This window comes from Podarcis pityusensis, assembly GCF_964106645.2.
Source record: "Podarcis pityusensis genome assembly, chromosome: 17".
Classification (NCBI taxonomy): Eukaryota; Metazoa; Chordata; class Lepidosauria; order Squamata; family Lacertidae; genus Podarcis; species Podarcis pityusensis.
In genome coordinates this window covers 1,988,488-2,111,741 of record NC_138042.1, presented here as the reverse complement: position 1 = coordinate 2,111,741, position 123,254 = coordinate 1,988,488, and the positions used below count along the sequence as shown (strand labels likewise).

Below are 123,254 nucleotides of genomic sequence, written 5' to 3'. Positions count from 1 at the left end.
CCTCTTCCTCACTGCCAGCTATTAGCTGCTTTCCCCCTGGTGGCAAGAGAGACAGAGAGACGCAGCAAGGGGGATGGGGAACCTGTGTCTCTCCAGATGCTGCAAGGACTACAACTCCCATTAGCCCTGACCCTCGGCCATGCTGGATGGGGCTGAAGGGAACTGGAGTCCAGCAACACCTGGAGAAACACTATGATTAAGATTTTGCTGGTGTTTGTGTAATTGATCAATATGGTAAACCGGCTCAAATATATTTAATCAGTTAACACATGCAGACTATAAAGTAAAGTACAATGGATAATTTATTAGTGCATCAGATTCTATGTACTTTGTATTATATCAAGGCAGTCCCAGGCTTGGCTGCTTCTCAGCACCCAAGATTTATCAATGTCCAGTAGTATGTCCAGAACACAAAGCAACATCTTGTCTCTAAGGATGGCATGTTCAGCGCCTCCTCTGACATCAGTAGCCCATGGGCAAGTCCAGAGTCCAGCCAAGACTATGGGGAAGCTTCCTGTTGCAACCATCTGTAAAGCCACAGGAGGCCCTAACAGGTCCATAGTTTCCACCACCAAGCAGAGATGCTTCAGGAAGGAGCTGACGGACACACGCAAAATCCAGGCTTCATCTGCTCTCCATCGACTGCAAAAAAATAAAATATATATATTTTGTATAGAATGAAACATAAAACGTCAACACTACACTTAACAGTCCAATGAACATGCCACTCCTTCTGCCAATACAGTGGTACCTTGGGTTACATACGCTTCAGGTTACATACGCTTCAGGTTACAGACTCCGCTAACCCAGAAATAGTGCTTCAGGTTAAGAACTTTGTTTCAGGATGAGAAAAGAAATCGGGCTCCGGCGGCGCAGCAGCAGCAGCAGCAGGAGGCCCCATTAGCTAAAGTGGTGCTTCAGGTTAAGAACAGTTTCAGGTTAAGAACAAACCTCCGGAACAATTTAAGTACTTAACCTGAGGTACCACTGTATCCTCATTCTATTCCAGTCCTTGAGCTTCCCTTTTACTCTTGGCAGACACTGGGTACCTGGTCCAATACATTTTGAGACCAGAAAATATACTGTCTCAATTAATTTATTCTTATCAAAGCACCAACTGAATGCAAAGGACTCAACAGAGAGGAAGGGAGGAATTATTCTTATTATCTATAAAATAATATTTATTAATAGTTTCAGAATTACAGAAAAAAAACAAAAAACAAAAAACAACACTACAATACATAGAAAAGAAGAAAAAAAGCAAAACATAAAAACCAATACAACAATACAGCAAAAAGATAAAAAAAGAAGAAAGACACAAATCCCATATTACATATCTCTAACTTCCATTTGCTTGTTTCATTGACCTCCTCACACCTCCCTTTTTGTATTCTAGTTTAATTAGTTATTTCAGCAAATTCTTTCCATCTTTCTCAATTTTTATTAAATGATTTATCTTAACAATTCGCTGATGGCGCTAACCCGGAAGTCCGAATTATTCTTATTATCCTCCTCCTCCTCCTCTATATAGTATCATCAGCATGTGTAGCACTTTGCAGAAAATACGAGGGGAGAGATCTCTGCCCTGACGGGCTTACAGTGCTCAGGTTTAGTTAGAGGCCTGGCTGCTGCAGTGTCCCTGCTCCAAGGGCTTCATGGGAAAGGTGATGGGAGGGAGGGCTTGAAGGAAATGAGGAGGATGCACAGGGGTTCTGAGAAGTACCAGGCATATGGGGCCCCAGGGAGGAAAAGGCAGAGTTGTTTCGGGGAACAGGAGACGTCTAGAGGTTGAAGAGCGAAGATCACAGGCAGAGATGTCTCGGGATACAAGAATGCTGTCCTAAGGATGGGAGAGCATGGCCACAGAGGGCTCTGAAGGAAAGAGCAAGGAGTTTGTGATGCATCCGGGAGCAGGCAGGGAGGAGCATCATGTTATGAGAGTGCTGTGAGAGATGAAGGATTTTGGCAGCTAAGTCAGCAAGGGGAGACAACAGAAGGTCAGGGTGCAGAAGGGGCCCAGCTCAGTGGGAGAGCAGCCACTTTTTATGCAGATGGTCAATCCCTGGTATGTCTGGGAGCTACGCCTGTCTGGCCACCTGAAAAACTGCAGATGGTGCTAAATGGATGGTAGGCAGATTCCTACGTCGCCAGGAAGTTGTCCTGTGCGCAGAAGCACAAGGATCCAAACGCAGGTCCTGCTCAGCACACCTCTTTATTTTACTTGCACCCCACTCTTCCTCCAGGTAAAGGTAAAGGTACCCCTGCCGGTACGGGCCAGCCTTGACAGACTCTAGGGTTGTGCGCTCATCTCACTCTAGAGGCCGGGAGCCAGCGCTGTCCGAAGACACTTCTGGGTCACGTGGCCAGCGTGACAAGCTGCATCTGGCGAGCCAGCGCAGCACACGGAAACGCCGTTTACCTTCCCGCTGGTAAGCGGTCCCTATTTATCTACTTGCACCCGGGGGTGCTTTCGAACTGCTAGGTGGGCAGGAGCTGGGACCGAACGACGAGAGCGCACCCCGCCACGGGGATTCGAACCGCCGACCATGCGATCGGCAAGTCCTAGTCGCTGAGGTTTTACCCACAGCGCCACCCGCGTCCCACTCTTCCTCCAAGTTATGCGCAAAACAACCCTGCACGAATAAGGTCACACCAAAATAGAAAAAATAGGCTATTACATATAGTTGAAATACACACAAATTCAAATGTTCATCTAATTAAATGAAAAAATTGTTTTCTGTAATTCACATTTCAGAACTGCCAGTGGTAAATGACACAATGTCCAGTAATGTAACTGGATCAAAAAAATCATGATTCATTACTTACACTGGCAATATCACAGCTTGACTTTTTATTTTTTAGATTTTTTAAAATGGGGGTTGTAAAACTGGTTCTTACAAAGGAATTTACAGTTTGTGGAGAATATTCTCCGGAGAATTTTCTAGCAGAGAATATTCTCGAGAATATTTTCATTCTCGAGAATATTCTCCGGAGAATAGTCTCACCTCACATCACTAGACTCAAGGCGGCTTACACATTCCTTTCAGGAGTTTAGTTGTCAGATTTCCGCAAGAGTCTAGCCACTGGGGAGCAGAAGGCTAAGCCCCCATTTCCCAGCCTTCTTATTGATTTGCTGCCAAAACATAGTCCCATACTAGTGTTCCATGCCAGCCCAAGCTCCACAAGTGGTGCAAGATTCCAGGGGTTGCAGGTGTGCTTCCCAGGGTCTGCGTTCCCTTTTGGGACAGTGAGGCACAGCAGAGACTGTAGTGCCTTTGTGATACATGGCTTTACAGTGGTACCCTGGTTCCCAAACACCAAAAACCCAGAAGTAAGTTGTTCCAGTTTTCCAACATTTTTTGGAAGCTGAATATCCAATGTGACTGTCAGCTATTGTTTCTGGGGCGCCTGCACCAGTCAGAAGCTGGGCCTTGGTTTTCGAACATTTCAGAAGTCAAATGGACTTCCAGAACAGATTGAGTTTGGCACTTTTGTTTTTGCTATTTATTTTGCATTTTTGTTTCTGAGGCTTTTTCCGTTAATTTGTTTTTGTGATTGTGTGGAACCCAGTTCAGCTACTGATTGATTGATTGATTGTGTGACTGCGGAAATGGATAAAAGCCCCCCATGCAAACAATGACTATCATCAGTGCAGGTAAGGAAAAATAATAATTTTAATCTCTATCATCTATAATACTGTCTTATTTGTTTTATAGTACAGTACATTCATTGATTATTGCTTTCATTTTATGGATCAATGGCCTTGTTAGATAGTAAAATTCATGTTTAATTGCTGTTTTAGGGGTTGTTTTTAAAAGCCTGGAACTGATTAATCCATTTTGCATTACTTTCTGTGGGAAAGGGCACCCTGGTTTTGGAACATTTTGGTTTTGGAAGGGACTTCCGGAATGGGTTAAGTTTGAGAACCAAGGTACCACTGTATTTACACATAAATACAACCTGCACCGAGATGGAGGGATTGCAGAACATTAATAATAATAATTTATTATTTATACCCCGCCCATCTGGCTGGGCTTCCCCACCTATGAGGGTCTGGGTTCCCCCTTAAGGGGGGGATGCAAAGGACAGCAAAAAGCCATCATCTGTGTCTCTTAGTTCCAGCCTGCCATTCCCAGCTCACCTGGAGTTCCGCCCCTCCTTCTCCTTGCTGCTGACTCCAAGGACATCCCTCCAGCCTATGTCATTCAAAGTTGAAACCTGAAACCTGGCCTTTCCTCTGCCCACTAGCACCCCATCAAAGCAGGGGTCCCAGTACCCCATGCCTGGCAGTCTTGCCCTCTGATGGTTTCCTTAAAGGTTCCTGCCTTAAATCCATACTTAATCTACAATTGGCCAGGTTTATTGACTTCTTATCAGCCATTGTTGTTAGGAGGATCAGTTCTCAAATCCAGCCTTCTTCTCTCCTACTTCCCCAGCAAAAAAACAGCAATGAACAAATCTCTTAAACTTTTATCTTTTGTTTAATCAATGAAAGGAACGATTCTAAAAACAAAAACAAAACAGATTTGAAGCACATTCCTCTCCTTAAAGAATTCTGGGCACTCTAGTTGTAATTCTCAGCAACCATTAATAAACTACAGTGCACATTATTCTCGGGGGAAATAATGTGCTTCGAATGTGCTTTGAAAGTATAGTGGGTGCACAGACACCCCAGCCCAGAAAAGAGAGAGGACATAGGAGGACGAGAGCTGCTTATGAAGAGGTTCCTTCCTGGCACCGAAGGTATTTTGCCTTGTAGTTAGTAAGAGGTCAGTGCACACAGTACATCCTTTACATCAAGGATGGGCAACTTGTATCTGTTAAGGACTGTATATGGCTGAAACCTATCTATTTGTTCTCCAGCAGCTGGATTGAGGATCTCTGACCATGGTTGGATCCAGGGGTTTTTTCCAGCTGGAACTTGAAGGAACTCAATTCTGGCATCTCTCAGGTGGGCACCATTGCCATTCTAAGTGAATGAAGGATGTGTTCATGGTGAGTTCTGGCACCTCTTTTTCTTGGAAAATAGCACTGGTTGTCTCTGCCTTGCAGTCACCAAAGTAGGCTATCCTCTTTGTCCAATCCAGGATCTTTATTTACACTACAGATTATAATCAGAATCAATATCAACTCAACTCTACAAAGGAACCCAAGCAGTTGCGATCGGTAGCGATCATTCCGGAACGCCAGTGAAAGCAGCTGGGAGCAAGGTGGGTTGCTGGCAACATCCCAGAGAAGAAAGGGCTGTTGCAGCCCTCTGCTTCCCGCAGCGCAGGAGCCAGCTCCTAGGGCCGAAGGGGCTTCATTCCCCCGCAACAAAATATTGGAGGGGGCTGTCCCCCCCAAAGTTGATGGGCATTGCCATTCAAATGGTGTGTGTGCACCATGTCATGTAGTTGGTTATGCAGGACGGGGCATACCTTGCCCACCCCCCATATTTTATTCAAGTTGGCACCCCTGTCCCGCAGTGATTGCCAACATCCTCAGGCCGGTTTGCAACCTCGGCCTCAACCAAGGAAGCCCTTCAGGCCAGGGACCAACTCCCTGCACCGCCTGAGAAGGAAACTGGAGGAAGTTCAAGCTGAGATGCAAAGATCCTCGGCAGACAGCCAAGTGGCTGCCCTGCCTGCCGTCCAGGGCAAGGTCTGCTGCCCGCCCGCCCTTCGTGGGGGCCCTGGCCCATGAAGCCGGGATGCCGGGGAAGTGCTCTCTGCCCTCCCGTGGAAAGCAGTGGCTTCACCTCCGGCCAGGCGGGCTTACTTGGGGCGGCTCCTCTCGAAGAGGGCACCAGCGAGTAATGGTGCTGGTGAGGGAAGAACCAGCCACGACCCCCGGGGCCCTCTTGCCTTGTTGGGGGCCCCGCGGAGAGACTGTGCCCTCTTTTGGCTCGCCTCGGGTCTGCGCGGCGCCTCGGGCTTCCCAGGCGGAGGCTGGGCGGGCTCCCGGGCTCCCCCGCCCCGGGGCGGCGCCCTGGCCGGCCCGCGACAGGTAAAGGCCCTGGCCGGGCGGGCGGCGCCAGAGGAGGGCGAGCGGAGCGCGCCATGCGGGAGACTTTCCTGCGCTGCCCTCTGCGCACGGCGGGCGGGCGGGTGCTGGTGTCTCTGCCGCCGGGCGGGGAGTTCCTGCTGGGCACGCCGGAGCTGGTGGGCCGGACGAGCGGTGAGTGTCCTGGGCCCGGGATCCCGGGGGTCATCTAGCGCAACCCCCGGCGGGGGGGCTTCGGGGCGGGCGCCTTTCTCGAAGACGGGGCCGCTTGTCGGGGGTCTTGATTCTTCAGGTTTCCATCAGGGTTTGAGAGGCGCCCGGTCTCTCTTCCTTAACACCATATATCTGAAGCAGAACACACACATTCACCCCCAAATTCTGACGCTGGTTTTCTCCCCACAAAGCTACAGGTCCCAGAATTCGGGGGCGCGGGGGGTGTATGTGCTTTAAGGAGATGCTGTGGATGCAGCCTAAGGCTGCGATCTCGTACAGTATACACTCTGGAGGGAGTAATCTTCACTTCATTTATGGGATTTACTTCTGAGTAGATTTACACAGGCTTGCTCTATCCAGTGTACTTGCCACTTTGTAAAGGTGAACGTTGGTAGTATTCCATAATTATGGCCTTTCCGGGGACTCTTGTTTGCTTTAAAATCACTTTCAATGCTGAAAACAACCGGTAGGAACTCCACTGTGTGACAGTTGCCTGGGGGGAGGAGCAGTGTCGGATTTACTATGAGCTATACAAGCTATAGCTTGGGGCCCCCAAAAAATGTAGAGGGAAAAACAACTGGATGTACATTTCCAAAATATAATGGCTTTAGATACCTATTAGGTATCCATAAATTACCATATAGCATATATTCAACACAAAAAACAGTGACAATTGTTGTTGACAAAGGACAGCTGGACACATAAAGGGCCCCATTACCTTCAGGAGCTCCTTAGGGCCACATCAAACCTAAATCCAGTCTTGGGGTGGGGGTGGGGGGTGGTTCTGTAGCCAAAGTCTGGCAGGAACATTTCCCACTCCTGCCTAGGTTTTGCAGAGAAATGATGTGACATTGTTGACAAGGCTGCCCCATTTTAGGAACAGAGGAGCCTGCCTTGTATCATGTCAGACTCTTTGTCCATCCAGCCCAGTTGTGCCTCCTCTGACTGGCAGTGGCTCTCTGGGGTCTCAGACAGAAAGGTATTTCCCATCATTTACTACCTAATCCTGCTTCAACTGCAGGGAAGGAAACCTGGGACCTTCTGCTTGTACTCTGCCCCTGGGCTGCACTCTCTTCCACCAGCAGACTTTGCTTCTCCCTCTTCCCCCAGTTGCATGGCAATAACTTCAGGGTTTGCCACATGCATATCCCGAAGGATAAGTAACCAGAGATGCTCGTAAGTAGAGGTCCCGCTGTATTCATGTTAATGCAGTACTAATTATTTTAATGTTTTATTAAGGGTAATGCTGTTCCATCCTCTGAATGCAGTTAGTCTTGGTTAATATTTGCCCTACCTTTCCGGGTAAACAAGACAAATTATCTCTCCACTCTTAGGACCAGAATAGTTTCCTCACTGAGGTTAATCATTTAACACAGGTGGATGTGGAAAGAATGCATGCAGACTTAGAGAATCACTAAAGGAACACAGGGCCAGAGGTGTGTGAGAGTAACTCCTATTTCCAGGGTTCATGTTGAGAGTGCTGTTTTGTTTTACAGCCAAAACAGCACGAACCATGCATGAGACAGGTGTCAGTAGACATGGGGAGGATGGGACAATGTGAAGTTTATAGAAGTACGAAAACAATAAGAAACAAATAGAAAAAAGCAGTAAGGACCCCCAACAGCCCAGTGAGAACTGAGCTCCTTAGTGGCCATGGATTGCAGTCCAACTCGCAAGTGTATATGCGCAAATGTGTGGGAAATCAAGAGGACATTGAATGGAAGAGGTGGAATCCTGAACAGGGAGCACTCCACACAGACCAACATTTTGTTTTAGGTCTCACTCATACTTCCCTTTTTGAAAAGTCTTGTATATGTGTGTTTGCAATGTGAGAGTGAAAACCCCTTTTATACTGAGGAGTGAAAATTCATTTCAGTGGGGCTTGAGTAGGAGTAGATCCTGGTGGTTTTGTTTTATAAAGGAGTAAATCTAGTTGTCACCTGCATGCATATTATATTGTATTTCATTGCTTATTATGTTTGTCAATAGATCCCTTTGTGTGGGATCCCTTTGTGTGGGATCCCTTTGTGTGCATGCTCTCTGGCGTGACTCTCATGCTCTCTCACAACTATCCTCTAGGGCAGGATAGAAGTAATAATACTGAGAATTTTATAGAGAACATTTTAAGATTTCAAAGTGTGTTTGTTTTATCTGTAATCCTTTCACCAGCCCTGTAAGGCAGGTCAATATTATTCCCACCTTGCAGATATAGAGGTGGCTGAGGCTGTGAAAAGAATGGATTGTCTAAGATCACCCAATACATTTATTGAAAAGGGTGATAGCTGAATTGGGGAAGCTTTCTAGCTCACATCCTTATCCATTATATCAGTTAATTTTACTCATTTCACAGATTGGGAAAAGAAACTGAGAAAAATTCGGTTTACTTAGTACTATCTAGAGAGTTTGTGTAGCAGATCTTGGTCTATATAAAAAAGTATATACTATAGCTTATGAACTTTCTCTGCAGATGTAAAGATTAAAGGTAAAGGTAAAGGGACCCCTGGCCATTAGGTCCAGTCGTAGCCAACTCTGGGGTTGCGGCGCTCATCTCGCTTTATTGGCCGAGGGAGCCAGTGTACAGCTTCTGGGTCATGTGGCCAGCATGACTAAGCCGCTTCTGGCAAACCTGAGCAGCGCACGGAAACGCCGTTTACCTTCCCGCTGGAGCGGTACCTGTTGATCTACTTGCACTTTGAGGTGCTTTTCAACTGCTAGGTTGGCAGGAACAGGGACCGAGGAACGGGAACTCACCCCGTTTCGGGGATTCAAACCGCCAACCTTCTGATCGGCAAGCCCTAGGCTTAGTGGTTTAACCCACAGCGCCACCCGCGTCCCTATGTAAAGATTATTTAGCTTTAAATTTTTTTATGGAGGATAGGGTTATAGAGAGCTGTCATGACAGCTGAATACAGTCCCCATGTACAGAGTGTAGCAGGCGGGTAGGCAGCCTTCCCTGTCCTGATGCCCTCTAGTCATTGTTGGACTACAACTCCCATCATCCTTGACCCTTGGTCAGGCAGAATGGGGCCAACATCTGGAGGATGCCAGGTTGGAGGAGAAGGCCACAGTCAAGGGTAAGTTGTTTCTTTCTTGCTCTGCAGTCTGCTTGTGAACTTCCAAGGCTGGGCACTGTTAGAGTGCTGGAATAGATCAACCCTTTAGTTTGATCTGTATTATATAGTTGTTATATATTTGGATGGGGAAGATGGATAGAAGGCTTCCAAAAGGTGAAACATCTATCTAAGCCATGTATAAACTGCCTGTTCCTCCTTAGTGGCATTTTGCTTTCAGTCTATGATTCTAAACTAGTTTCAGAATCAGAACAATGCATGCAATTGGAAGCTCTTGCAGAATAAGAAAACATTTTCTATCCTGTGTTGCAATTTTGTTTGTCCTCCGCTTCCCACCTTTGTGGAAGCTTTGCTCTAGGATGGCTGAAGAACAAGCTGCGGGGTTCACTGCAGGAATTGCAGGGTCGGATTACTGCAGCATGGCTTTCACTAAAGGTCACACTAGCCTCCTGGCAGGAATTTTTATTCACATCTGAGTGAAACAGGTCAGTTTACTAACATACAAAGGTCATTCAACTCACCTAACAAGGCTTGGAAGTTGGAATAGCTAGTTCCTCTCACTGTTGCTGGTATTCTTGCTATCCAGCAAGAAATCAGGACTGTTGGTATCCTTTGATCTTAACATTTCCCCTGTCCCTCCATTCTTAAGCAAGTGGCATCTGATTAGAAGATTGAACTGAAGAGGAACATTGTTTGTGAAAGAGCCAAGTGAGGTGGAATTGGGGTCAGCTCAGTGCTGCAAGTGATGGGGCCAGGGCTGGTGGCTTCCTGAAGGACCCCTAGATGTTCCCATTGACTCCTATGGGGAAATGAAATGCTGCATATGTCAGCTGTTGCATTGAAGGGACCAGGTCTTCACAGACAGACCTCTTGGAAGTTCTCAGTGACACTGTGTGGTTCCTATGGGCCCCCTCATTCTCTCAACCTGTCCCTGATATTTTGTTAGTCTTGAATCAGTAATAAAGTGCTCCCAGATTTATGTGGGTACTGAATCTCATAAACTTGTATACTGCATTATGACATTTATGATAATCTCACAGTATTTTGGGAGTTACACGTACTTACAGTTCAAAAACACATAATTATGAACAGTGCTTTTTTTCTTAAAAAAATGTTTAGGAGTACTCTCATTTTCCTACTCATATTGAAATACTGCCCCTCAATGAGGCCAAACTTAGATTCACAAAATGTTTAGGAGTATGCGTACCCCCGCACCCCCCCCGAAAAAAGCACTGATTATGAAAGTGAAGTATGAAACATGCATTTCATCTTGTTGGAAAATGGCGTGTGACTAGGCCAAGCTTGGAAATCTGGACAGTTGAGGTCATTAGTGCTTCTTTGTGAGAAGATCATATTATATCTGCGTTAAAGGAGGAGAATACCTGTCTTTTGAGTAATTACCTGCCTAGAGTCTAATGAATAAATATTGGTCCTCTTTTTGGTGCCCTCAGTGAAGCTGAGTGCAAGTCAGCTTACACAACCATTTGGGTGTGTAGCAGCCATGGGAGTGGGGCTTTGTCTTTCAGCTGCCTCAGTCTGGAGCGAGCTAATCATGCACCACAAGGCAGTCATGCAAGGATCTCACTCTCAAGAAGGGCATGGTGGAGGTAACTCATCTTTTGTCTCTGACATACAGACACATGCCAGTAAAATGAAAGATCAATTTTTATTCATCAAGAATAACAGCCCTCAGTAAGCCAAACCTCCATGAACCTGTAAAATCCTCTTAAAAAGTTACCCGTGCTCGTAGTCACTACTATCATGACTATCTGAGGGAGTGCTTGCCACAAGTCCTGCCGAGCCAAGCAGGATGGGGCAAGGGTAGAGGAATGGGAGGAGGAGGATTCAGAGCCGGGGGTGTGGCTGTAGACAGCTTGGGCAGGGATCAGAATGAGGGCCCTATCCCGGAGTTGCCAGATGTCCCAGAAGAGGAGGGAAGTCCACTGGGCCCATCTCTCCTTCGCCTCCAGAGACCCAGCCAGCTAATCAGTAGAGCCATCTGGGTCTGGGGTGGAGGAGGAGTCAGGGGGATGGACGTGAGTCCTATAGCCAGCTTCCCTCCCCCCAGCCCCTTAGAAGTGTTAAGTTGCAGAGTCAATCTTCTTTTCATTTGGCACAAGAACCATGTGAGTGACAGGCTCTGCCTTGCTCCTTTAAAAGTTGAGCAGACAAGGCGGTCAGGTGTTGGGTCAACTGTATTCTCGTGTCTGCTAATGTACCCCTGGCCTCAGGGGTGTTCCTAAGAGGTGGCCCACTCTTTGCCCATCTATGCCCTTGCTTTAGCTGCAGGGCTTCTGCCTGCCAGCTGTTTTGGCTGTCTGGGCCTCTTCTTAGCATTCAGCTCTCTGCTGTTCCTTTTATCAGAAGAAGGAGTGCACTAAGCTGATGCTAGGAAGAGGCAGGCCTTCTTTCTACCACTATGGGGAAAGTGCTGCCGTGGGCACTTAAGTCTGGACCTGGGTTGACCTGAAAGCATGTTGTTTGTGCATGCGCTTCCCTTCCCTTGAGGCTGGTGCAGATGCCCTGGTGCAGAAGTGTAGGAAACTGAGGGGGTGGGTTTGGATGCTTGCCATTATGGGTGAGAGCTGGTGCTCAGAGGATGTGTCCCCTGACCATTCATATATATGTGGCTTTCTCGGTCACATCAGCTTCCTCTGCAGCAAAGACGTCATCGGTGCCACAACTGGTTATTCTAGTTGACCCCCTAGGGACTGTATAGGGTCTGAAAAGGTCCAGTTTGTTCAGTGCTTCATGGGTCTTTGACCAGAATTTTACTGGCCTGACCAGAGTTTTAAATTTCCTGGCCAGCTGAACTGGGAGCTATTAAAAGCCGGAAAAAAACAAGTGTCTGTGGCCCAATGGCTTGGCAGCTCTCCCTCCTGCTGTTGCTGATTTTTTACCTGCCTTCAAGTGTCAAGGCTGGCCTGAGGTGAAGGACAGGATGGTCTCTGCTATTCCAAGTACAGAAGCAGATTGGATTGAGGGTTCAAGGTTATTTCAAAACTTGTGATCAGGGGTGTCAACTTGAATACAATATTGGGGAGGCCAGGTAAGCCATGTCCCGCATAATAAATCACAAGACGCAGCACACATGCACCATTTGAATGACAATGCCCATCAACTGGGGGGCTTCAGATATTTTATTGGGGGGGGGAGGGACCTCACCTTGGCCCCTAGCAGTTGGCTCCTATGCTTGTGATGGGACAGCATCCTCTTTAGGGCAACAGACTGGCATTACTACTACTACTGTTTTATTTTATGTTCAGTTTCATATATAGAAGGGGGAAAAGGGGGGAGAATACAAAATAGATAAAGCTGCAAATTTTTTTTAAAAATATCCAGGCCTAAAAACAAGAACATATTTCAAACAGAACAAATTGAAGTCATAAAGTTTCAAGTAACACAACTGGGTTTACATTATCTAGAACGTTTTTGCTCCAATAAATTATAAACACACGCCATTTTTTACACACAAAATGTTACCTGGCCAACTGCTTTCTCACCATACACACAATATCCCAGATGTTAATTATCCATTCTCAGTCATTTTCTTCCAATTAGAACAGGCTTCCTCAACCTTGGCCCTCCAGATATTTTGAGACTACAATTCCCATCAACCCTGACCACTAATCCTGCTAGCTAGGGATCATGGGAGTTGTAGGCCAAAAACATCTGGAGGGTCAGGGTTGAGGAAGCCTGAATTAGAGAACATAGTATATTTCTGTCAGCCATCAATAAATGCTGAGCTAATTCCCCACTGTGTGCCAGTACTGTACCTTTAATATAGCTGAGTAACACCCACCTAGTGGATGCAGGGCAGCCTGTATGGCCCACACATCTGTCCTGCAGCTCCTTCTGCCTGAAGGAGCATCCTCCTCCTCTCCCTCCGCATGGTTTGTGGATTGGACTCTCAGAGGGAAAGGGCAAATAAATGAGCAGAGATGGTGAGCAGGGGGCCCCAGCATCCAGGAGCCAGTATACAGTCCTGGCATTCCTCCTGACAAGGGTGTTCTAACCTCCTCTCCCCCAGTGTGAAGAAGGACAACAAGGACAACTGTGAAGTGCTTTGCAATGGCCAGCCAAGACCCAGGAGAGTAAGTGGGCAGTTGAGTCATACAGCACAGGAATTTTGCATATCTGCAATCAAGAGCCCTTTGCTTGCAGTCTGGTTCTGAAAGAGAGTGAGAGAAGGTGGAGTCAAGGGTTTCTAACCCATCAGCACTTGCTCAGCACCTGCGCCCTCTGAATAATGGATCTCCCCTCTCCCCAGGTCAGGGATTCTGCATTCCAGTCCAGGAGATGGTTGCTGTAAGGCTTGGGGCTACCAGGGATGGAGAGGAGGATCCTCCAGAGGCTGAAAGCTGTTTCACAGGTGAGCAGGATAGAGCAAAGCAGGAAGCTTCATAGGAATCTGTATGGGCAGTTTTATGCTACAGAACATGGCATGCAGCCTCAAATGTCAAATATGAAAGTTACTGTAAATCTTGGGTGGAAGGTTCAAACAGTAGCGCTCACTTCTGGGGGTACAATACCTTTGGTGGCGTTCGGAATAAGGTTGGATGGACATCAGTCAGGGATTCTTTATGTGGGACATGCTATTTCTGGTGAAGAGCTATTGGACTAAGATGGGCCTTTTGCCACCTTTCCTCCCCTGTGTGCTCCCCAAATTGGCTGGCTGGGTTTTAGCACTGTGCTTACTTCCTCCCCAGATGTCCCATTGCTCTCTTCCTAGTTCCATGGTACAGTGAATTTTATAACTGCTATGAACTCCTGACCACCTGATCATTGATTTAAATTTAAGTTTCTAGTCTTTACGGCAGTAAAGGGGGGGGGGAGAAAAAGTTATATTTCTGCCACATAGAAGAGGGTGGAGCCTTGATTAACCATAGAAATAGAACTTCTTTACTCTAGGCATCTTCCTGGTTCTACTGTTTCCAGTCCTTGACTCTCAGTCCTGTCAGGGAGGAGGATTGAGAGGTAATCTCAATAGCCACCCTCTTTCTTCAGACTGTGAGCAGGAGTTATACAACTATGTATACATATGGAAGTAAATGTATATACTATTTCCAATGAAAAATGTGTAATTAATGCCCCAGGCCATCTCCTGTATGCTCCACAGCTTTTAAGGGTTGGGCCACAGGAGGCCTCTCCCTCTTGGCTTCTCAAGATCCCACACCAGCCCTCTTGTCCATCAGTCTTTCTCACTTCCTCTTTCCCCTTCTTCCAGTTTTCTTTGTGCAGCGGGAGAAGCAAGAGTGTTGGCGCCTGGGGATGCTGGAGTTCACTGCTCCTCCCAAGTCTCAGCTGGCAGTACGCTGGGTCAATGCCCTACAGAGCTGGATCCATCACCACGGTCAGTTCTCAGGTGGCAGTGGAAAGGGCTGGTAAAGATGGTGCTTTCCTTTTGGATGGAAGCCTTCAGAGACAGGCCATGGTTGCCATGACAGAGGAAGGTTGCTCCTGAGAGCAGGGCTTAGTTTTCAAGAGGAGAGAGACAGCAAGGCCCGCCCAGTGTGTGTGTTTGGTGGGGACTGTGGTAAGTAAGTAGTAAGGGAAGGTGGGCTTTCTTCATGAGCTTGAAGGCACTCATGATGGCTATTTCAGCTAGTTCAAGGCTGGACTCTGGTTTGGATTATTAAGTTTTGGAGTTTTGACAGTGACTTTAAATCAAGTCTCCACCCCTCTCATGTATGGACACTGAGCAAAATGATAGCTAAACGGGACCCCGTGCTCAGAAGCGATGTACCTCTGAATACTACTTTTTGGGGGGTGGGAGGCAACATTGGGGAGGACAGTTTTTTCATGACTTGAATGTGTGCTTCACAGAGGAAGCTGATTGATGCTTGGCTAGATGGGCCTTTGGTCTCATCCAAGAAAGTTCTGATGTTTTTTGTCCCTCTGCTTCAGGAGTTACACGGCCCAAGAGCCTCCTTGTCTTCATTAACCCGGTTGGGGGACGCGGGCGAGCAGTGGAAATCTACCAGGGTCAGGTGGCCCCACTCTTCACCCTTGCCGGGATCCATGTTCAAGTTCTGGGTAAGTCCCATTTCTCTTGACCATCACTCTCCTGCTTTCTCTGTGACACGGGCCTCTTCCCCATTCCCAGTGACATGACCTCTGACCTTCTCTGCACCTTCCCAGAGACCTGCCATGCCAACGAGGCTCGTGACTACATCCTGCAGCAAGACCTCAGTGACTTTGATGGGTAAGGACTAGCCAGCATCTAGAATGGCCACTTTTGCATCACCAAAAAAGAGGACAAAGGAGAACATATATGTTAATTTATACGTATTGATTTAGAAATACTTACAGCTTAAATAGAAATATCAAGGGAAGACTGTGACCTGGTGATCTGTTTGCCTGTTCAATCTGCTATTTAGCTACTAAATGCCCTCCTCATTAGCATTCTTTATATTGCCAGACTTGGAATGGAGAGCTCTTCAAATTAAGGACTTTCCTCTGTAAAAAAGGACATATTGTCACCTTACCTGCATCTATGTTCCCTGCTGTCTTGATGACCCTCAGCATCCTGCTTTGAGACCCCACTAGAAGTCCACCGACATTGTGTGCTCAGATCAATCTAGGGCATAAATTCTATGGAATCCAGAGCAATCTGCTACAAGTGGACACCAGGAGTCCTGCAGAAAAGTGCTTGCAGGCCTTGTGATGGGTCAGACTGGGCCGTGGCTGTGCTTCTGGGGTGTGTCTGTAGCTGTGGTGGGTCCCAACAGAGGCCCCACAGCAGAGGGGGAGGTCCTGGCCCAGTCGCTGCTGCGGTGCTGAAGAGTGGAGGCCAAACAGCACACACAACATGACACAACCATGATATTTTTTCAAATATTCTACAAAATATTTCCATTCTTCAAGTTTTTTTCCTATTCTGTTCTTTAATTCTCACAGTCTAGCCCTCTCAGCACATTCCATTATTTTCATAAGCCATTCTTTCCAGTTTTGTTCATAGACTAATCTTGCTGCCATCGTAACATACATAAACAAATTAAACAATTCCTTCAGAAGCTCTGATCCAATTAAACCTAACAGAAAGGCCTCAGGTTTATTGGAAATCATCACTTTAAACATTTTAAAAAACTCATTATACTTCATTTCCCAATAACCTTTCGCCTTTCTGCAGGTCCACCACATATGAAAAAAGTTCCACCCAACATTTTACACTTCCAAAAGGTACTTGATTTACTCTTATACATTTTTGCAATCTTATACGGTGTTAAGTACCATCTATACATCATCTTCATATCATTCTTTTTTAATGTATAATATTATTTTTTTAGAGATATTTATTAAAGTTTTTAAGGTATAACAAAGAAATGAAAAATAAAAAGAAACATACAAAATAAAAACAGTTAAAAACACATTAATTTTCCATAGCATATCTTCCTTACACTTATTTCCCCGGACCTCCTCGTACCTCCCTTTTTTGTATTCCAGTTCAGTTTGTTAGTTCAGCAAATCCTTACCATTAAGCTTTTACCCATTTGTGAACCTTTTTTCGTATCTCTTAAAGCACTACAGCTGGAAACCACTTAGTTTCTATCCAACATCCTTCTATGATTCATTAATTTTACAATATTTCTGTAAATAGTCTTTAAATTTCTTCCAGTCTTCTTTCACCGACTCTTCTCCCTGGTCTCGGATTCTGCCAGTCATTTCTGCCAATTCCATGTAGTCAATCACCTTCATCTGCCATTCTTCCAGAGTGGGTAGATCTTGTGTCTTCCAATACTTTGCGATGAGTATTCTTGCCGCTGTTGTAGCATACATAAAAAAAGTTCTGTCCTCCTTTGGCACCAATTGGCCGACAATGCCTAGAAGAAAGGCCTCTGGTTTCTTCAGGAAGGTATATTTAAATACCTTTTTCAATTCATTATATATCATTTCCCAGAAAGCCTTAATCTTTGGGCACGTCCACCAAAGGTGAAAGAATGTACCTTCAGTTTCTTTACATTTCCAGCATTTATTATCGGGCAAATGATAGATTTTTGCAAGCTTGACTGGGGTCATGTACCACCTGTATATCATTTTCATAATATTCTCTCTTAAGGCATTACATGCCGTAAACTTCATACCTGTGGTCCATAACTGCTCCCAGTCAGCAAACATAATATTATGTCCAACATCTTGTGCCCATTTAATCATAGCAGATTTCACCGTTTCATCCTGAGTATTCCATTTCAACAGCAAGTTATACATTCTTGACAGATTCTTAGTTTTGGGTTCTAGCAGTTCTGTTTCTAATTTTGACTTTTCCACCTGGAAGCCAATTTTCTTATCCAAATTATATGCCTCCATTATCTGATAGTAATGAAGCCAATCTCTCACTTTGTTTTTTAGTTTTTGAAACTCTGCAATCTCAATTTATCTCCTTCTTGTTTCAAAATTTCCCAATATGTCGGCCATTTGGCCTCCATATTGAGCCTTTTCAGAGCTTTTGCTTCCATTGGTGACAGCCACCTTGGGGTTTTACTTTCCAATAAATCTTTATATCTTATCCAGACATTAAACAATGCTTTCCTGACAATATGATTTTTGAATGCTTTGTGTGCTTTGACCTTATCATACCATAAATATGCATGCCATCCAAATACATTGTTAAAACCTTCTAAATCCAAAATGTCTGTGTTTTCAAGAAGTAGCCATTCTTTCAACCAGCAAAAAGCTGCTGATTCACAGTAAAGTTTAAGGTCTGGCAGGGCAAATCCACCCCTTTCCTTTGCATCTGTTAGTATCTTAAATTTTATTCTGGGCTTCTTGCCCTGCCAGACAAATCTAGAAATATCTCTCTGCCACTTCTTAAAACAGTCCATCTTGTCCACAATTTGCAATGTCTGAAATAAAAACAACATTCTCGGCAATACATTCGTTTTTATCACAGCAATGTAGCCCAACAATGAAAGTTTCAAATTTGACCAAATTTCTAAGTCTTTTTTCACTTCCGTCCAACATTTTTCATAATTATCTTTAAATAAGTTCCCATTTTTGGCTGTCATATTAATCCCCAAGTATTTCACTTTCTTTACCACAGTCAATCCTGTCTCATTCTGAAACCTATCTCTTTCAATCGGTGTTAAATTTTTCTCTAAAACCTTAGTTTTTAACTTGTTCAATTTAAAACCTGCCACTTGACCAAATTCTTGAATTAATTCTAAAACCCTTTTAGTACTAGATTCTGGCTCCTGTAACGTCAATGCTAAGTCATCTGCAAATGCTCTCAGTTTGTACTGTTTGGCTCCGACCTGTATACCTTTAACCAGCCGGTCCCTTCTAATCATGTTTAGCAAGACCTCCAGGACCGATATAAAAAGCAGTGGGGAGATTGGGCACCCCTGTCGTGTCCCTTTTTCTATCTTAAATTCTTCCGTGACCACATTATTTACAATTAATTTGGCCTTTTGTTCAAAATATATTGCACCTATACCATTTTCAAAACCTTGGCCTACCCCCATCCCATGTAGGTTCTTCTTCATAAAACTCCAAGAGATATTGTCAAAAGCTTTCTCCGCGTCCACAAATATCAAAACTGCTTTAGTGTTTATATTCACTTCTAATTTTTCCAAAATATCAATTATATTCCTCAGGTTATCAGACAAGTGTCTTCCCGGGAGAAAGCCCGCTTGGTCTTTATGGATCTCTTCCAAGAATACTTTTTTCAATCTCTTGGCCAAAATATCTGCAAAAATTTTGTAATCCACATTAAGTAACGATATAGGGCGGTAGTTCTTAAGCTGGGTCTTTTCAGTCTCTGTTTTCGGTATAAGTGTAATATACGCCTCTTTCCACGACTCTGGCGCCCTTTTCCCTTCCAATATTTCATTGCAGACTTCCTTCAAAGGTTGCAATAACCACTCTTTCAAAGATCTGTAGTATCTAGAAGTCAGCCCATCCGGTCCTGGAGATTTGCCCAGTTGCATATTTTGTATGGCACCTTCTACTTCCTGTTCAGATATTTTATAGTTCAACATTAATTTACTTTCTTGAGAGATTTTTTGTAATCCATTTGTCTTCAAAATTTGGTCTATGTCCATTTCTTTCTGGGGCCCTTGTGTGTATAATTGTTTAAAGTACCTCTGGAAACAATTTCTAATCTCAATTGGGTTATGTATACTCTTTCCTTCCACTTCTAAGTTTGTAATGGTATTTCATTTTTGTCTTTTTTTCATTTGCCAGACCAACAATTTCCCACATTTGTTAGCTGATTCAAATGTTTTTTGTCTCATTTGTTTGATTTTCCATTCTATTTCCTGATTCATCATTTCCATATATTGTACTTGATACAATTTTATTTCTCTCAAAATCTCCTGGGACTTTGGTTTTGCTCTCAATTTCTTCTCACCTTCTTTTATTTTCTCCAAAATTTTATCTTTCTTCTCATTTTGACTTCTCCTCTTTATTGCATTCTGTTGTATCAGAAACCCTCTCATAACAGCTTTGCTTGCGTCCCAGATTACTCTTTTTTCTACGCTGGTATTCATATTTATTTCAAAGTAGTCTCTCAAAGTTTTTTGGGCTTTTTAATACACTTCTTCATCTCTAAATAAGGTGTCATTCATCCTCCATCTGAAGGATCCGGTTGTTATTTGTTTCATCTCCATCCTTACAGCGTTATGGTCAGAGCAGGTTTTTGGGCAGATTTCTACTTTCTTTATCTTTGGTGCCATTCCTCTAGTTATCCATATTTGGTCAATTCTAGTCCATGTCATCTTGGCTTCAGAAAAGAAAGTTCCCTCTCTTCCCAGGGGGTTCTTTACTCTCCAGATGTCCACTAAGTCGATGTTGTCTGTCATCTCAAAGAATGTTTTCGGTAATCTACCATCCTTGGTATCTACCTGTCTTTGTGCCTTGTCCATATTTGTAGATACTACTCCATTCATGTCCCCCATCAAGATCAAATTGTAATCCAAATAATCCAGTAAATTCTCATGCAACTTTTTATAGAATTCAGATTTCCCCTCATTCGGTACATAAATTCCTACATAAAGGAAGAGAGATGGAGAGCTCACATTTGTCCTAGGCAAAGCAGCCAACTCGTATGGGCCTAGGTGCCTTCACCCCCCATTAAATATTTGAGGGAGTCATCCCCCACCCCCCATTGTGGTATGTGAGGTGGGGCTTACCTGGCCGCCTCCCAATATTTTTTGAAGTTAGAAGAGGGAGGGAGGGAGGGAGGGAGGGAGGGAGGGAGGGAGGGAGGGAGGGAAGGAAGGAAGAGAGAGGGGGAGCTCACATTTGTACAGCTGCCTTGCCTCGCTGGAACCGGAGCAAAAAAGAGGAGGAGACGCCGGGGCAGGAGCCTTGTAAGCCGCTTTGCTTGAATTTACCAGTGAGGTGCTGGGGGAGGGACCGAAGGGGATGCCCTCTTTGTCCCTCCTTCCGGCTTATTGTAAAGAAAGCAGAGTAAGCGGCTCTCCCTTTCCTTAAATTACAGTCAGCCCATCAGACTATAAAGTCACCTCGCCAAAAAGCCATAGAGCAGGCAGACACGCTGCGTGCACCTCTTGTTTGAAAGACTGCTGAGCAGAGTGTCAGCAGCTCTTGCCGGCTTCCCAGCGAGCCGGAGGAAGGGAGGTTGCTTTCCTTCTCCCGCCTCGCCGAAAAGCCAGCAAGAGCAGCTCCTCCCGCCTGCATTTGCTCCATAACGCGCACACACATTTCCCTTTACCTTTGGGGGGGGGGGAGTGCGTGTTATGGAGCGAAAAATACGGTACTTTAACCATTTTGTCCATTTTGTCCTTTCCATTCCAGAAGTATTCTATACATTTTCAAAATTAACTTCTCATATTTGTCTAACAAATTCATATCAAACTCTGTTCTACAGTAAGAAAACCCATTCACCAAGTCCTTTACAAGTACTTCATTCACTTGGTAATATTTAAAACAGTCAGATACCCATTCCCGAATACAATCTATTTTTTTTGTAACTTGATACATTTCCCCCCATATTTAATCCCATCATGGACCTTTCCACTTGGGAACCACAAGGGAGGTTCTCTCAGTGCCTAATGTAATCTACCTCATTTCTCCACAGACTGGTGAGTGTGGGGGGCGATGGCACCTTTAATGAGCTAATGCACGCCTTGATTAACCGGACACAGCAAAAAGCCGGGGGATCAGAGAATGACATTGATGCAGAACTCTTGTCCCCAAGGCTTCGTATTGGCATCATACCCGCAGGTGAGTATATGGGCCCTGGGTGCTTGAGAGAAAGAGTGTTTGGGATTGAGGACCTGCAAGATAGCAAGCACCTGTGGGCACCCAGTGCTTTCAGATGGTCCTCTTAGTGCCTGCCAGGCCACTGTGAGAACAGGATACTTCAATACGACAGGCCTTGGGTCTGATCCAGCAGGCCTCTTATGTTCTTGAGATTTGGCTCTGCTCATCTGAAGATGCAGGAAAAAGTAAGGTGCATTTCCAGGGGTTTTTTTTTGCAGCCAGGTAATGTCATAATAACTATTTAAATAATAATAATTTATTATTTGTACCCCGCCCATCTGACTGGGTTGCCCCAGCCAGTCTGGGTAGTAATCTGTTGCTCTCCATTTCTACCTCAGGTTCTACAGACTGCATCTGTTTTGCAACTGTGGGAACAAACGACCCCATCACCTCTGCTCTGCACATTGTTATAGGTACTGATTTCCCCTTTCCTACCCATTTATTCCATGGCTCATGGCTTTCAACTCTTGAGAGATGGAGTATTGACATATCTCAGCTGGGAACTTTGCAAGGCTGGGTTGGGGAAGCAAATCCTCCCGGGTTTGAGGAACCCCCCACCCCCACTAAAGTAAAAAAGTTGGGAGGCCAACTGATAGATGAGCAGGGTTAGCACAGAAGATAAGGACATCCTTTTGGAGGCCCTTAGCCTTTGCAAATGATACTGTAGATCTCGGCTACTGTGTTCCAGTAATTGCTGAGGAATGCAAACAGAGATCTGTACCTTGGTAAATATAGATGCTACTTCTTTTTCTGATGGAAAATGTGTAGCAGAACACAATACTGGGTAGTGGAACTTATATATAATTTGGAACCTTAGTGGCCTTTTTCTGTTTTCTAGGGGACAGCCAACCTATGGATGTCTGCAGCATTTGGCACAATGGAAAGCTTCTACGTTATTCAGTCTCACTGGTTGGCTATGGCTTCTATGGTGATGTAGTGAGCACCAGTGAGAAGTACCGTTGGATGGGCCCGATGCGCTACACCTATGCCGGTATGCAGGGGAAGGAATCCACTGTGATAAGCTGAACAATGATGCCCAACTGACAGAGGGAGCATGTACACTGAATATCTGGACCAGCCCACTAAAATCCTCTTTCCTAGGCTTGACAGGGCTCTCTGGCTTGGGGCAGGGGACAAGGATAGGCCTGGCCAGCAGTAAGATGAACCTTATTGCCTTATAACCAGGGAATGTGGTACCTTTGAATTACGAGTGAGTGTCTCCGTTTATGAAATAGTGTTAACTGTAAACTTGATGGATAATTTGCATGATGTAAATTTGGCCCCTTTTTTGAGGTACATTTTCTCTTTATAGTTGTACTCATTGATTTTCCCATAGTAGTTTGCACAGCCTCCCGTTGGCATGAAGAGTGGCAGGAGAACCATTGCCGAGACAAGGAAGCTACCCAGAAGCGACAGCCTCATAATTTACAGTGAAGAATTGGCCTAGCCAGAGGAGCAGCATGGGAAGGAGGAAGGCAGCCGGAAGTGGCAGCCAGCTAACCTGGTAATCTGCCCCTGGTCCAGATAAGGCAGTGGTGGCAGCGCCAGAAGATTTCAGGCTGGCCAGCCAGCACTTCCAGCCTCCTTCCTTTGCTCCTCCTCTTGCCAGACCAACTCTTCCTCCCACTCGGCTGTGGTGGCAGCATGAGGTGGGAAGGTAAGGGGTTCATTTGGGGAGGAGGATGTGGGGTTTGGCAAGGTCTAGGGGGAGTGAGGGTGGGAGGATTGGTGACAACCAAGGAGCTGGGGGAAGGCAGGGTTGGCAAGCAAAGCAAGCCAGAGCACAGTCCTTGGTATTTAAAGAAAAGCTGAGATTGTTAGGATTATGTATCAGTTATTAGAATCTGCTCTGAAGTGCTGCAGGCTGCCAGTCAATTGAAAGCAACTCTCTCCCTGTTCTCTCCAGGAGCCAAGGCACTGCTGAGGAACTGCAGCTATGAAGGCACCGTGGAATTCCAAGTGGCCAGAACGGAGGAGGCAAACCCAAGGGACCAAACACGCTGCCGCTCTGGGTAGGTGGAAGTTTGACAGTTGGCTTTACAATAAAGACAGAGGCTGGGATCAGAAGTGACACCACCCCTCTCTTTCAGGTGTGTGGTCTGTTCAGAGTCTAGCAAACAGTTACCGGCTGGAACAGAGGAAGAAAACCTTTCAGAACCGGAGCAGCACATAGGTGAGAGAACTAGACATTGAGACTGATACTCAGCCAACTGGCTGGGGCTAGATCTGGCTCAGTTCCTTCATATGCTTTCCTGTAAGCTGAAGCTGCTCTAGGGTCTGGGCATAGAAGCCACGTGCCCTGGATCCTACTTTATTTTTAAAATTCAGCTGCACCCTCTTGTACCAGAACCATATATGGGTGTGACATGCAAATGTGAGACAATGATCTGATTATATGCATGAATTCCATAGGACTGAACAGATTAGAAATTCTAACTTTACTGTCACATGTTTTTAAGCAGAATTCAGTACTTCTTTGTCCCCGTCCCCCCATTTTAAATGTATGAACAGCATCTACAGAGGCCTCAGAAACAAGAGAGACATTTGCCCTGATCCAGCACACTTCCATGAGTGGGCACGTATCATGTGTGAATGTGTATGTTGCCTCTGTGCATCTCGCGACACATCCATGGCTGCCGCTAGTTGTATGCAACTAGAGCTGGCTTTGGAATTTTCCTGAGAATATCCACTTACCTTTTAAAAATATTTTTAAAAAACAGGTTTCTTCTCCTTATAACTGCAAAGTATATAAAATAATTTACATAGTGCTTTTAAATATTCAAGGCACTTCACTTACTCAGGTGTTGCCAGCCTTTTTGGGCTTGTGGGCACATTTGCAAAATAGAGAAACCCCACACATACCACTAATAAGCACACACTGCAAACTATTCTATGGGATACCTAATTTTTTTGAAGATGGGGGGGGGGGGGGAGAGACCCTGCAGGTGCCAGGGATGGCCTATGAACGGTGTATTCAGGGGCTGCCAGTATATCAGCTGCAGGTGTACATATGCAAAATATTTATACCCACTTTTTATCCAGAAAGGTTCCTAGAACAGCATCCAGATAAATAAAAAACAGTATACAGTGGTACCTCGGGTTACATACGCTTCAGGTTACATACACTTCAGGTTACAGACTCTGCTAACCCAGAAATTGTACCTCGGGTTAAGAACTTTGCTTCAGGTTGAGAAAAGAAATCGTGCTCCGGCAGCAGCGGGAGGCCCCATTAGCTAAAGTGGTGCTTCAGGTTAACAGTTTCAGGTTAAGAACGGACCTCCGGAATGAATTAAGTACTTAACCTGAGGTACCACTGTACTAAGCTATGCCAGCTCTTTGCATTTTCAAAGTGCACAAGCAGTGACTGCTCAAGAATTACAAGCTAGAAAGGTGACTGAATATGAAAAATGCAGCACTAGAAAATGTGCACATAAGCATAACTACAACAGTGAGGCTTTCAAGGTAAAAAAAAAGTTGGCTTTGCTGAGTATAGAGTTTTGCATTTTCCCCCTGTTTTGGAATATGCAGACACCAGGTGATGCCCCAAGCCCCATGTCTCACTGCAGTGGCCAGATCTGATTCAAGAAAGTGTTCTTTTTCATCTTGCATCTGAGCAGAAAGCTTTATCATAGCTACATTTCCCACTTCTTAAGCCAAAAGCTGCGCATGCCCAGGAACTGTCTGCCATGCCAATGTTAAAAACCCAAAGCCTTTTTCTCATAAAAGGAATGTCATGGCAAAATGCATATGGCATTCTATCCCTGATTCATATCTCATCTCAACCACAAATTTGTCGGGTGGCCTTAAGCAAGCTGCCACCTCCTGCATTCATGCGTCCTACTTACAGCAGGGAAGACTAGTTCTGGCCTACTTTACAAAATTGTAAAAATTACTAAGCTAATGAATGTTTAAAGCACTGTGGATCCTAAAGTACTATAGAGGTGCTATTATTACACACAGAATAGTCTTCTAGGGCTGTGTAGCCACCCTGTTAATTTCCAGGCGCAGGTGTCACAGCACTGTGAGGCAAGGAATGGCAGAGTGAGGAATCAACTCTTTATTGTCAAAAGTACACTTACAATTTAGGGAAAGGCAGGTCTATCAGTCCTACATCTCTCAGCTATTCCTAGGTGTGCACCCAATGAGGCAGTTGGCACAACAGAGAAGCTCCACCCCCAGCCTCAGTTTATGGATCTTCCCCACCTGAGCTGCACATAGGCAGGTGAAGACTCCACCTGCAGGCAACCTGTTTCTGCTTCTCCCTCTTCAATCCTCTCCTGGTGCTGGGAGCCAGTGGAGCAGGAGGAGGAGGTGTGGAAGCCCTGGACTCTACACTAGCCTAACCTCCCTCTCCTCTTGCAACTGTTCTACGTTCTCCGTTCCTGCAGCTCCTGCTGCCTCTGCCTCTCTGCCTCCCTCAGATCCCTTCTTCCCAGTCAGTCTCCAACACCCCTTCCTCTGGTGTGTATTCATCAGAATCCAGCCAGTCCCTCACATCAGGATAGACTATACTGTATAGACCCTGCACTGGCCACCTCACTTGCAACAACCACTTAGAGGTTTTCTCTACAATCAAGCAGTGTATAAATTTTATGAAACCAAAAACATGTCTTCTATTTCATTGGGAGACCTCAAAAGCAAACCCAGATTGTCATCTCCCTGTTCCTGTAAATGCAGTGACACTGAATTAAACTGGTTTGAGATGCTTGCCTTTGTTTGGGGCAGAATGTGGTAGAGAAACACAGAAGGGAATCCCTAGGTCTGAGCAAAGTTTGCAACCTCAAATAGGAATTAATTGCCTGCTCTAGGCTAATGGGCATTGTTGCTGTCTTTAATCTCCCACCATCAGGATTTACTGAGCCAGGGCTTAGCCCTGGAAATAGCTTTTAAATGCCAGTGCTTGGCTGCAGCACATGGGAAGTTGTACTGAAGGAGGGAGTTCCTCACCTTCACTTCCACGTAACAAACTGCTGCTGCCACAGGGCTGTCAGGAGTCTTGCACCCTAGAAAAAACATTTTTCAAACAGGCTGTCCAAGCAGCTGCTTTGTCCCAGCTAAAGCTGCCCAGGATAACCTCTCTCCTCTTCCACCTCCCCCCCCCCCAGATGGCGAATGGCAGCAGGTTCAGGGTCGTTTCCTGGCTGTCAACTTGACCTCCATGAGCAGTGCCTGCCCCAAGAGCCCGGAGGGACTCTCCCCCTGTGCTCATCTGGCTGACGGTACAGCAGACCTCATCCTGGTGCATGAATGCTCAGCACTCTCCTTCTTGCGACACTTGACTCGGCACACCAATGGCTCAGACCAGGTATGGAGAAAGCCTCTGCCTCCCCTGCCCTTGTCTCCCCACAGAGCTGGGGGCAGAACCTAAAAGGCCACGCCTCTTTCTGACAACCGCAATTCTGCCCATGTAGATGCAGTTACAACTATGAAAACTCAAATATGCGTGAAACTCAGCACCCTGTACAACAGGCATATATTTATTCCTGCTCCAGAACTGAAGCCCCCTATTTGACACTGGAGATCAACTCTTTATTTTAGAATTTGAACATCTTTGAGGCAAAGTCTGAAGCCCCTGGTGGAGGGTTGAAGTGGTAGGGGGTTACAGAAAGGGGCTTGAACACATTAAACTGGCAGTTGGAAATCCTGTCGGAATATAACCTGAACACAGGAGACTTTTCTAGGCAGCTACATTGTCCTGTCTTAAGCAAAATGAGGAGAACTGTGCCGTCAGATGCAGGGGACACCTTTCCTTAACAGCCCCTCCGACGATTTCTTTCATCTTGGGCCCCCGGGCCCTCCTCTCTTTAGTTAACAAAGAGCATCCTCCATGCATTTAAATGGTGAGGCCCGGAGGCTTAGAGTGGGGCTCTGCTCTCGTGGCACCACTGCCCAACTTAGGTTGGTAAACACGCAGGATTGGGCCTTTTCCATAGTGGCACAAAGGCTTTGGATCATCTTCATCCGAAAGGTATGCTTGGTCCCTTTCCATCTATTGCTAGGGGATGGTGAAAGCTAGTTTTCTTCTGGGCTTCTAAAAGTGGCTGAATTGTTCCAGTCATGATACTCCTCCTTCTGGTATTTTATTCCACTGCAGTGCCTTGAATTGACACGATTGTGTTTTCTTACATATTCTGCATGTAACTTTGGGGGCTCCCAGGTCAAAAGGCAGTATTTTAAATAAGGGGAGGAGCCACAGTTCTCCTTCAGTGCATGCGCTTTTGCACGAAGAGCAGCCGAGGAAATGCAAAAGGCACATTGGGTATTAAGAGTTGCAAAATGCCACCTGCCTAAGTTCTTGGACAGGCTACTACTGCTAGTCTGCCTTGGGCTGAAAGGACCACTGCTCTGACAGTAGAAGGCAGCTTCATACAGAGCTCTGCTTAAAGCCGCAAACGCTTGAGTCAGAGCTGGAGAGGTTAAGACTCCTTCTGGTAATGCCATGAGCTTCGGAGATCAGAGGGTTTAAAAAAACCCCTTAAATGTGCTTTTCAGTTTGACCTGCCTTTTGTGAGTGTGTACCGGGTCCGGGCTATTCGTTTCACCTCAAAAGTGGAAGACCATAAGGATGGAGAACCGGTTGTACGACGACGCAAGGGGCTGTGTGGGGGGCAGTGTCAGGAAGAACCACCCACCAGCTGCTGGACCTGCGACGGTGAGACCCTGCAACATACCGACATCAGCGTCAGGTAGGTTGTCTGGATACTTGTGGCAAATATTCTTCTGCTGTACTTCAGGGGCACAGGTGTTAGTAGAGCAATCTACAGACAGCACTTAGAAGCTTGTGAAAGAGACTTCAGTGCCACACAGACATAGACAGAAGTATCAGAGCAACAGCATGTGATCAGAACTGGGACTGGCAGGTTAAGAACCAGTAAAAAGCTTACTGTGGCCCTTCCACAAAGTGTAGCCTAGTCAAGCACAGGCATGGAAGTTGCCAAAGATGCTTAGGGAACTGGACAGCTGTTATACAGCAGTCTTCCTTCTATCCGGTAGTGCCGCTAATGACTCTCTCTGCCTTTCTCTCCACAGAGTCCATGGGAGGCTCATCCATCTCTTTGCCCGTGGCATCGAACAGGCACCCTGTAGGCTTCCTGCTGATCCAAGAGAGGGTCAAAGCTAAATGACAGCGCAGCCTGTGACTGCTGCTAAGAATCTACAAGGCCATGAACACTGAGGAGCCACTGCCTAAGCATTGTTGGGGAATAAATTCCAGACTGGTATCTCAGGACCTGTGAGTAACAGTGCAGCTCCAGAGAAACTGTAACCAGACACTGCCGCTCCACGTTCAGGTTTGCAGAAGTGCCACCTCACACCTGCCATTTTAGGGTGCTGACCCTGGAGAGGAACAGCCCATGGTGCTCTGCCTGCTGTGCAGATACCAAACCCCAGTGTCCTCTGGTCCTCATCACACTGGAAATCAGTTGGCAGAATAAATGAATATCTAGCTCAGCAGTGCAGAACCTCTGACCTGTGGGCCAAATTTAGTCTGCCAGGCTACTTCCCCCAAACCACCCCTCCCTGCCCATTTGTTCATAGACAGAAGTGGTTTTTGAGTCCCCCCTCAAGCCACTTGAAATAAATGCAAGGACCACGGTCTCCTTTTAACAACTTCCATTTACATACCAGCATCATATATAAAACTGAGAAGCAGTTTGAACAGGAATGTAACAAGTAATGCAGCAAAAGCAGAGCTAGTGCAATTGAAAGAGCAGCTTGTGTAGCTGAACAGAGGGCAAGGGTGCTGCCTCCTGCGCCACCACAGACTTCCCCCATAGAAAGGAGCAGAAGTTGAAATGGGACATCTGGCCCAGCTGCAGCCAGCAGTCTAAGAAGGAGCGAAACTAAAGAGGCAGAGCCCACAGTAGAGAAGATGACAAGGCCCACACCTAAGCGCAGTGGATGCTGGAGGAGTGCACTGGTGTCCAGGGCCAGCAGGTGGTCCTAGGACAAAAACCACCGTTTTTCAGGTGTAGGCAGCAGGAGTTGGGGCAGAGATCCCTTTGCCCAGCCTGGTCAGCTTGGCTTCTGCAGCGAAGAGCAGCTGTCACCCCTTCATACAAGCTACCCAGTTGGAGGTCACAGCTTGTGAGGATTGACCCAGCGGTAGGTGCCTTCATACTGGAACCCCACCTTCTTCATCAGCTCATCTGCCTCTGCAGGGCCACGGCTAGAAAGGAAAAAGGCTCCCCGTTAGTAATTCTGGTTGCAGCCAATAGCGAAACCATCTGAATGCTTTAGAGTGAAGTATACTCTGTGGATATGAGCTGAATTTGTAATGTAAAAGTTTTTCTAAGTTGGTTTTGATGCTGTATGGATGAATGCACACAAGACTTAACATATACAGTGGTACCTCCGGTTGCGGACGGGATCCATTCCAGAGGTCTGGCCGGATCCCGAGTTTTTCGCAACTGGAGAGACTGCTTCTGCGCAAGCATGTGGGGGAAAAACCCAGAAATATACTTCTGGGTTTGCCACTTACGTATCCCGAAGTTTACGTAACCAGAGGGATACATAAGCAGAGGTACGACTGTATACATGTATTTGTCTTGGAAGACACTTTGTGTTTGGTAGTTGTTTTTACAATTTTCAATGAAGTTGGTTTAAAAAAAAGTAATGCTGGATGCAGTTGTTTCCTACTCAAGGCTTTTTACATCTATAGGCCAAATGCAATTGTCTCCATCCCTGAAACAGCATAGCAGCAGCATTGATTATGATCAAAAGTTGACCAGAATCCTTTTTTTTCCATTTTCAGACATAAGTACATAAGTATATAAGTACTAAATACTACCCCCCTTTGCTGATTTCTGGGTATCATACTCACTTAGATTAGCACCCCACATCAACTATAAACATGCACTCAAAACACAGGTAAGTGTAGAAGTGCAGATGGCAGCTCCCTTTCCCAATGTACTAATTAACTGAGCCAGGATGCCTGGAATTCTGCCATTGTCTCTACCATTGGACCAGCTCTCCTCCCAAGCCACTGTGCAGTTCCCACCATCTGGGTATCACTTAGACTGGGGATCCAAGAAAGTTCACCATGCATTACAATAATCACATTGGAGAATATATTTTCCGCTCAGTTCTGCTCAATTTGGACAGAACCACAAGGCCACTCCCAGAGCCCCCACCACACCCCACTACCCAAAGCCCAGTAAGCAAGGAAAGCCTGCTGGGGGTGCAAAAGCGAGGGGAGAAGAAATAAATGGACAGGAGGGAATGGTGGGGGTTCCCCACTCTTTATTTATTTATTCCTCCTCCCGTGTAAAGTTGTGGTAGTGTAAGTAAAGTGAATGTAAGTCGCAGTCCCACTGTTTCTATTAACCAAATAAAATTAATTTGGTCAAATCTTAACACAAACTGGATTAATTTTAATCAAGTTCATATATAATAAAAGAGCATATAAAAACACAAGCTCTGAGACCCTTAACACAATTTGAAAAATTTATTCCGCATAATGGGTAGAGGGGAGAAAGGATTAGTTTCTAAATAGTACCTTATATTGCTTAATGTAACTTAAAGACCTACGGAACCCCTTAAAAAGATAGGGGAACTATATATTGGCACACAAATTCTTTCCAAGGATTGGAATAAAATATGGGTGTTGTGACCCATATTGTGAGGGATATCACACTCCTTGCAAATGTCAAAAATGTTTTGTTTTGTGTTACCTGATGGTTGGAGGGGTTGCAATAAGCTTGGTACATTTATGTTGGAAATGTAAATTGATGCAAGGTTTTTGGAATTTAATTTTGACAGAAATGATTAATATTACTAACAAAACTATTGTTGTCCAAAAGTAACATTACTGAATATTTTTTATGATACTGATGTAGATATATTGTCAAAAGAATTGGTCTTATATGTTGTTGGCAGCTCGAATAATAATTGCAACTCAACGGAAAACAGTCCCAAACCTTACACTGGATTCTGTTATCACTCATTCTGGAATGTGGCCATAATGGAGGAAATTATCCATCACTTCAGATTTCAGCAGGGAATAGAACCTCCAGACACTTTTAATATGATTTTGCCTTCTATACAGTAAAAACATGGTTTTCAAGATGACCCTCGTCACAAACCCGGCAAATCTGGAACTAGATTGATAACACTAATAGTTTTCACTTAGACTCTGTTATCTTAACCCAGAATGTGCAACTGTCCTCATTCTACATATCTATTATATAGTTTTGTTCTCCATGTGTTAATTTTCACATGTTGTTACAATTGCTCTGTCTGTTTTATATACATGTAAGACAAAGTTTTTTTTAATTTTTTTTCCCCCAAAAAGAGAGAAAGCCTGAGGGCCATGGCCAAGCCCATTAAGGAGGGGGGGGCAGGAAAGGGGTTTAGGGGGCCCATATGCAGTGTTCAAAACACCCACTGTTCTAGGCACATTTTGCAACAGGGAATTTCGTTAGCAGTTTCTGAGCTCTGGGCGCAGTACTGTGCCTAAGATTTCAGATTAAAACTGCAGAGTGGAAGGAAAGGAGGACATTTTTCTGGCTCCCCACTTCCAGCTACTCTCTTAAGGACTGGAGAGGACACCCTGTGAGGGGGGTGGGCAGGGGAAGGACTAGACCATGTAAAACATGAACACAATATTTTAGCTGCAGTTCATTCATTTTCAGCTTTGAATTCTTGTTATAAAGAAAAAAATGTGCCTAGGCATTCCGTTGTTGCGCCTATAACCGAGGTTTAAGGTGCCATTTCACTCCTAGCCTTCATGTCTGAGTTTCTAACACTGCCCTTATGCACATGTTGACAGCCATCACCAAGATCTCCCCTTGAAACCTCAGAGTGATGGGCCAACCATAGAGCCTGTTTTAAAAGAAACGACTGCCATACGTATTTAAGCTCACCACACTCTCTCTTCCAAACTCACCTGCCGTAGCAATAGGGAATTGGTTTGGTTTTCTCTGCCTCAGTCTTATGGAGCAGTGGAGTGAAAATTCGCCAGGCCTCACGCAGCTCATCACTGTGGGGAGGAGGAAAGTGCTGGGTTGGGTTACTGAACTCTGAAGAAGTTATCTACCTTAAACTGCAGTAGTAGTTCAAATATTTTTCAGTCATCGTGTCTTGTGCCAGAGGTGGGAAACCCGGTCCAGGGGCCTCATTAGATCTGGCAGGGGTCCTCATTTGGCACATGAGGTCCTCTTACTCAAACCATTCTCACTTGTCCCACATATGTAATGTCAGCTGTGAGGCAGATAAAGGCGCAACTGCAAACAGAGCTCAAAGTGGACTCCTGCTGATTCCTTAGCAAGTCGTGCCTGCAGACAGCAAGTTCCACTTTGCCTGCTTGCAAATGGACAACACAGGGGAAATGCCCATTTGCACCTGTGGATCAAATGCAAACCGTGCCTGCCAGCAGACAAAGCAGGGCTCCCCTGGATCCCCCCAATATTTTATTCAAGTTGGTACCCCTGGGTGCCAGCATGTACCTGCGCACAAAATGCATCTGACTCCCACAGAAAACATCCAAGATGAGGCGCTCATAAGCATCTGGGAGCTTCACATCCTGTAGAAAGGAGACAGGAGCAAGAGGTTGAATGTGCTGTGTACCACGATGTACCTCCATTTTTTGAGAGGGTGCCTTCTATTCCTTGTAACTGTCACTGGAAGGAAAGAATTTGAGAAGCAGGCAGGACACCTCCTGAGCAGAACACTGCAATGCTAAGAAGCCTGGGAATCTAAAGCGCTGATCCCATATGTCTGTCTTCAGCATAGTGGCTGCCACACAAAGCAATACACTTGCATGTCTGGAAATGTGCCAGCAACAGTCTCACTTTCCAGAAGGCGGAGATGGTGGGTGACAACCTCACCCCTCAAGCCTCCTGACCCTTGTGGTCCCTGACACTTCTACCCCTCCACCGGCACTACTGCTCATCTCCTCCTGCTACCAATCCACACACTGTCATGCTTCTGCTCAAAATAAAGAAACAAAAATTCCACAAGGTCTCCAATAGGTCTGCCATGCACCTTTTTAACAACTGTGGAAAGGAAGCCTCTTTTACAAAATTGTTATTACTCAAGCACAGAATTTGGGAGTTTCCTTAGCCTATAAAGAGAGAAACTCTTGGTAATGGTACCTTGTAGCGGTTGCCATAGGTGAGGTCCAGCTCAGATTCTTCTGGGTTGAAGAACATGCCCGGCTTCTTGGTCATCATCTTGGTATAGACGGCCTCATTGGGCTGAACACGAATCACCAGTTCATTGCGCTTGCACTGGCGCTGGAAGATGTCGCCCGGCACCTCCCGGAATTGCAGTCGCACCTCAGCCTTGCGCTCATTCAGTGCCTTGCCACAGCGCAAGACAAATGGTACTCCTGGGAGAAACAGGTTCAAGAGGGAAAGAGACAGAGACAAGTTGGGACTCTGATCCCTGTTATCTCCCCCACCAGTAGGCCTGGCACCCCAAATCAAGGATGTCCAGGCGTTGGTCTTTTACCCCTCCCTCTTTCCCTCCCTCCTACTGTACCTACCATCCCACCGTTCGTTGTCCACGTAGAGCACAGCGGCAGCAAAGGTAGGGGTGGTGGAGCCAGCTGGGACTGTGGGGTCATCCAGGTAGCCCTTCTGAGCCTCCCCTTTGCCAGAGGGATCTCCCACATACTGACCAAGCACCACATTCTCAGGCTTCACCTCTGAGATACACTTTAAAACCTTCACCTGGCAGAAAGACATGAACACCGTCTGAGATCCTCACGAACTACCAAAAGTGATCTGAAAAGGGTGCGGGGTGTGTGTGTGACTGTGGGGACTCAAAGCTAAGAACTCAGTATTAACATAAACCACTTGTTTCTTGGCAATTTCAAGATTACAAGTTTCAGAATTAATCTCCTACGTGGAAATGGCAGCTGTTAATGTGCCACAGACATTTCTTCGGTGGGCACTGGGTTCCTGTGGCATGTACACATGGAAAGACATACGTGCACCAACCATTCATGACTGAGTCCCCTGCGTGAGCACCATTTCCCACCTAGAAGTGACAACCACACAGAAAATTAATCTTGGCTGAAAATGCTCTTATGAGTACTAGGAAAGGATAGAAATCCTGTGCCCCAAAATAACTAGCCTAGTTCTGACAGCCAAGGGTGCTCAGCCACTATGGGGCACCAGTGTCTCCACTCAGGGCTTGTGAGCAACACCTTTTCTATTTTTATTTTCTTCTTGTGATCTAAGAGGATTTATATACCACTTCATCCTCATCATCAATGACCCAAAGCAGCGATAAACAGTTTAAAAATCAATACAGTATATGTGTCTGAGTAGGCTTGCCTAAGCAGAGAAGTTTATAGTAGGTGTCAAAAACAGCACAACCAAAAGGCCTGCCTAATGTTAATTCTGAAGAGAGTGGACCTTCCCAAGGCAAGCAGGCAATTCATTTCCAGTTGGAAGCGAAGGAAGACAGACACAGAAATAGTAACTTGCTCAAGGACATTCAGATCAGAAGTGCTGGGTCCAAATTCTAGTTCCCATCCGATACTCAGTCCTAGAAATGCTCCTACCTTCTCATCACGCACATCATTGGAGTTGGTAGAGGTTGGTTTCTCCATGGCAACCAGGCAAAGCATCTGGAGCAAATGATTCTGCATTACATCCCTGCAGAGGTGGCAGAAGGAATCAGTATTAGCTACAGGAACAGTACTGAAATCACCAGTCATGCCCCTCTCTCAATCATCACCATCCCTATGCGCTTCCTGCTTCTGTTTCTGGTGGCCTGATGCAGCCTAACTGCGAGGTTTCCTTGTATATCTTGAAAGCAAATGGGGTGACTGGAACTGGGGCCCAGACAAGCATGAGGATCAGCAGAAAAACCCATGTGGCTGTCCCCTGCAGCAAGGCAGTCTGTGCACAATAAATTTGACAGGAGCACAAAAATCATAGAAAGCTGGGTTAGGTGGAGAATTTCAAAGCCAAACTATGTTTTATCTGGGCAGATATGGGGTTTCTGCTTCATCTGTCATCTGAGTGAATTACAACTCTGTGGAATTTTAATGCCACATCTGCTGATCACACCTCAAACACACCAAGTAAATGATTCCCTCGCCCTGTCCCCCCACTCTCTCACCGGATAATACCAAACTCATCAAAGTAGCCACCCCGTCCCTCAGTTCCAAATGGCTCTTTGAAGGTCAGAATGACACAGGCAATGTTGTCACGGTTCCAGATGGGGCTGAAGATCCGGTTTCCAAATCTGCAAATGAAGGGGGAAATGACCTGAGACTCAGGCTGAGGCTGCAGGGCAGAGATGCCCCAGCTGAGCAGCAGAACAGAAGGGTTCCACCAAACACTACTCCAATGGAGACCACCCTGCCCCTAATCCACTTGAGAAGGTGCTTTATTGGCACAAATTTGAAGAGACTTTTGAAGCACATGAAGGCATGTGCCTGAAGGCAAGCCTGAAGGCATTTGTCAGAGGACTGAACAAAAAGTGCTTGCTTGAGCCCAGGTAGTTGCTGCCGAGGTCCCATGTATACCCACTACCACAGCCTTTGAATGCTGTCCCCCAAACTCCTTGTTTTACCTGAGCACCATCAGGTTTTGCACCATCTCCTTGCCCAGGTAGTGGTCAATGCGGTAGATCTGGTCTTCACTGAAAAGTGCGGAGATGTGATTCGACAACTTGTCAGAGCTTTCCAAGTCCTTGCCAAAAGGCTTCTCCACAATGACACGGTTCCAGCCCCTGGAGAATTGGGAAGCAGAAGATGGCAAAGGCCAGTTTTAAATGTGGGGTGTTACAAGCTGGTGTGTGGGGGGTGAATCTAAGTGAGCCCTAGAGCCCTCTCCTCATACTGCACACGCACATACACCCCCTCCTGAAAAGATACGTGAATCAAGCAGATTTTCATAGGTGTGAATTATGTTTCTTTGCAATATTTATTCCATTTTTACCGGCCTTCATGAGGTTCAAGGTGTTTTGCAGAGCTCTGAAATCCTACACCAGGATAACCGCAAGTCTTGCTCAGCTCTTCTCCAGTTTCCAAGGTCACCAGTCACAGCTGATGCATTTTCAGCCATACATTTTCAATCCATTTCCCCCCACCAGATTATTTCCTCCTGCCAAATGTTTTCATTAGTTTTCAATATAGCAAAATACAGATTCAACCAACATAACCTGTATAACCAATGGGTAAGGAATGTATGCACATTTTACAGTACTCCTCCAGTTTATTTAAAAATAAACATTAAAAGCACAGAATCTCCAGATATCACAGCCCATGTCAGTGATGTGTTCAACAGTCCTGCCTTTAGCAGTTCTCCACAGCAGGCCTTCCACCACCAATTCTCAAACTGCCACTTTGAGATGTTTTACAAATTGGTTTTGAGGCACATGAATATCAGCTCCCAGGAGTGGCTTCCTTGTGTGAGCAGAAGAGCACAGAAGCCTGCTTCTGGGAAGTATACTGGCCAGTACTGTAAGCTGGGATTTCTGCAGCTCCAAGACATGCCCTCTGTTTCTTTCCAGAGTGCACTTCTTCCATGTTACACAAGCTGCTCAACGCATGTGAGGGATCTGCATTCACACAGATCAGGTATAAATCAGTTCTGAGCTGCCCTCCATAAGAGAGTGAGCCACCTGCTCAAGAATGAACTGGTTTGGGGGTTCCAGCTTCAGCTCCAGGGAAGATGACAAATTAACCTGATTGCTCTGACCTCCTTCCTCCCCATTTTAGCAACTTGAAGCCATCCATGAGTAATTAATTACTCCAATAATTAAAAGCATAAGAGCAAAAGAAAACTGCTGATAAGCTACTACTTTGAAGTGAAAGACAGAGCTGTAAATCTACCTACAGAGGAAGAGAAACAAGCTTCTAGAATGGCTTCAAAGTCATCTTACTCCTCAAAAGAAGACTGTGAATCTCAATAGGGGATTTTAAAGCAATTAATTATATTTAGAACTCTTGTTATAGATACAGTGTAGAAGGCAGTGAGAATGGATATAGGGCTAATCTTCTAATTAGCTATAAGTCAAGTTTTATGATTGATTATTGCTGTATTAAAAAACTTAACAAAGATTTTACATGCATGGAATAATAAAGAAATGAGATTAGATGTTTTGTTGAAATATGACATCCTTTTATAAAATACTTTACTGATAACCCTGAAGCATGGCAACTACTGAAATCACAGACTGGACTTTGACAAACTGATCCATCCTGGAGGGGAGAGGAGTGAGTTGGGATTTTGCTTTGTAGCCATTTCTCTTCTCCTGTAATTGTTATATAATGGAAATAAATAAAACTATTTTTATTTGTTTTTTTAAAAAAGAAGAAGAATGACCTGGTTCAAAACAAAGGACAGCCTGGAAGTTCTGGCTCTTGCTCAAGAGAGTAAGCGAAGCACCTCAAAAGAAGAAAGAGTCATAGAAGCCAATGGCATCCTTTGGGCAGCGATGCCAATGAATCAGAGGCCGGAGACCAGCACGCTCTACACTACACTGAATGAAGGGCTGGGGATGGCAGGCTTGCATGTTATCTCCTGCCCTGGATGTACATACTGAGGCCAGGAACGGCTCACACCTTCCATGACAGCAACTCTTGCCTCGTCTTCATCGAAGCTGGACTGACATTTAGGGCTATTTTTACATGCATCACGTGACTGCAAACTTGGAGCTTGTCACTGACTGTGTGCTCAAGAGGGAACAAGCCACAGCCAGTTGCTGTTTCCTGGGGACTACCTGTGCTAGTAAACCAGTGGCAGAGGTAGCAGATTCCGGAAGCACTCTCTTCATCCCACTGCCACCATCTGTGCCATGAAGATCACTGCTGTGCTCACTCCTTGCTCTTTTAATTACAGTGGTACCTTGGGTTACATGCGCTTCAGGTTACAGACTCCGCTAACCCAGAAATAGTACCTCGGGTTAAGAACTTTGCTTCAGGGTGAGAACAGAAATTGTGCGGCAGTAGGAGGAGGCCCCATTAGCTAAAGTGGTGCTTCAGGTTAAGAACAGTTTCAGGCTAAGAACGGACCTCCGGAACGAATTAAGTATGTAACCAGAGGTACCACTATCTGTTCTTGCTATTAGTGTATGTGAGTTTATGCATGCAAAGAAAACGGACAAGAAAGGGTTAATTTAGGTGTGTTTGTCCTGCACCTTCAGCTGCTCCTGAGTGAGTGAGCAAACTTGTGTGAGTGAGTCAGAGAGTGACCAAGCAGAAAATGAAGTAAAAATACCCTTGTGTTTCTAGAAAGTTAGCCCCCACCCTTTGGCTAGAACCTAATGTGTTGGACTGCTGCAGGGAGCAAGTGTTGCTGGAAAGACCTTTTTTTACTTTTGCCATAGGCTGTCTGTTGGGAATTAACAGCATAGTAGGATTACTATACGCTACAACTGTATGTAACTGCTAAGCTGAGGAACTGCATTATACCTGTCCGTTAAAGAACTGACCCTACTCAAATTGTCCAACGTTTTTCTTTGACACCTCCATTCTGGGTTTTCCATTTGCATAATCTGGTGGCATGTCATTGGGTACTCTGCACATGCCCCAACACTCGCTCTCCCTACCTGCCCACCTGCCACCCCATATAACAGGATCAGGAGAGCCAGCAGAAGCCTTTTTCCACATGACTGGAAGGGGCCCCCTGCAGCTCCTCCAGATGGCCACCAAGGGAGGGAGAACTCCAACCAGACACGGCCTCCTCTGCCTGAGCAAACTTGCCCCAGTGCCCTCCTGCTAGCCCTGCCCCCACCCTGATTCCCTGCCAGGCCCCAAGTCTTACACAGTGCTCATGCAGCTCTCCCGGATGTTGCCAGTGACGTCTGCATAGACACTTGGCGGAAGGGCCAGGTAGAAGAGGCGGTTTGCCTTCTGGCCATTGTGAAGGCTATTCAGGTGAGCATTCAGACCTTGGAAAGAGGCCCGGTCGTCATACTTTCCTGAGACATAGGAGTTGCGGGCAAAGAAGTCGTTTAATTTCTGTTCTTCTTCAGGGGTGGCCTGGAATGATATATAGACCTGTTATGCTGCAAGGAGGAGGGCTGCCTGTACACCCCCAATCTTTACATCCTAAGAATGTTTCAAATTGCCCAAGACAGGAGCCGTTTCCCACCAGCCAGCCAGGCAGAAGAGATCAGCTTATTAGCAATCACTCCTAGCGGCAAATGCAACAAACTTAAGCATGTGAACAAGTCCTGTGGGCTGAGGAGGCAGCAGGTGAGGAGGAAAGTCTCACCTTGAGGTGTGGCTGGCTCTGTTTGCGGATGTCGGCAACAGTGAGCTGGGACCGGGCATAACCCACCACGTAAGTGTCATCAGGAAGCAGCCCATCACGGTACAGCCACCTGCATGGGAAATCAGAACAGTCCCAATTCAAACGGGCAGCCACATGGCAGAAGGAAGGCAAAGCCTCAGGGGCAGTTAACTTACCAGACGGTTGGATAGATCTTCTTCTTGGCTAGATCACCCTGCAATTATGAAACAGAGGGGGGGGGGGAGTCATCATTATCACAGAAAGCATAAGATAAAGAATGTGTGCTGAGGCAAAGGCCGAGGGGTGGCATGTATGGGGCTGGAACTCAAGTGACTCAGAACAGAAAAGTCCCTGTTTAAATCCGTGCTTCCAAAGAGCCAGCCTGCTCTTTTCTGCTGGGCTGAGACTGGGCTCCACAGAGAGAGAGGAACAGCCTTCCTTCCAAATCCCCATGCACATGACAACTGGTCTAACTGAAGTATATGGTCATGTAAACACACTGATAATAATCATCAATTAATTTCTGCTGGTATATCTGTGGTCATCAGTCAATAACTGAGGAAAGAAGAGTTAACCAGCCGTAAGATGCAGGTTCCTCCTGCCTTTCCTAAATCACAGGAAGGAGACGACTCCAGTCTTGCACTGCAGTTAGCGCAGGATGCACTGCACCACCACACTGCAATCTCCCATAGTTCCCTGCTCCCAAAGCATTGGCACTGGGGTTGGTAAGGGGAAGGACGAAAGGCAGCCCATCTCTGCCCTCGCATCTTTTCTGAAGACCTGACCACACTTTATAGAACCAGATTTGGGGACATTCAGGAAGTATAGGAGGTTTGCACCAAAAGCTACAGCTTGGCCTTCCACTGCCAAACCCCTCCCTGACACGGCTGCTCACTCCTTCCTCCAGCCTGAGCTCCTCCCTGTGGCTGGCAGTGCCACGCTGCATGAAGCACCCCTGGCAGTCGCCTTTGTCCTTCCATCACATGGCAGGCAGCAAGCTTTGTTACCATTGGCAGAAAGCCCGGCTGCAAACCTGCCTAGTCATGCAGCGTTAGCCCAACGGGTGCCCACGCCTGTGGGCTTTTGGTCCAGCCCCTCATGTTTGAGGAGCATGTTTGAGTCAGCAGCCGATCAGCTATCTGGTTGCTAAGCAGCAGAACACCCTGCGTGCCACCTCAAAGACGCAACATTTATGCAGGGCGAGTCCTTCAAAAGAGGCCCCGCGGACACAGAGTACACATGTTCCACGGAGCCCCTTTCAAAAGACTCACCCTGTACATCCAGTCAGGTCAGACGTGTCCAATGAGGGGAACTGTAGTCCATCAAAGGCTACGCCAGAGTAAATCGGTCAGTCTTTAAGGGGCCACAAGAGAAACTTGGGGTTTTTTCTGCTACCAGAGATGAACACTTGCTCACATTCATCCACTATGAATCTTGCACCTCCTCCCCTCCCCCTTTTTCTTCATTCTACCATTTAAATATCACAGATGATTTATTTGTTTCGGGGATTTTATATGCCACCCTTCAGAATATTTATCCCAAGGTGCTAGGAGGAGGAAGCAATTCTGTTTTCCAGGTCAGAAAATAGTGAAAAGTTCTGTGACATATCCCAGCAACCCCCCCCCCCCAAAAAAAACAAAATCCCCTGGAACAACCCAAAATGCAACTCAGATTACCAGGATCATAATGTTTGTGGGAAAGAGAAAGGCATAAAACCTGGTGTTGAGCGTAAGAGGCTATGGCCTGCACGTGGTCCAAGGAGGAAACACCTGGCTCATCCTCCACTCTGCCCAGGGGGTTCTCTGAGGTGGGCCACTGTTGAGGCTGTGAAGATTTACGGCATTCTTGGTGGTGGCCTTTAAAGCCTGGCCTTTAAAGATCAAATTTTAAAAACTGGGTTGTATTCAACTAAGTTTTACTCAGAGTTGATCTATTAAAATTAATGACCCTAACTTAGTCAAATTTATTACTTTCAATGGGCCTACTCTGAATAAAACTTACCTGACTGCACTCTTTCTATTCAGGAAGGCTTTTGTCCTCCAAGATGGTTCGAATTTCTGCTGCTGTACTGTTTGATTTTGCTGGTAGCTAACATAAATGCTGGGACGCGGGTGGCGCTGTGGGTTAAACCACAGAGCCTAGGACTTGCCAATCAGAAGGTTGGCAGTTCGAATCCCCGCGACGGGGTGAGCTCCCATTGCTCGGTCCCTGCTCCTGCCCACCTAGCAGTTTGAAAGCACGTCAAAGTGCAAGTAGATAAATAGGTACCGCTCCAGCAGGAAGGTAAACGACGTTTCCGTGCGCCGCTCTGCTTTGCCAGAAGTGGCTTAGTCATGCTGGCCACATGACCCGGAAGCTGTACGCCGGCTCCCTTGGCCAGTAAAGCGAGATGAGCGCCGCAACCCCAGAGTCGGCCACGACTGGACCTAATGGTCAGGGGTCCCTTTACCTTTAACATAAATGCCAAGCAATTTTCTAAAAAAAACCCCTAATATTTTATTAATGCTTTTATTGATTTTTTTTATGTGAATCGCTCTGAGAGATTTGTATTAGCCTGATAAGCATTAGGAATAAATATATAACCAATAAAAACAATTAAATAGGTCTGTTGCCCATTATGTGCCCTCCTAAGAGATTTTCAAGGGTTCTCTAGAGATTGATTTTTATAAATCCAGGTGCCTTCTGACCCAGAAACTCCCCTCCTAAACCCAGATGTCCTTATTCAGAGGGGAGGGGAATGCTGAAATGTTGTTTCAGCAAGCTGCATGGCAGGGCCAGCCGCACCCCCAAACTCTTTTTGCTCTATTGTGTGCACAACGTTTTAATCTCTCACTGTACGGGAGTCCAAGCCCGCCCTAATCTTTCAGCAAGAGGACTATGGCTTTCTCCCGCCCTGAGAAGAGGTTTGCCTGTTGCAAAACACAAAACCTTTGTGAGGAGCCCTGGGGCGGCTCCCTGGGCATGTTGGGCATGTCAGCAAAGGTCTGGGTGCCCAGCCCTGCCTCCAGGCATCAAACCAGCATTCCTGGCTTCTCTGTTCTTCAGCTCAATAAGCACGAGCAGAAGTATGTGAGAAAAGAAAGGTTCCTCAATGAAATTGCCAGGTGGCACAGAATAAGGCACATCTCTGCCCAACCCAAAAGGTTTTCCAGTCCCAGAGGTGGGGTAGGCATCCTTTGTGTCCCCCACTCCTCATTTAACATTTTAATGCATTTATTTTCAAGTATTTCTATATACTGCTTTTCATCAGAAAAGATTGCAAAGCAGCTTACAAAGATCTGGCTGTAGAAAGCTCTGCAGCACTGGGCAACGTCTGCCATGCCACCAGGTTTAGAATAAAGAACTGGATGGCCTTGTGCCCGCTTGCTTACTTAGTCCGAGGGCACCTCAGCTCCTGGCAACCAGCACCCCCTGGCCAACCCCAGAGGCACCATTTGCCTGAAGAACTTGTAGCCAGGGCTGCTGCAACAAACAGACATGGTCTTCAAAATTCGCCATTCACCAGGCACGTTCCACACCTGCTCAAACATGAGCAAGCCAAGATTTCTGGCTGCTTGCTTTGTACCTGAGCTAGTCTGCGAGAAGTGGAGAAACGTCTCTCAGTTTTCCTGGCCTGAGCCCTGCAGAGCTTGCATCAGAAAGACTGTGTGGGCTGCTTGGGCGTTGGGTGACAAGCAGAGGAGGTGGATGTGAAACTCTGAGGGAGCCGCCTCCCCGCCCACCCACCAGAGCCGCCCGGTGGGAGCAAAGAGGAGCTGTGCCCTTATGATTATTAGGGCAGGCAAGAGGGAACCCGTGATGCCAAAGGGAACCACTGTACCTCCCCACAGTGGGGTTCCCCGCAGCAGCAGAGGGCTTTGCCATGCCTCCCTGCAGCGGCAGAGGGTGTGCCACGCTTCCCCACAGCAGCCAGACTAACTGCATATTAGTTCGTGCTTTTTGGAAAAAAAGAAAGAAAGCGCTGCTGCATTGGAGATGGCAATTAGCCAATCTTTTTTTGAGCCTGCAACCCAGGGTCCAGGAGTATTTTGGCTCCTAGTTTTTATACCTCAGTTTGTAACACTGTGGACATGAGAGGGCATCAGAGGTGGGAGGGACAGAGGCCAGTGAAGTCTCCCCTGGGTGCCATGGTGCACTGGTTGGAAACCACTGATGTAGGTTAGCAGTGCTTAGCAGTAACAGATCGCCCCATCAATAGTACAATACAGACTCCTCTCCCCGCTCCCCCGCCGTGGATCCCCAAACATCTATCCCCAGACCTTTCTTGAGCCACATGGCTTCGTTTCGTTTTGGCCTCAAAGTACAATGCCCCACCGCTGCTGCTACAAGTGCCAGTGACCTACAGAAGCCCTCACTTTCCCTGTATCCACCCAGGGCTAGAAGCTCCTTATCTAATGCAAACACTACTAAGTCAACTACCTGCTGTGACCTGGGCCAAAAAGGTGTGAAACATCCAGGACACATGAGGTTTGCAACTGGACGGAGTGTGGGCACACAACTTTCTTTCTATGTGTACTTGTTGCCTACACAGGTCAGGTGATCTTTTTATTGCCTTTGCTAAGAACCTCCTGAGCTGGCGCCAGGAGCTTAGCCTGCAAGTCTTCCTGCCTCTCCCTTGTGAGCTAGCTACGAGGGCTGCAAGCTCTAATCAGCTTAATTTCTACTTAAGAGGTGGAGCCGATTCTAATGTGCAGCTCTGCAAATTGAATGCACACTTGCTTATTTCATTATTTATTTGCTATCTGGTTCTCATTTCTTACCAGTGTTGAGAATACAGTGGTACCTTGGGTTAAGAACTTAATTTGTTCTGGAGGTCCGTTCTTAAATTGAAACTGTTCTTAACCTGAAGCACCACCTCCTGCTGCTGCCATGCTGACGGAGCACAATTTCTGTTCTCATCCTGAAGCAAAGTTCTTAACCCGAGGTACTATTTCTGGGTTAGCGGAGTCTGTAACCTGAAGCATACGTAACCTGAAGCGTATGTAACCCGAGGTACCACTGTACCCTGATATTCTGCCATCAGCTTTGGCTGGTGGCCCAGATGCATACCTTTCTGGACAGGGATAGCCTGGGTTCTGTTGTCTAAGCTCTGGTAAACTCTAGGTTAGATTACTGCAATTTGTTATACATGGGGCTGCCTCAGAAGACAGTTCAGAAACTTCAGCTGGTGCGGAATTAAGTGTCCAGTTTGCTCACTGGGGCAAGGCAGTTCAAGCATATCGCACAAATCCTGGCCCAAATGCACTGGCTGCCCATTAGTTTCTGGGCCTATTTCAAAGTGCTGGTTTTGACCTTTAAAAGCCCTTCAACAGCTCAGGACCACAATACCTCAAGAACTGCCTCTCCCCCTATGAACTGACCCAGACCCAGCAATCGTCAATTGAGGCCCTTCTTGGTGTGGCTCCTCCATGAAAAGTCTGGAGGGTGGCAACGTGAGAACAGGCCTTTTCTGCGGTGGCTCCCCACTTGTGGGGTGCTCTCCCTAAGGAGGCCCACCTGGCACCTTTGTCACATATCTTTAGGCACAAGGCGAAAACATTCCTCTTCTCCCAGTCCTTTGGCTAATCTATGGCCTCTTAAATGTTTTTTGGGGGAGGGGGGATTATTGGCTTTTTGTTTACTTGTTATTATGTAGTGTGTTCTGTATTTTATGTTGTAAAACAGTCCTGTGATTGCCTCATGAAGGGCAGTATAAAAATTTAATAAAGAAATAATACAAGAAATCAACACAGAAGGATTTCTCCCTCTAACAATGAGTCTTAGTTTTGGATGATTAGATTGTAGGTGCCTGTCTCATACATCGATATTTCTTAACAGGCAGCTATGTTATGCTTTAGGTAATATGCAAATTTAATTATTATTTAATTGACTAAACCAAGAGACACTTGATCAACTAAAATTTTGTTAAAGCTGCTAACAGGCTTAGTGGTTACAAGTTACAGACATCAAATCTGCAATTCTCATCTAATTCCGTTTCCAGGCCTCAGCTTTCTCACCTGAAGCACTTATAAAAACCTTGTTCACCATTCATTCCCTGTCCTTAACCTTAAAAGCAAAGGGCAGCTACCGTTTGACCCCCCCCCATGTTGCCGGACTGCAATACTCATTTCCTTGGCTTCCAGCGGTGCTGACAGAGACTAGTGGGAGTTGGGGACCCAGAGCTAGAAGCTCCAGGTGAGTCACCTCTGCTTTAAAGTCTAGAGAGGGAAAGAATAAGCACTAATCTTGGTGAGTGTTTAGACAAGCTACTTACTGTAGAGGTTGTGTATGGTGTGGAACCCTCACTTTTGTGCCACAAAGCCTGATCCTGTCACAGGCATTTAGAACTGGCTTGGAATTCCAACCAATACACAGTATAACTTTGGCTGCAATCCTAATCACACTTTCCACAGAGCAACCCCCATTTAATTCAACAGATTTTGCTTTTGAATAGACACAGGAAGTGTAAGCTACCAGAACACAGCAACTCCGGGGAGGAAAGGTAGTAACAAGAAATACTTCCTTGTACATTTTATTCTTCCCTGCAGTTCAGGGCTTCTGCTCTGCATTGGCAGGTCCAGTTCAAGCCCTGGCATCTCCAGGCAAGGCTGGCAGAGGCCCCTACCTTCAACCCTGCAGAGTTGCTGCGAGTTAGAGTAGAGATAGACAAGGATGAGTCAGAAGGAACCAATGATGTGATTCAGTACAGGGCAGCCTCCTATTTGCCCGGTAATCTCCCTTGGTTAATTGCATGGGCACTGCCTTGCACAATGGCCTAAAAGATCTCAGTCATTCACAGTTCTTCTTGAGGTGATATATACCTGTGTCTAAAGTACACCACTTCACGAGGCAAGGTGAAGCAGCAACCCTGCAGGTGCCCCCACCCACGCCCCCTGCCGCCTCCGCTACTGCCATTGGCGCTGAGTTCCAGTGAGATCCTATGAGATCCCTGTTATCTTTCATTTCTACAGCACTTTGTGTTTTTAAGGGGGGGGGGATATCCAAGCGGTTTACAACCTACATTAAAGCATCAAATAAAACAATCCAGAATAAAACATCACTGAAGAAAGTCTGGAACACCTTAAAAGCACCACAATTAACGGAAAACTAAAATATTATTGTAAGATTTCAAAACATTACTAAAGGAAGTCAAATACGAAGTGCACATTTAAAACAGCATAATTATCAAGAGAATAAAATAGTATAATAAGCATAGAACATATCTGTTGCTGTCGCTGCCCATCTTGTCAGCTGTGGAAGCTCAGGCTGGATGTCCTGGGTCTGCTCTAAGAGGCAGCCAAGATGGTCTCTGGCCTCTTCAGAATCCTCCGCTTTTGTGGCGAAGTCAGTCTGGGCCACATGGGAAAAGGCCTGCAAGGCAGAGGGCAGGTCTTCCCAGACTCACAGCCAAGGCGGTCTGGCTGAAATCTCACAAGCCCTTGTCAGAACCCATGGTCATCACCACTGCGCAACCGAGATAAGGCATGCTGCAGCAGGAGGAGCACGGTGGGCAGCACATCCCGCTGTGACTCAAGTAGCGCTTCAGACGGCAGGACACCAGGAAGAACTGAGCTCCACAAACCTGCATTTAGAAAACTATGTCATAGTCTTGTCTTCTCTCGGAAGCACTAATTTTCTCTACATAGGGACTGTATGTGAGTACGTGTGTACAGTTTGTGTAGTATATGCACCCCTCTCAACCAGCTATATGTTTACTACCTCACTGGGAACTAAGGCAAAATCCTTGCTATGAATGGCAGCAGCAGGACAAAAGCCCTTAAAAACATGACGTGCTTTATCACACTGTCATTTTCTGTGACTAAGATTCTGAGCGGCAGTTGCTGTTTAGATGCAATTCTAATCTCCCAATCCTGCTAGTCTTTACAAATTAGTAGTGACCAAAAGGCAAGGCCTCATTTTTCCAAAACACCTGTTGTTTGTTGGTGATCATTCCTTTGAATCAGCTAGCTAGTTGCCCGCAATAGCCTGGGGGAAAGCTGGCATCTGGAACTACCCTAACTAACACTCAGGTGCCTCCAGATGGTTCAGTCTTGGGGAGTGAGTGTGCCAAATATGTGCTTTCAGACCAAACACCAGCTTGCTGCTCAACCACATGCCTGACAGGAACAGGCTAGACTGGCCACGTTGTGTCTACGATCCACAAGGCTAACAACAGAGGTGTCGTGGTAGAAACCGTTTCTGTTTTTCCCAAGAACGCTGTCTGTCCTTTCAATTATATATTATGGCTCCAAACTGGTAGCGTTTTCATTCACTGAGAATAAGCAACACTACCAGAAGGCTCACTTCCCTCTTTTACCTACGGAGAGCACCACATCTTGTTCCCCAGTGACTCAGCAAAAGCTGGAGCTTCTCCTTTTGCTAAAGTTGTGCTCCCTGCGCCTTCAGCACTCAGACGGCTCCTTCTCTCTCCTGTGCGATGAACTGCAACCGTGCAGAAGGCGGCCCAAGTGGTCTTAGGCCAACCCAATCCAGAATGGAAAACAGGAAAGAGACACAAAGAACAGAGATCCAAGAAAAAAGCAGAAGGAAATCATTTTGGCAGCACCATGCAATTCAGCAAAGTACAGGCATGATTTGTATTTATGGCGGAAGGCTCCAAAATGCCATGAATGTGCCTGAGGCCAGAAAAAGCACAGGCACCTTTATTTTAACCAGAGGAAGAAATATAAAAGAGATACAGTCATGCCTCGGGTTAAAGTAGCTTCAGGTTGAGCTTTTTCAGGTTGTGTTCCACGGCGACCCAGAAGTAATGGAACGGGTTACTTCCGGGTTTCGCCGCTTGTGCATGTGCAGACGCTCAAAATGACGTCACGCGCATGCGCAGATGTGGGTTGCATTCTGCTCAGGATGCTAACGGGGCTCCAGAACGGATCCCGTTCGCATCCAGAGGTACCACTGTACCACTGTGGGTCTTACGACGGCATCTTTTATCCTCCAACCATTCCCATTTAGCATCACTCCCTCTCATCTTTGGACAGTCCTCTTCATTAAACAGTTATAATGTAACACATTTGTGAATTAAATGCCCTTAAACATGGACAGAGTGTATTTCCTGCTGCTGCACTGCTGAGGAAATGCAGCCTATTGCAATGGAAGTGAAGACTGGGGCTTCATTCCAGGGTAGACAGAGGGCTCCTTTAAACCTCTGTGCCTCTCTTTGTAAATTGAAAGGGTCCACATCTCCCTTGCCACTATTCCCAGAACAAAAAAGACCTTTAACAGCAACTAACAAGTATAGCTTATGAAACACTGTTGACAGTACCCTTATGACAGCACCCCATTATCTTGCTGCACCCACTCATTTTCTTATTTATTTATTTATTTATTTATTTATTTCAATACCACTTTATATTTTTAAGAAAATATTCAAAGTGGTTTACAGTCTATTGTGTGTGTGTCATCTTGAACATGAAAGGAAACAAAGATACAAGGTAGGATATGACTCAGGAGTAAGAACGTAAGAACCATCTGCGGAATCAGGCCAATGGCCTGTGCACTCCAGCCTCCTCTTCACTCGGGGCAGCCAGATGCCTGTGAAACCCGCAAGCAGGATCCGAGCACAAGAGCAGCTCTCCTCCTGTGCCTTCCAGAAGCCGGCATTCGGAAGCTCATTGCCATCAATAGCCTAATTGGTCTAATCTTCTTTCCAAGCCATCTAAGCTGGTGGCTATCACTGCCTCTTATGGGAGTCAAAGTTAAAGTGAAACTATGAAAAGAAGCACTTCATTTTTTTCTGTCCTGGATCTTCCAACATTCAGCTTTGCTGGACGTCCCCAAGTCCAGTGTTATGAGAGAAGGAGGAAAACCTTTCTCCTTTTCCCCTTTTTCCAGGCTACACATTTTATGAACTTCTTACTTCCCTTTTGTCTAAAGTAAGAAGCCCCAAATGTTGTAACCTTTCCTCAGAGAGGAGTTGCTCCAGCCCTTTGATCATTTTGATTGCTCTTTTCTGAACCTTTTCCAGCTCCACTATATCCCTTTTTTGCTGAAGCAACCAGAACAATACACAGTATTTCAAATGTGGTCACACGACAAAGTACATTTACAGGGATTAAGTTTTGTGAGTGTAATAGGTTTGATACTCACTGAAATTGCTCCCCAGCAAAACAATCCCTTGCATAGGCAGGGAATATTTTGCAATTATAGCAAGGGGACAGAATGGTGAACAAGCCAATGGTGAGGAGCCAAACCACTTTAGGCCGATCTTTCCAAGCACTGGATTACCAACACATTGCTAAATCCATGCAATGCCAGGATTAGCCACCTACCCCTTCAAGCATGCTCACAAACTCCAGAAGGGATGCTGATTACACACCATGCGGTAATTGCTGTGCAGAGTTATACAACAGCTTCCCAGCGCAAGGAGGCACTTATACAAGGGGCAGGAAGAGAAGCCAGTGGCTGCTTCAGGGCAGCGTGACTGAAGCACCTGTTTTTGGTATTTGGGCCACACCAGCATCCTGTCACCAGGCACAAACCTTGTGTGGCTGTGAGTCACAGCTCTGGAAGGGAAGATGCTAGACTGGGTCAAAAGGGGATGGGGGAGCAGAGCAAAGTGGGGTCACAGCAGAGCTACTGCTGTGATGGGAAACAGCTGGTGGCTCAGTGGTGGAGTAATGAAAAATGCAAGAGATGACCCTCTGGAGTTCCAGGCTGATCCAAGAGACTAAGGAAACGTGAATGCTCCTAACACAATCCAGTTCCCTTTTCAACAGAAAGCTTCTACTGAGGCATAGTAACACACGGCATGGGATATGGGATTCCCACCCACTGGAAAAAATCATCTGTGTCAAATTCTGCCCCCGTAATATGTGGGTTCAATTAATGAAATGATTTTAGAATGTTGTATCATTTTACTGTTGTTAGCCGCTCTGAGCCCGGCTTCAGCTGGGGAGGGCAGGATATAAATAAAATTATTATTATTATTTATTATTATTATTACCGATGTAATTGGGTGGTACCAGCAAGAAAATGTGCAACATTATGATGTCAGAACAGAGGACATTTTTAAGTCACACAAAATTTCTCCCCAACCTGAAAGTTTTGAGGAAGAAAAAAGAAGAGGGAAAAAAGAAACAGATGCCTGTGTGTATTGTGACGTAAACGCTTGCATCCTGCTTTTAAACACTAGTTAGAATAAAAGTTAAGTTACATTCTGTGGCAACTTTTTCTCAGCGCTGGAGTACCCTCCATCCCTATTGGTTTTACTGGTCTACTGATTTATTTCTATTGTTTTAACCTCAAAGTTCTATTGAGCTACCTCAGACTCCTTTAGAAGGAAGGTGAGATACAAATTTGATGAATGAATGAATAGCTTAGAGTGCTATAAACAAAAAAGCCTCTCAAATACAATTATAACAATACATTATTTCTTTATCATTACGTTCCTCCAAGAAGCGCAAGGTGGTCACATTGCTCCCCCCTCCCCTTATGAAGACCAGTCACAGGATAGATTTAGGAAACCCACCCCACTGCCCTGGGCATATGGCCAACGGAATGGAGGGCCAGCACCACTCACCTGTTCCATACCTGTGTGTACCTTTGCCGTTTCCCATGCCCATTGCACAGCCATATAGCCATATAGCCATCTAGATTCTCCAGCCATGCCGGAAATTTTTCCCCCAGTTTTGGTTTTATTTATTTCATAAAATTTATATACTGCTAGATGACAAGAAAAGACCTCAAAATAGAAAGATCCTAAAATAGAAAGATGCCTACAGTATATATCAGGTCCGCAGTGGTCCAAAGGAAAAAACTCACCGAAGCCCCCAAGATGATGAAGATGTGGGTGTCTGACTTTTGGAAGTCATTCCCTTTGCACAGCTCTTCACGAAGCATCCCACAGATGTCTGTCCGAGACAGCTTCTCCAGTGGCTGATGATGGCTCATGGTGGCAGCCTTGTCTCCTGAGGAGAAAAGGTGTCTGTCAAAGGCGGCTCCTCCCACCTTCTTCCTGACCCGCTCCCCTCCGGCAGGTGTTGCTCAGGTGAGCAGCTCCTCCACCTCTTTCCTGCCTGCAGCCTGCATGGCTTGCCAAAGCACTAGTCTCAACTTGACCCCAGCCGGGCTGCTTGGCGGGGGTGGCTCTGGGGCGCTTCAGGCATTCTCGTCTTCCCCAGGAAGAATTCCAGTACAAACACTGACAATATACTTCCTGAACATCAACTTGGGTTCTCTCCTGCCACTCAGCTCCAAGACGGTGAGCTGAAGAGCAGAGCAGAAAAACACGCGGGGCCAAAGGGAAGAAGACCCACAAAGGTCTGCCAGGAAAACACGCGCGTCGCATCTCACGGCCTGTCAGCGCCTCGAACCCGGGAATCAGAGGCCGGGCACATTCACACGGGCGGGGACGAGGGCGGCGGCGGCTGGGCTGCGCGCACGGCTTCCCCGCGAGATCCAGGCTGCCCGGGGAGCCGCGCCGCGGCCGGGCGGGAGGGAGTCCCCTCGGGGGTCGGGGGCTGCCCGCCCTCGCCTCGCTCCTCCGCGCCCCGCGGCCTCCGCCCGGGATGCTGCCGCCCGGCCCTCGCCGCCATCGCGGCCCCCCCCCCGCCCGACCCCCCGCTCCTACCTGCGCGCAGTGCCGGCGAAGCCCCGAGGCGCTCCTCGCTCACGCTGGCGCGGCTGCCCATGGCCCGCCCGCCCGCCCGCCCGGCCCGCCCTCGCCCCTCCCGGCCGGCCCGCCAGCGCCGCCCCCTTTCTCCGGAAGGGAGAATCCGCCGCCGCCGGCCAGAAGGGGGAGAGCCGGGGCGGGACAACCTCCCGTTGATCCTTTGCTTTCTGCCTCCCGTCTCGACATGGGCGGAGCAGATCAGTATTGATTTTTATTGATTTAGGGGAGCAGCTGCCCTCGCCCCCCCCCGGCTACGCCCATGCATCTCTATACCGGCTGCTTGGCAGCCAGAAATTCCCCAACTCTACAAGTTGTTTGGCAGAAATTCTACAGGTTTTATTTCACCCTTGCAGCAAGAGTTGCACCTTTCCGTCGTACCACGAATCAGTGCTATTTTTGTAGAAAAAGAGGTGCTGGAACTCACCACGAACGCCTCTCCCTTTCTCTTAGAATAGCAATGGACCCACCTGAGAGATTCCAGAAGCCACCTGAGAAGGGCCAGAAGTGAGTTCTAGCAAGTTTCCCCTGGAAAAAAGCCCTGCCAGAACTCAAAGCAGAGGAGCTAGTCAGAAGGAAAAGGTTGCAGCCTTATCTTTGGAAAACACCCTGGCCTCCTTCCAGATACAGGCTGGCATTTTGACATACTTCCTGCTGATATGCACCTATGAGTTGAAATGCACATGGCACCCATAGTCTAGCTGCTTGTTCATTTATTGTTTTCTTTTATATCCCACCTTTTCACTATAGAGCTGAAGGTGGCATACATGGCTTTCCCCCTCCAACAATCCCGTGAGGTACATTAGGTTGAGAGATCAGGAGTGCCAACTTGGCCTGTGACCGTGGGTGCCCGGGGCTGTGGGTGCCATGCATTGCCCTGGCACCTAAATTCATGGGGAATTTTGTTTTCAGGGGCCCAGGGAGTTGTCACCCATGTGAGAGATGCTAACTGGCCCACAATTAATCAGCAAGCTTCATAGCTGAGCAAGGAGCCCCAGTCTGCCTGGCCTACTAGGCCTGCCAATGGGTTCTGTATCCCTATACTGTATTGAGCTCCAAGTCATACAACTGAATTCATTAACAGAAGATGTGAACCACTAGGGATAAAAAGTTAAAATAACCACAAGATGATAGAACCATAGAATTTTAGAGTCTGAAGGGACCTTGGAAGTCATTGAGACAAAGGCCCTGCTCAGTACAGTCATACCTTGGTTCTTGAACAGAATGCGTTCTGGGAGTCCGTTTGACTCCCGGAACTGTTCGAAAACCAAGGCGTGGCTCCCGATTGGCTACAGGAGTGTCCTGCAGCCAATCAGAAGCTGCGCTGGACATTCAGCTTCCGAAAATTGTTCGAAAACTAGAATGCTCACTTCTGGGTTTTGATCGTTCGGGAGCCAAGGCATTTGAGATCCAAGGTACAACTCTAGATTCAGGTAGGTAGCTGTGTTGGTCTGACACAGTTGAAATAAATATTTTTTTTTAAAAATTCTCTAGTAGCACCTTAGAGACCAACTAAGTTTGTTCTGGGTACAGTGGTACCTCGGGTTACATACGCTTCAGGTTACAGACTCCGCTAACCCAGAAATATTACCTTGGGTTAAGAACTTTGCTTCAGGATGAGAACAGAAATCGTGCAGCAGTGGCGCAGTGGCAGCAGGAGGCCCCATTAGCTAAAGTGGTGCTTCAGGTTAAGAACAGTTTCAGATTAAGAACAGACCTCCGGAACAAATTAAGTTCTTAACCCGAGGTACTACTGTATAAGCTTTCGTGGGCATGCACACTTCTTCAGGTATCTGAAGCTTATACCCAGAACAAACTTAGTTGGTCTCTAAGGTGCTACTGGACAATTTTTATTTTTAAGTTTTTAATTTCAGAGTACAACTGTATAAGAATCTTGTAACCACAGCATCCCTGGCAGATGACCATCCCATTTTCGCTGAAATACCTCCAGGAAAAGAGAGCCCACAACCTCTTCAGGTAGTCTGCTCCATGGATAAACAACTTTGACTATTAGGCAATTTCTCTTAATAGCCTAAATCTGCTTCCTTACAATTTTCTTCCATTTGCTCTAATCCTTCTCTCTGGAGCAACAGAGAACAACTCAACTTCGTTTTCTACATAAAAGCTATTCAGATCTTTGAAGATAGCTACCACATCTCTCCTTAACCTACTGTTACAAGCTTTGGGTGTTAGGGTTTGTGGGTGCAAGGCACCCATAATTTTTAGAGTGAGTAAATGCTAGAAATTAATAAATGATTGAAGACTTCCGCTGGGTGCCAGATGAAATTTAGCCGTGTTAAAATGAAAGCTGAATCAGTTTCCTAGCCAGGAATCCAACTATGTTTGCTAAGGATTGAAGCCTTAATGTGCAAACTATTTTATTTAACCTCATAATAATACCCTTTTGAGATCACCGGATGTAATGTTTCTTGGCACTCTATAAGGAGTGGTGGGTGAATTTTGTATTTACTGCAATACAGTATGTAGCATTTTTTAATCCCCATAGGAATGAATATGGGAAGAAGTAAAGGTAACAGAGACGTAATTGGGGTAGGATTTAAATATGTTGCCGGCCTGGAGGCATCCCAAATGTGTGAGGTATGCATGGGATAGGCCTTTTTACTTGGCATGATAATATCTGCAGTTGGCTTACCTACCTAGCATTACATGTACACCAGACATGGCTGTATATATTTTAGTTGTGAGTTTGACCAGCTTGATCACTGTGAATGAAAAATCTGTGCTTTTGGCTCTCCAACTGCTGTTAGACTCCCATAATCCCTTACCACAGGTGCTGGTTCTCCAGGTACCTGGGTTCTTGAGAACCTACAATATTTCCCATGAAGGGTCCAGGCACCCACAGATTGCGGCGCTGGGCACACAATGTCACCATGCTGCATGGTGTGTCATGTGCACGCACCCCTGCGGCATACACAACCCCAGCGTGCACGGTTGCAGAGCCAAGCCAGCACGTCTCTGCTGGCTCGGGCTGATGAAAGTTGTAGTTCATCATCATCCCTGGACTCAACACAAGAATGCTCACATTTGTTGGAGTGCCTGTGGGTGGTTCTCTAGGAGGGTAATTCATAGTGGAGTGAAACAACAGTTTTGGTTAAATTCCAAAATCCAGAGCAGAGCAATTATGTTTATTAGGCCAACAGGAATGTCATAAAACAGTGAGCTAGCTGCTGAGTCTTTTCAGACCTAATAAATTATTTCACTTTCATCATGATGTCATTGTTTGCCATGTGTGGTGTTGAAACCAGATTTCCTCAGGTGGTGCAGAGGCTGTGAACATATTACAATTTACTCTGGTCTGCTCCCATTGCATGTGCATGAAAAAGGTTGTGTAAAAAAGGTAGTGTAGAAAAGTTTGCATAAAAAAGGTTGTGTAACAAGAAAAATGGAGATAGACATAAACACTTTCACTTTCATTTCTCTCCCGTGAAAACCATTTCCTCCACGCTACCCTTTGCCTCTGTTCTATCACTATCCCCTCATGGGAGGAGGGGCTCCCAATCTCCTGCTGTCAAGCTCAGAGTAACTGCTTTGTTAATCACCTAATACTGTACAGAGCTTTTCAAACTTTTAATGTTGGTGATACACTTTTAAGACATGCATCATTTTGTGGCACAGTGATTCAGTTTTACTAGCAAACCGGAGGTTAAATTAACCCGTTTCCAGCCCCAGGAGGAGCACAGGGAGCATTCATGTGACACACCTACACACTGCAGCCGACACACTAATGTGTCACAACACAGTTTGGAAAGCTCTGTTCTATTTACTTTATCCTAAACCTGGGGAAAGGACTGTACAGTAGTTCAGTGGTAGAACATTAAAACCTATTGGGAAGTAAGAACACACAATTGGGATTCAATATGACCTTAACAGACTGGAGAACTAGACCCAAACTAATACAAGGAATTTCAATGTAAGGTTCTGCACTTAGGTAGGAAGAATCAGCTGCACAAATATAAGATGGGGCACACCTGGCTTGCCAATAGTACATGTGATCTAGGGGTCTTAGTAGACCACAAGCTTAACATGAGTCAACAGTGTAGTGCAGCAACAGGAAAAGTGAATGCTATTCTAGGCTGCATCAACCAAAGTATAGTGTTCAGATCAAGGGAAGTAATAGTACCACTCTATTCTGCCACGGTCAGACCACACCTGGAATTCTGTGTCCAGTTCTGGGCCCCACAATTTAAGAATGATATTGTCAAGCTGGAACATGTGTAGAGGAGGGCAACCAGGATGAACAAGGGTCTGGAAACCAAGCCTTATGAGGAATGGTTTGGGGGGTTGGAGATATTTAGCCTGGACAAGAGGAGACGGAGATGAGATATGATAGCCATCTTCCAAAGATGGAACAAACTTGTTTTCTCCTGCTCCAGAGGGTAGGACTTGAACCAATGGCTTCAAGTTACAAGAAAGGAGATTCCGAGTAAACATCAGGAAGAGCTTTCAGACAGTAAGAGCTGTTTGACATTGAACGAGACTCCCACAAGAGCTGATGGACTTTGCTTCCTTGGCATTTTTAAAGCAGAGGTTGGGTGGCCACCTGTCATGGATGCTTTAGTTGAGATTCCTGCATTGCAGAGTGTTGGACTAGATGACCCTTGGGGTCCCTTCCAACTCTACAGTTCTGATTCTATGAAATCAACAGGATTTTCCTTTGAGAAAACATAGTTAGGATTGGGCTATAAAGCTGGAATCCTAAACTTGGGGAAAGGACTGTTCAGCAATTCAGTGGCAGAGCACCTTTTTTGCACACAAAAAACCCCTGGTTCAATTTCCAGCATTTTCAGGTAGGTCTGGGATTGTTCCCCATCTGAAAATCTGGAGAGCTGTAGACAGTAGTGATGGCCCAATGGTCAGACTGGTATGTGGCAACTTCTGATGCTCCTCACATGCTCACTAGGAAGCAATTGCGCAGTGAGACATCTGAATAAAACATGCTTAGGACTGCACTGTAACAGCCCAGAGGTTTCACATGTTTGCTCAGAGAGACATCTGCGTTCAATGGGGCGTCTGAGGCCCGAGTTGAGACTGCAGGCTAAGCGCGCCGGAAGTCCCCGGCAGGGCAGTCTGGCCTCGGAGGGCCTCCGCCCACGTCACTTCCGCCCCGCCTCCTTCTCCCGACATCCCTTTCGAAGAGGCAAACGGCGAACCCGGAAGGAGGAAGCGGGCTCCGAAGCTGAGGCGCGGCTCGTCCCCGCGGCCCCCCCTCCGCCGCCCCGGGCTCGCGCCGCTGCTCAAGCCCCGGAGGGTGAACCCGGCCCCCGAAAGAGGCCGAGGCCTCCGGTGGCCCCGGAGCGGGCGGCCGGCTTCCTGCGGAGCCCCTGGCGGCGCCGGTCTCTCCTGCCCCCCCCGCCGCCCCGGCTGATCTCCCGGGAAGGACTTCGGGTCCCCCAGCCGGCTTGGGGGCGAGGCGGAGACTTGAAGCCAGGTCTGCTGCGTCCCAGCCCCCCACCCTCCCCAGAACTGGGCTTGAACCATTCGCGCTCCCTCTTTGAAACGCAGGAATCCGATTTTCTCTCCCCCACCTCCCCACCTCTTGGTTAGGCGCTGAAAGGCTGCTTCTCTCTATGGCAGGAGATTTTGCCCTATTTCTAACTATGATAAGCCCAGGCCTGGGCAGCAACATTTTGCGGATTGGTTTGATTAAATGCTGCTCTATTGCAAAATGAAAATAAAACAAATCTTTCCATATAGAATGCCATGATGTCAAGAAAGAAGTGTTCTAGCATAGCCTTTTCCCTGGCATACTGATTTTCTGCGTGCAGGGAATGCTTTTGTTTGTTTGTTTGTTTGTATATATGGAGAAGCATTCAGTTGTATGTGCCTCCACCTACAATGTAAAGTGGTACAGCCCAGGTATAGGCAGCTTATCCCAACAGTTATTTTATCTCCAGCTGATGACCTGTAGCTCAATAGATTTCTGTATTTGCTTTTTAAAGGTTTCCGTCTTGACCATTCTCTCCACTCCCCAGAACCTATCTGAATGAGTACAGCCCAAGGGGGCTGGAGTTGTGACATGGTACAACCAGGCGGATGCCCGGGTAATGACTGCGGCATGATGGGCGATGATTCCTCTCTGGGCAAAGCTGCCACCATTCACCTTCCAGCTGAGTTGGCAGGTCATGAGGTTGTGCAGCACTTTCTGGCTGAGAACAGAGATCTCAAAGGTGAGGACCTGGTGAACTGAGTTGGGCATGCAGCTCTGCGTAGAAAATAATCAGTTGGATTGTTGAAATGTTCATTTTTTAATTCCAGCACTCAGTTTGAACTCAGTACATGATTTCCACCATGAGTGTTTCTGTGACTGGGTGCTGTCAGAGTAGGTGGCTCACTACTTGTTGTTTAGTCGTTTAGTCGTGTCTGACTCTTCGTGACCCCCTGGACCAGAGCACGCCAGGCACTCCTGTCTTCCACTGCCTCCCGCAGTTTGGTCAGACTCATGTTTGTAGCTTCGAGAACACTGTCCAACCATCTTGTCCTCTGTCGTCCCCTTCTTCTTGTGCCCTCAATCTTTCCCAACATCAGGGTCTTTTCCAGGGAGTCTTCTCTACTCATGAGGTGGCCAAAGGAATTCTAGTGAGGTGGCTCACTAGAATTGTTTAAATCAGAATTCTGCAACTTAGTGTCCTCCTGATACTTTGGACCCAAACGCCCATCATTCTTAACTATTGGCTATGCTGGCAAGGGCTAATGGGAGTTGTAGTCCAGCTTCTCAAGGGTACCATGTTTGAAAACACTAGTTTAGATTGATCAGATTCTATATTCTCACTTTTGTTAACTTCAGTAGCGCCAGATACATTTGTGAAGTAAAACTCTTGAAGTGGACTTAATGGGATTTGACTCCTGGGAGTGATGTGATGGGTTCAAACTGATATAGCTAAAGTTTGTTCAGCTTGTTTATTTCATTTCAATACTGGCCAGTAACCAAAATTCTCTGGGCTGTTTACAATAAAATATATACCGTATTTTTCGCCCCATAGGATGCACTTTTTCCCCTCCAAAAATGAAGGGGAAATGTGTGTGCGTCCTATGGGGCGAATGCAGGCTTTTGCTGAAGCCTGGAGAGCGAGAGGGGTCGCGCAGATCTCCGCAAGCCGTGGGAGCCCGCGCCGGGCTCCCGCGGCTTGCGGAGAGTTGCCTGCATGCCGAAGGCTGGACGCGCTGAGCTGGGGCTGATGGGCGCATGCTGGCTGGGGCTGATGGGAGTTAAGAGTCCAACAACACTCAGAGAGGGTACATATTCCCCATCCCTTCTCTGAGTAGTTGCTGTTTTTCCATGCCAGAAAAGGACTTATTCATGCATTTTGTTTTAAGGTCCAGGTTTAATTTCATTCGAGATTCCAAAAGGTCCTCCATCCCTAAAACCATTTTGGGATATGCAGGAATATCTTTGTAGCTCTTACTTTCCCAGCATGGGTGGTAAAATGTGGTAGAGAAGAGGTGTTTCAGCCACCTTTGGTAGAATCAGTGTCTATAGCACAGGGACAAACGAGTAAAGTGGGTGGGTGTTGTTAAATCACAACTGATTTGCAGCTGGCAGTAGAAGTATATTAATGCTGATTTTGCTGTGGAACTGGCCTATGAAATACTGTTTATAAAAACAAAAATAAAAAGCAAGCTAAAAGCAGTGGCTTTTGAATCTAAAGTAATTGAAATCTTGCATACCTAAGTTACAGCTGTCTGTTCTTTTTTAATAATGTTTTTATTTATTTTCATGGTACAGAAGATAAATTTTGAGAAAACAATTGTTACAACCATAAACAACAAATAACTTGTCCTGACAAAATTACAGACTTTAATCATGCCATGTGCTGAAGTTTCATTTGATTACTCTAAGAGATCACATCACATTTTCGCATGAGTGCTGGGTGGATTCCTGCCACAGTCTGAACAATTTATGTATTTAATAAATTCTAACCCTTCAGTTCAAAAATATCCTGAGCAAATTTACTTGAGACCGACTTCTTAGTTCTTAGAATGACAGAATAGGTTATTATATACTACTAAAACAGAGAACAGAGAATTCTAGGAGTGTAGACTCTTTTTGCAGAATGGAAGTAAGCAATGGCTTGGTTTACATGTAATGCTATGTAAGCCAAATCACAATTTAACACAAGTGAGCAAACTCTTCCACTGCTCTGCTCCTCCGTTATTTTGTTGATGCACTGCACCAAGCCATTGTTTGGCTTACTATATTTTCCAAACTTGGGCTCTTGGTTTAGCTTTCCCAAGCAAACCACAAGCTGTCAGCCAAATATGCAATTCTATAATTCTATGTTTCTAACCATAGGAGAAACCTTAGCTTGGCTCACCTCAGCAGCAAAATGACAGGAGAGGAGCAAAGCAGTCATAGTCTGCGGGCCCTTGGCTTGCTTGCACAAAGCCATGGTGTGGCTCAGCATTGCATGTGAACAAGGGCTTTGACAGAAGGCACACCCTTCCTTATGCATCTACATTCAGTCCCATAAGCAGACGGAATGGAATGATTCCTTTCCTCGTGGAGAAGCAGGCACATTGATCCCACAAACATCCCTTGTCTCTGTTCTGCTGGTAGAAGCTATCCGACAAAGTAACCACATGCTGCGGGAGCGCTACAAGGAGTTCCTGCAATTCCAGGCTTCCCACAAGGAGGAGAAGGAATTCCTCATGCTCAAGTTCCAGGAAGCCCGACTTGTGGTGGAAAAGCTGCACTTAGAACGCACAGGGCTGAAAAAGCAGTTGGAGCAGGCTGTCCAGGAACTGGAGCGACTGAAGGAGCAACTGGTAAGAGGGAGGGCTGAAGTGTTGAGGTGGGGGCGGGCTCCCTTCAATGCCTCTATCCCATGCTTCTGTTTAAGGGCAGCTCCTCTGACAAAGAAGCTGTGTGTGTTGACATCATGGACAGAGGAGAACCAGGAAAAGCAGTGAAACAATTTTAGTTATTTTATGTGTATCAGATTTTTTGCTTTCCTGCTCACAGACAGCATCTCAGCCATTTCCCAAAGAGAAAGAGACCTCTGGAGCACAAGAGGAGCCAGACACTGTAACCCTTACTCAAGGAGAAGCTGTACTTGCTCTGGTAAGGAGAAGCATTGTGTAGCTAGGTGAGTGGGTGTAAAGTCTGAGCTTGTCCCGAAGAAATAATACAAGTCACAGCTATCAAAGCCACACACACACACACACACACACACACACACATTCTTATCTTGTAGATTGTGCTGGGAGGGTTGGACATTGGATCACAATGGTTGATGTGTTGTAAATTTTCAGTCATGGTTATGCACTTTCCTCTCCCTTTTCCAGGTCCCTGAGATGCCACAGCAGAAAAAGGAGAGGCTGGAGGAGGATTTGAAGGAGCTCCAGGAAGCCAACCAGGTCTTGCAGAAAGACAAGCTGGCATTGCAGGCTGAGATCTGTGCACTGCAACAAGCAGTGAAGGGCACCTCGCCCACAGAAAAGCCTGCAGTAAAGATGAAGGTGAGAGTTGGTGGGGGAAACAACAGAACATGTGAAAGGGTCACGGGTAGGCAATGGAGACAAAGCTCCTATGGAGTTTAGAATAGGGGTGTAACTGTTTGCCTGCAATCCTTCCGTTCTCACCTGCAACCCTGGCACCCCCTTCTTAGGGTCTTTCAACATTGAGAATTGGGCCGTTGAGGCTTAACAAAGATAGATTGAAAATAAATTTTATTGTATAAAAAGGAAATTAGCATACTTATTAATGTTGTTGAACAGAATCCATAAACAATATATTGATGGTAGGCTAAGTTTAAAGCCACTACAAATAGTAAGAACTATTTGTCTTCAAAAAGCATGCCTTGAAACACATGAAAAACCAGGATGCAGTGCAACTGGTCAGCCTAATAGTGGAGGGAGAAAGATGTTTGGCTGAATGAAGGGAAGGGGATGATCTGGCTCGAGGGGTGAAGGTGGTAAGAGAAGGGAAAGGGATACTCGTGAGAGCTTTTAGAAAGGGAAGGTTGTCAAGAGGAGGAGGAAATGAGTTTGGACCGTGATTAAGTGAAGCTCTGGGGAAGTTTTTAAAGTATGAATTGAAAGTGGATGGGGGACTTTGGGGCAATGGCTGAGAGTAAAGATTCCATTCTTGCAGTGGGTGGCTATGGGAAGGAGAATATGAGATTCTGAGGAGAAAAAGCAACAGAAGAAGAAAAGAGCAGTGCAAGGGGACGAAGGAAAGTACAGTGGTACCTCAGTTTACAAACTTAATCCGTTCCGGACGTTCTTAAACCAAAACTGTTCTTAAACTGAGGCGCGCTTTCCTTAATGAGACCTGCTGCTGCCAGTGCCCTTCCACCACTCGGCTTCCATTCTTAGACCGAGATAAAGTTATCAAACCAAGACACTATTTCCGGTTTTGCGGAGTTTGTAAACCAAATTGTTCTTAAACTGGACTGTTCTTAAACCGAGGTACCGCTGTCGATCTCTCCAAGAAACAGGGATCTGATTGGGCTCAAAAGCAGGAAATAGGAGAAGAGTAAAGAGTAAAGGTTTGGCCAGCTGATGGGCTTTCTGAGAGGAAGGGGGACAGTATTTGTCCTTAGTTCTGTGAGGTGGCTGCTTGATGTATTGGAGTTGAGGAAGGAGAAGGGCAGAGGAAAGTCTACAGGAGAGTTCCTGGACAGGAAAAAGATGTCCCTTTGGGATCCAAAAGATTCCTTAGCAACAAGGAATCTTTTGGATCCCAAAGGGACATCCCAAAGGTGAAAAGCATTTCCTTTTAAAACTCGTTGGCCTTAAAAAAAAGAAGAAGAGTGGCAGTGATTGGGAGCGAAGAGTTTTTAAATGGTGATAACCAGGAAGTGGTCTTCCTAAACTTTGGAGAATTGGCTTCCGAAAATGCATTGTTCTTCTGCTGTGCCAAGGGAAGGAGAGATGGGTAGCATAGCTCTTGGGCTCTTCTGGCAGAAGCCTCAGGCTATTGAAACCTCTTGATTTTAAATATTAATTAATTTTCCATATCACCCTTCATCTGACTATCACTGGACAGTTTACAATATAAGAACACAGAAATACCTTCAATAGTAACAAATAAACTACCCCCCCCCCCAGGTTAAAAGGCCTTGGATTTTTAATTTTCCAAAAGGAGAAGGCAAATGTTTTCGCCTGGTGCCAAAAGATATGTAACAAAAGTGTCAGGTGAGCCTCCCTAGGGAGAGCATCCCACAAGCAGGAGCCACCACAGAAAAGGCCCATTTTTGTGTTGCCACCCTCAGGACCCCTCATGGAGGAGGCACATGAAGTTCATATGGGGAGAGTCAGTCCTTGAGGTATTGCGGTCCTAAGCCATTTAAGGCTTTATAGGTCAAAAACAGCAGTTTGAATTGGGCCCGGAAACTAATTGGCAGCCAGTGCAGTTGGGGCATGATTGGAGTTACCGTATTGGACTGAATATAAGCCGCACCCGCAAATAAGCCACACCTTTAAAATTCAAGAAAAAAATTAAAAAGGCAATACCCAAATATAAGCCACCCTCTTAAAATTCTGGAGGCACTCACATCTGTTCCGTTTTACCATATGTCTCTTTCAGCAGCCATATTAGAATCATAGAATAGAATCATAGAGTTGGAAGAGACCACAAGGGCCATCGAGTCCAACCCCCTGCCAAGCAGGAAACACCATCAGAGCACTCCTGACATACGGTTGTCAAGCCTCTGCTTAAAGACCTCCAAAGAAGGAGACTCCACCACACTCCTTGGCAGCAAATTCCACTGTCGAACAGCTCTTACTGTCAGGAAGTTCTTCCTAATGTTTAGGTGGAATCTTCTTTCTTGTAGTTTGGATCCATTGCTCCGTGTCCGCTTCTCTGGAGCAGCAGAAAACAACCTTTCTCCCTCCTCTATGTGACATCCTTTTATATATTTGAACATGGCTATCATATCACCCCTTAACCTCCTCTTCTCCAGGCTAAACATGCCCAGCTCCCTTAGCCGTTCCTCATAAGGCATCGTTTCCAGGCCTTTGACCATTTTGGTTGCCCTCCTCTGGACACGTTCCAATCTGTCAGTGTCCTTCTTGAACTGTGGTGCCCAGAACTGGACACAGTACTCCAGGTGAGGTCTGACCAGAGCAGAATACAGTGGCACTATTACTTCCCTTGATCTAGATGCTATACTCCTATTGATGCAGCCCAGAATTGCATTGGCTTTTTAAGCTGCCGCGTCACACTGTTGGCTCATGTCAAGTTTGTGGTCAACAAAGCCAATTTTCATAAGGTCGCAAGTTTAAACCGCACACTAACTTTTCATGGTTGGAAATTGAAAAAAAAAGTGTGGCTTATATTCGGGCCAATATGGTTTATACTTAAACCTTCTTGCCCCAGTGAGCAACCTGGGTGCTGAATTCTACACCACTTGAAGTTTCCAAATTGTCTGCAGATTATTATAAACTCTAATAATCTAGTTTACTAGAGCAAGACAACCAAAGTTAGGATAGTGACCTGAAACACAGGCCCAGATGAGGGTCTGAGCAAGTGATTTGATGCAGGGAAATATACTGGGAAACATCCATGTCCCTGCACTGACGTCTGCATGCAGATCTAGCAATCATAAGAATCAGTGTTTTCTGACAAACGGTAAGTCCAGTTGTGGCAGAAACGTCTGCTGCCCCAGTGGGAATCCACAATTACCAAGCTCAAAGTCAGCGGTCAACAAACTTTTTCAGCAGGGGGCCGGTCCACCGTCCCTCAGACCTTGTGGGGGGCCGGACTATACTTTGTGGGGAGGGGGGAAATGAACTAATTCCTATGCCCCCGAGATACATTTTAAATAAAAGCACACATTCTACTCACGTAAAAGCACCAGGCAGGCCCCACAAATAACCCAGAGATGCATTTTAAATAAAAGGACACATTCTACTCCTGTAAAAACACACTGATTCCTGGACCGTCCACGGGCTGGACTTAGAAGGCGATTGGCCGGATCCAGCCCCCAGGCCTTAGTTTGCCTACCCATGCTCTAAGTCCACGTGATGTCCTGACACAATGGATACAGCAGCAGAGAAGCTCCAGGACCACCCGCAGTATAAGAACTGTGGCTACTTGTCCACTTGTTTAGCAATCAAACAGATGTCAGTTAGGCACATCCTCTCCTTCCACCAGCACTGTCCTGGTAGGAATGCAGGTGGGCCACCAGCTGAAGCTGATGGAAAGCCCTCTGCACCACTAAGCCCACCTGAGCCTCAGGCGACAGCAAAGGATCCAGAAGTACCCCCAAGCTGCATCCCTGCTCCTTCTGAGGCGTGTGACCCCATCAAGAGCAGGCCACCTCCCAGCCATCTGGTCTAGGGAACCACCCTCTAACAGTGCCACAGTCTTATCTGGATTGAGCTTCAGTTTGATTATCTATTGTGGGGTGAGAGAAGGAAGAATTGGCATTTTAGATGATCATTTCTTGGCTTAACACTAACAGGAGTCTGGTGAAAAGTACAACTGATAAGGGAGGAAGGCAAAGATTTACAGTGAAGGGGATGGCGATCAGTGCAGTTAGCAGGACATATTGCAACTCAGCTTGCTTAAATATGCCTTGTGAGAGTTACAATAAAGGAATCTCTGTTCTTGTCTCTCCCAGCCAAAACAAAAAAATGATACAGGCTATCATTCTTAAAGCAAAATCTGGATTTTGGGGTGTTCCATAACATATTGAATCTGGTAAAGATTAACTTATCTGGTTACCTTTCCAGGAGAATGGAGTTGCAGAAGAACAACCTGTGGAATTGGAATCCTTGCAAGGCTCAGGGGCCAGGTAAGAGCCCCCCAGCATGGAGAAACCAAGAGAATGGTCCTTGGGAAGCCAGACCATATGTGCACCTATTTATTTTATGTTATCAAATTTATAATAACAGACTTATACACTGCCTTTTAGTCAAGTGGCCCAGGTAGTTACAATAAAATATTAAAAACATTACAAAATAACTAATGCCGAAAAATAGCCAAAGGAGCACATTTGTAAAATCAGCATAATCTCATATGAACCCGAATAAAACAGATCAACAAACGTTTAAAAGCCTGGGGAAATAAAAAGGTGTTTCTGGCACTAGGCTAAGACAACAAGATAATGCCTGCCAGGCAAGCCTTTCTAGGGACAGCGCCTCCAAAGCAGGCTGCCAGCCCAGGGTCTTTCCCCCAGTAAACATCTGTAATGTCTTAGAATGGTTGGGGGAACCTGGAGAGGGGCACCTGGTGATCTCATGGGATGCTCCTGTTTATATGCCTGGAGTTCATTTCAGGATGCTTCAGGTTGCAGGCTTTTGTCTAGTGGTACACAGCACCGAGGGCACTGAGGTCCAGCACCGAGGGCCTTCTGGCGGTTCCCTCACTGCGAGAAGCCAAGTTACAGGGAACCAGGCAGAGGGCCTTCTCGGTAGTGGCGCCCTCCCTGTGGAACGCCCTCCCACCAGATGTCAAAGAGAACAACAACTACCAGACTTTTAGAAGACATCTGAAGGCAGCCCTGTTTAGGGAAGCTTTTAATGTTTGATGTATCATAGTATTTTAATATTCTTTTGGAAGCCGCCCAGAGTGGCTGGGGAAACCCAGATGGGCGGGGTATAAATAATAAATTATTATTATTATTATTATTATTACCCATTACTGACTGTTAGATAAGAAAAAATGAAAGAAGCAAGCCCAGCTTTTTCACCAGGTACAGTGGAACCTCAGTTGTTGAATGTAATCCATCCTGGAGGATCGTTCAACATCCGAAATGTTCAACAACTGAGGCACAATTGCTGGTCTGCAATTTCCTTTTAAAAATGGAGAAACACGTCTTGGAAGCCATTCAACTTCCGAGGCGTGTTTGAAATCAAAGCATTCACTTCCGGGTTGTCAGTGTTCAGGTTCCAAATTGTTCAGCTTCTGAAGCGTTCAGCAACTGACGTTCCACTATAGAATTAAGCACCTAGGCAGTTCAGACTGAAACCCAGCATAGTTGTACTTTTGTACCAATAACCTATTGCAGAGCTTTCCAGACTTTTCATGCTGGTGACACACTTTTTAGACATGCATCATTTCGTGACACAGTAATTCAGTTTTACTAGCAAACCAGAGGTTAAACTAACCCCTTTCCAGCCCTGGGAGGAGCGTGGGGAACGCTCGTGTGACACACACTGCAGCCGACAGTGATCACAGCCGAATGTGATTGCCAGCCTTAGTCTCAGAAATCTCATTCTGCACAAAATTCTGGAGTTACCAAAGCCCAGCTTGGCATATGACTAAATGTCAAAGCCAAGACTTAGTGGGCTGGTGTTCTGTGGCTAGAGATTTGAGAGTGTTTGCAACTGGCTGAGAGTTGATGCTGCAAATTAGGTTGTGTGGTGTGTTTTTTTGCAAACTCACAGTGTATTACCTTTCTTTCTTTACAGAAATAGTTCTGGTCAGGACCAGGCTGAAGAGCTATGCAAGAGGCTGAAGGAGGTAGAGGATGAGTAAGTTCATGATAATATGCTTATACTTTCTCAGGTATGTCCAGCCAGAATGCCGGCAGAATGTTGGAAGACATCTAGGGAGTGAAACTTACAGATGTTGGCAAGTAGTGTGTTTTGAGGAGGGGAGAGCCCATAAAGGAGATGTCCATGAATCCAGCTGTTAGTTAGTACAATGAGAGGCAGTCACAGCTGGGGCTATGCAAAAGTCATTTGGCAGGATTTGATCCAGGGAAGCCTCCTTCCACTAAATGAGGCCAAGCGCCCGTCATTTATGTGGCCTGGTCCCTGAAGCAGGTGGGAGGAGTAACTCAATATTGGTTAATCCCTGCCATTTAAGGAGAATGGGCAGAATCCATGTGGCCAGGAAATTGAGGATGGGATGGTAAAATGGTTACTTCTGAGCCAGAAGCCACTGCAAAGTTATTAGCAGTTACTGAGGTGGTAAACCTGCATTTGAGCTGCACCAGCTCACACTGCATGTATGGATTTCATATAATGAAATGCTCATTATATGAACCTATCGTCAGGAAGAGGACTTGGCTAGAATTTCTCTTTGTGATACATTATTTTCTCTGTGCTGTTCATTTATGGAGGAGTGTGCATTCTTGAGTCCCCACCTATAGTGTGAGGTGGTGCAACCGAGACCCAGGATTATTACCTCGGTGAGGAAAATATTTTAGAGCAGGGCTGCTGGAATCTCTGGCCTCCCAGGGGTTGTTGGATTACAGTTCCCATCATCCTTGATCATTGGCTTTGCTGGCTGGAGCTGTTGGGAGTCAAACAATACTTTGAGGGATAAAGGTTTCCCATCAGTGCTCCCGAGTGCGTGTGCATTAACAGAATCATCAGGTCATGACAGAATCATACTTTCCACCTCCTCTCCAACCTTGTGTAAGGACTGTCAGTGGAAGCGTGAAGGACAATAGCAATTTAAGTCTTGGGGGCTGAAGATTGGCAGGTGAAAGGGTATAGTATTTGCAACACCCAAAGCAATGGAAGGTTTTGGAGTATGGAGTGTTGAGGTGGATGCTACTATCCCTCAGAATAATGAGCATTATTGAGTAAATCCTAGGATGAATGTCCTATCCACAAACAACCCCTCCTCCCCCAGTGTAGCTTTGGTAGATCATAACTAGTATATTTTGGACAGGACATCAAGGGTTTGCTACTGAGTGATGGAACCTGTAGTGGCTAGTACTGAAGTAGAGTAGAGGATATGCTATCTTGTGAAGTTCAACAGCCGCACATTTTATCATTCCAACCCCCAGGAGTTCATCCCTTCGTCAACAGCTGGCATCAGCCAGAGAGGAGCTTGTGCGTCTGGCAGCATGGGAGCATGAGACCCAGCAGCAGCTACAAACACTGAGCAAGCAGTTGGAGGTGAATTTTCACTCTAGTATGAAAATCTTGTTCCCACAAGCTTCAGAGGTTCCTGTCTGTCCCACTTCACAGGTACTGACTGACCTGTGATCTGTCTCCCACTCTCATTACAGCAGGCAGGGGAGGACAAGGCCTCAGTAAAGGCTCAGGTGACTTCCTTGTTGGGGGAGTTGCAGGAGAGCCAAAGTCGCCTGGAAACCTGCACACAGGAAAAGAAAGAGCTGGAGGAGAGGTGAGTCACGCAGGAGACTTGTGTGGTCAGGCTGTGTGGTTGGCAAGTGGCTGGAGGGAGGCCTTTTTGCCTGCAGTGATGCAGACATTATGAAACAATGAGCTGGGCCTGCTCTGTGGGACAGGGAGATTGGCTCCACTGTCTTTCCCCCCCAAGCATACTGACCTCAAACTGGAAGAGATCATGTGACGTCCTTTGTGCAGCAGGGGTCTGGATGTGTCCTGTACCTGGCGCCCTAAATCTGGAACAGCCACATTTGCTTGATTAGCTCATGCCTGTGTGAAAAACACTAGGTGTTTTGAATACCAAAATCAAGACCCAGTCTCAGAAAAATATAGGAGACAGCTTTGATCCATTAGAACTGGCAGTCCATTAGAGTGGAAGCCTTTTTTTTTCTTCCAGTGGTTAGGTGTCAAACCAAAAAGCAAGTTGGGAACTGCTGCTGGCCTTCCATGTGCTTTCTCACAGTGTATGGGATCACAAAAATAATGACAAAAAAATGTTGAAGAGCTGGGGATGCTTCTTTGATATTTTCACCTCTGTCACTTGCCTTGGTGAAGAGGTCGGCAGGTTGCTTCTTCAGGAATGCAAGCAGCTATGATGGAAAGGTCAGAGAGAACCCCACCCTCAGTTACATGCACATCCTCAACAGTGGCCCACTTTCCATGTGAAGCCACAGAAGAGGATGACAGCACCGAGTGTTACGATGAAGAAGATTCAAGGAGTTGCGTAGAAAACCTATTGAATCAAACAATGCTGGATCTAGTGCTGTCATGGTACATATTTTCTGGGGTGAAAAGGCAAGGGTAATTCTGTCTACCCAGGAAATCTTGGCTAGCAGGTAAAGAGCTGTATTTGTCTTTTCTGCTGTGCTACAGGGTCCGTGCAGCTGGCGAAAGACTCCAACATCTTGAAAAGGAGGCCGAAGCCCGCACCAAACAGCACAGTGTGCAAGTCGATCAGTTGCGCCTGCAGGTGCAAAATCTAGAAAGTGCCTTGCGAGTGGAGCGGCAGAGCGCCACAGAGGAAAAGTGAGTGAGAGGATGGGAGAGCCAAGAGCCTGGGGGATTTAGCCCTGTGGCAAGTACCTATAAACTGATCTATTCCCTCTCTCCTCTATAGGAGAAAATTAGCTCAGCTGCAGGTGGCCTATCACCAGCTCTTCCAGGAGTATGACTCTCATATCAAAGCCAGTCTAGAAAATGAGAAGTGGAGCCAGGTGGGAGAAATGATGCTTTGGAATGAAAACCTTAATTCTATAAAGGGTCCCTTTTCCACTTTGTCTTGGTGGGGGCGGGGAGGTAGCTTGAGATGTCATGCTTCATTTTTCCTCTAGCAACATGCAGCACCTGATACTTTTTAGAGCTGCCCCATTCCTTCCAACCCACCAGAGTTCCAGTTTTCTCATTTTTCCTGGCATTTGTAAAGCATGTGCCCCCCATTCCTGTGTTGGGGTGGCTAATACATGATCACAGACCGTATCTAGTCCCTTAAAATAAGTTTAATAATAATGACGGCTCCCATGTGTCCCATGCCAAAAGTTGCTTTAGGGCCCCCAGCCCCTCAAATCTGTCCCTCAAAAAAAAATATTAAAAAAATACTATACTGATAATTCCTGTTTATCATTTGCAATAAAGAAATTTGTGCCCAAAGTTGGTTTTAATTCTTAAAAAATATTTACAATTCCTATGCTCTGATGCCAAAAGCGCCCTAATTGCTTTTTTAAACTTGAAAAACTTTGGCAGGTGGCAAGCCCCATGCCAAAGATCATCGTACTCTTATTAAATTTAGTAATAATGAGTGACAAAAATGGTTTAAAATGGGTGTCATTTGTTGAGGGGTCTTTTGGAAGGCTTACCTTCTTTTGCAACAACTTTACACTTCAGCCTTGGCTCCTAGAGGGTTGGTCATTGTGGCCCTGGGCCTGAAAAACTTTAGCCACCCTTGTTCTATATAGTTTAAAAAGGTTTGGAAGGGGCAGTATTTTATTTGATAAAATAGTAATAAGAATAATTTCCTAGTTGTATGGCTTGTGGCGCAGTGGGTTCTCCAGTTACAAAAACAAAAAGGTATGTATGTATATATTGTGTTTATGCATCAGTCACACTAAAGTCAGAAAGAAATTTACAGTATTTCCAAAGTAACTATAGTGGTCTGTTGTACTAAATATAAATGCATACCCTTTGTATACCTTTTTTAAGAGTAATCCCAACAAACTTAATAGACTTTAGTCATGTTAAAAATTAAAACAGGACAGTCTTAGTCTGATTTAATTAATTTAAAACCATTGGCATGCAGTCCCCAGCAGAAAGTTGCCTACAGTGCTGTAGCATTATTGAACTCTGTCCCCTCCTCAGGGTTTGGATGTGCGGGCTGCTGAATTGTCTGAGCAATTACAGCAGGCTGAAGAGGCTCTGGTGGCCAAGCAGGAACTGATTGACAAGCTGAAGGAGGAGGCTGAGCAGCACAAGGCTATCATGGAGACTGTGCCTGTGCTCAAGGCACAGGTGAGTAGGGAATTAAGTTTGCCATGGGGAAGTAGCCATGCTGGAAAAGGGATTGGTGTGTATGTTTGTGGCAACCTGGGGAATGTGAGTAGTGCAGTAAGAGGTAAAGTAGCTGTCACCCTACTTTTTATTCAGGCTGATATCTACAAGACAGACTTCTTGGCAGAGCGTCATGCTCGGGAAAAACTACATGAACAGCGAGAGGCCCTGCTGGAGCAAGTTGCTCAACTGCAGAGAGATTATGAAAAGCTGCAAGCAGAATCTGAGGGAGTCAGACGGTGAGTAGGGGATGGATGAAAACACTGACACACCTAGAATGTAGTAGTTTGTCCACATCAGCTGTGGTGTTGGTATCTGTGTTAAGCTTCTTTTGATTTTGGGCAAGGTATGAAAGTGGTCTGTAGCCAAAGGCAACGAACCTTATACAGTGGTTCCTTGGGTTAAGTACTTAATTCGTTCCGGAGGTCTGTACTTAACCTGCAGCACCACTCTAGCTAATGGGGCCTCCTGCTGCCGCCATGCCACCAGAGTACGATTTCTGTTCTCATCCTGAAGCAAAGTTCTTAACCCGAGGTACTATTTCTGGGTTAGAGGAGTCTAACCTGAAGCGTCTGTAACCCGAGGTACCACTGTACGTCTTTCACTTTTCCTGGGAAAGGGTTAGTATACAAATAAACTGAATTGTGGTTATCTCTCCCTAAACAGTTCTCTGATGGAAGAGATGAGGAATCGCCATTCAGAAATGCGGCCACAACCTCAGCCAGGTGTGTTTTAGTGTTGCTTATCCTTAAGGAAAAAAAAATCAGTTCACACACAAGCACATACTGCTTATGTTATTTCTAATCAATTTGGCTTGTTTTAAGAATTCCTTTAAAAAAACCAAAAACTTTATTGCCTGCCTTTATTTATTGCTGGTTAACCATTCTGGCATCTTGAACCTGCTGTAATCTTTCCACAAGTGTGGCATATATTCCTCCTAAGCATCTAATATTGTGGTTTTTAAATATACTCCAAGCATCCTGAAGAGATTTGTCCCTCTTGATTCCCTCTTCTGCTTTCTTGAAGGAACTTGCAGCTATGAGAACAAATGTGAAGTGTTGTCATCACTGCTAGCATGAGGGAGTAAATATACTGGTGCATGCAGATTGACTGTACTTTTCTTGTCCTTCCAGGTTTCCCGAGGGGTCCTGCCCCATTCCACCCCCAGCTTCTAACAGTGAGAAGACAAAGCCTTGCTGAAGAACCAATTGAGTTCTCTTGTCCCAAGTGCCAGTACAGGGCTCCAGACATGGACACTCTACAAATCCACGTCATGGACTGTATCCAGTGACACTGATTGAGGAAGGGAATGAGTGTTCCATTCTGTGGTATCATTTTGTTGCCTTAAGCCAAACCAGCAGTACAGCTAAGAGTTTACCTTGGAGCAAAGATCATTGACTGTTTCCTCCCTACCTGTATGTCATTAACTTTTTTCCTTCTATGAAAATGGTAAAGCCTGCTGCTGTCCTCCTTCAGAGCCTGGCTACCATAGCCATGGGGTTTTCACTGTTTTAGGTTTGTGTGAAATAATGTGTTTGATCTACTGTATGTCAGGAGGATTCAGCCACCCCTTTAACATAACAAACAATACATATCTCGGTAGCTCTTTTAAGGGTGCTTCTCCATGAAGACTGCTCATTCTTGCTTTCTCTAAGTGCCTCCCAAGATACAGGAAGAATTCTCCAAGCTACATACCCTAACTGTGCCTTACACATTTCCTTAGCCAAGCTGTGATGAGGAAGCCCATGCAATAGAGAAAGAGAATAGTTTATTTCTTTTGCTTTCCAAGAGGTATGCCCAGTTGAAACTGCTTATTGGGGTTAGTTACCAGTATTTCTACAGTATGAAGAGTCACTATACGACTCCTACTTTCTCTAAAGTCAATTAAAGTAAAGTTCAAGATCAGCAATGACTTTTCTACTTATACCTGGCATATTCCCTCCTCTGTTAACAGTGTGTAAGTACTTCACCCTTCCAAATACCACAATAGCTGTAGAAATCAACTTTATTAACTCAATCACCAATAATTTACAACCCAAGGAACAATCCATGAAGCTGAGCTTGGTGCTGCTCCTCCAGGTTTCCTCTGCTCCTCCAAGCCCATGATTGGGTTTTAACGGAGGTGCTTCATAATGAGAGGAGAGACCTCTGGCCCAACCAAATGGCTTTTTAAGTCACCCACCCTCCTTTTGGACCAGCTGCTCAGTCTGACCAAAAGCTGGGAGAGCTCAATAACAAGCAGAACTATTCCAATAAATAATTCAAGTTACCATCTTCTCCAAAATCAAGTGTGTCCGCAATTTACCTGCTTGCAGGAAATGACTTTAAAATTGATCACATCAGATGGCAGGAAGGAACCAGCCACCAACTGATAGTGTTCTGAGGATCATTTTGCTGTAGAGGGTAACTGCACACTGATCCAAAGGCTCGGGTGCTACCCTTTTCAATCCCAGAACCTACAGTGGATAAAAGAAAACTATTTTGCCACCTCATGATGCAGCTTCAGGGCTGGCACTGGAATTATTATCCTGAGGGGAGGCACTGGCCCCACGGGGTGTCACTTCAATGATACGGGGTTTGTCAATGATGCGAGCGGTCTGGTTGCCCTTCTCCACAATGCCAATGATCCAGGCTTGGTGTCCTTCTCCATATTTGGGAGATTTGATCTCTGCACAGAAGCGAGCAGCCTGCTCTCGGGGTAAACAGATCAGCAGCCCACCTGCCATGTAGGAGAGCAAGTTACAGGTCACTTACAGGTTTAAATTCCCTTCGACCCCACCTTCAGCTCCTATAGCGCAGACTATCGATCTTACCAGATGTCTCGGGGGATGTTCCTTGTAGTAGCCGTGACCGGTTGCCACACGCTTTGCTAATAGCAGCCATTTTGGCAAGGATAGGCAGATTGTGGATGACAAATGACACCTCACTGCGCTGCTGTTTGGCCAAATTCTGTGCATGACCCAGAATACCAAAGCCTGTAATATCTGTAGCAGCATGGGCATTGAAAGTATGCATCAAGCTGGCAGCTGAAAGACCAAGAGCATGAACATTTAAAAGCAGAAGTAATGGCAAAGTAGCAGTCACAATTGCTGCTAGCAATCTCCAAACAACCACTGTCTAGCCTATACCTAATACAGCAAGAACCAATCACTACTTCATCAGGAGGCAGCTTCTGAAGGGTAGTAGCAACATTATGTGTCCAGCAGGGATGCAGTAACCTTTGGCTTTACATATACGATGTACATTAATTCTTCATTAATACCTGCCCATCAAGGTATGGGGAAATCGGGTCCACTCAGGTCCTAGAGCCTCATGTCTAAGAGGATGGAAATCTTTTCAGCCCAAGGGCTGCACTCCCTTACAAGCCACTTTCCAGGGAAAACACTTTTTTGGAGAAATGCCATAACATTATATATCAGTGGAAAGATAATTTAATGAAGAATGTAATGCAATAACTTTTATGAAGGATTATTTATTACAACAGCAGTCATAAAGAAGAAACGTGAAACATAGAAAAAGTGAGATATACAAAAATTCTCACCACGTCAGTTAATAGTTGGGTAACCTTTAGCTTTAATTATGGCCTTAAACACTTTCCTGTGGAGTGAACCAAGTTTTTTTAGTTCTGCAGCTGTAATAATGTGAAACCAAGATTGAATTATTGCCTCCATTTATTGGGTTTTCTTGCTGGGTTGCTTCTGACTAACAAGTTTCTTTAGTTGGCTCCATAGATTTTCGACTGGGTTAAGGTCTGGGTTATGTAATATTGGGCATTTACATTCCCATTAATAATGCAAATTATGCCCACACCTTTTGCTATCATACAGCCCCAGATCATAACACTTAACTGGGTGTTTCATGGTACTTGCAATGCAAGTAGAATGGAAATCTCTGATTCTTCTCATGTATTTCATGCCATCACTACCAAAAGCAAGGAGATTTGGGTCTCATCCCTCCAAATACCACTGTCCCATTGTTCTGCTGTCCACTTAACATGGGTTTTAGCCCAGTTTGATCTTTTCAACCTTTGTTTGAGATAACAATGGCTTTTTCCTTGGAATTCTAGCATTTAGACCGTATTCCTGCAGTCTGTGCCAAACAGTTCTTGCACTCAACTTCACATTACATTGCACCATGTCATCTTGTATACACCCAGATGATTTTATTCTGTCCCATATACACAGTCTCTCAATTCTTCCATTGTCACCTGCTGTTGTGCACCTTTTCCTGCCTTTTCCAGTCTGATTTTGTAGTGACTGAGTCTCCTTATACCTCTTCAAAAATCTAGCAATGCCACCTTTGGTTAAGTTTCCACCAATTTTTCTTCTATTGTAGCCTTGTTCACTTAATAGTACTATTTTACTAAATGAAAGAACAAAAAACAAAAAAACAAAACAAAAAACAAAAACAAAAAACCACAAAACAACACAAAAACAACCAGCTTGATAACATCAATAGCTGAATCCTACTGTGACCTGATTGAATCATTGCCCAAACAAGTTGACACCTGATTGGCTCTCTAAACACTCATGCTCATTTGCTACATTCAAATGAAGGATAGCTACTGCATATCAACCTAAGCAAGCTGTGCTTCCTTTTTCTGGTTATTTGGCTATAACTTTTGACAGATAATTGAACAAACTTCGTTGCATTACATTCTTCATTAAATTATCTTTCCATTGATATATAATTTTATGGTATTACTAAAAAAGAAGAAGTGGTGTTAGGAGCCATCAAACCTCGGAAATACACGTTTTCCAAAACGTTTCCACAATTTGGGCCACTAGTGTACACCCAGTTCTGTCAGCAAATTAAGTTATGGACTCAATTCCCCCTTTGTTTAAAAGTATCAAATTTTGAAGAGCACTAGGGCTGGGCAATATCTGGTTTTCAATATAACGATACAGCTAAACATTGCAATATACCAATACATCACAATTATCTGAAATAAGATGGAGCTACGTAGAGGCGAACATGGTAATGTCCTTGCAACTGCTACTAAGTTACGGGTCTAAATCACCACACACTAAATCATCACTTTCATCAGCAGGCAAGCCAAAATGCATCCAAACAGGATGCTTTTGGGCATGAATATTCAGGCCTAGGACAATCCAAAATACAGTGGTGAATCAGAGTGAATACAAATAATCTGGGAAAATATTGGAACAACAACAAAATAATAATCTAAATTTGATGCATATAATTATATGAAAATTAACTCGATGATAGCATGCTTCAACCAAACCATTAAAGATTTCTGGAGAATATATTAATGTTCTATGCAGTTTTAGGGGCAAATTAAAAATTTACAATATTAAACTTGCATATGATTAACAATTCAATCTGTTTTCTACTAATTTAAGAGTAATTTATGTAATTTACTAGTGCCAAGTTGCATCTCCTTCCCAACTCAGAGGGCCAACTGCAAATCTATGCATGAGTAAGCCCTCCTGAGTTCAGCTAAACTTGCTTCTACTTTCCTGGGAGTAAGCCCCATTGAATTTAGTAGAGCTTACTTCTGAATAGACACACATTTGCTTGGACTCCTTACCAACAAGCACCCACCCTCCCTATCATTCTTGCCTCACAACACTCAACCTCCCATTTCAGCACGAGGCAGCAACTGTTAAATCTTCCCCCTCTTCATTTCTTCCCATTGTGACACAGAAGGGCCCCCATCACACCATTCTCTCCCTTTTTATCAAAGGGAAGGAGGAAGGGCAATGAGATAGCATCCTTTAAATTAAAAAAAGCCTTTTTCATACGAGGGAAGCTATTTAGAGTGAACCAACTATGTCTTACACAGCAACTTGTTTTTTTGTTCTTACTTTCATGGGGCGGGGGAGAAGGGGCTGCATCAAAACCTCAGACAGTAGTAAAGGGAGGGGAGAGAAAGGCATGCGCATGCGCGCACACACACACACAGTGCAGAAGGGGAGAAGGGAATAGAGAGAGCCTTAACAGGGCAACTTGGTTTTTCCCCCTTTCTTTTACATGGGGAAAGGTACTGCTCCCAGCCTCAGATGGGTAGTAAAGGCATAAAGGAGGGGAGAGAAAGGCTTTGCAGTGTGTGTGCGTGTGTGCACATGCGCGCGCACACACACACACACACAGAGTGGCAGAAGGGGAGACAGGCAGTAAAGGCATCAGAGGGGAGAGAGCCGCTTCAGGCACACATGCGCAGGGGAGTAAAGAAAGACTTAAATAACAGGGCAACCTTTTTTGTTCTTACTCTGAAGAAAACAACCCTGTTTGTTCTTTCACTGGGTAAGGAGAGGGGAAAGGGGGCTTCCAGCAAGAATCCCCAAGCCAGCTCAGACCAGCATCTCTGCAAACCACACCTACCAGCCTGTCACACTGGGTACTAGCCTACTTTAAGCAAGCAGAACATAGTCTTTTAAGTTGCTGCTGCTGCTGCTGGTTTCCCAGCTACTTTCATAATCGTCACCTGCAGAGGCAGTGGAGCTGAGCTGGGGCTCGCTGCAGAATTGAAACATAGTGATAGCTGCTACGCCTGCTCTTTTGAGTCGCTTGCTGCTTCTGTAGGAGGCACCGGAAGCACTAAGAAGCACACGGGTTTTCTCAAATTCATGATGTTTGCCAGGTAACATTTTATGAAAGTTACCGTGATGTGGACTTCCTAATCGATTTTGAACAATATATTGAAAAATCACCCAGGTCTAATCTGCACACATATCTGCAGATGGAATCTTAAATCACCTGAGCTTTATTACTTTCATCCCAATGGTAACTTTTTGTGATGAGAAATACTAATCAACTGATATGTAAAAAAATAAAAATTATTATTGTACATAAAACAAGGCATTCCATATTTCAACACATTTTCTCCTTTAAAGATGAAGGTTAAAAGATGAAGATTAGAAGAATTCAGAAGGTCCTGGGACTCGAATGCCCCAAGAACTTGAGAAGTACATGGGCAGACTTTCAAGATTTATTTTGAATATTTCTATCCCACCTTCTGCCTCAATATGAGGAACTCTAGGTGGACCATGTGTTTTCCAAAACAATCAAAAACCTTTGTGTTCTAGATGACATGTAGGAGGTCTCCAGTACAACTATAGGTATAGTATCCTGGTTTTTTAAAATAATAATAATTGCATTTGCTGCCACAGTGGTGTCAATCCTTTGCCTTATAAATGAAGAACAAGTCAACCCCCCCCCATACCTGTCCTGTTCAACATGGCCATACTGAACATGGCTTCCTGATATGCCAGTTCAACATCTTCTCTGGAGACCACCAGCTTAATTTTATTCCACCGTTCTGGCTGAAATGGAAAAGTAGTATGTTAAGAAATTGTTTTGAGGCTGCATTTCTCGCTAACAAATTCAGGGGTCTCAAGTTAGTCTAATGCAACCTGTCTATAATAGCACCATCTCCTTGATCAGGAAGCCTCTTGACCTTGGGATGTGCTTAGGGAATCTACTCCTTGTATTGGGCCAGAGAGAGGCAGATTGAGGGTCTGATTGCCCTGTTGTCCAGCAGCATCCCTGATCTAGCTGGCAGATGTAGTCTTGGGGATACTAAAATGATAATCTTGAGTGATTTCAAAATCCACGCGGAGGCTGATATCAGGCCAGCTCGAAACTTTGTGGCCTCCATGACAACCATGGATCCCTCTCAGGTAGTTATCGGTCTAACACACCAGGTGTGGCACACCCCATGTGATCTTTGCCCCCATGTGATATGAGGGATGGACTGAAGATAGAGGGAATACAATGCATTCCCATGTCATAGTCAGACCATTATCAGGTTAAGTTTAGACTCACGGTGGCATTTCTCGCTGTAAGGGTGGTGGGCCAATTCAGGTAGCCTGTCCTCAAAGACTGATGAAATCAGGTTCCTGAATGCTCTGTGATTTTCCATGGACAAAGCTGGTGACCCTGTCAAAGTCCTGGTCTTGCTTTTGAAACAGGTGGTTTTTGTACATCCACACTGGCATTTTGTAGCCCAAGCAGCTCCTTGGTACTCTGAGGAGATCCGGATTATGAAACAAGCTGGACAAAGACTGGAGTGCAAGTGGTGCACGTCTCATTCTGAAGCTGACCAAACACTGATAAGAACACACGATTGTGCCTACTATGTGGCAGTGTGAGCTGCAAAACAGGCTCTCTTTGCAGCTCGCATTGTCTCCTCTGGTAGCTAGCCAGTGGAGGAGTTATTTCAGATGGTCTGGAGGTTACTGACTCCCAGTGTGGAGAAGCATTTGAAGACCCCTGTGACCAACTGGCTATGCACTTTGAGGATAAAGTCATTCAACTTTGGTGTGATATCGACTCTCCATTTGTTGAAAGTACCCAGTGCCGCTATTGAGGATGTTTTGTGGGATCACTTTCACTTTAAGCAAGGAGCTCATCTGGACAAGGTGCTGGGGCAAGGAATGCATCCAACCACATGCCCCTTGTTCCTCCTAGCTTATTAAAACTATGCATACAAGAGGATCCCCTGCAGATAGATAGATAGAGGAATACAAATGGATGCGCAAGGTTTCCCACAGATGAGCACTTACATTATCTAGCCACTGATGAGCATTTACAGCCACTTGAGTCCCCAGTGGTTTAGTCAGCACAAGAACATCCCCTGGAACAGCACTGTCTGGCCTAAAATCATAAGAAACTCACACTCAGACCTACTTGTTTATGTTTAGCAGTTATAGCCTGTCCATAACAGAGTTCTTAAAGAGTTCTTAGTGTGGTGTCTAAACCTGGGTCCAAAGTTTATCTCCCCAAGTCAGGAACAAGAGACAGCTTTCCAATAGATTGGGAGAGGGGGAACCTTCTTGTCCTAGAAGGCAAAATCTTTAGTTCCCTCTGCCCTACATGCCAACTTTGAATGGTGTATGGTCCAGCCAACCTGTCAAAATTAGCCTGTGGGGATGGGAGGAGACAGTGACTAAGCAGAATTGAACTAAACTGATACTCAGGAGTTCAATTTTATTTTATTTTTTGTCACAGGATCTAGCTGCATCTCTTCCTGCAACACACACAATGACAAATGTGACATCAAGTGTGCAGCAAGTGGCCATAGTTTGGGGGGAAATGGCCTGGGAGACCAAATATGACCTCTGGTTCCCCATCCTTGCTGCCGACCATGGCAACCTTCAACCCTGTTAAGTCTGAAAGAGCTGAAAGAGACAACACCACCCAGCAATTCCACCAAGTCTCAGTAATATAATGCCAGGTCAGCTGCTGCCTCAACCATCAAATCATGGCTGAGGAAGCATTAATATGGTCCCAAAATAAACTTGCATACAGGCAGCTTACAAAGCCAGTACTGGTTATCTGAATCACAGACTGGATCATTTGTCTTCAGAGCATTATGTACATTACTATAGTCTCATCTTCCACATAACTTTATGATCACTGTGACAGCCGAAGCAGCAATATTGTTAGTCCTGGAATAGTTAAGAGGATTTGCCAGCCCCCAACCCTACTGTTTTTGCTCTAAAGTGGCATGGGCAATCCCTAGCTCAACTCTACCATTTCATTATTTGATTCAGTGATCCCAATGTCTAGCAAGCATCCTCTAAACCTTTCAGCTGTTAAGATTGCAACACAATTACCTCTCTTGTAAATACATCTATGGCATGCATTTTCAAATCGGGTCTCTCCCAATGAGATGCATTTACTCACATGATGAACTCATTGGGCTGACATACAACTGTTGCAACTCCTCCAACAATAATCCAAGGATTCAGGACAGTCTGCCCACCAGTTACTGAGGTGCCACCATCTTCTGCTGCATCCCGAAAGCCTTTGATTATCAGTGGCATTATTTTCTCCCGCTCCTGGGTGAAGGATAAAATAAAGGATTCAGAAAATCAAGACTGAGGTGGAAAGCTGGGTCAGGGATACTAAGGACTGTTTCCTACCTGTATGTTTCACAGAAAGGCGGGGTCTATAAAGCACTTACTCTGTGAAGTGTCATGCAATCACATTTCAAGCACCAAACAAAGCCATTGTTAAGGAAGCTAAACCATAGGTTTTTATGATGCCCAAGTTGACAAGCAAATATTTGCAAATGGCCAGCTATTGTTTGGTGTGATAAATGAGCCAACAAGTCACCATCTCTGGTGAACATCACAGAAACAAGACTGCCAATGGAAAACCTAAATAAAGCATGGTTTGACCTTTTTGTCTGGAAGCCAGAATTATCGTCAACACAAACTACAGTTTGACGTGTCTGAACTAGGTTTCTGATCTTATTCCTTGCAAATAATCATTCACTTAAATCCTACTTTAACTGGCAGTGGCTCTCCTAAGTATCAGGCAGGGATAATACACATCACCTATTACCCAATTATTTAGCTGGTGCTGCCAGGGATTGAACCTTAGACCTCTGACAAGCGAGTCATGTGCTCTATAAATTATTTGCCTTAAAACGTTCAGAGGTATCTATTTCCAGGCCGTAGCCAGGCTGAAACAAACCAAAGCTCTGCAGGTGAAGCCAGACAAAGAAGTTCCTTTTCTGAAATCCACTTGTGCCATAATTACCTACCATAATTATGTCAAAAAAATTGTACATTAAAATATTCATTTTTCCTATTATTTAAGTAAAATGTATTTCTAGAGACAAAATTATCCATTATACTTCTCACCTCCTCAGTCATTTTCTGGCTTACACTCAGAAGCATAAGCATGTTGTCACATTCTGTGATGCCCATGGCGTAGAGGTCACTCAGCACGTTAGCACAGGCAATGCGGCCCTAGACCAGACACATGCAGCAAAAGATATAGAATGAGGAAGATGACACACAAGGCAACTGTCCTCATGAACTGTCTCACATCACAAATGTACCATGTTCCATTACAAACATGGCTAATTCTTTTTTATCCAGTCAAGCCTGCTCACCATCATATACGGGTCCTCCACTAGTGGATAAAAGAAGTCTGTGGTCTGTACAAGGGAGAGACCCCCATGCCTCAATGGGATCACACAGGAGTCCATTCCGATGCCTGTGGAGAGAAGGGACCCCAAGCACATCAGCACCTTTAGAAATATTCCCACCCCAAACACCTACTTGTTTTAGGTCAATGACCTCTGTGATCTCTGACCACTGGTCCTGTTAGCTAGGGATGATGGGAGTTGTAGTCCCAAAACAGCTGGAGGGTCAAATTTGGCCATCACTGTTTTAGGTAGTCAGAACAGCCCTATCTTCAGCCCAGGTCTACAAATGCAGCCAAATGAGGAATAATGTCCTAGAGTCCAAAGATTGAGATAAACAACTACCTGGCATTCAGAAGACATCTTAAGGCAGCCCTGTTCAGGGAAGTTTTTAATGTATGACATCTTAGTGTATTTTTGGTCTTTGTGGAAGCCGCCCAGAGTGGCTGGGGAAACCCAGCCAGATGGGTGGGGTACAAATAAATTATTATTATTACTACAGTAGTACCTTGGTTCTTGAACTTAATCTGTTCCGGAAGTCCATTCCAAAACCGAGGCGTGCTCTCCCATAGAAAGTAATGCAAAATGGATTAATCGGTTCCAGGCTGTTGAAAAACTACCCCTAAAACGCTTCTCCCCACTGCCCCAATCAGCATGATCTTTCAAGATCTCTCTCTCTCTCAGGTCAAAGCAACTGGGTTTCAGAGCGCTGCCAGGAGGCTTCTCCCCACTGCCCCAATCAGTGCAATCTCTCTAAAAATGGAAGCGCAACACTAAAATATTTCCAGAACTGGAACGCTCACTTCCGGGTTTGCAACATTCGGGTTCTAAGTTGTTCATGAACTAGGGTGTTTGAGAACCAAGGTACCACTGTAGAATGGACTTTTGTACGGAAGGAATTATACAGTACTTGTAATTGAATACTTAAGTGGTCTCAAGTGTTTAACGCAGTCTCCACGTTACATAGTTGCAATCTTTGAAATAATTCTGTAAGACGTATCAGCGTTAATTACATGTGATTTTTTTGGAGTGGGGGAGACAAATTCAGCCTAGACCTTCTGGTGAAGGTTAGACTTTAAAACTCCCCTACGTTAAGAAAACGACATATTCGAGTAGAAAAACAGAACGGGGGGAGAGGTCTACGGAGGGCCAGAGCCTTTCTCCCGCATCAGCAAGCTACCCCGCCGCAGGATATGGGGCGTTGATTTAAACGGAGAAAATCCGAAAAAGGCCTCCCCCCCCCCGGCCTGGCGACGGCCCCGCACCGTGGGCCTCCCCCTTCCGCGGCCTTCGGAGCGCCCTCCCCACCCGCTCCGCGCCCAGCCTCACCGAGGGTCCGGGGGGCCCCGCCGACGGCAGCCGCCTCCCCGGCGCCCGCCTCTCCCGCTTGGGCCCCGCCGCCGAGTCCCTCCAGGAGCCTGAGCAGCGTCTCCTGAGGGACTTTGCAGCCTCAGCCGCGCAGCTCCCCGTAGCTGGTGAGCCGCCAGCCCGGGCTGAGCCCCAGCGCCTCGGGCTCGAAGGGCCGGTAGCCCGGCGGGCCCACGGGGCTGGGGGCGGCCGCCGCCGCCGCGGCCAGAGAAGGAAGGCCGGCCGAGGGGGAGCCTGCCAGCGCCGCCATGACGCCTTGCCGAGGGAGAGGGCGGCCGTTGGGCGGGCGGAGGAGAAAGGGCGGCAACGCCGGGCGGCCTCTGGGAGCTCTCGCGAGGGCCGCACTCCCGCGCAGGCGCCCCGCCGCTCTGCCCGCTGCTTCCGGCCCCGTGCCAGTCAGGGGCGGGCGGGGCGGGCGGGGCGTTGCGTCCGGGGCTGGAGCTGCTCCGCCTCGCTGGGCCGCCCGGACCCCGCGGCGCCAGATTCGGACAGTCGGGTTCCAGGGCGGGCCGCGCTGCCCTCACGGGCCCTATAATGCTGCTGCTGCTGCTGCTGCCTCTTCTGGAATGTGCCACTCGGCCAGCTCCGCAGCTTGTCAAGCCCGCTCTCTCCTCCGGCCTCGGGAGGCGCACCTGCCAGATGGCCCCGAGCGTGAGCCCCCCCCCCCCCCCGTATTGGAGCTCCCAAAGGGACGCGTCCAGTGCCCGAAAATTAAGACATGGGTGGGGAGGTGGCGGCTGTTCTCATGTCCTGTAACACATTGAGTTGGCTACAATAGGAAACGATGCTGGGTGTGAAAGGCCCTTGGTTTGTTCCAACAGGGCTCTTTGTACATAAATTGCATAGCCACTGAGTAGCACATGATAAGGGTAAGTTCTACCGCAGTGGCAGAGCATCTGCTTTGCATGAATAGGTGAAAGGTTTGAGGATAATACTGGTTGGTATCTGTCTGTCTCAGGAGTCAGTGGAGGAGCGAACCTTTGGGGGCGAAGTCAGAGTCTTGTAAGGTTGCAGCTCCTGTATTATTGTTGTTTAGTCTTTAGTCGTGTCCGACTCTTTGTGACCCCCTGGACCAGAGCACGCCAGGCACTTCTGTCTTCCACTGCCTCATGTTCGTAGCTTCAAGAACACCGTCCCACCATCTCATCCTCTGTCGTCCCCTTCTCCTTGTGCCCTCCATCTTTCCCAACATCAGGGTCTTTTCCAGGGAGTCTTCTCTTCTCATGAGGTGGCCAAAGTATTGGAGGCTCAGCCTCACGATCTGTCCTTCCAGTGAGCACTCAGGGCTGATTTCCTTAAGAATGGATACGTTTGATCTTCTTGCAGTCCATGGGACTCTCAAGAGTCTCCTCCAGCACCAGAATTCAAAAGCATCAATTCTTCGGCGATCAGCCTTTTTTCTGGTCCAGCTCTCACTTCCATACATCACTACTGGGAAAACCATAGCTTTAACTATATGGACCTAAACTAACTAAACTCCATGGACAAAGACAACAGCTCCTGTATAGTTGTAGAGAATGATATGGGAGATACATGTTTTGTTGCAACTGGGACAGATGAAGTCGTCACGTTGTGCTGCTACAGATTCACCATAGCATTTCTCTCTGCACTCCTCTAGGCCTGGCTAATTTATATTGCCACCTCCTGAGCCCCTCTGGTAGCAGTGTCCAGCACGCCGAGGGAGAAACAAGCTGCAGTCTAGTGCTGGAGGCAGAGGGACTCAGGAGCGGTATCAGTTTCACCAGTGATAAACCCCTGAGTGAAACCACCATCGGGATCTGCCTCTCATACTGGCAGAGGAAGAAACAAGTTGTATACATTTTGTTTCTCCTTCACTTCCTTAAACTGCTTGGCTGAAGAGCGTGCCACTGCCCTCGCTTCAGCCAAGCAGTTTTACGGAGTCCCCAGCCCGCCACTGGTTGCCATCCTGCCCCCCAGCTGAGCCTCGCCAGTCCCCCTCACCTGTCAAGGCAGTGGCATATGCTGTTTTGGTTGCCACCACTGCCTTGGCACAGGCGGGGGGAGGCGTGAGTGGGCTACCTCTTCCTCCCAGGAGGCAGTGGGTGAGTTAGACATGTGAACGCAGCATTCAAGTGCCTGCCTCATATGCCACTGCTTTGACACTGGCTCCTTTCCAACATCGTAATATACCTCCATATTAGGGTGTTTAGCTGGTGGTATATTACAATGTTCAAAAGCAGTTATGGCCCAGCCCTACACTCCTCCCAGCGGTCATTCTTCCTCTGGTCACTGCTATAGATACACAACTTGACCATCTGTCTCCAAGCACTGCGGTCATCTGCAAGGGATTCCCACAAGGTGGGGTTGATGTTGTCAGCATTCATGTCATGTTTGCAGCCATTTTTGTAACACAGAGTTGGTCTGCCAATGGGCCTGGTGCCTGAAGCCAGCTTTCCCTGGGGAGCATGTCCTTGGGGGTCCTGCCAGCTGTGCCAATACCCACATAACTGATCACATGACATGGCACACACACACCATTTCCCTCAACTTGGGGGGGGGGCAGCCCCCTTAAACATTTTATTGGGGGGAGCGAAGGGACCTCGGCCCCTAGGCTCCTATGGGTCCTGTCATCTTCCATTCTGTGGACGTGACCAAGTCAGTGTAGATGTTGCTGAGATGGGGGAGTGAACAGGCTGGGAATGTGGATTTGGGAGAGCACATCTTTGTTTGAAAAACTGTCCTGCCATGAGATACCCAAAATCTTCCTGACACAGTGCATGCACAAGGCATTGAGGTGTTACTCCTGATGATTGTAAGTTGCCCATGACTCACTTCTATCACATTCTCCCGTACCCTTTTGGAGAGGTGGGCTATTGCTGTAGCTGCCTTGCCAATACACTGGTCCAGCTCAGCACTGATGAAGAGGTTGCTAATGGAGAGGAACCCAGTTCAACAAAATTATCTACCACCTCAGATGTGGAGTGCTGGTGCTGTTTTGACCTAAGTTACTGTAAGGCTGATGGTGAGACCAAATTCCCTGCAGGCTTGGGCAAAACAGTTGATGGGTCTCTGTAGAGCTGCCTCTGTGTGTGCTGTCAAGGCTGCGTCATCTATAAACAATATCTCTCAGTTAAGAACCTGCCACACTTTAGTCTTGGCATGGAACTGTGCTAGGTTGAACAGAACCCAGTTGTTCCTTGAATGGTGTACACACCATTTTCAGTCAAGCTGAAGGCATAGGACATCAACAGCGACAATAATATGGCACAAAGAGTTGGGGTGAGAACACAGCCCTGTTTCATAGCATTTTTTATAGGGAGGGCATCTGAGGATGAGCTGTCATATTGGACAGTGCTACGCGTGCTCTTGTGGAAGGACACAATCCTCTTGTGAAGCTTAGGTGGGCAACCTATCTTGTTGAGCAGTGTGACAAGTCCTTTTCAGCTGATGAGATCAAAGGCCTTCATCAGATCTATGAAGGCAATATATGAAAGGGTGTCTCTGCTCTTGGCATTTCTCCTGCAGCTGACACAGTGAGAAGATCAGGTCAACTGTTGACCTCTGAGCTCTAAAACCGTATTGTGACACAGGATAGATTCTGTCAGCGAGTGACTGTGATTTGTTGAGAACTACATGGGTTGTACAGCCATGATGGTCACCTTTGTTCTTGCAGAGGGTCATGATGCTTTAGTAGCGCATGTCTTGTGCCATGGGACCTTATTCCCAACACTGTGGCGGTGTGTGATGAGGGAGGATTTAAAAGTAGCTTTCTGTTGGGATTCTGTCCTGTCCTGGGACTTTACTGCATGCCTGAGATTTGATGGCATTCTTCAGCTCCTTGAGAGTGGGGGAGCACCTTGCTCTTCCAAGACAGGATACTGTCGACTGCTGTGTCAGAGACCATGTTTCTCTGCAAGGACAGTTATTGGTAGTGCTCTGCCCATTGCTTCATCTGCTTGCTGCAGTCTGTGATGATCTCTCCAGACATGGTTTTCAGCAGTGCAGTTTTTTTGGACAATTGGTCCAAAGGCTTTTTTCACTGTACATTTTGCAAGTGTTGCCGGTGTTAGCAGCAAGTTGAATGCTCAGACACAGCTTTAGCCAGTAGTCAGCACATTGTCTGGCAATCTGCTGGGCATCACTCCTTCCCTTTCTCACTGTAGCAAGTATCTTTTCATAGTGTGCAAACTTGGAGTTCACAAAAGCCTAATGCCTTGTAGCAATAACAGGCTCCATGTCCTTTATACAGTATTGGCCTTTTGGAGCTATGGAGGTAAGGCTCCGCTTGTGCTGAGGCACACCTCACACCTGGCACGCCACAGCGTGCCAAGGAGCCTTGCACCCACGCTCCATGAACTTGTGGCCTCTTGGCAAGTAGACAGGGTTTTCCCCCTGACCTTTTGTCCTTTCATTTGATCTGTTTACTAGACAGAACGCTTGGCTAAAGCATAACAAGGAACACAGACACAATCCACTTTCACAACGCCTATGGGAAACACCTGCTAATGCTCAGAATGTGTTTAGATGGAATATATTAAAGTTCAGAGTGGTTTCACTACCTCTTTTTCCAACTGTATTTTATCCAATAAAAAGAGGCTCCACAAAGCTGGCTTTTCAGCTTGCTCCTGCACAGCTCACTTGCATCCAACCTTTTGTCACCCTCGTTATTCCTACACCAAGCCCACAGGTAAGGATAGCATCAAAGCAAGCCAATTAGTGTATATCAAAGCAAGTAAATATAAACACATATGAGCTCATTGCTACAACAACTACCAATTAACATTGGAATTATATTGACTACCAAGATGGCATTAGAAAAGCTTCTGGAACAGTTCACCTTTGGTTCAACACACTTGTGGAAGAACTGTTGAGCAAGCCTGCAGTATATCACAATGCAGACATTGCAGAAATCAATACAGACCATTCCAGCCATACTAATCCTGACTCAGACTGGCAGTAAATCTCCATGCTCTAAAGCAAACAAAACAAAAACCGTTATTTGATATTACTAAAGAATTTTAGACAAGCAATCCGATGGCTTGCAACCTGTGTGCAGGAGGAAGGACTTCCATCCCCCAGAAGCTCAGCCATCAAATTATATATACTGTTTTAAATGTTTCATGCAAATGGGGCCCTTTTATTTTGTGGAAATTGAAAATTTGTTAAGGGGGAATAATTGAGGGTGTCAAAATACGGACATTATCAGGTTTTGATTTTCATCTTTATTATCTACAGAACAGTGACATTTGAACTGTGTGCTGGAACATGTCAGTGGATAGAGAGAGAGGGATAGGAAGGAAGGAAGGAAGGAAGGAAGATAAAGTTCCTAAAGGTAAGAGTTGTTAAACCATGGAACAGACTGCCTTGGTAGGTGGTGGGCTCTACTTTACTGGAGGTATTTAAGCAAAGGCATCAGGATGGCCAGCTGTCAGGGATGCTGTAGTTGCATCCTGCACTGCAAAGCCTACATTGAGCAGGGAGGTTTGTCTTGAGGACCTCCATGCTGGAGAACAGCAACAACTGACAAAAGATAGACATAATACAGTGGTACCTTGGTTTTCAAATGCCTTGGTAGTCAAACGCCTTGGTTCCCAAATGCCAAACCCGGAATTGTTCTGGTTTTAGAACGTTTTTCGGAAGCCGAGCATCCGGTGTGGCTGTTAGCTATTGTTTCCAGGGCGCCTGCACCAATCAGAAGCTGTGCCTTGGTATTCAAACATTTCAGAAGTCAAACGGACTTCCGGAACAGATTAAGTTTGGCACTTTTGTTTTTGCTATTTATTTTGCGTTTTTGTTTTTGAGGCTTTTTCCGTTAATTTGTGTTTTGTGTAGAACCCAGTTCAGCTACTGATTGATTGATTGATTGATTGACTGACTGCGGAAATGGATAAAAGCCCCACATCCAAACAATGAATATCACCAGTGTAGGTAAGAAAAAAACCCTAATTTTAAGTTTTATCATCTACAATACTGTCTTATTTAATTTATAGTATATTACATTGATTATTGCTTTCATTTTATGGATCAATGGTCTCGTTAGATAGTAAAATTTATGTTAAATTGCTGTTTTAGGGGTTGTTTTTAAAAGTCTGGAACGGATTAATCCATTTTGCATTACTTTCTATGGGAAAGTGCACCTTGGTTTTGGAACGCTTTGGTTTTGGAACGGACTTCTGGAATGGATTAAGTCTGAGAATCAAGGTAGAAACAGGAAGAAACACTATGGATGGAATAATTGCCACACACAGAAAGGAGAGTTTGAATGCTTCATCTGTAGGTGCAGAAATCATTCAACGTGTCATTATGAACGGAAGTCATTAAAACTGCAGCTGGCATACAAAGGATTGGTATTTGGACTGGAGCGTAATTGAAATTTATAAGAGTTTGGAACGCAGAAACGTCACCAAACCATTAATTCTAGTATGTGGGGGGCCACCTAATTGTATAATTTGGCATCTCAATGATTAGTATTGTTAATTGTATTATAATTTGGCATTGTAATGAGGCTATTACTGGATTGTTGTAATTGAAAACTAATAAAAATTATTTTCAAAGTTTTAGTAAAATTCTACCTCTCCAAGGCAGCTAACAATATACAATGCATCATGTACACTATAACAAAAGGCAGTGGTACCTCGGGTTAAGTACTTAATTTGTTCCAGAGGTCCGTTCTTAACCTTAACTGTTCTTAACATGTTCTTAACTTTAGCTAATGGGGCCTCCTGCTGCTGCCGCACAATTTCTGTTCTCGCCCTGAAGCAAAGTTCTTAACCTGAGGTACCATTTCTGGGTTAGTGGAGTATGTAACCTGAAGCGTATGTAACCCGAGGTACCACTGTAAGCCAGTTAAAAGGCAAAGTGGGAGATAAAACACCATACTAAATTAACCAAATCAGTTTTTAAATGCTCACTGCAGTCCTAGACACATTTTCATGGGAGTAAGGTCCACTGAAACCAATGTGACTTACTTTTGAGTAGATATGCATGATTCTAATAGGCAATGAAAAATAATTAAATAGAAGGATGACTCAACCTCCTCCTTTTCCTCTGTGTGTGATAAAACTTGGAATTTTGACTGAAGGGCAATTAATATTTTGTTTTGCGTAGGGTGAATTAAAAATAAAATAAAGACCCAGGATGCTATTGTGAACAGCATGTTGCGTTAGGACCAGAGAGACCCAAGTTCAAATTCTGATGGAGCCTTCATGAAACTCAGTGACAGCTATCTCTTGGCCTAGCCTACCTCATAGGGTTGTTCCGGCGATAAATGGGGTCTGGAGGGGAGTCAGCAGTGGCGTAGCGTGGGGGGTGCCAGGGGGGCCGGCCGCACCGGGCGCAACATGAGCGGGGGGCGCGCTCGCACTAGCAGCTCTCTGCCCCTACTAAAATCCACGGGTTAGGGAGCCCGCGCTCGCTCGGCTTGGCGAGGAGGTCGCGGAAGGGGGAGAGCGAAGCCTTCTGCCGCGGGCAAAAAAAGGAGAGGTAGCCGGGTGGGCGGGCGGGCGGGCTGGCTGGCTGGCGGGGGTCTGGCTGCGCCTGCTGCTGCTGGTGCAGGGCAAGGCAAGCAGAGCGAGGAGGAGAGAGAGGGGAAGGGGGGGAAGCAGCTAGGAAACGCTGCGGTGTGGAGGAGGAATCAATTAAGGAGAGAAAGCGAAAAGCCTTGGAGAAAGGGAAAAAAGGAAAGAGAAGAGGCAGCTCCAGGAGAGCGCGGGGAAAGAGAAGCCTCGCTGCTGCTGCTGCTGCTTGGGAGAGTAAATTACTGTACTTGCCTTGCCCCGGGTTAGGGGGCGCAAATTATTTGCCTTGCCCCGGGTGCTGATAACCCACGCTACGCCGCTGGGAGTCAGAACAAGGTGTGATGTCCGAAGCTCCTTGGCCTAAGAGTGGGTTAACAAATGTAATCAATGTATTCAGTGTATTCAAGAAACAATACAGGAATGGATAATCGTATGCGGGGGGGGGGGGGCTGAGGGTGCGAAGCAGAAGAAACGAAACAGCCTAATTGCTCGCAAGTTTCGGCGCAGGAAGAGAGGCGACTTCGCGAGTCGCGCGAAGCACAAACATGCCGACTAGAAAGCCAAAATGCCACAGGTAGCCGACATCCCGGTGCGGAGCTGCGGGGGCCAGAAGGGAAGCTGCCCCGGGTGCATGTTGGGGCGCCGAGGAGAGGAGTTGCAGCCCGCCCTCCGCGCCCTCCGAGTGCCTCTCCCTCCCTCAAGAAACGCGCTCTCCGGGCGGGCGGCGGGGACGCGGGCGGCTCCGGCGGCGGGGCGGGCTCTCGGCGCCGCGCGGAGCGAAAGTGAAAGCGCGCCGGGCTGGGCTGGGCTGGGCTGGGCTGGGCTGGGCGCGCTTGGCCCTCCTCGCCGCCCCTCGGACCGTCCCGGGCGGACAGAGCCCCTCGCCGCGCGATGCACCGGGCAAGGCAGGACGAGGTGGAGGTAGGCGGCCCCCGGCGGAGGGAGGGAGGGAGGGAGGGAGAAGAAAGACCCCCGAGCTGGGCCAGAGGAGCCGCCGGCTCCGAGGGAGGGCAGACCCAAGGGCCCTCGCCGCCCGCCCGTAGCAGCCCGCAAGGCAGGCGTGAAGAAGCAGCCATCCTCTGGTCGGGTCCGCAGGAGCGCTGCCTTCGAGGCTGGAGGCTCCCTTTAGCGGCAGGGGCAACAGCTGCGGGCAGAGGACGGCGGACCTCGGTTTCAAACCCGCGGAGAAGCAGCCCAGAACTAGCCTCCTCCTTAATCTGTCATGCTGGCAAGTTCTATACACTGTAATCTAATACGTATTTTAAGGTGCCAGTCTTCTCGTGACGGGACTGCATCTCTTCTCCATTTTTGTGCTACCACCATGAATGAGAAAATGTGCCAGTTGCTTCCTTACATTTCCAACATAGGTCACTTTTATCATGTGTCATTAAGTATTGGAATTGTTTGGAATAAAAACCTTTTTCGGAGAATATTCATTTTTATCACTGAGATTCTCTCCATTAATAATAATTGCATTCTGCCCCATATATCTAGAATATATATGTTTCAAAAATGAGAGAGAGAGAGAAAACATAAAGTAATATTGAGGAAAATCCTAGTTGTGATCCTGAATCACCATTCAAATAGCGTGCTAGAGAAGACTTGTTTAATTTGACACAGAGCAAACCTCCCAAAAAGGTAGTTTGTGGACAATATGTGGCTAGCTATCTGACCCCCAGTTTTACATGGGCTGGAGATGAAAACATCTCTCAGCCTATGTGTTTGATCTGTGGCGGGAAGCTTTCAGATTCCAATGTTGCCCCAAACAAGATGAAAAGACATCAGTTGTCAAACCATGGAAATCTGGCAAACAATAATGTTCAATATTTTGAAATGCTTTTGGAACAGCAGAAACGCCAAAGTTCATGTTTCTAAACATGGTTAAAAGTATCAGTTAAGATGCAAATCTTGCGAGATGGCGGAATTGAAGGCTCAACAAACAAAATCACACATAATAGTTTCCTCTCTTGCTTCCACTTCTGCTTCTGGGCTTCTTTGTGCCACAGACTCTCCCTGCTCACTAAACCCTGTTGCCCCTTCAGTTTTGGATACCTCCTCCTCCCAGTCTTCTCCCTCTGACCACTCATTATTTTCCCACCACTACTCCCCAGGCTCTCAGCTGATGCCTCCCACAATTCCTCTGTGTCCAGCCAGTCCATGACATCAAGTAAAAGAAGAGCAAGGTGCTACATATCAAAAGTTTAGTATTTGAGGCCTTGACTAAATACAGCCTCCAAAGCAGAAATTTGCTTATGCTCCAGGTTATAATTACCGGTATATGTAATTCCTTGGAGGTTGGGGGAATAGCTGTGTTACTGTCACCACAAAAATAGCAAAGGTTGTTGTGGCACCTTAAAGACTAGCAAATATATTGTGATGTAAGTGTTCATGGGACAGAGCTCACTTTATTAAAAGTGTTGTCTTAATCAGAATCTAGAACAGTACAAAACTTTAAGAAATACAGGTCTAAATCACAAATTACAGCTACTTCCCTTCTCCATCTTGTCAGTACTCAGTTGAAAAGTTTACACCCATCTCCATGGTGCAGCAGCTGCCTCTGCTTGTCATTATTGATTGTCAATAGTTAGCATAAGCCATAATTAAAACTCATTTCAAAAGATGATTTCTGGTGTGAAAGCTGAGTCACAAACTTTATGTGCCAGTTCAGACAGCATGCCTAACCATAGTTAAACTTCATTAATCCAGGTGCTCTTGGAGGAAACTGATTTTCTAGATCCATTTCAGTCTGGGTTTAGGCCCAGTTTTCACAGAGAAACTGCTTTGGTCGCCCTGTTGAGAGAGAGACAGGGAAAATGTGTCCCTGTTAATTCTCCTCTACCTCTCAGCGGCTTTTGATACCATCGACCATGGTATCCTTCTGGAGTGGCTGTCTGAGTTAGGGGTGGGTGGCACGGCTTTGTGGTGGTTCAGGTCCTACTTAGATGGTCATTCCCAGAGGGTGTTGCTTGGGGAATGCTTTTCAGCTCTGCAGAAACTTCAATGTGGGGTTCTGCAGGGCTCAGTCCTATCCCCCATGTTGTTTAAGATCTACATGAAACTGCTGGGTGGGGTTATCCAGAGGTTTGGAGTATGTTGTCAGCAGTATGCGGATGACACTCACCTCTACTTCTCCTTTACATCTGCAGGTGAGGCAGTGGAAGTGCTGGACTAGTAACTTGCCTCGGTAATGAACTGGATGAGAGCCAACAAACTGAAGCTCAATCCAGATCAGACTGTGGCACTGTTAGTGGGTGGTTCCCTAGACTAGATGGCTGGGAGGTTGCCTGCTCTTGATGGGGTTACACTTGCTTGGATCCAAGAATTGAAAGGGACTGAGGCATACAGCCTAACACCACCTTCCAACCTTAAGCTGTCTAAGCCAGAGATTGGCAACCTAAGGCCCATGGGCCGCTTCCAGCCCATGAGCTTCCTGGAACCGGCCCACGGCCGTTCCGTGGATTGGCATGGGGATTCTGTGCTCCCCCCCCCCCCCGCGGAGCCTTTTTTTTTCTTGCCGTGGGGACTGACTTCCCGGTTGGTAGAGTGCTGGAAATAGTGTGCGCATGGGTTCTCCTCTGTCCTGGAAGTGTGCCGGAAATAGCTTGAGCGCACGCATGGGTGCGCATGCTCCGGCCCACTGAGAGGTCTGCTGGTGAGTGGACTGGCCTGGCCTCAAAAAATGTTGCTGACCCCTGGTCTAAGCTAAGGTTACCAGATTTTTTTCAATGAATCTGGGAACACTTTTCAACTTCCTACTAAATAGATGCATTTTGTCAGGGGACTGATTTGTAAATCCGGGGACTGTCCCCGGCAAATGGGGACGTCTAATAACCTTAGTCTAAGCCAATGTGTGAACACCTTTGCATAAAGACATCCTTGCCCTGTCAGTGTCCCCTGGTCTGTACACATGCGGCAATGAAAGGACGTTGTGCTGATGTGAACAGCACGAGGAAGAAAGAGCTCTGAAATGCATAAAACATAACCCCAGCAACTTCACTGCTGTCTAAGGCAGTGCGAGTACACCCTGAGTCAGTCACTGACTGGCAGCAGCTCTCCAGGGTCTCAGGCCCTGGTGATGCCGAAGATGGACCTAGAGACCCTGTGCCTTCAGCCCGTGTGCCTCAGCCCTCCAAGCAGCCTGGAGGAAGTAATGCATCCCCCCCCCCCGGCTCAGATTATTGTTGTATTGAGGACAGGACTGCGTGTTTCCCAAACACAGATTAGGCAGTTGGTGGTAAAATAAGAGAGAAGGCATTCAGCCCCTTCCCACATCTATCATTTCTGCCCTGCTGTTACCTCTTCCCAGGCACCTGCCTAGCCCCTTCCAAATAGTGATTATTTTTGTCTTTGAATAAGGAGATCCTGCTAAGGGAACAATATCTAGGGTGGTGGGAGAGAAGCTGTGAGCAGGAGAGGATTAGCCATCCCCCTCCTTGCTGATTCTGCTCTGTGAGTGCTCCTCCGTTAATATTATAAGGTTAGGAATCACATCTTTGCCTCATAACAAGTAGGCCTGCCCTCAAAAATTTAAAATTGCAATGTATTTGCAACACAAGCACATGATTTCAGGGACAGGAGAGAAATGGCAAAACCTCTGCTTTCACTATGTTATAAGAAAAAATGGCTCTTTTTCCCAAGAGCCCATATAGAGTCCTTAAGTGGGTGCCTTATTGGTAGGAGAAAATAACAAAGGCCAACCAGAGTATATTGAGAAGCAAAGCAGTTAGTAAGCTTGATCTTTATTAAACTGTTGGAACAGGCTCCCCCGCTCACCCCACACAGGAGGGAGGAGGAACCCAGAACGATAATAATAATAATAATAAATTTTATTTATATCCCGCCCTCCCCAGCTGAAGCCGGGCTCAGGGCGGCTAACAACAATAAAACAGTACAAAAGTACAGCACAAACAACACTCTAAAATCATTCATTATAAAATTAATTAATTCAAGCCACTGGCAAGCATTGGGCCAGAGCTCCGCGAAGATTGCCGAGGGAGGGAGTCAGGCTGTGCCCTGGCCAAAGGCCTGGTGGAACAGCTCTGTCTTGCAGGCCCTGCGGAAAGATGTCAAGTCCCGCAGGGCCCTGGTCTCTTGTGACAGAGTGTTCCACCAGATCAGAGCCACAGCCGAAAAAGCCCTGGCTCTAGTTGAGGCCAGCCTAACTTCTCTGTGGCCTGGGACCTTCAAGATGTTTTTATTTGAAGACCGTAAGTTTCTCTGTGGGGCATACCAGGAGAGGCGGTCCCGTAGGTACGAGGGTCCTAGGCCATATAGGGCTTTAAAGGTTAAAACCAGCACCTTAAACCTGATCCTGTACTCCACCGGGAGCCAGTGCAGCTGGTATAGCACCGGGTGAATGTGATCTCACAGCGAAGACCCCGTAAGGAGTCTCGCTGCAGCATTCTGCACCCACTGGAGTTTCTGGGTCAGTCTCAAGGGCAGCCCCACGTAGAGCGAGTTACAATAATCCAGTCTGGAGGTGACCGTCGCGTGGATCACAGTGGCTAGGTCAGGGCGAGAGAGGTAAGGAGCCAACTGCTTAGCTTGGCGGAGATGAAAAAATGCTGCCTTTGTTATAGCTGCAATCTGCGCCTCCATGGAGAGGGAGGTATCGAAGATTACACTCAAACTCTTAACGGACGGTGCTGGCGCTAATTGCGCCCCCGCAAGAGATGGGAGTTGCCCCCCCAATCCCATATCGTCCTGACCCAGCCACAGGACCTCTGTCTTCGAAGGATTTAGCTTCAACCGCCTCCCACGTAACCATCCAGCCACAGCTTCCAAACATCTGGTCAGTGTGTCTGGGGCCGAGTCAGGATGGCCATCCATCAACAGATAGAGTTGGGTGTCATCAGCATACTGATGGCAACCCAGCCCAAAACTCCGGACAAGCTGGGCAAGGGGGCGCATAAAGATGTTAAAAAGCATTGGGGAGAGTATCGCACCCTGAGGCACTCCACACACCAAGGAGTGGCACGATGACAATTCCCCCCCAAGCGCCACCCTCTGTCCCCGACCAGAGAGAAACGAGCGCAGCCATTGAAGGATGGTGTGTAAGTCCTTATATAGACTTTTGAAATTGCCCACTCTGTAGCTCAAGACCACCCCAAAAAACATCATACATACATCACAGAAGGAAGCGGTCTCCTGCAGAAATACATTACAGGAGGCGGTCTACAGCAGAAATCCTGTCTGCCAGGATACCTGACAATGGTTACCTGGGCAGCCTGGCCATTCTTTTGTGATGGTAAATGCTTTTTAATTCCTGTATCCAGGTCACAGGCTCACCCTATTCATACACAAATACACCCCTAAGACAGGTAAGCAAAAGACAATGGAGAGGCTTTCTCATTTCTTCCTCCTTGCAGAGAAATATTTGAGGTCAATTTGGGAGAGTCAAAATGGTTTGGGAGAGTCAAAATGACTTCAGGACTGCTCTCCTGTACTATTTCAGACACGTGGCTTATATACTTATGTATGTGTTTGCCTTGTACATTTATGAATGTTTATTTTATATTTGGGACCTTAGAATTCTTATAAGAACTACCAGCATTACCAACCAGTTTTTGAGCAATAGTGCTGGGAAAACAGTCACCAATAAAAACTTTTCAGTCACTTTAGCTTTTTCTTGCTGTGCAGCTGACTGAGGGGTGCTGATCATATAACTTTGGAAGCTCATGTGTTAGCAACAAGAAATTATGAATGTTTGGAAGCAAAACTACTGTTTGACCATGTTTATTAGCTGTATGGAGTTGTTAACAGAGAAATCTGAGGGCTCCCTTGGACAAAAAACAAGGACACCAGCCAGGAATACCAGAGCAAACAGCAGCCTTTATTGAAGACTGTTGCCACAGGACTCCTACCTTCACCAGGTGAAGCAAGATGGAAGCCCCAAACAAAAGAGAACCCAAACTTTTATTAGCTGCTAATCCGCATGTTACATCCCCCCCCAACTACATCACTAATACATCATGGTTACATCATGAAAGGGGAGGTCTGGTGGCAGTAATCTGAGCATCCTGGACCCTGCCCAATTCCTCCCCTTGCCCTCCACCACACACCCATCAAGTGAAGCAAAAGAGATATTTACATTTCCCTGTTTCCCAACCAAGTTAATCACACCCTTTTATCTTCATCTGGGTTTGTTATTTCTGGAATGGCTACCTGTCTGGCACTCAGGTATCAGGATGCCAGGAATGATCACTCAGGCAGAGGCAGTGGCGGAGCTTCATGCTCCGAGGGCGGGAGGTGCCACCTGCGCGCGGGGGGGGTGCCCAGCGCAGGCGGGGGGGGGTAGCTGCAATGGCACCCTGGCGATCGCGCTGCTGGGGGCGGTACGCTCTCTTCGCACTCCTCTTCCTCTGCCAGTGGGCAGAGGGGCTGCTGAATAGCTGAGCTCACATGTCTACATGAATTTCTGAAGTTTTCCCAGGGAGCCAGTACATAGATACATTTGTCAGTGAATTGTTACATTTTGTATTGTGCAGCAGAGACCCTTCGAATAGATAGGAAGAAACTGTGGTGAAGTGTTTTGTTGGGACAAATCACAAAAGTCACAAAAGTGATTATGCTGATTTTGGCAGTGGGCTGCATGTGCATGATATCTGCTGGAGCCCCCCCCCCCCATAAATTCCTGCCACAGAGTGTTCAGCTGTTCAAATACCTACAAGCAGAAAAGGTCGGCTCACTGGCTTCTTTCACACACAATGCTAAATGGCAGCCATGGAGAATCCATTATTTGGAAGCAAGGCTGTTATAGAAAAATGGGGTTTGGCTTTTACAGTCCAGCTTTCCCTTTAAGGGACCAAGTATCCCCTAAGTTCATCATCAGTCGAGAATATAGTATGGAGAGAGGAACCAATTGAAAGCAAGGAAGATTTTTCAGAGTCACCCCACCCCGGTTGCTTGGAGGTGAGGACCCAGAACAAAGATGTGTAACAGCTTTTAAATTTAAAGATTATTTACAGAAATATTGCAAAATTAAAGAATGTTAGAGTGATGATGGACTGAAATTAAGTGGCTTCTAGCTGTACAGGCTTTAAAGTTATTTACAGATCAAGATTAAGGATTAGGATTAAAAAGGTTAAAAGAATGGAAAATTGGCTTTTAATAGGTAAAAATTTAATGTTATATTATATTAAGATTAAGGATTGGGATTAAAAAGGAGGGAAGGGAATTGCTGGACAAACAAATTGAATTGGAATACAAAAGAGGGAGGTATGATGAGGTCCAGGAAATAAGTAAATCTAAAAGTAGTGATGAAAAGATGGAATTGTTTTTAACTGTTTTTTCTTTTTTCTTTTTGTATTTTGTATTGTGTATTTTTCTTTTTCTTTTTAAATTCTTTTTTTATTGATGTGTCTTTTTTTATGTGAAACTTTAATAAATATTATTAAAAACAAACAAACAAAGATGTGTAACAGCTTTTAAAGGCTTCAGAAATTGCCCAAAGACTACCAAAAAGCATTATACAGGCATCACAGAAAGAGGTGGTCTACAACAGAAATTTGAATGTATGGCTTGTCTCCTGTCTGTCAAGATATCAGAGAAAGTTTACTGATTGCCTTTTCCTGGCCAGTCTGGGCCATTCCTTTGAAACAGTGAATATCTTGACTCCAGAATCCATTTTCACAGATTATGCATAGATATCTGCTCTTTTGACAAGTCTGCTTGGATAGTTATCAATACTCATGACACATTTCACAGAGGAGAGGCTCAGGATTCCCTGCTTTGTGACTAGAGGAGTCTCAAGGCTGCCTAGGGGTAAGACACGGCTGCTGTATTGCTCTCGGTACCATTTTAGCACAGGTCTTGCTAGTGATGTAGAAAAATTGGGGCTTGGCTTTTGCTGCCCTTTTGCTCTAAGTCCATGATCGGTCAGGGAAGAATGGATGGAGGCAGAATCCGGTGAAAGCAAGGCAGATCTTTATTTTTCTGTTGCGACAGAGTCCCCGCCCCGCTTTCAAGGAGGTGAGAGACCAAGAACAAGTGCGCAGGAACCTTTAAAGACTTTAGACATTGCCCAGCAAAGATCACCCTAAAAGCATCATACATACATCACAGAAATCTGAGTGTTTAGCTTCTCTCCTGTTTGCTGGGATATCTGATAATGTTTTACTGATTGTATTACCTGGGCAGCAGCCTGACCATTCTTCTGAGATGGTAAATACTTTAGTTCTTGAATCCAGGTCACAGGCCCACCCTATTCTTACACAGATATGCCCTTGACAGGATTTGTAAGGGAAAAGAACTACTGGGAAAGGTTTCTCCAATATATTTCCTTCCTCAGAGGAAATATTTGGGGTTATTAAAATTCAAGAAAAGCTTCGTGATTTATGAACATTTATTATATATTTGATACCTTAGTGTTCTTATAACACTGGTGAAAGGTATATTTCATCAAGAAATTGGTTGATTCATAGAGAAATAAGGCTAAGTGAAAATATCCACTGTAAATAGACACATCTGGATACTTTGTTACCATATAACTGAGTTATGTTGCATAGGCCAAGGCCATTTGCAGAAGGGTTCCTGTTGTATTACCTGTAGTTACATGCAGGGAGTTGGCTGTTTTCTGGACATGTATATGTTTAGATGCACCTATTCCTGTGATTTTATAATGGCATGGCATTAATTTCTCTAACAAGGCACAGGTGCCTCAAAATGCAGCCACTTCTCCTTGGTGGCGTGTGAGAGGCTGGAATGTGGCAGCTGGGTGTCCTGCATGCTGACAAAAACAATCTAAATCATTCACCAAGGAAAGCTGAATTTCTGCTGCCTTCACAGTACCAGGACTGGCAGTACTCAGGCTAATCTCTAATCTTGCATGGACAAATTTCTCAAATGCAAATGGCTTGCCCAGGGGTCAGCAACCTTTTTCAGCTGTGGGCCGGTCCACTGTCCCTCAGACCATGTGGTGGGCCGGACTATATTTTGAAAAAAAAATTGAACGAATTCCTATGGCCCACAAATAACCCAGAGATGCATTTTAAATAAAAGCACACATTCTACTCATGTAAAAATGCGCTGATTCTTGGACTGTCCGCGGGCTGGATTGAGAAGGCGATTGGGCCACATCCGCCCCCCGGGCCTTAGGTTGCCTACCCCTGGGCTACCAACCCATGGCTTCCACCTCCAGACCTTTGGTTTCATTAGAAACAGAAACCTCTGGCATGAGCAAAAGAGCCATCAGCACAGCAGATGTTTAAGTGCAGTGAGGAATAGAGCCTCAGCATGACATCCCACCCTACGCAATATAGTCTGGTCTGCCACATGTTCTGTTTCTAAGAGCTTCAGCAAACTGTGAGCAATTTTCCTCTGCTGTTGCATGAGGATGGTGTCATGGAGACTCTTGAGGTCATGTTTATCTTGTGCAAACTGAAGGCATGGGGGCAAAGGTAGGAGGAGTATCCCTTGTGCAATGCTGATGTAATCTCAAACAAAGTTGCCCTCGCTTGCCAGCAGGGCTGCCTGTCTAGTGATAAGGTTCGCCTGGTGCCTTCATTACATATCTTCAGGTGCCAGGCGAAAATATTTATCTTTAACCAGGCATTCATCTTATTAACATTCTAGGGCCTTTTAAATGTGTTTGTGGGAGCAGGGTTATTGGCTTGTTTTTGTTTTGTTATTTATTCTGTATTGTCATTTTGTATTTTTATTTGTGAACCGCCCTGTGATATTCAGATGAAGGGTGGCAAGCCGTCTGTTAGGGTGTGTGTGTGTGTATCTGTCTACTATCAGGTTTCCAGTACAGCAGTGGAGCCCCAAGGGGAGCAGGGCATAGAGGGCACCCGCCTGCGTGCCACAGTTCAGGGTAGGAGAGGGGCAGGGAAGCTGCTGCCCACTCCCTCCCTGCTCTCTGCCACTGGAGGCAGAGCTGCTGGGGACGGGCGCGCCTTGCTGGGGCTGATGTGAGATGCTCTCTGCTGCCAAGTCAAACGTGACCCGGTAGTGGAGCTACTGCAGCCGGGCACAAGGTGCCTCGCAGCCAAGGAGGGTGGGTAACTGCTGACTCTCCTGCTGTCCATCGCTGGGTCAGACCTGACCCCTCAGCAGAGCTACTGTGGCTCAGCGCACCTCGCTGCGGCTGAGGAGGGCGCTCTCTGCAGGTCACCGCAGAGCTGCTGCCACTGGGCGCAAGGTGCCCTGGCTGCCACCCACTCGCCTGCTCTCCTCCCGCCGTCAGGCCTGACCCGGGTGGCGGAGCTTCACCAGGCACAGGCTCTCCAGATGTTGTAGAATTCCAACTCCCATCAGCCCCACCCAGCATGGCTAAATGGTCAGGGTGATGGGAGTTTAAGTTTAGCAACGTCTGGAATTCACCACATTTGCTAAAGATGGATTTAACACACTGATAGCCATCACTTCAGGGTTTAAAATAATAACAGTAATAGAAGGTGCAATTTCTCCCTTTCTGACATTCCAACTTAAATTATATGCACAGAGCTGCTATAGAACCATAGAACTGTAGAGTTGGAAAGGACCCCAAGGGTAATCTAATCTGACCCCCTGCAATGCAGGCGTCTGACTATGGCAGAAGAGAGTGGTACTATTACTTCACTTGATCCGGACACTAGACTTCTGTTTATGTAGCGTAGAATAAGGTAAAGGTAAAGGTACCCCTGCCCGTTCAGGCCAGTCTTGACAGACTCTAGGGTTGTGCGCTCATCTCACTCTATAGGCCGGGAGCCAGCGCTGTCCGCAGACACTTCCGGGTCACATGGCCAGCGTGACAAGCTGCATCTGGCGATCCAGCGCAGCACACGGAACGCCGTTTACCTTCCCGCTGGTAAGCGGTCCCTATTTATCTACTTGCACCCGGAGGTGCTTTCAAACTGCTAGGTTGGCAGGCACTGGGGCCGAACGACGGGAGCGCACCTCGCCGCAGGGATTCGAACCGCCGACCATGCGATCGGCAAGTCCTAGGCGCTGAGGTTTTACCCTTTAGCGTAGAATAACATTAGCTTATTTTGCTACTGCTTCACCCTGTTGACTCATGTTAAGCTTGTGGTCCACCAAGATTCCTAGATCCTTTTCACATGTACTACTTGTAAACCAGGTGTCCCCATCTTATATTTTTGCATCTGGTTCTTCCTGCATAAGTGCAGAACCTTATATTTGTCCCTATGGAAATTCATTTTGTTAGCTTGAGCCCAGTTCTCCAATCTGTTAACGGTCACTTTGAATTCCGATTGTCTTCTGTGGCGTTTGTTACCCCTCCCAGCTTGGCGTCATCTGCAAATTTGATTAGTATCCCTTCAATTCCTTCATCCAAGTCATTTATAAAGACCTTGAACAACAACAGGCCCAGGACAGAACCCTGCGGCACCCCACTTGTCACTTTTCCCCAGGATAACGAGGAACTGGTAACCTTTGTGTTCAGCCAGCCAGCCAGCTACAAATCCACCAAACAGTTCATCCCACATTTTAGCAGCTTCTCTGCATGAATAATCATGGGGGATTTTGTCAAAAGCCTTACTAAAATCAAGATACACTATGTCACTAGCATTCCCCTGATCCACCAAGCTTGTAAGTCCATCAAAAAAAGAAATGAGATTCATATGGCATGACTTATTTTTGAGAAACTCATGCTGGGTCTTAGTAATCACATCATCCTTTTCTAGGTGCTCACAGACTGACTGTTGAATTATCTGTTCTAGGACCTTTCTTGGTATCAATGTCAAGCTCACTGGTCGGTAGTTACCTGGGTCTTCTCCCCAACCCCCTTTTGAAGATGGGGACAACATTTGCCCTCCTCTAGTCTGCAGGAACCTCACCTGTTCTCCAAAAATTCTCAAATCATAGACAAAGGCTCTGAGATTACATCCGCAAGCTCCTTTAGTACCTTTGGATGCAGCTCACCAGGCCCTGGAGATTCAAATTCATTTAAAGTACCATGTTTTTCGCTCTATAAGATGCACTTTTCTCCTCCTAAAAAGTAAGGTGCGTCTTATGGAGTGAATGCAGGCTGCACAGCTATCACTGAAGCCAGGATCAGTGCACACCGATCCCTCTTGCTCTCCTGGCTTCAGGGATAGCCACGCAAAGCCTCTTCAGTGCAATGGGAGGAACACTCCCCCTCCCCTGAAGAGGCTTGGCACGGCTATCCCTGAAGCCGTGGAGAGGCGCTGCGCAGCTCTCCCTCTCTGCGCAGCGCCCCTTCAGCGAAGCGGGAGGAGAAACGGAGCCCCTGCACAGAGAGGGAGAGAATATTGTTCTCCTCCTCTAAAACTAGGTGCGTCTTATGGTCAGGTGCGTCTTATAGAGCGAAAAATACGGTAGCTAGGTGTTCACTTACTACCTCTTTTCCTATCTAGGGCCATAGCCCTCCCCTTACATTATTTATTCTCTTAACACCAGGTTTGGCATTACTTTCCTTTTGGGTGAAGACAGAGGCAGAGTAGGTGTCGAATAGTTAGTTCTGCCTTCGCTTTGTCACCTAATAGCATTACTCCATCTTCGTTACTCCATGTAGAGGACCTTCCACTTGCTTGTTCTTCCTCTGCTTCGGACATAGCTAAAGAAACCTTTATTATTGTTTAACCTCTCTTTCAAGCCTGAGTTCATCACAGCTTTAGCCAGCCTGACTTTCACCCTGCAACTGTTGGTTACTCATGTATACTTCTCCTTTGTGATTTCCCCTTTCTTCCATTTCCTATACATGGCCTTCTTAACTCTCAGCTCATCTGTCAGCCCTTATGCAGCTACATCAATTTCCTTAGATGCCTCTCAATTTGCTTTTGGGCCTTCATTATTTCTCCACTAAAGATGTGGGAGTGGGGTTTGTAACTGCCACAGCCTGGGATGAAAGTGTTAAATGACGCACACACACAACTGTTTGTTTGTTTCAAACCTGATGTGATTGTTAAAGTTGGGTTTTGTGTCACGTCTAGCTTAGCCCCAATGAAAGGAGTGGACTTTAGAAACAACCCTGGCTAAGCTATGCAAGCTTTTTCTTTTTCTCCCTTGACCAACTGACTAACTGATCTTACACTTCCGGTGCAGCTGGAGAAAAGTGTTCGTCGACTGCGAGAGAAATTTTATGGGAAGGTGAGCATCAAAACGGCTACGGTGCTGATGAGGCAGTTCTGCAACAATCATGAGCTCGCTTGTAGTCGCATCATTCTCTTCAAAAATGAGCTGGAAGGTGAGTCAGCCATTCGTGCTGTCAGAAGCACTGCATTGTATGGGAGAAGGGGGTGCCTGCAGGGCCATAAGAGGCATCTCCATATTGCAGCTGGGGAGGCTGAGAGTGCTTAGAACCATAGAACCATAGAGTTGGAAGGGAACCCAAGGGTCATCTAGTCCAGTCCTCTGCAATGCAGGAATTTCAACTAAGGCATCCATAACACATGACCAAACTGTGGGAAATTACAGTCAAATATAACTAGAAAGCATAGGGCTAGTTAATGAATGAAAGGGTTAAGATCATAGAACTGTGTTCCTAGACTCAGGTCACGCCCCTCACCCAGAAGCGTGGAAATTAAGTTTTTCCTGGGTTCATTCTCTTTCACCATGTGAACTCACCGAGATAGGACATGGCTGAGCTTGCTCACTACAAGGTCAGACTGTGTGCCCAGAGCTATTTCACTGTATTTTGTAAACCCAATATTTTCTACCTGTGTACTTCTTGCTGTGGCATGGAATAGTACATGAACCTGACCTTTGGATTTTTGTAAGTAAAGCCTTTAAACTTGCTAATGGTGTGCTCTGTTCATTGCAAGAGGCGAGGGGAAGTGCTGCAAGCAGCCAGAACAGGATATTAAAAAGGTCTAACAGCCTATATTCCTCACACTTCACTGTGCTGCATGATTCAGTGTTTTTAAATTCTGCTGAGGGCTCTGTCCTGCTGGAGAGTGCGTGTAGCCCTGCGCTTTGGATCTGGGGATCCAGTCAAGTCCTTTATTAATAAACACAAATGATCTCTATCTACTTTTGTCCCCATATACCCAGCCACACACCCAACCTCTGCTCCCTTCATCCATGATGCCTGGGATTGATGGGAGTTGGAGTCCAACAACATCTGGACGGATCTCCTATATTCTGGGCTGCAGGCTGCAGTGTTAAAGTACTAGGTTAGGCAAGGTTTTGTGTAACTACAAAAAGCACAAGTTGATGCCTGCCTGAACAGGTTGCCCAGCCTACTACTACTAGGACATTTCTTCCATGCAAGACCCATATAAAATAGTAGAATTATAGAGCTGGAAGGGACAACAAGGGTCATCTAGTCCAACTCCCTGCAATGCAGGAATCTCAAAGTATTCATGACAGAAGGTTGTCCAACCTCTGCTTAAAAACCTTTAATGAAGGAGAGTCTACCACCTTCCAAAGGAGACAATTCTACTGTCAAAAAGCTCTTACTTACAGAAAGCTCTTCTGTTTAGTCAGAATCTCCTTCCTTATATCTTGAAGCCATTGGTTCAAGTCCTGCTCTCCAGAGCAGGAGAAAACGAGCTTGCTCCATCTTCCATGTGGCAGCCCTATTGGAAGTTCTTCTGCTGTTACCCTGCAGAAATGGGGAGCCTCTAGAGAGGGCAGGCACGTGAATGAGGGCAGCCCAGCAGCTGCAGCACTCCAAGAAGTGCCTTCACAGTACATATACAACCGCCATCTTGTAGAGCACAATATATTGATGAAGCTTGCTAATGTCAAAGGAGACTGATGTATGGGTGACCAAAAGAAAAAGTAGAAGGAATGAATGAAGATTGTTCTGCCATTGGACAAGACAATCATTAAAACAGTTTATCATTTAGTTAAACAATGTCTATACCGCTTAACTACAGTCGTCTCTAATTGGTGTATAAGAAATACAATACAGAAAAGGTAGAAGTTCCTCTGGTCTCTCGCTGCACCAGCAAAATCAAGATACCTACCCACATGACACTCCCAGAAGCTCCGTTCATATACTATGAAAAAGAATGAAAGTTTATTGTTTTCCCCACATGCCTTTTTCCTCCCCTGTGTCTCCCCACTTCTCATTCCCCACCCCAGCCCCATGCTGCCCATAACAAAGATGTCTCAAACTGACCGTAACTGACCTTCATGACTTTATGATTTGAAATTCAGAGACACTGAATGTACTTTTTATTCATGAAAATCTTTTAATAAAAGCAAAAAGAAAAGAAAAGGTAAATGTTCAAATAGTAAAATCAGACTTCAGTTACAGTGCCTGCTTGGAATAAAGAAGTCTTCAGTGCGCACCCGACATTCAGCAGGGAGGCAGGGGCTGTCTGGCCTCAACTGGAAAGAAGTTCCATAAAATTGGGTCTACAGTACTAAACACACAGCTCAAGGTGGCTCTGAGCTATGGGGGACCAGTGACCGTGACTCCCTCAAAAACCTCAGTGGCTGGACAGCAATATAAGGGATTAGGCATCCTGGATCTGAGGTGTTAGTGGCCCTGTAAATTAAGACCAGAACCTTGAACCTAACCTGAGCCACTATAAACTTTTGAGCACCTGAGTTAAGTGCTGGCAATAATCTGTCCCCATCCACCTTTTGCACCAGCTAGAGCAGGGCTTGTTTTACTAGAAAAAGAGGCGCCAGAACTTGTTTTTAGGGGAGCACCCACCCAAAGTTGTTGTTGAGCTTTTTGGTGCTTTCTGCACCATCAACACCACAAAATAAACCCGCCTCTGATGCACAGCTGCGAGCCGCACAACCCCAAGGAAGGGGCGCAACACTAAAGCCCTGAGCTGGAGTCTCCAGGCCAGACCCACACAGAGTGCATTGCAGCAGTCGATTAGAACAAAGGGTACAAGTCGATGTAAACTGACTTGTGTTTTATACAGCTCCCTCTCCTCTGGTCACAGAATGCTTTCAATTCCTAGCGTCAGCACATTTACATTTCACAGTTTGAGACCTCCTTTCTAACAGCAACTCACATTCAGCCTGCTCTAACTTTGTGGTGTTGCTGTTTTTTAGATACGGACCCAGAAGATGGAGAGAGCCTCGATGATGATCCTGTGGCTTTGGTAATTCTCTGTCTGTTTATCTTAGGCAGAGGTGAAAAGCTGGGAAAAGGTAGATGAAGAGTAAGGAGTCAGAAGCTACTTTAAAAGGGCATTTATAGATACTGAAATGTTAAACAAATGAAGCTCTTATTAACCCAACAGCTGTGCTATCCTAATTTAACAACTCCACTCACCAGCTAAAGCAGCTGAGGGTAGCCAATGGGTCTTCCCATTGATGAGTTAGGGACGAGACCAACAGTGGGTTCCACAGTTAAGAAGGCAGTTTGCTGTAGAGGAAAGTGAGGGGCAGGTGGGAAACGTCAACCTGGGAATGTAACCCATCTAAGAGAAGCAGAACACTGCTCCTAAGCCTCTGCTTCCTTGTGGTTATACTCATTTGTAAGAAAGCCTTCAGGAGTAAACCCCAAGGAAACATCCATACCCGCTGCCTTGCGGAACATCACTGGGAGAAGAAAAGGCTAAGGAGTAAACCCTAAGACTGTTGGGTGGCATTCTGTACGCCTCCTTCTGGCAACTCATGCAGTCAAGCTGGTGCCATATGTATTGCTCTGTTTTCATTTGAACCACATCAGCAAGGCCGAGAGGGGGTTCTTGTCATCTGGGCAGCCCAGGGCCTCTGTACATACTGCCCTGGCTTGCACCCCAGAGAGGTCAAGAGTGCTCCTAACTCAGCAAAAAAATGTAGGAAGCAGCAGTTACGAGTTATCAGTCTCCACAACCACAGCAGGTGTAGTACTTCTCTAGCAGCTTGACTTCACCCTTGGTGGAAAGATGCCTTCTTGAGACAGACAAACGCCAACAAAGTGGGTCCAATTATCCATGGTCCAGTTATGACCTAAATAAATAAGTCTGCGGATAAATATTAATTACGCAAGGTAATAAAACATTTCTAAGTCTTTAAGGTGAGGTTTGACTGAGATTTTGAACACTCACTTAGGAATGCTGATATTAAATTGAATTTCAGACAGTCACTGTGCAGTACTTTGAATAGTTGTCAGCAGCACAAAATTCCAAGAAACTAGGAAGTGCTGGTGCAAAACATTTCAACTACATTTTCCTATTCTGCTGTTTGTATTAAATATTGTCACCTGTCCCAGACACTCAGGATGAGACAGACTATAAATCTTACTAAACAAATAACCCAAATACAGTGATCTCTCATACTCTGAGCATAATTCCCAAAACTCACCTACTGAGTCCCCCCAAGAGAATAATATTAAAGGGGGCAAACTCACCTCACTCAGCATCTTGGGTGCCTTTTTAATGCCATTTCCTTAATTCTGTTTTGGCCTCCAAAACTGGGCCTGGTGATTTCTGCCTGGAGATGCAGAGGGCTATGACTCCTTTTAAAAAAAATTACTTATCATTTTCATTTTTTAACAAATTTAAACTAAACCATTTTAAGTCCATATACGAAGCTTTATCATCAACTTCCCTTCCCCCCCACCCATGGTTCGTTTTATTATCTCATTTTTCCAATTTGATATCAAAATATTCCTTACTGCTGGATTTATTCTAATACTGCTAATGTTTTAATATGTTTACAATAGTTTTTCAAATATTCAACATATCTTTTCCAATCTTCTTTGTATTTTTTAAATCCTTATCTATGCATCAGATTGGCCATTTCTAGATAGATAATTTATTACGGTCAAAGATCAGCTCACATAACATAACACAATAAAAACAGCGTTCATAAAGATAAAATATACAATCGGAGCAGATTGCAGCTCATGAGTTAAAATTGAGATATATACATACACGTGTACAACTGAGATTTGGGCTACCATAAAAAATTGACCCTGAGGCGCCCCAAAGGGCGACTTCAGCATTTCCCTAGTAAGCTATTTTATTCTAGAGGATGATCTGTGCCTGCAAATCTGGGCGCAGAATCTGGCTACCAGCCAGGTCGTCTTGTGATCTTTGCCTAAGAGGAGAGAATTAAGTTTAGACTTGTCTGAAAGGTCGGCGAGCCCCTTCAGCAAAGGATCAATGGTGTCTCTATGAATCTCAACATAAAAAGGACATCTAAAAAATATATGTTTGGGGCTTCCTATTTCCCCTAATGGGCAGGCGCAAAGTCTCTGCGTACAGGACTTTTCTAAAGGAGCCTTCCAGAACCGGTGAGGGCAAGGCCGAGCTTCTAGCAAGAGTGAAAGCCCTCTTGCATTTCTGGATGTGAGGAAATAGAGATATGTTGCTGGAGCGGCTACGTATCTTCCGTTTCCTATGATTTTATTATCGTACAGTCCTGTTGTCTCTCTATGTCCATGATTCTTTTAGCCATTTCTATGTATTCTATCAGTTTTGTCTGCCATTCTTCCTTTGTTGGTATCATGCCCTACTTCCATTTCCCAGAAGTTCTTTGTTATTTTGTAAATCCACCACATATAAAAGTGGAGGACCGTGACTCCAAGGAGACCTGGAAGGAACGGAGGGCGGGAAAGGGAGCAGGGGGAAATGCTCCAGTCAGAGGTCCCATTTGCTCCCCCCATTTAAAGCTGTATCCTGCTTTAAACAGTCATGGCTTGCCCAAAAGAATCCCGGGAAGTGCCGTTTGTTCCGGGTGCTGAGAGTTGTTCAGAAGCCCCTCTTCCCCTCCCAGAGCTGCAGTCCCAGAGTTCCTGGGAAGAGGGGCTGCCTGTTAATCCAGCCTGGAAATTGTAGCTTGGTGAGGAGAATAAGGGCTGCCTATGTCTATGATTCTGCTTGAAGTGTGTAGTGCAGATGGGGTCACAGAGCACTGGGGTGCTCAGGTCCCCACCAGTAAGGAAGAGCCTCCCATCTGGCTCCTAGGAAACATTGCTGGCTCCTAAGTTTTCACAGAATCATAAATGTGGAGAAAAACTCAAAGGTCATCTAGTCCAACCTGCTAATGCAGGAAAGTCACCGACTGCAGCAACAGATTTGAGGCACCACTAATTATATGTTTGCGTTTATCATTTTTCTCACCATGAAAACCTCCCTCGTTCTCTTAGAATGGCAATGGCGTCCACCTGAGAGGTCCCAGAATGGAGTTTCAGCAAGTTCCAGTTGAAAAAAAGCCCTGCCTGGGAAAATGATGGATCATATAGTTACTGTGACATGAAGAAGGAGCAAAAAGGGTTTTCTTGTGTGTGTGTGTGTTTCTTTTTGGCTGATTAGCTGCTCTCCCTGTGCATAGGTCAGTGGGGGCAGGGTTTCTGTTGAGGCAGGTGATTAGCTCTGGGAGGAGCTTATCAGAGCTTGCAGGGCAGCGGTTGAAGAAGGAGCAAAAAGGGTTTTCTTGTGTGTGTGTGTTTCTTTTTGGCTGATTAGCTGCTCTCCCTGTGCATAGGTCAGTGGGGGCAGGGTTTCTGTTGAGGCAGGTGATTAGCTGTGGGAGAAACTTATCAGAGCTTGTAGGGCAGCGGCGCGCGCCTAGTGGCGCGCACAGTTTGATCCATCTTTTAGATTTAGGGGAGCTAGTCTCAAACGTTTGTTGGGGGAGACCTAGGGTTTTTTTTGGGGGGGGGTTATTTGTCCTGTCTTCACGCTTTTTATGATGGAGGACCGCTGTAGCCACCCCCAACGACACGTTCTCAAGATGGAGGGGGAGGGAACAGCTGCAGTCGCCTGCGGTTCCTGCGCAATGTTTGCCATCTTGCCAAAGGTTGCAGGCAGCTTTACCTGCAGCAATTGCATGTTGATTGCCCTCTTAAAAGACAAAGTCCAGCAACTGGAGGAACGTGTAGCTACGCTCCAAAGAATTAGAGAGCTGGAGCTCTTCTTGGAAGCAACAGAGCACACCGTCTCCACCAAGGAGGAGACAGGGGACTCCCCTGAGAAGCAGGCTAGTTCACCAACACAGGAGCCAGATATATGGAGAAACGTGACTCAAAGAAGTAGGAGGCCCAGGGTTCGCTCTGATTGTTTAGAAATACACAATCGCTTTGAGGTCCTCTCCCCAAGCATGGAAGATGAAGAGAAGACTCCATTTGAGGATCTCTCCTTCATTACAGTCGATCAGGTATATGAAGACGAGCAGCAAAGTCAGTCCTCAGGGAATGTGCAGGCGACCTTGGAACGGACAGCTCACGGAAGAACCCCGACCAAACCTAAGAGGAGGCGTGTAGTGGTGATAGGGGATTCCCTACTGAGGGGAACAGAAGCAGTGATCTGTGGGCCTGACAAGATGTCTCGGGAAGTGTGCTGTCTCCCCGGGGCTAAGATCCAAGATGTAACTGAACGACTGAAAGGAATCATAAAACCCACTGACAAATACCCCTTCCTCTTGGTTCATGTGGGAACCAATGACACTGCAAGCAATAGCCTCCAGAAGATCAAAAGAGACTACGAGGCTTCAAAACGACCTTGACAGATTAGAGAACTGGGCAAAAACAAACAAGATGAATTTTAACAGGGAGAAATGTGAAGTATTGCACTTGGGCAAAAAAAAATGAGAGGCACAAATACAAGATGGGTGACACCTGGCTTGAGAGCAGTACATGTGAAAAGGATCTAGGAGTCTTGGTTGACCACAAACTTGACATGAGCCAACAGTGTGACGCGGCAGCTAAAAAAGCCAATGCAATTCTGGGCTGCATCAATAGGAGTATAGTATCGAGATCAAGGGAAGTAATAGTGCCACTGTATTCTGCTCTGGTCAGACCTCACCTGGAGTACTGTGTCCAGTTCTGGGCACCACAGTTCAAGAAGGACACTGACAAACTGGAACGTGTCCAGAGGAGGGCAACCAAAATGGTCAAAGGCCTGGAAACGATGCCTTATGAGGAACGGCTAAGGGAGCTGGGCATGTTTAGCCTGGAGAAGAGGAGGTTAAGGGGTGATATGATAGCCATGTTCAAATATATAAAAGGATGTCACATAGAGGAGGGAGAAAGGTTGTTTTCTGCTGCTCCAGAGAAGCGGACACGGAGCAATGGATCCAAACTACAAGAAAGAAGATTCCACCTAAACATTAGGAAGAACTTCCTGACAGTAAGAGCTGTTTGACAGTGGAATTTGCTGCCAAGGAGTGTGGTGGAGTCTCCTTCTTTGGAGGTCTTTAAGCAGAGGCTTGACAACCATATGTCAGGAGTGCTCTGATGGTGTTTCCTGCTTAGCAGGGGGTTGGACTCGATGGCCCTTGTGGTCTCTTCCAACTCTATGATTCTATGATTCTATGAATTCTGAGCTGTTTGTTATTTAAGAATTAACTGCACTTTCAGTCTTCCTGATCAATAGTCTTTTGTCACTTTCAGAAGTGTGTATGTCACCTAGATATGTATTGTGCTTCTTATTTTATGGGTCCAGTTCTTCCTGCTGTCTGGTAGCCACTTTCAACACTTTTCTTCTTGTTGTAGAGAGTGGTGGATAAACTGGAACAAGAAGAGGAGCAGAAGAAACAGGTGATTTGGGAAGGAGGAGTGTATTGTGTAGGGCAGAGCCCCACTGGTAGATCTTAACTGACTTGGCAAACCCTTTTTGAACTGCTTTTTGACAGGTGATGGGAATAGTAAGAATACTCTCAGAATACTTCTGGGGTGTGTGCAGTTCAGGTAAATTAGGGTCTCCCACTAGAGAGACCATTAAAACTTTCTTTTTCTGAGCTGCTTGTATAACATGACTAAGACAAGCCAGCCAGGTTAGTTGCCGCTGATGCTAGTAAGAACAAGAAGCAGAAAGATCTAAACGGGTAGGCACAATCCTACCAACGAACCAAATGGGAAATGTGCAGGACTTTCCAGAGGATGGCACCCAAAGAGGGAAAAGACACCATTTGGATTTTTCACAGGCACCAACATATCTTGAGCCATCCTTTTGTGTAACAATGATACCAGCAGCTCAATCTCACATTTGTCTGCCAGCCACTAGTCTTGTCCCTGAATTCCTAACTGCATTAATAAAATATCAAAACAGAAAGCAGTGAAGGTCTTATTCCATATTCTATTCACTTCCAATAGCTGGGGCGAGACACACAATTGAGTTGCACCCTGATCTTACGTGGTTAATTCCAATGTCATGTCTTTCTTTTACTTACATCTTCTTTAATTCTTTTAAAAAGAAGAGAACACCAGGAGAGGACCAGGTGCAAAGCAGGAATAAACTCTTAAAAATTCAGTGGATGTCACTTGCTTAGGTTTGTATGTGTGCATAGGAAGAGTATGTTGTCTGTGTGCATGTGTGCAAAATATGTTGTGTGCACAAGCGCTGTGTTTTTAAATCTGGTCCTAATTTTGTAGGATGACCAGAGGAAAACCTCAAGAGTTATAAACAGCATGTAGCATTTGAAAAGGATATGCTCAGTGAATGTTTTTGTGTTCAAACAATGTGTACTGGGTTATATTGATTTAATAATGTTGTTCATCATAGTTTATTTCTTTCCTTGCAGAAACGAAATGACAAGAGTGATGAGAAAATAAAGGTGAGAATAGGTCCAGGGCTGGACTGTTGTGGTCACTGGGACAGAACCATTGGGGGTGGAATAAGGAAAATAAGGGAAAGATCGGAGAAAGAAAAAGAGAATCCACCATACTGATGTGCCGTTAAGTCATAATTAAAACTTTATTACATTGGTACGGAGCGTTAAAGCAATCAACAGCTGCCATCATTTCTGACCATTGGTCATGCTGGCTGGGACTCATGAGAATTGGAGTCTGTTACAGAGAATTGGGAAGGTTAATGTTAAATTGTTAGAAAATGCTCAAAATGTTGGCATTCCAAGACTTCAGTCCTTCCTATGTTCCTGCATTAATGAGCAACCAAGGTTGACCTTTGTAGTTGAGAAAACAAGGTCCACATGTGTTGGGCAGGTGACATTTTGGGACATCCCCATGGTCAGCATGGCAGCCATGAAGTCCTGAGCCACCCCAGAGCCAGTCACGTTGGCATGGATGTTGAAGTCCCCAAAACCAGCAGTCTGGGAGTCCTCAACCCTGCCTCCAAAACCAGCTCTGTCAGCTCAGGCAGGGAGACTGCTGGGCAGCGAGGCGGGTGGTAAACCAGCAGAATGGCAGGAAGAGTGGTGGCAGCCAGTGGCCCAGGAAGCACCTGAGGAGGAAGGGGACTTTGAACCAGATTCAGACTGGTGGGGCAGAGAGGAATCATCAGCAGAGCGTGAAGGCGAAGGGGAGAGGCTTGAGGTGGCCACAGACGCAGAGAGAGAAGGAGCAGGGGCTGTGTCTCCTGCTCTGCAATACAGTATTGATTCGGCTCCTTCCCCTCCCCCATTCTCTGCACAGGAATGAAGTCGAGAAAAGGCTGGAACAATTAAGAAAAGTTGAGTCACAGTGAAAAAATGCAAGGAGGGAGGTATAAATAAAGGGAAGAAAGGGGCAGGAACTTTAGCTTCTGCAACTGCCTTGCTTAACTGTTGGATGTACCGTGTGCTGTCTCCTTGGTTAATGAGCAATAAAGTTAATTCCTGTCAAGCCATGCCTGTTTCTGTTACAGTGTTGAACCACAGATGGGAGGGCTACCTGACACAGAATCCCTAATCTATCCTGATTGCCCAGTGCCAGGAACTCTAGAGCCTTCCACAACAGAGACAGAGAGCCTGGAGAGAGAGATGGAGTCTCTACAGACCACAGCAACTCCTCCTCCCCAGCCCTCAGGTCTGCCCTGTTGATCACTGAGTACCCAGGTGGGCACAGCTGGGTGAGACAACTCCACCCTGCTCAGCTACCCAGGTGTTCGTGGTACAGACCAGATCAGCCTCCATGTCCATCATCAGATCATGGATGAGGGAGGTCTTTACTCAGAGCCAAACCAAAATTCAACAACAGCAGCTGCAGACCCAAGGGCTGGCTGATAGGACAACCGAAATTCCCCGGACTGAAGCAGGGGCTGGCACACGGCACAGTCACTTGTACCGTGTGCCCCTTACCTGGTCTGCCCCACCTCCCACACCATACGTTCCCCTACCCAGAACCACTGTGGTTGACCCCCTGCTCTCCCCACTTATTTTCCTCCCAAACACATCTCGTCTTCCTCAATAAAAACAGCAACCCCCCCCCCAAATCAGAAACAGTTAAAGCAATTAAAACATTTAAACCAATTGTAGCTGTTAGCCCTGCCTCTGCTTTGCAGCTGGTGCTACAGCCAGGAGATGCTAATGGGCTGCAGGTGCAGAGGCCACCAGATTACGGCTGCTCTCAGCTGCTGCAAGGCTAGCCAGGAGGGAAGGGGAAGCTGTTGGTGGTGAGAGCACAGAAGTCTCTCTTCTTCTCCTGTTCACCTTCTTGCCACAACCAGCAGACTCTTGGTTCTTGGACTTTCCTTTTGCCCCAAGCTTTCTAGACACAGGTCCACACTTTAAAGTTCCGCGTTTGAGTGTTTTCCTTGCAAAAACCTGCCCTTTAATGCTGAATCAGAACAAACGGCAATTCGGGTTTTCTGCAGATTGCAGTTTGCTCAATTCAGTGGTAAATAGCGAGTTTTTGTGGGAAAGTGTTGCCGGGGCGTGGGGTGGGGAATGCACTTGCACACAGTGCTTTACAGCCTGGACATGTGCCTAGAAACATGTCACAAAAGGAAGTCTGGATCAGCCCCTTGTTTCTCCCTCAGTGTTGGTCAACATACACCCAGGTCCATCCACTAGGAACAGGGCCACAGTAGCTTTCTTCTTTGTCGTCGTCTTCTGACCAGTTGCTCAAGTTGGACAAGGTGTGAGGGAAGCGGGTTTGCCCTTGGCCATGAAGGAATTTCCTGGCCCTTGGAGGACCACCCAGGAGATCACACTCACACGCTTCATGTTTATTCTTCCCCAGGAGGTTGCTCAGCAGCTGAAGTGCTTGCCTCTGACGCAGAAGAACTTGCGCATGTTTGACAATGCCGAAAAGAACCGCATCCCACCTGAAGACCGCCAGTTTTCCTGCCAGCCCTGTGACAGTATGTGGTGGCGTCGAGTCCCAAAGAGAAAACAGGTGTGTGTGCATGCATGACCATGTGTCGTGGATCTTCTGCCTCAAAGGGTCAAACTGATGGCCATGTACAACCACTGAGGTAGCTCATCTAAAAGGGAGATGGGTGTTTTCTCAGGATATTAACCCTTCTTACCCTCGCTTCTCCCATTCCTCCCTCTTTTGCCTCCCCATCTTTGCCTAAATTTAAAAGGAAAAATAAAAGTGTGTGTGAAAATTCTTTGGCCCACAGGCCAAATGCATCTCCCAGCTTCCTCTCCTTATTCTGTCCCTGCACAGCAGTTAGGCTTGAAAAAGGGCTTCCAGTGGTGCTAATGAAGGGTTTTTCAGCCTAATTGCTAGGGTGTGTATGTGTGTCCTCTTCCAATGTGCTGACTTCTGATGACAATCCCCCCACCCAGTAATTGGGGTTGGAAAAATAAAAGAAGTTCCATTGGCTCCTTATTCCTATGCCAGACAGAACCTATTTTCAGAAGTGTTGCAACTTAGATAATCACCTCCCCCCAAAATTGTCCCTTGTGTGGTGAGTAGACTTCAGAAAGGGAGGGAAGACCAAGGAGACATGATGGCAAGAGACCTGGGTTAAAACTGGGTCCTCCACCAAATCCATATATAGCATGGATAGTGTCTCTATGGAGGTGTTTTTTGAGGGAGGGGAGTGAAAGTGGAGCATGGACAAAGAGTGGGGGGCTGAACTCTATATGTGTTTTCTTCTACTTTTCACTCCAAGACCACCACTCCCAGCCACCACCACTCCCCGCAACCAGAAATAAAGCAGCTGCAATCAAGGGTGCAACAGTATTGGGGCCACACCTCATATGGGCAGCTTGCTCTATAGGGGACTTCAGAAGACTTGAACTGAGTCTGCAGCCATTTCATTTTGTGGTTCATTGCTGGAGTTTGGGTGCCTTTTTAGCTTCTCATTTGATGCCCTCCACAGGTGTCCCGTTGTCACCTGTGTGGGAACAAGTATGACCCAGTGCCTGAAGACAAAATGTGGGGTACAGCAGAGTTCACTTGCCCCTCATGTGGACGCACCTTCAGGTGAGCAGCGCGGACTGAATGACTCAAGAGTATAGGACAGAGGGGGACTTCAGTATCTACATTGGTTTTCCATCGTTCCAGAGGGCAGGACTGGAACCAATAGTTTCATGTTAGAATTTAGACTATAAACATTAGGATCATTTTCTTGATTGTACCAGCTGTTGGACATTGAAACATCAGGCTGTCTCAGAAGGTGGTGGGCTCACCTTCACGAGAGGATTTTAAGCAGAGGCTGGATAGCCCCCCGTTATGAATGGCATAGCAGTGGAATTCCTGCATTAGCAGGGGACTGGACATGGACTGCGTACACACTGTACCTTTAAAGCGCATTCAAAGCCCTTCCTTTCCCTCAAAGAATTCTGGGCACTGTGGTTTCCTAAGGGTTGCTAGGAATCGTAACTGAGGGAGGTAAACTACAGTGGCCAGAATTCTTTGAGGGAAAGGAAGTGCTTTGGGCTTTAAAGGTATTGTTTACACGCAGCCACTGTCTCAGGAGTAAGATCCATTGAACACAGTGTGACTCTTCTGCATGTGTAAGCATAAGACTGGGCTCTAGGATTGGGACCGGCTGGTGAAGGGTGGGTAATAAATTTAATAAGTAATAATAAATAGCTTTTACCACAGTCAGCAATCTTGTTTGGCATATAACTAAGGATATTGAGACAAGTCATCTTGTTATTCTAACTGACCTCCTTTCTTTAATTGATCTCTCACTTATTGGTCAGAAAAGATTGGCTGATATTTTTTCAGAGGGTAAACCTCATGGTCCCTTCAAAATCTACCATTCTATGATTCTAATATGGGTTTGACGAAAAATATTAGTATGCCTTGAGGGCTGGGTATCTTCAGAGCCTGGAAATACCTCTTTCAACTAAAGGGAGCAAGCAAAACAGTTTGCCAGTTGAAAAGGCTCTGAGTTTCTTTCCTGAGTTAGCCTGAAACAGGCGTAGCCTTTTGTGGCAGGGGGGGTGCAGTTTGTCCTGTGGGATTCTGCTGTCTGTTTTTAGGAGGGTGCTTCTTCCAAATAGTTGGTATTATTTGTTCTGGTGTTGCTTCACCCAAAGGAAATTAAATGTGATAGTGCTCTACCCTAGAATGCTTGTCACTGGGAGAAGTGGGGTTTCTGATGTGCAGTATTGATATTTTGAGCTAGGTTGATTCCTTATTGCTTGGCATAATTTTCTGTGCTGTGTAATGGTCTTCCTGAGAGCTCCACAAAATAAAATGGCAAAAAATTAGTTAAAAAATGAGTTATATCAGAACATGACAGAAAATAAGTAAATGTATCAATAAATAAAGGCACTCCCTCCATCTCTTGACTGCAGTGGTTCGGCCCAGATGGGGACCCCGTCTCCCTGCTACAGTTGCCACAGCCCTGTTCTCCCGAGTTTTATCATCCCACCTCGCAAGAAGCTGGGACCAAGAAGCAGACAGCAGCATTCGTGTTTTGCAGAGGATTGCTACAACCGAAGAGGTGGGGCTGAATGTGCATTGAATAGGCATTGTGCCATGGGGTGTCCCTTCCCTGCTAGGTGGCCACCATGTGCTGTTGACTGGCCATGCCAAGTGGCATCTGGTCCCAGTTTGCAGAAATGGGACCAGAGTAGAAAGGCGTTGGAGCAAAATTCCAGGCATATTATTTGGCAGAGGGGAAAAAAGTGCCTTCCTGTGTTTGCCCTTTTCCTGTGGCTCTACAAAATGTGCTTCATGTTCATGAGAGACAATGTGCTGACTATTTCTCTGGAGTATTGGAACTTTTCCCATACTGCTGCCATGATCAGCACAGAAGGAATGTTGGCTGGGGGAGGGGGGAGGGGTAGAGCTTGACTGCTTTCTAGAAAGTGTGGAAACAAGGGAGTGTAGGAAGGTAAGTTCATGTGTGGCTGGTCCAGCAAAACATTTCACCTCGTGTCCTCCTGTCCCCTTACAGAGCCCCATATACCAGGAACTCACTGTGTGCATCCCCAAAGCCGCATCAAGAACAGCTTGCCCAAAGTCATCTACCCCAGCCAAGAGCATGATAGTACCGGCTCCACGGTGGCCACCTGCTTAAGTCAAGGCAGCTTGGCATTCTGTGACATCAATGAGCTCATCCTGGAAGACCTGAAGGAAGAGGAGGCTGGCGAGAGCAGCAATTAACCCCCGGATGTCTGGAGTGGGAATGGATGGGAGATGAATGCCAGGTTGCAAACTAGTGAGCATGGCTGGGAAGGGAGTCTTTTTTCTTCTTCAAGCTGAACAATTCTAATGATGCACATGAATTCCCCATTCTGGGCTTCTCTTTGGCTCTGCACTTTGTCTTATCTTCTCAGTGTGGCTTTTCTTTGCTTTTGTTGTCAGTCTTATTTCTTTTCTGGAGAGCTCATCTTCTAGATGTATCTTAGCCATAGATTTAAACTGGTTTTAATAGTCATCTTCTCTCCTCAATTCTCACCACCCTGACCCACTACAATTCCTAGGATCCTTTGGGAAAACTAGTAAATAAAGCTAGTACTGTGTGGATGTGTTCCATCTCGTAGTCTCGTAATCTGGGGAATCAGGTTCGCATCTCCGCTCCTCCACATGCAGCTGCTGGGTGACCTCGGGCCAGACACACTTCTTTGAAGTCTCTCAGCCCCACTCACCTCACAGAGTGTTTGTTGTGGGGGAGGAAGGGGAAGGAGAATGTTAGCTGCTTTGAGACTCCTGAAGGGAGTGAAAGGCAGGATATCAAATCCAAACTCTTCTTCTTCTTTTTCTTCTTCTTCTTCTTCTTCTTCTTCTTCTTCTTCTTCTTCTTCTTCTTCTTCCTCTTCTTCTCCTGTCCAATCAGCCCTCCTTGACATCTCCCATTGGAGCTAGTTGTCTGTGGAACTTGACGATGTCCTAGCTTCCAGTTGTTAAACTGACCTTAAAAGAACTAAGAGGCTTTTCAAAGATAACGCTTCTGTTGTGTTCATCATGATCTTTTACCAGCTCTTTGAACTTTCATATGCAGTTGGCATGAGAGGATCATGTTTGTGTGTTCCTGGTGGGAAAACTACTACTGGTCTTGTCAGTAGTTTCCATTAGCTCAGAGGTGGTTAACCTGTAGCACTATTGTCCCATCAGCTCCAGCAACATTGAAAATAACCATGGCTGATGGGAGTTGTAGTTCAGCAGTATCTCAGAATGAGGTCCCCATTCCTGTATCAGGTGGAGTCATGATTAGAAAGAATGCATGCTGCTTCAAGCTCTAGGAAAACTCTCCAAACCCAGCAAGACATGGAGGAGGCCAAGTTTCTTTTTATTATGTTGCTACAGCTTTAGGAACTAAAGTGTAGGTGGCTGAGATTGAAAATTTCCATACTGTACTAGTAAGGTGTCTTTTCTCAGGGAGGTTGCAGAAAGAATGGGAACATTGCAGCTTGACCTTTCAAGCAATGCTCTCTGCCTCCTAGAGCTTGTGTGGCTAGAAATAAAAAGGGTCAGGGATGGAGAAGTTGGAGGAACCTTGTTGGGGTAGCTGTGCTCTGTTAACAGTCCTGTTCAGAGAACCCAGTTCCCTTCCCATTGAGCATGTAGAAAAGGCAGTTTTATGTGAATCTTTCTTAATTGTTATAAAAACTGTATTGTTGTAAACCACTTTGGGAAACCCTTTTAGGGCTGAAAGGCAATATAGCAATGTTTTACCAAATAAGGTAATCTGTGCAGGATTTGTGATATTAGCATTGATCTTGGAAAAACAAATCAGTACAGGGGTGGTGTATCTTAATCTCCAATTTGAAAGGCTTCAGATCTATCTACAACACACTGCCTCATGTTCATGGGCAAATGTTTACTATCATGTATGTAGATATTATTTCTTGCCCTGGTGCATTTAAAAAGTGGGTGCAATTAAAATTATGTTCCCCCCCCCACCATTGAAATGTTGCCTGATTTCTACAGTTCAAAGGGCCAGCAACCTGTATAAAAATGATCAAAAGACTGGTCTGTGAATTGTTTCTGGGATAACTCAGTCAGTAGAACACCAGGCTCTTAATCTCAGGCTCGTGGGTTCAAGCCCCACGTTGGCCAAAGGATTCCTGCATTGCAGGAGGTTGGGCTAGATGACCCTCATGGTCCCTTCCAACTCTCTGCAATTCTAAAAAAAAGACTGGTCTGTGCTGGGAAGACCCACATGGGACAGTGCCCAGAAGCACAGTCCTTTAATCACAGACTACATAAACACTCACCCATTTGTAGCACAATTTTTTCCCCCAATAACAAAAAGTTTTTCTCAATATTTAACATGTTGCTCTCAATCTATAGCCTGCCATCTACAAGGATGGGTGTAGTTACTTGATATGTGCTTGAAAACTCTGACCCTCTATTAGGTTATCCACACCTTTTCCTTCCTCCATGTGCCCCAGATGAATACTCTGTCCCATTGATTCTAGAATAAAATGTCACGCGTATGCAGCCTTAGTCAGTGGCAGCAGATCATTTTTTAAAACCCCTGTTTCTAAACTTTCTTAGAAGTAGGACAGTAGCTCAGCACTAGAGGACATGCTTTGGATGTCAAAGGTCCCAAATTCAATTTGTGGCATTTCCAGTAAGAAGAGTCAGGTGATGTGCAAGATCCCTACCTTTGACCCATGGGAGCCGCTGCCAAACTCTAGTCAACTGAAGAGGTACAAAATGAGAAAGTATAGACAAGGGCCTGGATGCACACAGTTCAGACAGGGACCAAAGAAACTTAAATCCATACC

The 123,254-nt window shown here is 46.1% G+C and overlaps 5 protein-coding genes and 2 long non-coding RNA genes across 16 annotated transcripts; 3 read left to right on the top strand and 4 right to left on the bottom strand.

Moving 5' to 3' along the window:
• The first annotated feature begins 6,006 nt into the window (after positions 1–6,006).
• Positions 6,007–29,134, top strand: LOC308466661 (ceramide kinase-like). 3 transcript variants are annotated; one of them, XM_080987597.1, is made up of 13 exons: positions 6,007–6,159; positions 13,540–13,641; positions 14,497–14,622; positions 15,177–15,305; positions 15,411–15,474; positions 21,310–21,455; positions 21,833–21,907; positions 22,333–22,485; positions 23,401–23,506; positions 23,585–23,667; positions 26,600–26,799; positions 27,987–28,180; positions 28,524–29,134. In XM_080987597.1, exons 1-13 carry the CDS (start codon positions 6,042–6,044, stop codon positions 28,612–28,614), a joined length of 1,587 nt encoding a protein of 528 aa, XP_080843723.1. In that variant the 5' UTR covers positions 6,007–6,041; the 3' UTR covers positions 28,615–29,134. The 3 variants fall into 3 exon arrangements, with proteins under 3 accessions (XP_080843723.1, XP_080843725.1, XP_080843724.1); XM_080987599.1 differs by lacking the exon at positions 6,007–6,159 and adding an exon at positions 8,944–9,754; XM_080987598.1 differs by lacking the exon at positions 6,007–6,159 and adding an exon at positions 10,807–10,876.
• On the bottom strand, positions 29,091–52,359 carry G6PD (glucose-6-phosphate dehydrogenase). The gene is made up of 13 exons (XM_080987596.1): positions 52,260–52,359; positions 51,452–51,597; positions 39,868–39,905; positions 39,674–39,782; positions 39,221–39,438; positions 36,024–36,182; positions 35,568–35,693; positions 35,005–35,098; positions 33,979–34,165; positions 33,587–33,822; positions 32,939–33,015; positions 32,380–32,472; positions 29,091–29,661 (listed from the first exon to the last, which is right to left on the bottom strand). Exons 1-13 carry the CDS (start codon positions 52,318–52,320, stop codon positions 29,571–29,573), a joined length of 1,635 nt encoding a protein of 544 aa, XP_080843722.1. The 5' UTR covers positions 52,321–52,359; the 3' UTR covers positions 29,091–29,570.
• LOC308466662 lies at positions 36,648–39,204 on the bottom strand. The gene is made up of 2 exons (XR_013980928.1): positions 37,093–39,204; positions 36,648–37,055 (listed from the first exon to the last, which is right to left on the bottom strand). It is a non-coding gene; the product is annotated as an uncharacterized lncRNA (long non-coding RNA).
• A 5,155-nt stretch (positions 52,360–57,514) lies between the features above and the next one.
• Positions 57,515–73,802, top strand: IKBKG (inhibitor of nuclear factor kappa B kinase regulatory subunit gamma). 5 transcript variants are annotated; one of them, XM_080988420.1, is made up of 15 exons: positions 57,515–57,747; positions 58,292–58,486; positions 60,877–61,082; positions 61,279–61,377; positions 61,602–61,775; positions 65,997–66,058; positions 67,677–67,739; positions 69,008–69,119; positions 69,233–69,351; positions 70,230–70,382; positions 70,474–70,570; positions 71,709–71,858; positions 71,994–72,136; positions 72,564–72,622; positions 73,031–73,802. In XM_080988420.1, the coding sequence occupies exons 2-15, from the start codon at positions 58,303–58,305 to the stop codon at positions 73,186–73,188; spliced, it is 1,779 nt and encodes a 592-aa protein (XP_080844546.1). In that variant the 5' UTR covers positions 57,515–57,747; positions 58,292–58,302; the 3' UTR covers positions 73,189–73,802. The 5 variants fall into 5 exon arrangements, with proteins under 5 accessions (XP_080844546.1, XP_080844545.1, XP_080844542.1 ...); XM_080988419.1 differs by having other exon boundaries at positions 60,874–61,082; positions 69,236–69,351; XM_080988416.1 differs by having other exon boundaries at positions 57,516–57,747; positions 60,874–61,082.
• Positions 73,803–73,888: 86 nt separating this feature from the next.
• On the bottom strand, positions 73,889–84,433 carry LOC308467046 (selenide, water dikinase 2-like). Its single transcript, XM_080988422.1, has 8 exons — positions 84,130–84,433; positions 82,768–82,871; positions 82,514–82,621; positions 81,549–81,703; positions 80,426–80,516; positions 79,084–79,183; positions 74,711–74,923; positions 73,889–74,616 (listed from the first exon to the last, which is right to left on the bottom strand). Exons 1-8 carry the CDS (start codon positions 84,416–84,418, stop codon positions 74,387–74,389), a joined length of 1,290 nt encoding a protein of 429 aa, XP_080844548.1. The 5' UTR covers positions 84,419–84,433; the 3' UTR covers positions 73,889–74,386.
• Positions 77,881–79,073, bottom strand: LOC308467047. Its single transcript, XR_013981118.1, has 2 exons — positions 77,996–79,073; positions 77,881–77,956 (listed from the first exon to the last, which is right to left on the bottom strand). It is a non-coding gene; the product is annotated as an uncharacterized lncRNA (long non-coding RNA).
• Positions 84,434–88,998: 4,565 nt separating the features above from the next.
• SHFL (shiftless antiviral inhibitor of ribosomal frameshifting) lies at positions 88,999–122,422 on the top strand. Of its 4 annotated transcripts, XM_080988513.1 has the most exons (10): positions 88,999–89,461; positions 89,962–90,057; positions 105,651–105,695; positions 108,570–108,619; positions 113,944–113,988; positions 114,972–115,004; positions 117,349–117,504; positions 118,442–118,545; positions 119,871–120,019; positions 120,476–122,422. In XM_080988513.1, the coding sequence occupies exons 2-10, from the start codon at positions 90,039–90,041 to the stop codon at positions 120,682–120,684; spliced, it is 810 nt and encodes a 269-aa protein (XP_080844639.1). In that variant the 5' UTR covers positions 88,999–89,461; positions 89,962–90,038; the 3' UTR covers positions 120,685–122,422. The 4 variants fall into 4 exon arrangements, with proteins under 4 accessions (XP_080844639.1, XP_080844637.1, XP_080844638.1 ...); XM_080988511.1 differs by lacking the exons at positions 88,999–89,461; positions 89,962–90,057 and adding an exon at positions 92,197–92,220 and having other exon boundaries at positions 105,651–105,792; XM_080988510.1 differs by lacking the exons at positions 88,999–89,461; positions 89,962–90,057 and adding an exon at positions 92,448–92,567 and having other exon boundaries at positions 105,651–105,792.
• The last annotated feature ends 832 nt before the right edge of the window (positions 122,423–123,254 follow it).

Coding starts and splice junctions, on each gene's coding strand:
- IKBKG (XM_080988416.1), top strand. CDS start 58,303: ATGAGTACAGCCCAAGGGGGCTGGAGTTGTGACATGGTACAACCAGGC. Junction 58,487..60,873: donor TGAGAACAGAGATCTCAAAG/GTGAGGACCTGG, acceptor TTCTGCTGGTAG/AAGCTATCCGACAAAGTAAC. Junction 72,623..73,030: donor GCGGCCACAACCTCAGCCAG/GTGTGTTTTAGT, acceptor TTGTCCTTCCAG/GTTTCCCGAGGGGTCCTGCC.
- SHFL (XM_080988510.1), top strand. CDS start 92,538: ATGCACCGGGCAAGGCAGGACGAGGTGGAG. Junction 105,793..108,569: donor CTTCAAAAATGAGCTGGAAG/GTGAGTCAGCCA, acceptor GCTGTTTTTTAG/ATACGGACCCAGAAGATGGA. Junction 113,989..114,971: donor AAGAGGAGCAGAAGAAACAG/GTGATTTGGGAA, acceptor CTTTCCTTGCAG/AAACGAAATGACAAGAGTGA.
- G6PD (XM_080987596.1), bottom strand. CDS start 52,320: ATGGGCAGCCGCGCCAGCGTGAGCGAGGAGCGCCTCGGGGCTTCGCCG. Junction 34,166..35,004: donor ATGATGTGCGTGATGAGAAG/GTAGGAGCATTT, acceptor TCTTTCTGCCAG/GTGAAGGTTTTAAAGTGTAT. Junction 33,016..33,586: donor CCTATGGCAACCGCTACAAG/GTACCATTACCA, acceptor TCCTTTCTACAG/GATGTGAAGCTCCCAGATGC.
- LOC308466661 (XM_080987597.1), top strand. CDS start 6,042: ATGCGGGAGACTTTCCTGCGCTGCCCTCTGCGCACGGCGGGCGGGCGG. Junction 14,623..15,176: donor GAGCTGGATCCATCACCACG/GTCAGTTCTCAG, acceptor CCTCTGCTTCAG/GAGTTACACGGCCCAAGAGC. Junction 15,475..21,309: donor GACCTCAGTGACTTTGATGG/GTAAGGACTAGC, acceptor ATTTCTCCACAG/ACTGGTGAGTGTGGGGGGCG.